Source organism: Perognathus longimembris, chromosome 6, assembly GCF_023159225.1.
Source record: "Perognathus longimembris pacificus isolate PPM17 chromosome 6, ASM2315922v1, whole genome shotgun sequence".
Taxonomy (NCBI): Eukaryota; Metazoa; Chordata; class Mammalia; order Rodentia; family Heteromyidae; genus Perognathus; species Perognathus longimembris.
The window spans coordinates 68,652,269-68,757,943 of NC_063166.1; the positions used below are offsets into that span (position 1 = coordinate 68,652,269).

Consider the following 105,675-nt stretch of genomic DNA (forward strand, 5'->3'; position numbering starts at 1 on the left):
GGCGCATGGATTTGGCGGGGCTCACATGATGCAAGCAGATATGCCTACTCATGGGAGGGCACAGGTTTAACCTTGAACATTCCTTGATGTGAGGGCACAGGTTTAACCTGGAACGTTTCACTACTCAGGAGGTCAAGCAGTTTACACAATCTTATCACAGCCAAGGGGAACTTCCCTGGATAGGGCGAGGGAGATCTTAGCAAAGATGGAGTCAGCTTCTGTTCTCTTTAATTAATCTGAGATGGAGTCAATCTGACACCCCTCAACAGCCAGTGATGGCGCTGGCCAGATCTGACCTCCATATTATAGACTTCTCAGTCTTGTGCATGATCTACCCCAGAACTGGACCCCTCAGTCCCCGTGAGGCTTTGAGGTGCCAGACTTTGAAGTCAGGCCCCAACACGTAAACCCCATTTTAGAATCGAACCCTGAGTCAATCAGATTTGTACCTGTGTCCTAATCTTGCTTGCACAGCTGATTGTTGTAACCTTGTTCTTTGCCTTTATAAGCCCTGTGTAATCACAGCTCGAGGCTTCCTCCTAACCTCCGCTGTGTCGGTGGGTAGGACGAGGCCCGAGTTGGCAGCTCGTTAAATAAAGCCTTGCCTTGCTTTTGCATTTCGGAGTGTCTAAATCTCGGTGGTCTTCTTGGGGGTGGTCTTGCGACTTGGCACAACATTTGGGGTTTTCTCCGGGATAGCCCCAGAGACCCCAAGATCCCAGACTCTGAAGGTAAGAAAACAGCACTGTTATAAGAAATTTGGAAGTAAAATTGTCCTAAATAATTATTGCAAAGTGAGAAAAGGAGAATTATGGCTACCAAAATGTTTAATTGCCATTTCAGCTTCTTTGTAGGTTTTTTGTAACAGTTTCCAGCAGGCCCACAGAGAAGCACAGATGATTTCTACAAGTTTGTCAAGATCTAATATTGACCCTTAATAAGTTCCAGGTAAGAGAGCATGCTTAAAAACTACTTCTGTGTGGACCACCTTGTTGCTTATAATTGGAGTAAAGTGGCCCCTTATAAGACTCATTGATCTGAATCTGCGGTTCAAAGCCAGCCCGGGGAAAGAAAGGTCCCTGTGAGAGACTTGTCTCTAATTAGCCAGCAGAGTGCTGGGAACGGAGTGGTGTGGAGCTCAAAAGTGGTACGGTGCTAGTCTTGAGCTGGAGAGCTGAGGGACAGCACTCAGGCCCTGAGTCCAGTGGAAAGTCACTCCTCCTGGGACAAAAGTGATGGAGCATCCAGAGGCAGTAAGCCACTGCTTGGATGGCAGAGATGGTGTCAGATCCTAGAGTCACTATTGTTGGCCTTTCAAAAGTTAATCAAAGCCGGGAAGTCCTAGAAGAATAGTTCATAAGCATGCCTTTCCAATGCCCATGTCTGTCTACTGGGCAGGAATTTGCCAGTCATCTGTGATAGTGGTTAGTAAGGGTAAGTTTGTCAAATGAGAAGATAGATTAAAATCTCACCCCCCGCATTTACTCAAAGCCCTGACTGGCAGTGAGAATTTTAAGCTCATACATCTGTTTAGTAAAGAAAGCTTGTAGACCTGAGATTGTGTCCTTATTGAGATCTGTTAAAGGCCTGCAAAGGTATATTGTTAAAAATTGCAAGACCTGTCAGCTTGCCAATGCACCCAATCAACAGATTACTAAAGGAGCTCGCCTCTGTGGGAATAGGCCAGGCGTGTATTGGGAAGTAGATTTCACAGAAATTACAAATATTTGCTAGTTTTTGTAGACACCTTTTCAGGATGGGTTGAAGTCTATCCAACAAAGCATGAGACTGCGAATGTAGTGGCTAAGAAGATCCTGAAAGAAATCCTACCCAGGAGACTGAACTCCTTAGAACCACGGTGGAAGGGACCCTAGACGGCATCGCCACTTGGGTTCATTGCTTCCACGCCAGGCCAGCTGACCCCTTTGCCCTGGATGACAACTACCATGATGGAACATGGGAGGTCTCCAAGCACCCAACTCAGCCGCTTTGCCTTCGTCTCAAGACTGAGACTAAGGTTATAGGTTCCTGGCTAGGTAAGGTCTATGCCCCTGAGTCAGCCTGAAGAAGTTACAGAAGATGGATGATCTTCACCCATCAGCCCCCCTTTAAAATCAAGGGACCAGAGTTGTTTTTGGGAAGATGAGGCAGGATAAACTAGAGGCATGCAAAACAGAGGTACAGAGACTATTCTTTTAAGAAATGGTGACAGGCCCTTTGGTTACTACATTGGGCCCTACTGGCCCATGCCTTACCTCTATATCATCCCCTAGACATGCAAGCCATTGAAATGGACAGAATGGAGCCATGATTGGCTCCCAAGGTACCAAAAAGAAAAAGGGGGAAATGAGGTGCCAGACTTTGAAGTCAGGCCCCACCACGTGAACCCCATTTTAGAATCGAACCCTGAGCCAATCAGATTTGTACCTGTGTTCTAATCTTGCTTGCACAGCTGATTGTTGTAACCTTGTTCTTTGCCTTTATAAGCCCTGTGTAATCACAGCTCGAGGCTCCCTCCTAACCTCCGCTGTGTCGGTGGGTAGGATGAGGCCCGAGTTGGCAGCTCGTTAAAGCCTTGCCTTGCTTTTGCATTTCGGAGTGTCTGAATCTCGGTGGTCTTCTTGGGGGTGGTCTTGCGACTTGGCACAACAGCTTTAAGATGGTGATTGCGATGTCACCAGGTGGTAATCATCCAGTTCATTCTGAGTCACAAAATGCATAACCAATGTTTATTATGGTTTTAAGCTGTTATGTTGGAGGTCATTACTCGATAATCAATACAATCATTTTGGCCTCCCCTCCCCTTACCTTTGTTTACCTAACATCTACTGCTTTTTAAATTTTTGGTAGTACTGTGGCTTGAGGTCCTGGAGTTTGCTAAGCTGACACTCTACCATTTGAGCCACACCTTATTTCCCCGACTCCTCCCTGGCACCTGGGTTTGAATTCAAGCCTTTAAAAAATATATTGTTGGGGCTGGGGATATGGCCTAGTGGTAAGAGTGCTTGCCTTGTATACATGAAGCCCTGGGTTCAATTCCCCAGCACCACATATACAGAAAATGGCCAGAAGTGGCGCTGTAGCTCAAGTGGCAGAATGCTAGCCTTCAGCAAAAAAAGAAGCCAGGGACAGTGCTCAGGCCCTGAGTCCAAGCCCCAGGACTGGCAATAAATAAATAAATATATAGTTATTATAAAGGTAAGATACAAAGGGGTTTCAGTTACATAAGTCCAGTAAAGCCAGTAAAGAGTACATTTTTAAAAAGTACTAGTCCTGGAGCTTGAACTCAGGGCATGGGCGCTGTCCTTAGTTTGTTGGGTTTTTTTTTTTTTTCTTTTTCCTTCAAACCTAACACTATACTACTTGAGCCAGCTCCACATCCTACTCTTTTTTTGGTGATTATTGGAGATAGGAATGTCTCAAACTTTCTTGCCCAGGCTGGCTTTGAAGCCCAATCCTCAGTTCTCAACCTCTTGAAGTTGCTACAATTGCAGGTATAAGCCACCAGCACCCCGTTTAACTCAGCTTTCTTGTTCAGGGCTGGTGCTCTACCACTTGAGCCATGCCTCTACCCCAGCTTTCTGCTGGTTAATTGGAGATGGAGTCTCACCGATTTTTCAGTAGAGACTTGATCTTCTCTCCTTAAAGAGGAAACCACCTGTCACTCCTGGATCATCTCCAGGTTTCTGTCTCTATCTCCCCAACCCTTCCAATCCTCACTCTTGGAACTTATCAAATGTCTTGCTCACCTGCTAGGAGCCTTGGTCAACAGATTCTGCTCCTTCCCAGCACTTCCCACAGGACGGTCCCTGGCCCTTTGAAGCCACCCATCTAGGGAAGGCTTTGCTCCTTATTCTGCCTCCAAGAACCAGGTTTAAATTTTAACCTTGCTATAGATTTGCCCTTTGAAAAAATCAGCCAACCTCTAGAGTCATACTCTTCATCTGCCAGAGATTGTGGAATTTGCCTCCAGGTTGCTGGGGGAGAAAGAAATAAAGGAAAGGCATTCCTAATCACTTTAAGGGGAGTGGGGAGTGGCAATATGTCCCAATACCTTCTTTCATGATCAAAGCCAAATGAACATAAATTATTTTTCTTTTTTCTTTCTTTTTTTGCCAGTCCTGGGCCTTGGACTCAGGGCCTGAGCACTGTCCCTGGCTTCTTTTTGCTCAAGGCTGGTGTAAGCTTATAGAATGCCCCTGGCCCAGACATAGATCTGCCCTTTGGCAATGTGACTCCGCCCTTGGCTGATGATACCTGAGGAGCAGGCGGAGCACCTCCCACCTTAGTTGCATGAAGGTATAAAGACCCCCTGAGAGAGAGCTCCAGTGCCATTTTCCTTTACTCCTCTGTGGGAACTTGGCCTTGCTGGCCCTGCTGGCAATAAACTCTTTTGCTCTATGTGACTTTGTCTATGGTCTGTGGTATTCTGGAATAATTTTCCTTTCAGCTAGCACTCTGCCACTTGAGCCACAGCACCACTTCTGGCCTTTTCTATATATGCGGTGCTGGGGATTCGAACCCAGGGCTTCATGTATACAAGGCAAGCACTCTTGCCACTAGGCCATATTCCCAGACTCAAATTATTTTTAATTATTGCATTTCTAGGGATTGGTTCCAGGACTTTATACACACTAGGCAAACACTACTACTTGAGCCACACTCTCATCCCCTAAGTAATTTATTTATTTTCTGTGTGTTAGTAGTAGGGTGTGAACCCAGGGCCTGGGTGCTATCCCTCAGCTTTTTCTGCTTAATGCTAGTGCTGTACAGCTACACTTCTGGCTTTTTTTTTTTTTTTTTTTTTTGCTGTTAGTTGGAGATAAGAGTTTCACAGACTTTCCTGCCCAGGCTGGAAGCCTCAGATCTCAGCCTCCCTGAGTAGCTAGGATTAAAGGTATGTGCTGCCTGTGGGTGGATCGGTGGCTCATGCCTGTAATCCCATCTACTCAAGAATCTGAGATCTAAGGATCGTGGTTCAAAGCCAGCCCAGTCAAGAAGGATCCCATGAGACTCTTACCTCCAATGAACCACTCAAAACCTAGAATTGGAGCTGTAGCTCAAACTGGTAGAGTGCTAGCCTTGAGCAAGACAGCTCAGGGACTGCACCCATTCCCTGAGTTCAAGCCTCACAACTGACACCCCCCCTCCCAAAAAAAAGGCTTGAGCCACAGATGCCCAGCTTCCTACATGTATTAATGCCACTCTTCTGTAAGGAAGAGTTCTGCTTTTAGGATGGATTTAGGGTCTCTCAAAGAGCCAGGTGTAAGTGCTTAATTCTGGTAACCAATCATCAGGTAAATAGCTGATGTGGTCCTACAAGAAGCAGAGGGGTGGGCTGGGGATATGGCTTAGTGGCAAGAGAGCTTGCCTCGTATACATGAGGCCCTGGGCTCAATTCCCCAGCACCACATATACAGAAAGCGGCCAGAAGTGGCGCTGTGGCTCAAGTGGCAGAGTGCTATCCTTGAGCAAAAGGAAGCCAGGGACAGTGCTCAGGCTCCAAGGCCCAGGACTGGCCAAAAAAAAAAAGAAGCAGAGGGGTCTCTCTCTCTCTCTCTCTCTCTCTCTCTCTCTCTCTCTATATATATATATATATATATATATAATTCTATATGCTCATGCATTCTTATATTTTACATTTGATTTTTATATTTGTGTTCTTGTTGCTATTCAAATTGTCCCAAATTCAAGCAGCAGAAGCCCTTTCAAGCTGGCTTTGGTTTCCTCTGACTCATTCTTATTAATTTGAGCCATTCATATTTTTTGGCATAACAATATGTTCTCCAAACTCTAGAGTCAGTCATTTCTCCACAATGTCCTGGTCACTTTTAATAAGGGAGGTATTTAAAGACCAAGATTTGCTTATTACTCTTGGATTTTTATTACTTCCAAGTCCTCCCTTTCAAAGAAATATATATACATATATACATGTATATATGCATATATATATGCATTCACATACCATGTATATATGAAATATGTGGATGTATATAATATATGCATGTATGATACATACAATGCATAGCATGTATTATATTAACATATATAAATATAGATTATATATAGACCATGGGATTACACTATTATTTCAAATTTCTAAGATTTATTATTTTTTTTCTTTTTTTTTTTCCTTGAGACAGGGTCCAGCCTGGGCAGAAAAGTCTGTGAGACTCTTATCTCCAATTAACAGCAAAAAAGCCTAAGCTGGCCTCAAATTCTTGATTCTCCTGCCTAAACTTCCACATGTTAGGGTTGCAGGCAAGTACTACAATGCTCAACTTTTTTTTACTGTTTTCTTACATGGACAATTTTTAGTCCTAATAATAGCATATTTATTGATCTCTATTATCTCACCATGTACATACAAAATGTGCCACATACTGAAGTTCTAAAATCACTATGCCAACATTAATAATAACAAAAATACTGAAATATAATAAAGCATTAGTTGGAGGTGAGAGAATCGAGGCTTTATGGGGGATTCTGAACTTGAATCTCAAGTGAAGCAAAGCTAGGATATGTTCTTTTTCCACCTGTGTTTACCAAGGCTGCAAGAACCTGAGCTGAGGATCATCTAGAAGAGGGTGAGGCCAGGAACTGATTACAACAATAAAGCAAGAATCCAGGTCGATAAGCATGTGAGAGAGGAGGAACAAGTGGACAGTATGTCAGAGCCCGTGGATTTATATCCCAGACACATTAAAGATGGAGGAGAAGGTTGGGAAGACAAATCAAAGATTCAGACTTAGCCAGAAGTGGAGGTACAAACCTGTAATCCCAGACATTTAGGAAGCGTAGACAGGAAGACCACAAGTTTGAGGCCAGCCAGGGCTACTAGGGAGACCCTATCTCAAATAAAAAGCAGGGAGGTAACGTAATTAGTCCTTTCACAGAATATAAAGGATCAGAGAAAAGGAGAAAGTTTCCTAAGGTCACACAGCAATATTAGAGTGGATATGTGAGGTAGCTCTGTCTAACTCAGATCTTGGATCAACCCATGGTTCTCCTATTGAGTCAGTGAGTTCAGCCCCTCGGATTGTCCGCTGCCAGCCGCCTGGTGCCAACAGCTCACCTGGGTGGCCCTCATCTCCTCTGAAGACTGCATTCTGCCACCCATCACTGACTCCTCCTCACTTTGAACAGCCCCTGTGAGAACGAGTCCCACTGTGGAGGAATTTATAGCTCCAGAACCTGCTGTTTATAACAGTTCAACCCATCAAAGGCCGGGTCCTCTCCTGACATGGACTGTAACAGCAACAGCAACCTCTATTACCTTGATTGAATACTCACTCTATGCCCCAGATGGCACATGACCCCTCTCATTTGCACCTCGTGGCCTCTCAGGATCATTTCCATTTGTAGATGAGGATACCAAGGCTCAGAGACATGAACTCACTCACTCACTGGACCAAGACTATTCAGCGGGAAAGCGGCCAGCATCAGAGTGAATCCTTAATATTTCTGGCTCTCTTCCTTCTTGCCTTGTGCACATTATGAAAATGAAGTAAGATAAGGAGATGTTTGTACTTGTATAACACATTCTCATTAAAATATTTTTTTTCAGCTCCACAATTCTCTGATTCTGGGTCCCCATCTGCCATCGCAGCTGGCATTTCCTATCAAGTCTCCTCCGTGATCTCCTTGGAAACTGGGAGTGTCTTACCTGAATTCCAATCCAAGTCTTGTCAGATGCCACATGACCTTGCCATTGCAAAGCCTTCTACCCTAATGGAGCTGGCACTTACAATGTGCCTGATATCTGGCCCAGCACGTGATTGAATGTGTGTGTGTAAAATATTCAAGCCCCTAAAATATGCACACAATGTTTCCGTCTCATGAATAAGGAAACTGAGGCAGCTAGCAGTTGCTGCTAGCACCCAGAACTTAGGGTGATCAGAACTAGCTGCAGTGTCTGAGGCATGATTTAATCACGCTGGTGTCTCTGACTTGACTCCTCAGGGAGACTTTGGGAGTTGTTTGTAGTGGTACAGAATCCCCAGCATTGGGCTCTGGTTCTCATCGAGGCTCTGTGAGCTGCTGACACCCATTCAGAAATTCCTTTCCTCTTCACACTGAAGCAACCAACTGAGATGGTCTCTTGTATTTGCAACTAAAAGCCTTTAAAAAAAATAGTTTTGAGGGGCTGTGGATATGGCCTAGTGGCAAGAGTGCTTGCCTCATATACATGAGGCCCTGGGTTCAATTCCCCAGCACCACATATACAGGAAGTGGTGCTGTGGCTCAAGTGGCAGAGTGCTAGCCTTGAGCAAAGAGAAGCCAGGGACAGTGCTCAGGCCCTGAGTCCAAGCCCCAGGACTGGCCAAAAAAAAAAAAAATAGTTTTGAGACTGAAAAATGGGTATCATACAATTTACTCACTTCAAGTGTACAAGCCAATGTTTTCTTTTTAAAAATACATTCACAGAGATGTACTGAAGTGCCTTTGAAGTCAGGTCCCACTTTACCACGTGAACCCCACTTTACCACATGAACCTGAGATAAGCAGGCCCTGTGAGCAGACCCAGGACAAGCCCATTAGGGCTCAGTTGGTCTAGAACTCTAACCACTGGGAATGCTTAACTCTGACCACCCCTAGAATGCCTTGAACCCTGAGCCAATCAGATTTGTACCTGTGTCCTAATCTTGCTTGCTTGAACACCTGATTGTTGTAACTTTGTTCTTTGCCTTTGTAAGCCCTGTGTAATCACAGCTCGGGGCTCCCTCCTAACCTCCGCTGTGTCGGTGGGTAGGACGAGGCCCGAGTTGCAGCTCGCTTAAATAAAGCCTTGCCTTGCTTTTGCATTTCGGAATGTCTGAGTCTTGGTGGTCTTCTTGGTGGTGGTTTCGCGACTTGGCACAACAGTACAACTACCACCATAACCATTTAGGAACACTTTCGTGTGTGTGTGTGTGTGTGTGCGTGCAGGCATATGATCATACAGGGGCTTGAACTCAGCTCCTGGGTGCTGTCCCTTACTTTTTTCCCTTCAAGTTTAATGTTCTACCACTTGAGCCACAGCTCCACTTCTGGCTTTTTGGTGAGTAATTAAGAGTCTTCCAACCTCAATCCTCAGATTGCAGCCTCCTGTGTAGCTAGGATTACAGGTGTGAGCCACTGGCAGCCAGCTTACTTTTGTCTTTTTTACTAAACATTACAGTTTATGAGGGAATGTAAAACATAAAGCAAACTCAATGTGTTAACTATCCACTGGTTCAGTATATGCAGTATTTAAGAAACACAGCTGGTTAACTGGATGTAAGCATCTCTCAGATTTATCTGCCTAGGCTATCTTTGAACCTCCATCTTCTGATCTCAGCCTCCTGAGAACCTAGGATTACAGGGCATGAGTTACCAGCACCTAATGCAATGACGTTTTCATATGACAATTTATGGCACTTCCTATAATTATTTTGTATATATCCATCAATACACCTTAAAAGACACTGGCTGAACTGTGAAGAGTGGGAAAGTTCTAGAGTTGAGCTGGTTTGATTTGAATCCTAATGCTGCTCGTTACTAGCTGCTCTCAAGTTAGTCACTTAACCATTCTGAGATACTGTTGCTTGTATACTTGGACCTGTCCTGTGTCAGTACTTTCTCACTGTGTCCTTCCCACCATGCTAAGAGTGAAAGCATTAACACCAGGTCCAGCCTCACCGATGGGGGAACAACCTGCATGTAGCTGACTGGACCAGTTGATTTTGTGAGACCCACCCCTCCTCCGTCTGCTTCTAGAGGGTCCTCAAGAATGGAACACAACCAGGCACCAGTAATCCTAGTGTTGTGCCAAGTTGCAAGACCACCCCCAAGAAGACCACCGAGATTCAGACACTCCGAAATGCAAAAGCAAGGCAAGGCTTTATTTAACGAGCTGCCAACTCGGGCCTCGTCCTACCCACCGACACAGCGGAGGTTAGGAGGAAGCCCCGAGCTGTGATTACACAGGGCTTATAAAGGCAAAGAACAAGGTTACAACAATCAGCTGTGCAAGCAAGATTAGAACACAGGTACAAATCTGATTGGCTCAGGGTTCGATTCTAAAATGGGGTTCACGTGGTGGGGCCTGACTTCAAAGTCTGGCACCTCATTTCCCCCTTTTTCTTTTTGGTACCTTGGGAGCCAATCATGGCTCCATTCTGTCCATTTCAATGGCTTGCATGTCTAGGGGATGATATAGAGGTAAGGCATGGGCCAGTAGGGCCCAATGTAGTAAACAAATGGCCTGTCACCATTTCTTACAAGAATAGTCTCTGTACCTCTTGCATGTCTCTAGTTTATCCTGCCTCATCTTCCCAAAAACAACTCTGGTCCCTTGATTTTAAAGGGGGGCTGATGGGTGAAGATCATCCATCTTCTGTAACTTCTTCAGGCTGACTCAGGGGCGTAGACCTTACCTAGCCAGGAACCTATAACCTTAGTCTCAGTCTAACTTTCTTTTCTTGAGGCGAAGGCAAAGCGGCTGAGTTGGGTGCTTGGAGACCTCCCATATTCCATCACGGTAGTTGTCATCCAGGGCAAAGGGGTCAGCTGGCCTGGCGTGGAAGCAATGAACCCAAGTGGCGATGCCGTCTAGGGTCCCTTCCACCGTGGTTAATCTGTTGATTGGGGGCATTGGCAAGCTGACAGGCCTTTAACAGATCTCAATAAGGACACAACACAATCTCAGGTCTACAAGCTTTCTTTCCTAAACAGATGTATCAGCTTAAAATTCTTACTGCCAGTCAGGGCTTTGAGTAAATGCGGGGGGTGAGATTTTAATCTATCCTCTCATTTGACAAACTTACCCTTACTAACCACTATCACAGATGACTGGCAAATTCCTGCCCAGTAGACAGACATGGGCATTGGAAAGGCATGCTTATGAACTATTCTTCTAGGACTTCCCGGCTTTAACTTTTGAAAGGCCAACAGTAGTGACTCTAGGATCTGACACCATCTCTGCCATCCAAGCAGTGGCTTACTGCCTCTGGATGCTCCATCACTTTTGTCCCAGGAAGAGTGACTTTCCACTGGACTTGGACTCAGGGCCTGAGTGCTGTCCCTCAGCTCTCCAGCTCAAGACTAGCACCGTACCACTTTTGAGCTCCACACCACTCCGTTCCCAGCACTCTGCTGGCTGATTAGAGACAAGTCTCTCACAGGGACCTTTCTTTGCCCGGGCTGGCTTCGAACCGCAGATTCAGATCAATGAGTCTTATAAGGGCCACTTTACTCCAATTATAAGCAACAAGGTGGTCCACATAGAAGTAGTTTTTAAGCATGCTCTCTTACCTGGAACTTAAGGGTCAGTATTAGATCTTGACAAACTTGTAAGAATCACCTGTGCTTCTCTGTGGGCCTGCTGGAAACTGTTACAAAAAAACCTACAAAGAAGCTGGAATGGCAATTAAACATTTTGGTAGCCATAATTCTCCTTTTCTCACTTTGCAATAATTATTTAGGACAATTTTACTTCCAAATTTCTTCCAAAAGGCTACAAAAACAAAACAATTAATACAAAAGGAGGAAAACACACAGGCCTAAGAAAAGTTACGAGTTGGAGATCTCCCAAGCTGGCCCACAACCTCCTACAAGGGTGCAGAAGGAATGGACCCGAGTTGGCCCACAACCTCCTGTAAGAAGGAGTGGACCCGAGTTGGCCCACAACCTCCTGCAAGGGTGCAGAAGGAGTGGACCCGAGTTACGAGTTGGAGATCTCCCAAGTTGGCCCACAACCTCCTGCCAGGGTACGGGAGGAGTGGACCCAAGTTGGCCCACAACCTCCTGCCAGATAAGCAGAAGGAGCAGACCCAAGTACAAGGTGGGCGGGTTGAGTCTCGTTTAGGAGGTCCTCCTGGTCAGTTCCGGCCAAAAACCAAACTGACTCGCGCCCTACAAGCAAAAGCAAAAGCAAAACAGACAGACAAATTACAGGACAAGACAAATGAACAGCGCTGTTTTCTTACCTTCGGAGTCTGGGATCTCGGGGTCTCTGGGGCTATCCCGGACGAAACCCCAAATGTTGTGCCAAGTTGCAAGACCACCCCCAAGAAGACCACCGAGATTCAGACACTCCGAAATGCAAAAGCAAGGCAAGGGTTTATTTAACGAGCTGCCAACTCGGGCCTCGTCCTACCCACCAACACAGCGGAGGTTAGGAGGAAGCCCCGAGCTGTGATTACACAGGGCTTATAAAGGCAAAGAACAAGGTTACAACAATCAGCTGTGCAAGCAAGATTAGAACACAGGTACAAATCTGATTGGCTCAGGGTTCGATTCTAAAATGGGGTTCACGTGGTGGGGCCTGACTTCAAAGTCTGGCACCTCACTAGCTACTGGGGAGGCTGAAATCTGAGGATTGTAGCTCAAAGCTAGTCCAGGCAGGAAGGTATATTGTTGTGCCAAGTCGTGAAACGACCACCAAGAAGGCTACCGAGACTCAGACGTTCCAAAATGCAAAAGCAAGGCAAGGCTTTATTCAAGCGAGCTGCAACTTGGGCCTACCCACCGACACAGCGGAGGTTAGGAGGAAGCCCCGAGCTACGATTCCACAGGGTTTATAAAGGCAAAAAACAAAGTTATAACAATCAGGTGTTCAAGCAAGCAAGACCAGGACAGGAGTACATATCTGATTGGCTCAGGGCTCGAGGCACAGGGCTCAAGGCATTCTAGGGGTGGTTAGAGTTAAGCATTCCCAGCAATTAGAGTTCTTGACCGGCTGGGCCCTAATAAGCTTGCCCTGGGTCTGCTCACAGGGCCTGCTTATCTCAGGTTCACGTGGTAAAGTGGGGTTCGCGTGGTAAAGTGGGGCCTGACTTCAAAGTCTGGCACTTCAACATGAGACTATCATCTCCAACAAACTACTGAGAAAAAGCCAGAGGTAGGGCTGTGGCTAACATGGTAGAGCAAAAGAAGCTCAGAGACAGTGCCAGGCCTTGATTGAGTTCAAGCCCCAGGACTAGCAAACACACACACACATACACACACACACACACACACACACACACACACACAACATAAAGTCTCACATATTTTTCTATTTCTAAGTATCTACCACCTCAGGAGGTGTTTGTATGAATCAAAGCTGAGTTCTACATTTGCAAGATTGTTCCTGTCTGACACCTTCCTCATTTGCATCAGGTAACCTACATGCTTGTTCTTTGATTCTATCTTTGCATGAGGAATTTACAGGTGTGACTTTATTATTATTACTTTTTAATGTAATGCAGATTCTGGTTTAGGATAAGTATCTTCAATAAGAACTCTTGGCAAAAGTGGATTCTGGTCTGCAATGAATGGAGATGAGCCAATGGGGCCCAGAAGAAGAGTAACAGTAGATTTGAAAGCAAGAAAAGAGGGAAAGAAGCTGGGCGCTGGTGGCCCATGCCTGTAATCCTAGCTATTCAGAAGGCTGGGAACTGAGGATCATGGTTCTAAGCTACTCAGAAAAAGCAGAAGTGGCACTTTGGTTCAAGTGATAGATTGCTAGCCTTGAGCAAAAGAGGCTCAGGGGCAGTACCCAGGCCCTGAGTTCAAGCCTGGGGCTTGATTAGCACACAAGCGTACACACACACAATTAAACAAAGCAATTAGAAGAATTATACAGTGAATACTCATCTTCTTTGCACCTTTTGAGTCTAACAATTAGGGGTAGTAAATTTAAATGTATTAAAAAACCAAACAGGTTTGAACTACTTCTGGTAGCTCATGCCTGTAATCCTAGCTACTCAGGAGGCTGAGATCTGAGGATCATGGCTTGAAGCCAGCTAGGGCAGCAAAGTACATAAGATTCTTATCTACAAGTAGCACAATAAAGCCACATGTGGAGCCATGGCTCAAATGGACTATCAGCCTTGAATGGAAAAAGCTAACTGACAGCCTCTCTGATTTCAAGCACCAGTACTGGCACAAAACAAACAAAAAATCCTCGACACGCATGGGCCAACCCATGTGTGAGCCCCGACACACGTTGGCCGGCTCATGCGAGAGCCCCTGACACGTGTGGGCCAACCCATGCAAGAGCCCTGCCAGGGACGGTGTGCCCTGGGCCACGCTCGGGTTATAAAGGAAAACACCACGTGGTCAAGCCTGCCACACGCAGGTTACAACACTTACAGAGCGTGCCAGGTCACACACAGGTGGCCAATGGAGTTACAATCTGCCTCATAGCAGCTGTTTGAACCAACCTATTACTTTAGTTGGACTTGGTGCACAGATTTGGCAGGGTTCACTTGATACAGGCGGATACGCCTACTCATGGGAGGGCACAGGTTTAACCTGGAACGTTCCACTACTCAGGGGGTCAAGCAGTTTACACAATCTTATCACAACCAAGGGGAACCTCCCTGGATAGGGTGGGGGAGATCTTAGTGAAGATGGAGTCAGCTTCTGCTCTCTTTAACTAGTCTGAGATAGTCAATTTGACACTCCTCAACAGCCAGTGATGGCGCTGGCCAGATGTGACCTCCATATTACATTCCCCCCCTTTTTTTCTTGTACATAAAAATCAAATCATTGCTTTCTCTTTTGGAGAGCTTAATCTTGCCTGGACTCCACACATAGGCTGCTGGGGAGAGCAAGGATGAGACAAAAGCCAGTCTCATGGGACTGCTGCCCTCACGCTTGCACCCAGAAACAGGTTATCTGTGAGGTCCACCCCCAGGAGGGCTGCAGGTATTCTCACCTGTTTAAATCTCCTGGCTCCCCGTCAGGGAATTGAACCCTGGTCTCCCGCATGATAGGTGGGGATACTCACCAGTATCCGACATGCGTGGGCCAGCCTATTTGTCATCATCAGGAGAACTATGAAAGTTCCCTCACGTGTGTTTGCTCATCAGCTGCATGAGCTTACAAAAAGCTATTCAGAAGGCTGAGAACTGAGGCTCTCCGTGGGTTGGTCCACAAATGTCAGAGGTCTCCTGTGGTTTGGCACACACGTGTCGGGGATCTTGTGTGGGCCTCCCCACGCGTGTTAGGGATCTCATGTTGTTGTGCCAAGTTGCAAGACCACCCCCAAGAAGACCACCGAGATTCAGACACTCCGAAATGCAAAAGCAAGGCAAGGGTTTATTTAACGAGCTGCCAACTCGGGCCTCGTCCTACCCACCGACACAGCGGAGGTTAGGAGGGAGCCCCGAGCTGTGATTACACAGGGCTTATAAAGGCAAAGAACAAGGTTACAACAATCAGCTGTGCAAGCAAGATTAGAACACAGGTACAAATCTGATTGGCTCAGGGTTCGATACTAAAATGGGGTTCACGTGGTGGAGCCTGACTTCAAAGTCTGGCACCTCATTTCCCCCTTTTTCTTTTTGGTACCTTGGGAGCCAATCATGGCTCCATTCTGTCCATTTCAATGGCTTGCATGTCTAGGGGATGACATAGAGGTAAGGCATGGGCCAGTAGGGCCCAATGTAGTAACCAAAGGGCTGTCACAATTTCTTACAAGAATAGTCTCTGTACCTCTGTTTTGCATGTCTCTAGTTTATCCTGCCTCATCTTCCCAAAAACAACTCTGGTCCCTTGATTTTAGAGGGGGGCTGATGGGTGAAGATCATCCATCTTCTGTAACTTCTTCAGGCTGACTCAGGGGCGTAGACCTTACCTAGCCAGGAACCTATAACCTTAGTCTACTTTTCCAAGGGACTGCAGGATTGCTGCAAACTGAAAATTAACTTTCAGCTATACAGACTTACCATTAGCTCTATAGTGTTTAGTATCCAAATGTAAGCAACAAAATAATACATAAACTTCTCAACTGTGCTCTAAGGGTCGGGTGGCTATACCCGTATTCCTGAGCAAGCTCAAAACTACCTAAAATAAGGGGGTCACCTCACTTTGGAGTGAGCTGCCAAAATGACATCAACACTAGCCAGGGTAGTAAGGAAAGAAGGCAAAAAGAAAATTATAACAATATTCAGTCTAACTTTCTTTTCTTGAGGCGAAGGCGAAGCGGCTGAGTTGGGTGCTTGGAGACCTCCCATGTTCCACCACGGTAGTTGTCATCCAGGGCAAAGGGGTCAGCTGGCCTGGCGTGGGAGCAATGGACCCAAGTGGTGACGCCATCTACTTTAAGGGCCGTGGGAGTAGTCAGTAGCACCACGTAGGGTCCCTTCCATCGTGGTTCTAAGGATTTGGAGTTATGCCTCCGGACGAACACCCAATCTCCTGGCCTGAATAAATGGGGGATAGGGACAGAAGCAGAATCATATAATGCCTTGAGTTGGGGCCACATTTTCTTGTGCACGAGCTGCAAATAATCAAGTTTACACAAAAATTCAATATCATCCAAATCAGTGAGCAATTCAGTCTGAAGGCTAGGGATAATGGGCGGAGGGTACCCGTACATTATTTCAAAAGGAGTAAAGCCAAGTTGATAGGGAGAATTTCTTACCCTAAGTAGAGCAAAAGGAAGGAGTGACACCCAGTCTGCGCCAGTCTCTAAGGCCAATTTAGTTAAGGTCTCTTTTAGAGTCCGATTCATTCTCTCTACCTGTCCTGAACTCTGGGGTCTACAAGCACAATGCAATTTCCAATCTGTCCCCAGTGCAAGGCTGGGGCTTCTAGAAGGCTTTTCTTGAAAGAAAGCATCCTTTAGATCCAACACAGTATACCACACATGGCTCGGTGACAGGGAGCTCAGCAGGGTATATGGGTTTGGGACTGTTGGATGAATGTCCATTACTCTCTTGTTAACTTCTCTCAAGTCTTGCACTGGTCTATAATCATTGGAATTAGACTTTTTTATAGGCAATAATGGAGTATTCCAGGCTGACTGGGTGGGCTTCAGAACTCCTAAATCTAATAATTTTCTGATGTGAGGAGTGATCCCTTTCTTTGCTTCTAGTGACATAGGGTACTGGCAAACTCTTACTGGGTCAGCTCCGGCTTTAAGTTCCACAAAAATTGGAGGACGATGTTTTGCCAGTCCCATTCCCCCAGTTTCTGCCCATGCTTGGGGAAACGCCCGTAGCCACTCATTTTCTGGAGACTCGGGCTTGAGATGCTGGTATAGCCTATACTCTTCTTCTAACTTGCTAGTTATTAGTATACTAACAGGCTTTTCTCTTGAGTTCGTCACAGAAATCCCACTGTCTGTGAACTGTATCTGAGCTTTCATTTTCGTTAAGAGATCACGTCCAAGCAATGGATAGGGGCAGTCAGGGATGACTAAAAACGAGTGGGTTACCTGGCCCGCTCCCAAGTCCACTGTTCTTTGAGTAGTCCATTTATAGGGTTTAGTGCCCGTTGCACCTTGGACCCATGTTGTTTTAGTGGACATCGGCCCTCTCGGGGCTAGTAATACTGAATTTTCTGCTCCCGTATCTACCATGAACATGACTGGATTCCCCTCCACTTTTAATGTTATCCTGGGCTCAGGGAGGGGATCTGAACCCCGACTCCCTCAGTCACTGTCCTCAGCCATCTCTAAGGTTGACAACACTCTTGATCCTACTTTATGTTTTTCCTCCTTTTTCTGGGCTAGCTCTGGGCAGTTTCTGATCCAATGCCCCTCCTTCTTGCAATAAGCACATTGATTCTTCCCCATCCTTGGTTGGGGTTTGGGCTTTTGCTCCTTACTTGGAGAGGAGGACTGTCTAAAGTTTCCTGCCTGCATAGAGGTCAGGATTTCCCTGAGTTCCTTCTGTTGTTGTTCCAAAATCCTAGCCAGACTCCTTTCCTGTCTTCGTTCTCCTGTTTCTCTCTTATTATAAACCTTTTCCGCCACTGCTACTAGATCCCTAATAGATTTTTCCCCAAGCCTGTCTAGAGCCTGCAATTTCCGCTTTATATCCGGTGCGGCTTGATTTACGTAGGCAAACATAATCATCTGAGCAGATTCCTGGGTCTCAAGATCATATGGGGTGTATTGACTAAAGGCTTCCATAAGACGCTCAAGGTATGCTGCCGGACTTTCACTTTCTCCCTGTCTGATATCATAAACTTTGGCCATATTTGTAGGTCGGCGAGCCGCCGCCTTGAGACCTGCCAGCAGAGCCTGGCGATAGACAAGGAGTCGCTCCCTACCTTCAGCCGTATTGTAGTCCCATGCTGGTCGGGTCTGGGGAAAATAGGTATCAATCAAGGCAGGATCCGTGATGGGTGCTCCGTTGGGGCCAGGGATAAGTCTCCGGGCCGCTTCTTGAATACGACCTCTCTCCTCATTGGTGAAAAGTACCTGTAAAAGCTGGCTACAATCATCCCAAGTGGGCTGGTGAGTGAAAAGTATAGTTTCAAACAAGCGAATTAAGTCCCGAGGTTTCTCAGAAAAGGGGGCATTTTGGGCACGCCAATTGTAAAGATCACTAGTAGCAAATGGCCAGTATTGGAATTGTTGTCGACCGTCCGCATCCACAGGACTTATAGGGCGTAGGGGAAGGGTAGTAGATTTGTGAAGAGATGTAATTCTTTGGCGCCGGCGAGTTGATTGAGCGGGGCCCTCCGGGGCGGAGGGCACAGCTGAAACATCTTCCTCAGAGTCCTCCTCTTGGAGAGTTAACTGGGGTGGGGCGTATGGAGGGGGAAGCATTTCCTCCTCTGTGCTTCCTCCCTGGAGGACAGGTGGATATAATTTCTTTTCTCCCCTCTTAGGTTCTCTCCTGGCACCCCGTGTTTTTTGAGTGAATATTGGGGTAGGGGAAGGAGTGGAGGAGGGAGTTGGTAAGAAAGGCCGAACCCAAGCTGGAGTGTCCCTGTCAACTAGTTCTTTCCAGGTGTCTATATAAGGAATCTGGTCTATATAGCCTGAACGAGGGGCTTCGATTAGGCTTTGTAAGGTACTGATCTTAATGATGTCAAAGCTTCCCTCAGGTGGCCAATTAACTCTCTCAAGGGTGGGCCATTCTGACTTGCACAGGGTAATCCACTTTTCCTTCTTAAGGGCCACACCTCGGTTCTGAGCTATCTCCTTGATCTCCTTCCAGTGAACTAGAGTCAAATCTAGGGGGCTAGATGGAGGACCCCAAGATAGAACGTTACCCATAGCTCTGATCAGATGTTTAGTCCAAAAGGCTACAAAAGAAAAGAAACCAAAACAATTAATACAGAAGGAAAAAAACATAGGCAAGATCAAGAACAAGAAAAACTGGAGATTTCCCAAGTTGGCCCACACATCCCCCTGCAAGGATGCAGAAAGAGTGAATTCAAGTTGAAAGCGGGGCTCCAGAGATCCCCCTTTAAGGGTGAAGAGTCTGGGACATCCCCCGGTCTCACCAGGATTGTCAAGTAAGTACATCTGCTTCGACAACCCCTTCAAGAAATAAGCAAAAGCAAGACAAACAAACAGGCACATTACAGGACAAGACAAATGAACAGCGCTGTTTTCTTACCTTCGGAGTCTGGGATCTCGGGGTCTCTGGGGCTATCCCGGACGAGCCCCCAAATGTTGTGCCAAGTTGCAAGACCACCCCCAAGAAGACCACCGAGATTCAGACACTCCGAAATGCAAAAGCAAGGCAAGGGTTTATTTAACGAGCTGCCAACTCGGGCCTCGTCCTACCCACCGACACAGCGGAGGTTAGGAGGGAGCCCCGAGCTGTGATTACACAGGGCTTATAAAGGCAAAGAACAAGGTTACAACAATCAGCTGTGCAAGCAAGATTAGAACACAGGTACAAATCTGATTGGCTCAGGGTTCGATACTAAAATGGGGTTCACGTGGTGGAGCCTGACTTCAAAGTCTGGCACCTCAATGTGGGTTGACCTACACGTGTTGGGGATTTTGCATGGGCCAGAACCTATGCATGTCGGGGATCTCCAGCCCACACGTGTCAGGGAATCTCCCATTTTTGTTTGTTTGGTGCCAGTACTGGTGCTTGAAATCCCAGAGCTCTCCGTTAGCTTTTTCCATTCAAGGCTGATATTCGAGCATTTGAGCCATGGCTCCACATGTGGCTTTATTGTGGTTACCTGTAGATAAGTCTCATGGACTTTACTCCCCTAGCAGGTCTCAGCCTCCTGAGTAGTTCAAATGGTTTACTACCCCTAATTGTTAGACTCAAAAGGTGCAAAGAATAAACAAAGAGATAGCTCAACAGCAGTGCAGATTTATTTGGATGAAAACCTGTTGTGGCAGCTCAAACTAGAGACACTCTCACTCAAAGGCAGGGCTATTTGTGGTGGAGAATTGTAATGTGATCTGATGGTTGGTAAAGAGAACAACTAATGGTGAGACATTCACAGTTGGGCAAGGGAAGGAATAACTGTGTATGTGTGTGAGAGAGAGAGAGAGAGAGAGAGAGAGAGAGAGAGAGAGAGATACGGGGGTTCTAGTAACCCAAATTGGGTACAGGAAGTAGAGGGAATGAGGCAGGAGTATTTGTAAATCCAGGCACTGGTCCCAAGCCTCAAGACAAAGGACACCTGGCTGTTCCGACCTAACACTGACCACTATTTGGAAACAAGTAACATACAGGATACCCAGTTGAATTTGAATTTTATTTATTTATTTATTTATTTAATTTATTTATTTTTTGGCCAGTCCTGGGCCTTGGACTCAGGGCCTGAGCACCGTCCCTGGCTTCTTCCCGCTCAAGGCTAGCACTCTGCCACCTGAGCCACAGCGCCCCTTCTGGCCGTTTTCCATATATGTGGTGCTGGGGAATTGAACCGAGAACTTCATGTGCAGGAGGCAAGCACTCTTGCCACTAGGCCATATTCCAGCCCGAATTTGAATTTTAGATAAGGAAAAATTTTAGCCAGAGGTGGTAGCACATGCCTGAAATCTAGCACTCAGGAGATGAAAGAAGGAGGGTTGTAGGTTCAAGACCACCCTGGAAAACATAGTGAGACCTTGTCTCAAAAAGAATTAGCAAAAGGTCATATTTAGGGTAAAACAGTATCTGTTGATCTGTGTTTTGTTGTTGTTGATGGTGGTGGTGTTTTGTTTTCTTTTCGTTGGGCTGGGGATCAAATCCAGGGCTTTGTGGTAGGCAAGTTATATCTATTGTTTATCTGAAATGCAAATTAAACTGAATATTTGATATTTTTATATTCTAAATAAAAATTGCTATCTTGAGACCAGGGACAGAACTGTGTACCTCATTTTGTGGATGAGGAAACAGCTTCAAAGAAGGGAAATAATGGAGCTCAAGCCTCAGGTCTCAGCAGTGTCTTTGCATTCAGATCTCAGGCTCTCTGAAATCTGTTTAGTGTCTTCTCCATGAACACACAGCTCTCCAAGCCTCCGCTACCTCTGGCAACTGAAAGCAGAGCAGCTCCGAGGAAGGAGATAGCAAGGAGCATGACTAAGTGTTCCGCGGGGTAAAGCCAGTCAGTGACAGGCGGCACGTGGGCTGCTGGGGTTTCTCTCCCAACTCCTCCCAGCTCTGCAATGCTTCCTTCCCTCTTCCTCTTCCATGAGTCCTAGGAAGCTCCTTCCCTTCTGGGTGGAAGGATCCCTTCAGCTTCTGCCCTGGCAGAGCTGGATCAGGTTCTGTCTGATCTGGATGTCCTTGAGAGAAGGAAATGAAGGTGGCTTAAGGTTCTCCCAGACAGGGTTTTATTTTGGTAAATTCCAGGTCAAGACTGAGATGAGCTAAGGACCAAGGAACCTGGGAGCAAGAACCACCCAGCATGAAAGAATGAGGAACTGGCCTGGCTGGGATATGCTGCTTTACCCAACAGTTGGTGGACAAGTACCACGGACCTGGATCTCCATTCTAGAAGGTAGAATCTATTTTTCTCATACGGAAGCTCAGGCAATGTGGCCCAAGACTGCCCTGGCAGTTGCTTTTGCTGCTCTTTCCTCTGCCCATCATTCTTCCTGAGGCTTGAACTTTGGGCCTGGGCGCTGTCCTTTTGTTCAAGGCTAGCACTCTACCACTTGAGACACAGCATCACTTCTGGCTTTTTCTGTGATTCATTGGAAATGAGTCTCACAGATTTTACTGCCCAGGCTGGCTTTGAACCAGGATTCTCAGATCTTAGGCTCCTTAGTAGCTGCCACAGATGCCCGGCTGCTGCTGCTGCTGCTGCTACTGTTTGTTGTCGTCGTCGTCATCATCATCATCATCATCATCATCATCATCACCATCATCATCATCGTCATCTTCCTCCTTCTCCTCCTGCTCCTCCTGCTCCTTTTCCTCCCCTCCTCCTCCTTTTCCTTCTTTTATAAATGCCACTACTGACACTTGAACTCAGGGCCTGGGTGCTGTCCCTTAGTTTTTCTGCTCAAGGCTGGCATTCTACTACTTGAGCCATAGATTTACTATTGGCTTTTTGTAGGTTAATTGTGAAGTGCCAGATTTTGAAGTCAGGCCCCACTTTACCATGTGAATCCCACCTTACCACATGAACCCCATTTTACCACGTGAACCTGAGATAAGCAGGCCCTGTGAGCAGACCCAGGACAAGCCCATTAGGGCCCAGCCGGTCAAGAACTCTAACCACTGGGAATACTTAACTCTGACCACCCCTAGAATGCCTCAAACCCTGAGCCAATCAGATTTGTACCTGTGTCCTAATCTTGCTTGTTTGAACACCTGATTGTTGTAACTTTGTTTTTTGCCTTTATAAGCCATGTGTAATGGCAGCTCGGGGCTTCCTCCTAACCTCCGCTGTGTCGGTGGGTAGGACATGGCCCGAGTTGCAGCTCGCTTAAATAAAGCCTTGCCTTGCTTTTGCATTTCGGAACACCTGAGTCTCGGTGGTCTTCTTGGTGGTCGTCATCTGTGCGACTTGGCACAACAATTGGAAATAAGAATCTCATGAACTTGACCTCTCAGGCTGGCTTCCAACCATGATCCTCAGATCTCAGCTTCCTAGTAGCTAGAATTACATGTGCAAGCCACTAGTGTTTGGTTATACACTCTAAATTTTAAAGAAAAGCTGCACCTACACAATCATGATACTAACAGATAATCTTCCTTTAGACTTACAGAACTCAGAACATCTGGTGACCCTCATATGACGTCAGAATGTAGAATTCCCTCTAACCTCATTCAGTGTTCTTTGGAATACTCATCAAACTAACATAATTCATGTAAATTGTTGTGATGTTTAACTTGCAGACAAGCAGTATGTTTCTAACTAGTCTGAGGTCAATGTTGATATGTTCTGGCGAAAAGGGGGAGGGGAGGACACATGTGCTGGTTGAGAAGACACAGGCCATTGTGTCGTCTTCCTGTTTCTTGATCCTATGCTCTTCCTTTCCTGCTCTATAAAAGCCCCTTTGTGCCCCTAAGTCCTATAAGATGAGACTCTGAGGCAACAGCCTCATCTTCTCAGGAAACTAGCTCTTGAATAAAACTGATTGCCTTCCTACTAACCCAGAGTACTGGCTTTCCAGTGACAAGTAGCAGGGTAACGGCAGGTTGTTGACTGGAGGACTGGATCTTTGATCTGTGTGCTTCTCAAGTTTAAATTATTAACTCCTGCTAGGTACTGCTTTCCAGATTAGAGCTAATTTACTCTGCTGCCATCAACAGTGCCATAGTCCAGTGTTTTTCCAAGTGTGATTTCTAGGCCTCAGCATCACATGGAAACTTGTTAGAAATAATCATTCTTGGACTTGATCCTAGAACTTTTTGTCTCAGAAATTCTGGGGTTGGAGGTATAAGTTAGTGTACAGTGTGTACCTAGTATGCAAGTGCCTGGATTTAATCCCCAGTGGGGAAAAAAGAGGGAAGGACGGAAGGAAGCAAGAAAGGAAGGAAGGAAGGAAGGAAGGAAGGAAGGAAGGAAGGAAGGAAGGAAGGAAGGAAGGAAGAAAGGAAGGAAGGAAAGAAGGAAATTCTTAAGGGATTCTAGAAGTATTGCTCACTGGAAGAACATTTACCCAGCATGTTTGAGGCCCTGAGTTCAATCCTGAGGTGGGGGTGTAACACCCAACAATCTGGGATTTAACAACTCTCCAGAATCTAATGAATCTCTTTAGATTCTGATACTCTAAAATTTTGTCCCCCCCCAAAAGATACATTTATAGAAACAAAATAGTATATTTTTTAAAGCATATGTTTGTTTTAAGTGAACTTTACTAATCTATTATGTAAATGAAGATAAATTATGAGGCAGGAAAAGGGGGAGCAGAGGTAAATTTTATTTGAAAGTGAGAATAAGGTGCCAAGGAAAGTGAAGCTACTACCCAGTTGGTATAAGGCTTCAATTAGGACTCCCTGTTGGGAGAGGAGGACTTATGTCCCAGAAAGTCCTGTCCACCTGCTTCTCAGGTGATGGGAAGGAGGAGGAGAGCACAAACTTGCAGAGGCAAGAGAGTGAGATGTGGAACTTTGATAATCTACTTGCAGTGCTCACAGGCACAGGGTTCTGGTAGGCTCATGGTCCACCTTACCCCTAAGTGAGGAGTGTTCAGGCTAGCACTTTACCACTTAAGCCACAGCTCCACTTCTGGCTTTTTGGTGGTTAATTGGAATCTTACAGTCTTAACCACCAAGGATGGCTTTGGATTGGGATCCTCAGATCTCAGCCTCCTGAGTAGTTAGGATTACAGGTGTGAGCCACTGGCACCCAGTTAATTACTTTAAGATTTTAATATAGTGTACATTATCCTATGTTAGTTGTATGAGGAGATTTCACTGTGACATTTCCATATATGCATTATCTCATCAACCTCAACCCCATCATTCTGCCTTAGTTCTTCCTCCCTTCTTAACATAGTTTATTACCAGGCATAGATGGCTCATATCTACAATCCCAGATACTCAGGAGGCTAAGACCCAAGGATGGTGGTTCAAAGCTAGCTCAGAAAAGAAAATCTGTGAGAATCTTATCTCTAATTAACCACCAATAAGACAGAAGTGGAGATGTGGCTCAAGTGGTAGAGTACTAGTCTTAAGGGGAAAAACTGTTCAGGGACAGCACTCAGGTCGTGTGTTCAAGCCCTAGAACTAGCACACATATACAACACACACACATAGACACACATACACACACATACACACAAAGTGTGCAATGCTGATACCCTTCCCAGAGCTAGGCAGGCACACTGGGCAGGGTAGTCTACTGAGTTTTTATCCCAATCCTAACTGTCCCTTCTCCGTGTCAATGCTTCTATTCTAAGTACAATTGGTTACCAAGGTGATGGAAGAAAATACAAAGAAGTTAGAAAGGGGCTATTCTTTAATTCTTATGAAAAATTTACATTTTTCTCTTGGCTAGGAGTGGAGCTGGGAACAGGTGGCTGACAGTTACAGTTGGAGGAGGTTGATAAACTCAGTGGAAAGTTTCAACTCAAAGGGGTCTTATTCTTTTTAACTCCATTGACAAAGATTCATTCCCCGGATATGGCTGGCTAGTCATAAGCAGCACACCTGGTAGTTACAGTTTGTTCTTTAACTCTGTTGACAAAGATTCATATTCCTAACATGGCTGGCTGATCAAAACCAGCACAGATGATAGTTACAATTGAAGTAAAGAGCAAATAATTCCAGGAAATAACAATGCCAAGAAATATCAATATACACTGGTGAATGATAACAAGAAGGAGGAACTTTTGTTTGACAGAAAACACAGCTTTTTCTCACAGGACTAAAAATTTTTTTTGCTTATTTATTGGTGCTCCTACTAGGGCTTGAACTCAGGCTTCTCAGACACTCTTTCAAGACTTCTTGCTTGTGGCTGGTGGTCCAGCAGTTGAGCTATACCTCCAGCCCACCTTTTGCTGGTTAAGTACACTAGTTTCAACCCACCATCTCAGCCTCCTGAATAGCAAGAATTGCAGACATGAGCCACTGGCTTCTTCTTCTGAAAATTAAAAGCAATTTAAAATTGGTTTCATTGCTTTATTTTCATATATAAAATACTTTAACCACAAGAAATCCATGGGCTGGGAATGTGGCTTAGTTGTAGCATGCTCGCCATAAAGCCCTGGGTTCAATTCCTCAGTATCACATACACAAGTGGGTCAAGTGGTAAAGGGCTAGCCTTGAGCAAAAGAAGCTCAGGGACAGTGCTCAGGCCCTGAGTTCAAGCCCTGGGACTGGCAAAAAAGAAAAAAGAAACCTAGGGGTTCTCCTCCTCCCCCCGACCTCCTGCTACCAGGGATTGAACTCTGGTTCTTCTGCTTTCTCTTGATTTTACTTGAGCCCTACAGTGAGCCCAGATTTTTGCTGGTTATTATTCAGAGATGAGTTTCTTGGACATTTATGCCCCAGCTTGCTTCAAAATGCAACCATCCATATCTTAGCCTCTTGAGTATTACAGATGTGAACCACTGGACCCTGGCTAGGAATCTGTACTTTTAATAAGTTCTCCTAAGGCATAAGTCAGGAAAGAAACATTGATACGACTTTTGAAAATGCAAGTGATTTTCCAGATGGTAAAATACCTTCCTTAGGAAAAGACTAAACAATAAAGCAAAGGCAATTAATTACTGAGCACTAAGATGAAGCTCGAGTCACTACTTACTCCATTCATTCTCATAAATCATTCCATGATGGAGGCTGAGGATAGACTTGAAAGCAACTACCTGTTATGTGGTTTATGCATCTGTAAAATAGGGATAATAACAATACTTCTCTCATTGGTTTGTTGTGAGATTAAGGAAGCTAGATGCTTAGCCTTAGAACCATATTGGCACCATTAAGCTGTTGCCATCATCTCTAAGAAAACCCTGTCAAAGATGAAAAGATTTGAACTCAACTCCAGAGTGTTCCTGGACCTGCGGCTTGAACTCAGAGTCTGGGAGCTCTTCCCGAGCTTTTTTTCTTTCTCAAGGCTAATACTCTACCACTTGAGCCATAGCTCCACTATAGGCTGTGTGTGTGTGTGTGTGTGTGTGTGTGTGTGTGTGTGTGTGTAGGTAAAAAAGTCTTACCTGTTTGGGCTTCGGACGACAATCCTCAAATCTTGGCCTCCTGAGTAGTAGCTAGGATTACAGTTGTGAGCCACCTGTACTTGTATGTGTGGCTGTTTTGTGTGTTTTTTTTGTGTGTGTGTGTTGTTGTTTCTTTAATTTGTGTATCTGTTTTGATCAAGGTTAGTGCTCTACCACTTGAGTCACAGCTCCATTTCTGGCTTTTTGGTGGTTAAGTAAAGAGGAGTCTCATAGACTATCCTGCCCTGTCTGGCTTTGAACCAAGATCCTGGGATCTCAGACTCCTGAGTAACTAGGACTACAGGTGTGAGCCACAAGGCCCCTCAGCCCTTCAGATGATTCTGGTATAGTCTAGAGTTTGGGAACCACAGTCATAATCTTTTAGAAGTTCTGGTGGCTGAGGAAGGAATGAGGGGTGGAAGGAGGGAAAGAGGGAAGGAGGGAAGGAAGGAAGGAAGGAAGGAAGGAAGGAAGGAAAGGAGGTAGAGAAGGAGGGAAAAGAAGAAAAGAAAACAGGAGGAAGGAGAGAGCGAAGTAGAGAGGAAAGGAAGGAAAAAAAGGGAGAAAGAAGAGGAGGGAGAGGAAGAGAGAAGGGAAGAGGAGAAGGAGGGGGAGGGTAGATAAGGAAAGCAAGGCAGAGGATGCTGTGTGCACCTCAAAGTCCGTCTCACCTGAAGGTAAGGAAACCCTTTGGCTAGCTGGCGCGCAAGACCTGCTGGGGCTTGTAGTCCGAGACGCCCCCGAGAGGAGGCGCCTGCGCACTGGCCGCTAGCTCGCTCTGGTCGCTGTGGTCGGGGCTCGGGACCGGCTGCCATCTTAGTCGAGGGACTGAGGAGTCGCCGCCGCCCCGAGTCCCGGTAAACACCCGCGGGCGGACTGGGGGTAGTTTCGGGGAGAGGAGAGAGTCAGGTTGAGAGGACTGGTAGAGAATCTGGCGTAGGAGAGTGTGGCGCGGGGAGTCGGGACCCACCTCCGAGGCTGCTCTTCTTCTCCCCTCTGAGCCGGCGCCCATGGGGGGCGCCGGGAGCTCCGGCTGGTGGCCGGGACTGGGCGCGGGGCGGGCGGGCGGGTGGGGTGGGGGTGGGGGGCGGCCAGCCGAGCCCAGCGAGCCGCCAGCGCCTGGCCGGGGCACCTGGAGCCCCCACCCCCCGCGGACCCAAGTTGTGAGAGGCCCGGGCGGTGGCGGGCGTAGGCAGGGTCCAGCCCCGCGCCCCTCAGCCGCGCCTGGCGGCCACTTCTCCCGCCGTCCGGCCTAGGCGCGGGGCCCAGTGGCCGCGGCCCGCCCGGGCGACGTGGCCCAGCGAGGGGCGGCGGCCGGGCCCACCTGCCACCTGGCTGGTTTTCCCAAGACTTTTCCGAGCCCGGGCTCGCGAGGAGGGCCCCTCGCCGAGGCGGCCTCCCCGGCTCCCCTCTGCGGTCCTTTTCCCTCCATTGTCCCCCCGCGTGGTGGTCCCGGCCCAAGCGCCCTCCTCGGCGCCCGCCGCCGCCACCGCCACCGCGGCGCCGACTTTTGCAGACGTGGAGCTGTCACTGTCCTTGCTCCGTGAGTGCGCTTTTCTAACGTAGAAAATGAAGTAGCCGAGAACCTGCTCCTAAGGTCGAAACACGACGAGGTCCTGACTTTCCAGCAGAGAACTCAAGTTTCCACACTTAGTTCCCGGCCGAGACTTTAGAGTTACAAGGGTCAGCGCATCCGAAGTAGGCGTTGGGCCTAAAGTTAAGAGATGTTACCAGGTGCACTGACAGACTACCTGGAATTAGCGATTTCCCCCATTACTCGTTTTCTTGGTTCTATTTATATACTGATCTTGTTGCATTATCAGCCATTTGTTCAATAACAGCAGTAAACTTGTTCTGAAGCGGGGTGGGGGTGGGAGGGAGTGATATGGGGGGGGGGCGAGGAAGGCAAATTTTATTTGAAAATTGAAGAACACAAGCCAGCAATTATCCTACCGTTGCTCCTAAGTGTAGACATATCCTGCGTCTGTTCCTAATATATAATTCGATCTCAAGGAAGTAGGTAAAGGTAGTGAGTGTATTTCCACTCTCAAAATTGGGAGAGAACTCGGTTCTTATCAGAAATAAAGTTCTTATGAGAAATCTGGTGAGGTCCCTGGAGCAATTATTTCATTTGTCAGCTGTAGAAATGAAGGTGGAAATAAATTCTCTTTGTAATAGTAAGCATACAAGTTTATTTTTTGGGGGGTGGGGGGCCGTGAATCATACATGTGTATATCACTCCTGGGGCTTAAACTGGGCCCAGGCTTTGTCCCTGAGCCTTTTTGCCCAAGGCTAGCTTTCTACTAGCTATAGCTCCACTTCCAGCTTTTTGGTGGTTTATTGGAGATAAGAGTCTTATGAACTTTACTACCTGGATTGGCTTCAACCTGAGATCCTCCTATCTCAGCCTCTTGAGTAGCGAGGATTACAGGGGTGAGCCGCCGACACAGGTGCCTGGCCTCAAAAGATAACTTTACACTTGCTAGAAGAGAGGGGGGAAAAAACCTAAATAGCTATGCTCTCCAAATTTGTCCATTCGAAAAATTGGGAAAGGAAATGGAGCTGTGGCTCACTTTGTTGAGCAGAAGAGCTCAGGGTCTTGTTCAAGCCCCAGGGCCATCACACCACACACACACACACACACACACACACACACACTAGCTTTTTAAAATAAAAATTCTGATGCTCATAAAGGAGGAACCCAAAGGTGCCAATGCCTATGTGTCTCTGATCATATAGAATGATATTTATCAAAATGAACTTCAGGAAATGGAAATGAGAAATTTTTTTCTTTGTTCTTTTCTTTTCATCTTGTTTGTTTATCTGTCTTTAGGAGGGTAAGGGGGGGCATAGAAATGGAGGGACAAAGGGTGAACAAATGCTGCAGTGGTATTCACTAGACACTATGTCTTGTGGGTGGGGATGGAAGGGAAATAATTGGAGAGTGAAGGAAGTGGTCACATTGTCCAAAAAGAAATCTACTCATGGGCTGGGAATATGGCTTTTTGGTAGAGTGCTCGCCTTGCATGCATGAAGCCCTGGGTTCGATTCCTCAGTACCACATAGACAGAAAAAACCAGAAGTGGCGCTGTGGCTCAAGTAGTAGAGTGCTAGCTTTGAGCAAAAAGGAAGTCAGGGACAGTGCTCAGGCTCTGAGTCCAAGCCCCAGAACGGGCAAAAAAAGAAAAAAGAAATCTACTCATTGTCAGGCCCCCATGGCTCATGCCTATAATCCTAGCTACTCATGAGGCTGAGATCTAAGGATCAGGATTAGAATCCAGCCTGGGCAAGAAAGTCTGTAAGACTTGCTCTAATTAACTACCAGAAAACTCGAAGTGGTCCTGTGGCTCAAAGTGGTAGAGCACTAGCCTTGAGTGGGAAAAAAGCTCAGGGATAGAGTACAGGCCCCCCTATATTACCTTTTTAATAAAAATGTTTAAAAAAACAAATAGAAGTTCCAGGGTTTCATTTCTGATGTTGACTAGTAGGTCTGAGTTGGCTGCTACCAATTTTATATGTAAAATATACCATAGATAATTCTGATGTTCTTGGGACTTGAAACAATTATATGGACATACCAAGGACAGCTCAAAAATCAAGACTGAGGATGTAGGCCATTTTTTTTTTTTTTTCTGGGAGTTAGAAGAGGAAACAAGATTTGCCTCTGAGTTTCAAGTTTGGTCATAATAAGTAGGAATATAACAAGTAGGGAAAGGGAAGGACAGGCAGGCAGATGAAACACTTTAATGCCAGATAAACATCCAGACGATTATGGGAGGAAAAGGAAGTAGAATGAAGGAGAGTGTTGTCAGATATGAGGTCAAAAAGGTAAAAAAAGAGCCAATTATATAGGAACATTCTTTATGTATAATGCTAGAAACTATTTTGTTAGGGCTGAAGATTCTTATGGTAGGGAAGTGTTGTGAAAACGTGTTTGGAAAGATGATTCTGAATGGGCAACAGTGGCTCATACCTATAATCCTAGCTTCTCAGACTGAGGTCTGAGAATCTCCCTTTGAAGCTATTCCCACAGATTAATTCCAGAGACTATTTCCAGTTAACCAGCAGAAAGCCAAAAGTAGAATTATGGCTCAAGTGGTAGTGTGCCAGACTTGAGCATAAAATAAGAAGCTTGAGGCCTTGAGTTCAAGCTGAGGTACTAGTACGCATTTGTGCTACACACACACACACACACACACACACACACACACACCGCCCACGGAAAGATGATAAAAGTGAAAGGGCAGCAGAGAAACAACAAAGCCTTACCTTGCAAGGAGGAATCATTTAGCCAATCAGTGCAATAGTGTTATAAGGAAACCACTAAGACTAGTCAGGTTAAAGGGTTCCTCTTCTGTTAAGGAACCCATTAACAAATCTGAATAGAAGTCTTGTGGTGGTGACACACACCTGTCATCCTAACCACTCAGGAAGCTGAGATCTAAGGATCATGGTTCCAAGACATCCTGAGCAGGACAGTTTGTAAACTCTTATCACCACACCAATTAGCCATCAAAAAGTTGAGACTAAGAGCTGTGGCTGAAATGGTAGGGCACCAGCCTTCAGCAAAACTTGAGCAAAAAAGCTAAGGGACAGTGCCCAGGCCTTGAGTTCAACCCCTATGCCAGCATAAAAAAAGAAAAAAGCACAAAACAAAAACCAATCAAACTTGTCTCTTGTGAGCAAATAACTATTTGGATATGTGTTTATTTGTGCATACGTGTATGATATATATGCTAAGGCTGTTCTAACTTCTTAGTTTTCCATTAAAAAATATTTTTTTTTACCTAAAACTAGTTAAAAGTCAGAGCTAGACTAGAAACCAAATTTCACAACCCTAGTCTGGCATTCTTCAGTTTACTAAGGTGTATGTATGCTATTTAAGTATGTATGCTATTCTAGTATTGGACCAGGAAGAATTTGTACTCTGCACCTCTTAAATATTTAGGCAAGAGTTTAGTAGGTAACTTTGGCTTGGGAGTGAGTTTTGTTACAGTTATTCTGGCTTAAGAAATTTGTATTAGTATTGATAGAAAATAGTGATTTTTCACCCAAACCCCTTTTTAGGCTTTTGGGATTAGTTTCTTTCATGTGAATTCAGGCAAAAATATATATGATTATTATTTTCGTATATTTCTAGTGTCTATCGAAATTATGCGCTCATAATAAGCAATCAGTAAAGGCATGTGGTTGTAAATGATACTGGCTTTGAATCAATGTAAATCAGCAAAGGGACTCACAGAATTGAATTGTAGCTTTCTCTGGTTGGGAGGTTGGCCCTCAGCTAAAAAAATGTTAGGTTACAAACCATCCTCATAATGAGAAACAGTACCCAGAAGCTATTCTGGCCCCTGTCTTCCTCCAGTATAGCAGTGCACTGTCCTTGTGAAACTGCTGCCAACTCAGCTCTTTTGCTGCTTTTCAGAACTGATTATACCCTGATCCTTGGAGTGCTTTTTCTTTTCTTGTCTCTAGGAGCCTCCAACTTGCAAGAAATGTCCTTACAGTTACCCTTGTAGGCAGAATGTATGTTTATAATGGTCATCTTCATTATGTTACATAGCTATCATACCAAGGTGGGTATGATCCCATACTGTGTATGAGCTGTTTTCTCCTAACTTGTCCACTAATCCTGTCTGCTCCATCAAAAAAAAAAAATCCCATAAATTGATTTTTTAGAGACCTGCCGTGAGGTTCCCAAGGTCATCACAGAGCTTGTGTGTTTAATAACTATAGAAGTGATGTGTTAAGGGATCTTTTTTCCCCCTCTCAGGTAACATGCATTTCACAGTGGCCTTCTGGAGACAGCGCCTTAATCCAAAGAAGTGACTTGAGCAGAGAAGTTCAGGTATGGTGACATTCTTGTGAGAGAGTTTTGGGGACAGGATGGTGCAGAGAGCAAACCCTGGTCACATAACTGCTGTGGGAATGTGGAAAGAGCAGAGTGTTGATGCTAGCTGTATCATTTGATTAAATAAATAGGCAGTATCTACTTGAATCTGAAACCTATAGTCTCTTCTTCCAGGATTAATTTGTGAGCCACACTATATCTTAATTTGGGTTCTCTGATTTTTTAAGTCAGAATCATTTTCATAAATCCTTTATACATGCACAAATACTTTTTGCACTTGTGCTGGTTTATAAATATTTATCTCTGTAAATGTGTTCAGATTTGTGCATATGAATCACATTATACAAGTGGAAGAGTTAAAAGGAAGGCAATAGCAGGTGCTGGTAGCTCCCACCTATAATCCTAGCTGCTTTGGAGGCTGAGATCTGAGGATCAAGGTTCAAAGCAGGCAGACAAATCCAAGAAACCCATCTTTAATAAGCAAAAAGCTGGAAGTGGAAGTATAGTTCAAGTGGTAGAATGCCAGTCTTGGGTGAAAAAGTGAAGGAAGACTGAGAAACCCTGAGTTCAATCCCTTGTACCAAAAAAGGGAGGTGGGGAAGATGGTACAGGCTATATAGTAAAGGAAGAAGGCAGCTTCTCTTTTTCTTTTTTCTGTTGTGGGTATTGAACTCGGCTTGGGCACTGTCCATGAGCTCCAGGGCTAGCACTCTACCACTTTAAGCCACAGTGCCACTTCCAGTTTTCCGGTGGCTAACTGGAGATAAGAGTCTCATAGAATTTCTTGCCTGGGCTGGCTTTGAACCTTGATTCTCAGGTCTGTGAGCCACCAGCGTCTGGCAACTTTTCATTTCTTAATGATGATATACTACCTCAAAAAAGTAATACAATGGGAAAATAATTCTGTATACCAAATAACTTTATTTTATTTTATTTTTGCCAGTCCTGGGGCTTGAACTCAGGGGTTTGAACTCAGGACCTTGGCACTGTCCTTGAGCTTCTTTTGCTCAAGCTAGCACTCTACCACTTGAGCCACAGCGCCACTTCTGGTTTTTCCTGTTTATATGGTACTGAAGATTTGTATGCAGGGCTTCCTGCATGTTAGGCAAGCACTCTACCACTAAGCCATGTTCTCAGCCCCCCAAATATCTTTTTCTTTTTTTTTTTTTTTTGGCCCGTCCTGGGCCGTGAACTCAGGGCCTGAGCACTGTCCCTGGCTTCTTTTTGCTCAAGGCTAGCACTCTGCCACTTGAGCCACAGCGCCACTTCTGGCCATTTTCTGTATATGTGGTGCTGAGGAATCGAACCCAGGGCCTCATGTATACAAGGCAAGCACTCTTGCCACTAGGCCATATTCCCAGCCCCCCAAATATCTTAAAAATATTTCTCAAAGTATCTATTTCACCCTGAGTTCAGGAAATCTGGGGTCTAGGCATTTCTCATCACTAAAATTAGAATCTTGAGAAACTCAAGTCACCCTGAACTTTTATTTCCTCATTTGTCTATTGAATGTTTTGGATATGATCTTTCAGATTCTCTCTCACTTGGTGATTATAAATCTTTATGACTTGTGTGCTGACTCAGTTTTTTAAAGCTCTGTTCACATCCAGTGTTGGACTATGTATCAGAAGTAAAAGTTTTTGTTTTCAACATTGGCAAAAAGACTTGCAGGAAACCTAGCTCTTGTGGCTTAAGCTTGTAATCCTAGCTAACAAGGAGGTTGAGATCGGAAGCACTCTGTTCGAATTAGCCCCGGAAAATTTATCTCCAATTAAGCCAGAAGTAGATGCATGGCTAGAGTATTAGTCTTGAGTGCAAAAAGTTATGAGACAGCACCCAGGCCCTGAGTTCAAACCTGAGTACAGACATGCATACAAAAAAAGACTTATAGGGAACTAAGTGTGTGTGTGTGTGTGTGCGTGTGCGTGTGTGTGTGTGTAAGTTTGTAATATTCAACAGGCATTTATTGAACTGTTTTGTTAGTCCTGAAGAGGATTTAAGTATACAGTTATTGCTGTTTTAAGGATTTTGTGTTTTGTTGTCAAGAAAACAAACTTGTTTGCCAGTAATCATATTGAACAAGGTGCCATGTGCTGCAATAAAGATAGCATGGCAAAAAAAAAAAGCATGATATTGTAATTTAGGATATTTCAGGTTTCTTGGTGCCTTTAATATAACTATGTAGCAGAGACTTATAACCAAAAAGCAGTCCCTGATAGATGTGGTGATATACACCTGTAATTCCAATATTTGGGAAGGAGATGTAAGTTTAAGGTCTGGGCAGCATAGCCAGATCCTGTCTCCAAAACAAACAGAAAGGGCTGGGAATGTGACTTAGTGGTAGAGTGCTTACCTAGCATGCATGAAGCCCCGGGTTTGATTCCTAAGCACCACATACGCAGAAAAAGCTGGAAGTGGCACTGTGGCTTAAGAGGTAGAGTGCTAGCCTTAAGCAAAAAGGCGCCAGGAACAGTGCTCAGGCCCTGAGTTCAAGCCCCAGGACTGGCAGAAAACCACAAAACAACAACAACAACAACAACAACAAAAAACCCACAAAACAACAGCAACAACAACAAAAAAACCCAATCCTGGCTCTTAGACTTGTAATTTTTTTCATATTTAGATACTCCTTATCCTTGTAGTTATTCTACCCTAGGAAATAGGAAACATTTTCATACTATATTATCACCTTTTTTTTTTGTACCAATACTGGAGGGCCTTGTGTTCTTGCTTAGTTTCTGGTTCTTAGATGGTTAATTGGAGATAAGAGTCTCACAGATTTGTCTGCCTGAGCTGGCCTTAAATCGTGCTTCTAGGATCTCAACCTTCTGAGTGGCTAGGATTGTATGTGTGAGCCTGGACTTATATCATCATTCATAGTATAATAACTCATCTGTATGCTGAGCTTACTTTGCTCCAGAAATGTCTTAACCATATGTCAGTTATAGAGCTTTTTTTTCTTTTTCTTTTCCTGCATTGGGTTTGAACTCCAGGCCTGGGCACTGTCCTTGAACTTTTTTGCTCCAGGTTAGCACTCTCCTACTTTGAGCCACAATGCTGCTTCCCATTTTCTGGTAGTTAATTGGAGATAAGAGTCTCATGGACTTTCCTGCCCAGGCTGGCTTTGAACCTTGATCCTCAAATCTCAATCTCTCGAGTAGTTTAGATTGTAAGTGTAAGTCACCAGTGCCTGGCTTGAAACAGTTTTTTAGGCAAGAAAAACTTCACAAGTACTGTCTGTCTGTAGGTGAACTTGAATTTGCTTTTTAGTCATTGTTCAAATAAAGACTAGATTCTAAAATGTAGTCTTTTTTTTTGGCCAGTCCTGGGCCTTGGACTCAGGGCCTGAGCACTGTCCCTGGCTTCTTTTTGCTCAAGGCTAGCACTCTGCCACTTGAACCACAGCGCCACTTCTGGCCGTTTTCTGTATATGTGGTGCTGGGGAATTGAACCCAGGGCCTCATGCATATGAGGCAAGCACTCTTGCCACTAGGCCATATCCTCAGCCTAAAATGTAGTCTTGATAGCATAAAAGATGTTAGGAAAATGTATCCAATGCCTAACATATGAAACTGTAACCCCTCTGTACATCAGTTTGACAATAAAAATTTTTAAAAAAAGATATTAGGAATCATATTATGTCAAAGAATCATAATCATATATTGTATGTGTTAGAATTACTGCTAATTGGCAGTATAACCATGACCAATTTATTTGGTTTGTGCCTTAGTTTCTTTATCTGTACATTAGTAGTAATAACCTCTGTATCCACAAGGATCATGTGTTTTTGCTTGAACAAAAACTTGGTCATAGAAAGCATGAAATATTAATTTTTTTCGTTGCTATAGAGACACTAAGTAGATAAGCCATAACAAGTCAGGGATTCTTGTCTAGTGATTTCAAATGTTTGGTCCTCCTGCCCTTTTTCCCTTCCTTTTTCCCTCCCTTTTTCCCTCCCTCCCTCCCTCCCTCCCTCCTTCCCTCCTTCCTTCCTTCCCTCACTTCCATTTTTCCTCCCTCCCTCTCTCCCTTCCTTTTTTCCTTTCTTCTTACCTTCCCTCCCTCCTTCCTTCCTATTTCCTCCTTCCTTACTTCCTCCTTTCTCCTTCTTTCTCCCCTCCCTTCCTTCCCCCCTTCCTTTTTTTTTTTTTTTTTTTTTTTTTGGTGCCAGTCCTGGGGCTTGAACTCAGGGTCTAGGCATTGTCTCTGAGCTTTTGTGCTTAAGGCTTGTGCTGTACCACTGGAGCCACAGCTCCACTTCCAGGTTTTTTTGTGTGTTTTGTTTCTGTGCTTAATTGGAGATAAGACTCTCATGTACTTTTCTGCTGTAGCTGGCTTTGCACTTCACTTTTCAGATCTCAGCTTTCAGAATAGCTAGGATCACAGGCATGAGCCATAGCACCGGCTTTTCTCTTTCTTTGTGCCAATACTGGGGTTTAAACTTAGGACCTTGAGCTAGGTAGGTTCTCCTATGACTTGAGTCACATAACATGCCTCCAGCCTCTCTCTCTCTCTCTCTCTCTCTCTCTCTCTCTCTCTCTCTCTCTCTCTCTCTCTCTCTCTCTCTCTCTCTCTCTCTCTCTCGTGCTCATCTCCTGGGGCTTGAACTCACTGTCCCTGAGCTTTTTAGCTCAAAGCTGGCACTCTACCACTTGAGTTACAGCTCCACTTTAGCTTTTTTGGTGGCTAATTGTGGATAAGAGTCTCACAGATTTTTCTACCAGGGCTGGCTTTGAACCATGATCCTCAGATCTCAGCCTCTTGAGTAGCTAGGATTACAGATGTGAGATACAGGGGCCCAGTTTGACTGAACTAACCTAGGGAGGAGAACAGACAATGTAGTCTGAATATCTTTTTTCTAGAGAAAAGCTAGGAATCCAGATTTTATAAGAAATCTTTCTTTTTAAATGTTGACAACTTATACATTTATTGTATTAACTGTGGGCCAAACAAATCACCATTGTGGTCTTGTGGCTTGCCACTTTGCAACCTCTGATGGGGCTTGCTTTGTATAGCATAATCCTTGTTCTCTGTCTTAGTCCTTGTCCACATTAAGATTTAGAACAGTTCAATCAGTACCTCATGGCAATCTCGTACTGAGTTAAGTGAATGGGGAATAATTATTAAGGCAAAGAGAAGAAGATAAGGTATTCAAAAATTGGCATTCAGAATGCAGACAGTTACAAAGGCAGGAATGTATTTAAACTGGTGGTAGCAGTACATTGAATAGATTAATTGGAGTTTAAGAAGCTTTGTGTGTGTCCAGTTTTAAAAGAAAGTTTGGAAAAGTTAAGAAAAGACCAGTGTCATCTTTTGGGGCAAGTTTAAGATTTGCTGGCTGATAAAATGGTATTTTATTGATTTTGTGCCAGTACTGGGGCTTGAACTCAGGGCTTTACACTTTTCACTTAAGGCTGGTGCTCTGTACTTGAGCCACAATTCTAGTTCTGGCTTTCTACTGGGTATTTAGAGATTAATCTTTCAGATACATCTGCTGGCCTACCTATGAACCATGATCCTCAGATCTCAGCCTCGTAGGTAGCTAGGATTACAGATATGAGTCACCAGTACCTGGCTTAATAAAATGGACTTAAGGAAGACTTATTTGGCAATATTAAGGTTGAGATGCATTGAGACCTGGCTGTGGAGGCAGTGGGAATGAAAAGAAAGGAACAAAAGTGTAAGTATAAGAGACAAACATATATCGGGTACCGTGCCTCATGTCTGTAATCCCAGCTACTCTGGAGGTGAAGATCAGGATTGCATTTGGAGCCAACCTGGCCAAAAAGTTAAGTGAGATTTCATCCCAACAACTAAAGTAAAAAAAGGGTAGAATATGGCTCTAGTAAGTGCAATGACTTGTATTCAAAACTTAGTACAGAAAAAAAAGAAGGCAAAACATTTATATTTAATAGAGACCTAGTTTTGAAAGCTTTTTCTATCTTTACTGTTGCACACTGATATAGAGTGAAGATAATCATTTGTATAAGTTATCCCTCTTTTTCTGTTTTGGATATGCTTCATATCTCATAACCTAAAAACCTTCCTTAATGATGATTCACCTTCATGCCCTCTGAGTTCCCAGCTTTCCCAAGTAGAATAGAAAAAAGGAAAAATTAACAGTAGTCTAGCTGCTTATCACATTTATACTTATGGGTTTGAGACTGTGATAGATTCGTTAGAGTTTAGTTATAATTTTTTTGGGGGGGAGGGGCCTGGTACTGGGGCTTGAACTCTGGGCCTGGGCATTGTCCCTTAGCTTTTTGAGCTAAAGGCTAGTGCTCTATCAGTGGAACTACACCTCTACTTCCTTTTTCTTTCTTTCTTTTTTTTTTTTTTGGTGGTTAGAGGAAAGAGTGTCACATGCTTTCCTGCCTGGCTGGCTTTGAACCACGATTATCCTGACTGGCTAGGATTACAGGTGTGAGCCACTGGTGCCCATCTTAGTCATGGAATTTTTTAATTTACCAATGTTTGGAAACACTTGGCAGCTTTTGCTTTTGGAAAAGTCATACAGCTTTGCTGTAGAAACTTTACTCAATAATTCATGATTCAGAATGTTTAAAACATGGTAGATGTTATAGAAAGGTAGAATGTTTTTTCTTTATACCTCTGTGTGATTTTTATGATTTCATTTTCACAATCTTTTTTGTTATTGTTGGTTGTGATCATGGGACTTGAACTCAGGGCCAGGGTGCTGTTCATGAGCTTTTGTGCTCAAGGCTAGGGAGTGCTCTACTACTTTGAGCCACAGCTCTACTTCCTATGATTTTATTTTCATCAGGCCTTTTGTTCTGTTTATACTTTCTTAGGAAATTTTTCTTGATATAAACAGAGGACTTTTGAAGAAATTCTTGGTTAAAATATAAAATGGCATTGTTATTAATTAATTTATTTTATTTTTGTTTTATAGTACTAGGGTTTGATTTCAGGGCCTTGTGCTTGCTTGTCTTGTTTGCCTTTCTGGTGCTCTTCTAGTTGAGCCATGCATTGAGCCATGATTTTTGCTGGTTATTTTGGAGGCAAAATCTTTGCATTCTTTTTTGCCTGGGTTGGCTCTAAACTGAGATTCTTAGATCTTACCCTCCTGGGTAGATAGGATTATAGGCATGAGAAGCAGTCATCTAGCTCATATATATATATATATATATATATATATATATATAATTTTTTTTTGTCAGTATTGGGGTTTGAAATCAGGGGTTCATACTTGGTTTTTTTTTTTTTTTTTTTTTTTTTGCCAGTCCTGGGGCTTGGACTCAGGGCCTGAGCACTGTCCCTGGCTTCTTTTTTGCTCAAGGCTAGCACTCTGCCACTTGAGCCACAGCGCCCCCTCTGGCCATTTTCTGTATATGTGGTGCTGGGGAATCGAACCCAGGGCCTCATGTATATGAGGCAGGCACTCTTGCCACTAGGCCATATCCCCAGCCCAGGGGTTCATACTTGGTAAGCCAGTATTCCACACTACCAGTCCTGCCTCTTGTAATTCTGAAAGGCACAAATATGTGTTTTAATGATTTCAGGGATTTATATCTTAATTTTTATTTCATTGTGTGATAACTTTGATTTTTTTTTTTTTTTGGCAGTAATGAGGTTTGAACTCAGTGGTTTGCACTGTTCTACTTGCTTGATAAACCTTGATATTACTTGAGCCATGCCACTAGCCTAGCTTTTTGCTGGTTAATTGGATGGAAAAAAAGTCCTGTGGACTTTTTTGCCTAGGCTGGCTTCAAACCTCAATCCTCTAGGTCTTATCCTTCTGAGTATCTAGGATAACCTACATGAATCTGGCAGTTTGTCATTGTAAGGTTTATTAAAGTAGGTAGCCAATAAAGAAGAACACCACATGGTATTCAGGCCTGTTGGCCTGTGGCCGAGATGATGCATGGCCAGAGAGAAGGGCTGAACCACTGAAGGGCCATGCCTTATCTATGGATAGAAGGTATGGCCAGGTGGATTAGATGTGACCTCAGAGAAGGGGGAGGTAACTGCCTCTAGGTGTGCCAGTTACCTAAGTAATGCAGATACTGGGTAAAGACTTAAACAGGGGGGGGGGGGGGGGAGGGGGGGGAGTGCATCTGCATAGAGCCTTCCCTGGGGTGGAACTTACAGTAAGCTATTTTTGTTCTATTTTGTTCAAGTTGTTTGAAGTGTGAGACCTCTTTTTTTTTTTTTAATGAACTCTGAATATAAGTCCTTAATCAGGTATGTGGTTTGCAAGTGTTTCTTAGCTTTTTGCTTGTCTCTTTGTTAACGTCTATCTTTAGAAGTGAGTCTTTTTTTTTTTTTTGCTATGTTTATATGTGTGTTTCTGTACAATAACTCAACTATGTTGCCTCTGTTGGGTTCTATGCCCTGAGCTTACATAGTCCTACCTTAACCTGCAGTGTAGCTAGAACTACAGGTACATTTATGCCACAGTTCTATAATTTCTATTTTTGATGAGGTTCACTTTTGGTTTTATTCTTTCATTAATGGTACTTTTAGTGTCTTACCTAAGAAATCTCCGCTGGACTGGGTAATTCATTCCCTACCCCGCCCCCCCCCCCCCCCCCCCAGATTTCCAGTTGTTTACTTGTGAGAACAAATAAAATGTGTGGTATATTTCTTTCTTTTTTTTTTTTTTTTTTTGGCCAGTCCTGGGCCTTGGACTCAGGGCCTGAGCACTGTCCCTGGCTTCTTTTTGCTCAAGGCTAGCACTCTGCCGCTTGAGCCACAGTGCCACTTCTGGCCATTTTCTGTATATGTGGTGCTGGGGAATTGAACCCAGGGCCTCATGTATACTAGGCAAGCGCTCTTGCCACTAGGCCATATCCCCAGCCTGGTATATTTCTTTCTTTGGAATATTTTTATTCTAATACTTTTTGGGTGCAGTCAAAGTAAGTGATCTCACTAAGATAATCATGGGCCAGGCACTGGTGGCTCACACCTGTAGTCCTAATTATTTAGGAGGCTGAAATCTAAGGATTGCAGTTTGAAGCCAGTCCGGGCAGGAAAATCCATGAGGATCAATAGGGGAAAGAGGATGAGAAGATGGCCTGTGTGCAGGAAGCACTTGAAACAGCTGGAGCTCCACAATCTATCTATACAGATATTGGTTTCAGAAAAATTCAGTTTACAGTCTGCCCTGGCCCACGTGCAGCAGGCAGCCAATGAAAGAGAACTGGAGCACAAAAATCTTGCTAGCTGCCTGCAGGCTTTGCAGCATCTTGTCACAGAGCTAGAGATGATATTGTTTGCAGTTTCTACTACTTAAATTGAGACAGACAAGCACAATCTAGCGCTCATTAAAGACCTAAATAACATGGAGCTGCAACTCTAGAACACCAGAAGCTATGATGGCCTGGAGGAAGAGGACACTGAACTGCAGGAGAGACTAGGAGTGCTCCTGACACAAAAGGCTGACATGAAGATCAAAATTCATGTATTACAACAAGAACTAGTAGAGTGGACAGAGTTGGAAAAACAACTAGACAACATGAAAGAGTTGGTGACAATGTGAAGTTGAAAAGACACCTTTGTAGAGGACCTGAGGGTGGAGAGTCCCAGATGGAATGAGAGGGTCCAGCAGCTCTTGGAGAAGATGAACCAACTGAGAGAGGAGAAAAAGCAAGGGGTGAGGCAGAGACCAACTTGTTAGAACTGAGAAAGCAGCTATCAGAGCTGCTGTCCCCATAACCCCTGTGGCGCCATCTCAGATGAAACAGCAGTTGCAGGCCCAGACCTACCAGATGCAGAAGGAGCTCTGGAATCTGGAGGAACAACTTCACATCTAGATACAAGAAAACCAAGAGCAGCTGTGGATACTGGAAAAGAGGCTGAGGAATGGAATCAGCATGCCAAAGATTGATACAAGATCCTTGAAACAATGGGAAAGGAACACGAGACCATGAGATGCACACTCATACACAACCAAGAGCTGAAAAGCAGGAGTAGCTCATCAGCATCCTGCACTTGGAGCATCAGGTGAAGAAACATCTGCAGGGGAAGCTGGACCAGCTAGAGGAGAAGTTAGGAGAATGGAAAGAGATGGCTGAATTAAAAGAGCCAAATAGCTTAGAATCTGCAGGAGCTGCATGACCAGTACTAGCTCAGTTGCAGGAGCTCAGAGCCACCTGTGAACAGCACATGGCCTCCTGTTAGCAGCTGACCTCAGAGAAGGAGGCCCTGCAGCAACACCTGTTGAGGCAGACCCAGTTGCTGGAGCAGCTGAAGCAGGAGCAGGTGCAGAGCAAGTTGCTCTGGACTGGTGGTGACTTAAAAGTGGTAGAATGCTTGCCTTGCATACACAAAGCCCAGGGTTTGATCCCTCAGCACCACATATATATAAAAGGCCAGAAGTGGCGCTGTAGCTCAAGTGGTAGAGTGCTAGCCTTGAGCAGAAAGAAGCCAGGGACAGTGCTCAGGCCCTGAGTTAAGCCCCAGGACTGGCAAAAAAAAAAAAAAAAAAAAAAAGAAGAAGAAGAAAAAGGGGTGAGGAGGTGACTCTACCTGATGTGACTGTCCCAGAAGATGTAGACAACCAACAAACCATGTGGGATTTTTACCTTGAATCTCTATCAGCTGCTGAATCAAAGAAGATGAAGCTCAACCAGCAGCTGCAGGAGCAGCAGGTTCACTGCAGGTACCTGTCTGTGACTGGTGTTTTACCACTTGCACCATACTTCCAGGTCTTGTTTTTTAGTCGTTAATTATATTTTTGCTGGTTAATTAATATTGGAGATAGAGTTTCAGATTTATCCATCTGGGCCAACTTTGAATCTCCATCTTCAGATCTCATCTTCTTGAGACCTAGGATTAGAAGAGTAGCTAGGATTAGAAAGATAAGTCACCAGTGCCCAGCTTGAGCTGGTTCTGGATGGAGGCTTGTCACCAAAAAACAAAACAAAAAAAAGCAAACAAGCTATGATTGGTATCTTGGGACCTACTCCATCCTCCAGGAAAGAGAAAGGGATGAAGGTTGAATTAATATATGATGACATCTCCATAAAAATCCCTCTACTGCTTGGTTCAGCAAATGTGTGTACGTGCACACGTGTGTGCATGCACATGTGTACAGGTGTGCACATGGGCCACTCAGGACTTTTTTTTTTTCTGCTGGGACAAGGTTCTGTCCCTAGAGTCTTTTTGCTCAAGGCTAGTGCTCTACTATATGAGCCACAGCTCCATTTCCAGCTTTTTGGTGGTTAAGTGGAAATAAGAGTTATTTTCAAATCTTAGCTTCCTGGTAGCAAGAATTACAAGCATAAACTACTGGTGCCCCGCTTCAGCAACCTTCTTTATTGCTTCTGGGGAAGGAGGGTACTGTGCCTGGAAAGAATATAGGAATTCTGTTCCTTTCTCTCATGCATCCTTTATAATAAACTGGTAATGGTAATGTTTTCTTGAGTTCGGTAAGCCATTCTAGCGAATGATTGATTGAGCCTGACCTGCAGCTGGTTGGTCAAACAGCACCTGAAGCAAAGCAGTCTCATGAGACTGAACCTTAACCTGTGGGCTTTGACCCTAATTCCAGAATTGAATTATAGAACACTTAGCTAATGTCAAGGAATTGTTGTATGAGGGGGAAACCCCACATATCTGGTATCAGAAGTGGAGTGTCCTATGTTCAGAGTTGAAGGTATTTATTATAAGATACAACAGTTGGCTTTTCCTATTAAGTTTCTCTTCCCTCAACCTTTGGCAGCAACCTCTTGCTTTCTTTCTGTTTTTATTGGTTGACTAGTTTAGATGCCACTTAAGAAATGAAGCGTTGTATCAGTCCTATAACTGGCTTGTTTGCGTAGGAAAATATTTTTAAGGTTCATACATGGTGCAGATACAGAATTTCCTTCTAATAAGTGAATAATATTCCATTGTGTGTGCATACCACATTTTTTTTGGGGGGGGGCAGTCCTGGGGCTTGGACTCAGGGCCTGAGCACTGTCCCTGGCTTCTTTTTGCTCAAGGCTAGCCCTCTGCCACTTGAGCCACAGTGCCACTTCTGGCTGTTTTCTGTATATGTGGTGCTGGGGAATTGAACCCAGGGCTTCATGTATACGAGTCAAGCACTCTTGCCACTATTCCCTAGCCCCCATACCACATTTTCTTTAACCATTCATCCATGAATAGACATTTAGGTTATTTACAAATTTCAGCTATTGTGGATATTCCTGCAGCAAACATGAGAATACATATATCTCTCTAAGATTTGAATTTCCGTTCTTTTGGATAGCTAGAAGTGAGGTTGCTGATTAATGTGTATTCTCTGAATAGAAATGGAACCAGTAGGAGTCTGGGAGTGTGGTTCAAGGCTCTACATCTTATCATTTCAAGCTAGTTGATATTCTGGAAGGGGCAAAAACTTTAGAAACAGTAAAAAAAAAAAAAAAAGATCAGTGTTTGCTGGAGTTCAGGGCAAGAAGAAGGGATGAGTAGGTGAAGTACAAAGAATTTTCTTTTAAGAGTGATGAAATTATTCTGTATAATACTGCAATGGTAGATAAGTGGTATTGTGCTTTTGTCAAGGTCCATAGACTTTTTTTTTTTTTTGCCAACCTGGGGCTTGGACTCAGGGACTGAGCACTGTCCCTGGCTTCTTTTTACTCGAGGCTAGCACTCTGTCACTTGAGCCACAGCGCCACTTCTGGTCGTTTTCTGTATATGTGGTCCTGAGGAATTGAACCCAGGGCTTCATGTATATATATGAGGCAAGCACTCTTGCCACTAGACCATATCCCCAGCCCTCCATAAACCTTTATAAGACAAAGAATGAGCCTTAATATAAACTGAGGAGTTCTGTTAATTTTTTATTCCTTCAAACTGAGGATTCCAGGCACCGGGTCACATTGTTGAGTGAAGTGTCAAGTGATTTGATAGAAAAAAAGAATGTAGGTAGCTTTAGATTGAGTACTTAAGACAGACATCTCTGAGGTGTTATGTAAAGAAATGATTAACTGTGGGCTTGGAATATGGCTTAGTGGTAGAGTGCTTGCCTAGCATGCATGAAGCCCTTTGTTCGATTCCTCAGTACCACATAAACTGACAAAGCCAGAAGTGGTGCTGTGGCTCAAGTGATAAGAGTGCTGGCCTTGAGCAAAAGAAGTTCAGGGACAGTGCCCAGGCTCTGAGTTCAAACCCCAGGACTGGCAATAAAAAACAAAAACAAAAAACCTGCCAGGCACTAGTGGCTCATTTCTGTAATCCTAGCTACTCAGGAGGCTAAGATGTGAAGATTGTGGTTCAAACCAGCTTAGGCAGGAAAGTCTGTGAGACTCTTATCTCCAGTAAACTACCAAAAAAAAGTCAAAACTGGATCTGTCGCTACAGTGCTATCCTTGAATAAATGTGCTGTCCTTGAGCAGAAACACTCAGGGACAGCATCCATGCCCTGAGTTCAAGTCCCAGGACTGGCAAAAAAAAAAGAAAAAGAAAAAGAAAAAGCCATTGTGTTTTTGGCAGAGCACTTCACAATATACCATAATATTTTGTTTTGTTTTTTTGCCAGTCCTGGGGCTTGAACTCAGGGCCCAAGCACTGTCCCCAGCTTCTTTTTGCTCAAGGCTAGCACTCTACCACTTGAGCCACAGCACCACTTCTGGCTTTTTCTATTTATGTGGTGCTGAGGAATTGAACCCAGGGCTTCATATATACAAGGCAAGCACTTTACCACTAGGCCATATTCCCAGCCCACAATATACCATAATGATTCTCTGTATCTGGAAAGAATTCTTGTTCCAAAAAATGCTTGTTTTGTTGTTGTAGTTCTTCATTATATTATTATTATTACTATTATTAGTGTGTGTGTGTGTGTGTGTGTGTGTGTGTGTGTGTGTGTGCTGGTCTTAGAGCTTCAACTCTGAGCCTGTATTCTGTCCCTGAGCTTTTTTAGCACCCTATGACTTGAGCCACAGCTCCACTTCTGGCTTTTTTGTGGTTAGTTGGATATGGGTCTTATGGACTTTCCTGCTTGGGCTAGCTTCCAATTGCGATCCTCAGATCTCAGTCTCCTAAGTAGCTAGGATTGCCGGTGTGAGCCACTGATGCCCAGCTATAATTTAAGTTTTTATGTCTATAGAGGCTTGAACTTTATTTTTTTATTATTTATTTTTTTATTTACTTAAATTTATTTATTAATTAAACAAAATTTTTGATAAGGTGTTGTGCAAAAAGGGTACAGTTACATAGTAGGGCAGTGTGTACATTTCTTGTGATATCTTACACCCTGTTTTTCTTTCCTTTCCCTAGGTCAGGCAGACATATATACAATACCCAATGTACCAAGAACATATACAGTAGCCACGTGGCATTCGCCAAAGAAAATTCGTCTAGGACTTTAAATGCAATGTCAACATTAGACAATATGTCGACAGTAGTCTTATAAGAACGTACATACATAGCTGAACTTTATTTTTTTTTTAACTGTATACAACACAGTATATACCTGCAAGTAAAATAGTACTTTCACTATGCAGAAAATTGGTCCCCAGAGTTTGGACTTTTTCTTTTGCCTTTTAATTTACTTGTGTTGATGTCATAGTTCTGGGCCATATACAAGCTTTTCACTGTTGGGGAAGAGATAACTGTATAGAAAAGTAATGTGGTCTTGGGGCTGGGAATATGGCCTAGTGGCAAGAGTGCTTGCCTCGTATACATGAGGCCCTGGGTTCGATTCCTCAGCACCGCATATACAGAAAATGGCCAGAAGTGGCGCTGTGGCTCAAGTGGCAGAGTGTTAGCCTTGAGCAAAAAAGAAGCCAGGGACAATGCTCAGGCCCTGAGTTCACGGCCTAGGACTGGCCAAAAAAAAAAGTAATGTGGTCTTGAGGCTCTTCTGTATAACACATACATTGAATCATGTTTTGTTCAGTACAGTATTGAGGTTTGTTTTGGGGGTTTTTGTTTTGTTTTTGCTCAAGGCTAGCACTCTGCCAACGAGCCACAGCACCACTTCTGGCCTTTTCTATTTATGTGGTGCTGAGGAATCAAACCTAGGGCTTCATGTATACGAGGCAAGCACTCTTGCCACTAGGCCATAGTCCCAGCCCTGGTTTTGGTGGGGTTTTTTGTTTGTTTGTTTGTTTTTACCAGTCTTGGGCACTGTTCTGAGCTTCTTTGTGCTCGGGCTAGCACTCCACCACTTGAGCCACAGTGCCACTTCTGACTTTTTCTGAGCATTTTGTTGGAGAGAAGGGTCTCATGGCCTTTTCCTGCCCAGGCTGGCTTCAAACTGCAATCCTCAAATCTCAACCTCCAGAATAGCTAGGATTAAGCCACTGATTACCAACTAGTGTATATATTTTGTTCTTTCAATAGGTTGTAGGTTATAAAACATCTGGAATAGTACAATGTCAATAAACAAGGTAAAGGAAAATGTATCACAGTAAAGAAATGAGCTAGTCAGTATGGGTGAGGTCAGATTTTAGCTTTGGGCATTTTCATGTGTAATCAAAGAATAAAAGATGTTGGATTTTATGGACTTTATTTCAGGAATTATTCTGTTTTATTTTGGCAGACCTGGAAGACATGAGGATAATTTTATATTTAAAAAGTTTTAAGCCAAGTGCCGGTGGCTCACACCTGTAATCCTAACTACTCAGGAGGCTGAGATCTGAGGATCACAGTTGAAAGCCAGCCCTGGCAGGAAACTCCGTGAGATTTTTATCTCCAATTAGCTACCAGAAAACCACGGTGGTGCTGTGACTCAAAGTGGTAAAAGACTAGCTTTGAGCTGAAGAACTCAGGGACAGCACCCAGGCTCAGAGTTGGAGCCCCCACAACCTCCCCCCCCCAAAAAAAGTTTTAGTTAGGCGCCAGTGGCTCACACCTATAATCCTAGCTACTCAGGAGGCTGATATCTGAGTATTGTGGTTCAAAGCCAGCCCAGGCAGAAAAGTCCCTGTGAAACTCTTATCTCCAATTAACCACTCAAAAACCTATAATAGAGCTGTGACTCAAAGTGGTAGGGTACTAGCCTTCAGCAAAAGAGCTCAGGAACTGTGCCCAGGCCCTAAGTTCAAGCCCCGCAAGGACAAAAGTTTAAGTATTTTATCGGTTAATTGGAGATAGTCTCGTGGACTTTTCTTTCCTGGCTGGCTTTGAACTTTGATCCTCATCTCAGCCACTTGAGTAGTAGGATTACAACCATGAGCCACTGGTGCTTGGCTTTAATTGCACATTTTTCAAGTGCAAAATTTCCATGCTTATAGTATCTCCTTTGCCATGTTTAGGTTTGCTGTCCTGTTGGTGGTATGTCTGACAGCGGATCACAGCTTGGTTCAATGGGTAGCCTGACCATGAAATCACAACTGCAGATCACTGGTAAGTTGTGGTTTTTTTTTTTCCCTCTACTGGGAATTGGTAAATCTTGAAAAGATAAAATAGTTTACTCTTCCCATATTCTCCCTTCCCCCAAGATTAAAAAGTAATTTTAAGGGCATAAAATCTTAAAAAAAACAAGTTGCTATTATAAAAGTGATGTACAGAGAAGGACATAAAATCTTTAGGGGCTATTACATCTCATGTGCCAAATTAATGTTTGCAAATGAGCAAAGTTTTAGATATATAAAGATTACATTTTAGCCAAGCACTGGTACTCATGCTTGTAATCCTACCTATTCAGGCTCAGTTCTGAAGATCATGATTTGAAGCCAGCCTGGATAGGAAAGTCAGCGAGACAGGTTATATTCAATTAACCACCAAAAAGCCAGAAGTGGAACTGTGGTTCAAGTGGTAGAGTGGTAGACTTGAGCAAAACAACCTCAGGAAAGTGCCCAGGCTTAGCTCTGAGTTTGTTTTAAGACTGGAGTACACACACATCACACACACATGCACACACAAATAAAAAACAATTACATAATCAGCACCAGTCTATATTTTTCATTACTCCCCAAAGGATCCTTATATCCATTATCTCATGCTTCATTACCCCCAGGTACCCACAGGCAATCACATATCTACTTTTGTCTCTCAGTTTTCCTATTCTGGATCTGTCATCAATAGAATCATACAACTTATGTCCTATTATGTCTCCTTTCACTTTGCAGGTTTTCAACACTTATTCCTGTTATTTCATATATCAGTACTTGATTTCTTTCTTTTTTCTTTTTCCTTTTTTTTGGTATGCCTGTACTAGTGGTAGAATGCCAGCCCTGAGTGAAAAAGCAAAGAAATAGCATCCAGACTGAGTTCAAGCCCCAGTATTGGCACCCAAAACAAAACAGAAAAGAAATAAATAGTAGAGAAAGGTTGGTTTGTAATTTTCTTTTTTTTCCAGTGGCTTTCCAACATACATAGAATAAAACTCAGATTTCTAGTGTGATGCTGGTGGCTCATACCTATAACATTACCTACTTGAGGGGCTGAGAATAGGATGTGATCCAAGGCCAGACAAGTTTGTAAGGCCCTCTTCTCAACTGATAGCTGTTAGTGGTGTCTATCATCCTACCTATGTGAAAAGCTGAGATTAGAAGGGTCATGCATGATTCCAGAAAAGCGTGGACAGCAAAGTCTGCAAAACTCTCATCTCAGTGGAAGAAGCCAGTTGTGATGGTGCACATTCAGTACAGTGGGAAGCCTAAAATTGGTCGGTCACACTTAGGTGTATAGCCCAGCAGGAAGTGAGACTGTCTCAAAAATTACCAATACAGGACTGGGAATGTGGCTTAATGGTAGAGGGCCTACTTAGCATGCATGAAGCCCTGGGTACCACATAAACAGAAAAGGCCGGGAATGCTGCTCTGGCCCAAGTGGTAGAGTGCTTGCCTTGAGCAAAAGAAGCTCAAGGACAGTGCCCAGACCCTGAGTTCAAGCTCCAGGGCTGGCCAAAAAAAAAACAAAACACAATACAAAAAGGGATGGAGACATGATTCAGAGGTAGAGTCCCTGTTTAACAAGCAGAAGGCTTTGAATTAAAACTCTAGTACCTCCAGAAAACAAAAAGAAAAACATATTGACTTACAGAGCTCATCTCTATGTTTGCCATTCTTCCTTGAGCTGGATATCTTTTTTCTACTGTCTGAAAACTTGACTGTATCTGAAATGTACTCTTCATTTCTAATCTTTCTGTCACTGGCTCCTTGTTATTTATGGGTTGCTTGCAAATATTCCTTAGAGGCTTTTCTTTCTGCCGAGTTATATTCTGTCATATCAGCCTAGTTTTCATCACAAAGACTTTTCTGTAACTAGAATATAATTTTCCTGAAAGCTAGGGTCTTTTATATACTTAGTTGCTCTGTCAACAGAATTTTGTACCTGTACTAGGCCTTGAGCTTGGGCACTCTATGCTAGACTTTGCCCTCAAGATTGACATTTTGCCATTTGAGCCACAGTTCTACTGCCGTTAATTTGAGATAATACATTCATAGACTTTCCTGTCCACGTTCGCTTCAAACTGAGATTCTCAGATCTCAGCCTCCTGAGTAACTAGGATTATAGACTTGACCCACCAGCATCTAGCTTGTCCTTTTTAATATATTTGAGTCTGGGGCAATGGCTACTGATAGTGAGAGGTTTTTTTTTGTTTTTGTTTTTTGTTTTGGCCAGTCCTAGGGCTTGAACTCAGGGCTTGAGCACTGTCCTTGAGCTTCTTTTGCTCAAGGGTAGCACTCTACCACTTGAGCCATAGCGCCACTTCTGGGTTTTTCTGTGTATATGGTGCTGAGGAATTTGATCCAGGCCTTCATGCATGCCAGGCAAGCTCTCTACCACTAGGCTGCATTCCCAGTCCTGATAGTGAGAGTTTTGATGGTTGATCTGGAGGAGTCCAGTGTTTACTTAGTAAGTTGGAGGAAATCCAAAGGTCATATGAATAAAATTAGGAAATAGTTTAGAACAAAACTGCTTCTCTTAGTAAACATAATCGGCTTAATCTTGAATGGAATTAAGTTGAGTTGAGGACTGAATCTTTTTTTTTTTTTTTTTTGGCCAGTCCTGGGGCTTGGACTCTGGGCCTGAGCACTGTCCCTGGCTTCTTTTTGCTCAAGGCTAGCACTCTGCCACTTGAGCCACAGCGCCACTTCTGGCCATTTTCTGTATATGTGGTGCTGGGGAATCGAACCCAGGGCCTCATGTATATGAGGCAGGCACTCTTGCCACTAGGCCATATCTCCAGCCCCGAGGACTGAATCTTGAATATTGAAGTGTGTTTTTCTTTTACAGTCATCTCAGCAAAACTTAAAGAAAATAAAAAGAATTGGTTTGGACCAAGTCCTTATGTAGAAGTCATGGTAGATGGACAGTCAAAGAAGACAGAAAAGTGCAACAATACAAACAGTCCCAAATGGAAGCAACCTCTTACGGTGTAAGTTTAAAAGTATTTTCTGTGCTATAACATTTAGGTGAGCAGAAATGCAGCTTTAATACATTTCTTTTTTCTTTTTAATCTTATTTGCTTTTCCCCCTAGTTCCTAGAACTTGCTCCTGTTTTTCTAGCCTCCCCTCCCTTTTTATGTTGGTATTGGGGGTTGCACTCAGGGTTTAGATGCTGTCCTTTAGCTTTTTCACTCAAGCTGAGAGGAGTACCAGGCCAACATAGACTACACAGTGGACCTTATCTTAAAAATATATAACAATTAGGCACCAGTGGCTCACGCCTGTATTCCTAGCTACTCAGGAGGCTGAGGCCTGATGATCACAGTTCAAAGCCAGTCAGGGCAGAAAAGTCCATGAGACTCTTATCTCAATTAATCACCAGAAAACCAGAAGTGGCACTGTGGCTCAAGTGATAGAGCGCTAGCCTTGAGCTGAAGAGCTCAGTGACAGTGCCCAGGTCCAGAGTTCAAGCCTCACGATACCCCTCCCCCCCCAAAAAAATATATATACATATACATCACCTCTGTAATCTAAGCTGCTCAGGAGGCTAAGATCTGAAGATTGTAGTTCAAAAGACAGCACAAACAAAGTTTGTGAGACTCTCATATCCAATTAACCAAAAAACTGGAAGTGGAGCTGTCACTCACGTTGTAGAACATCAGCCTTGATCACAAAAACTAAGGGACAGTGCTTAGGCCCTGAGTTCAAGCCTCAGTACTAGCACACACATACACAAAATTATATGCGTGTGTGCATGCATGCGTGCGTGTGTTATGGTTCTTTCCAAATGAGTACACCTTGGTCTAATATTTCTCATTAACTACATTAATATAGGTATACTATATTTTAATAATTCCCTATTGATTGACTAGTTGATTTCTGTTCTTTTGTAGTACTATGGTATTAGGCTACTGTAGTAGTATTATTCATGTATATTCTTTATATTTTGGAATTTTCTTCTTTTCTTTTGGTAGTGCTGATGTTTGAAATGGTCTTGTGCTTGCTTGACCATTTGAGCGTGTGTTTTTGTTTGTTTGTTTTTGCCAGTCCTGGGGGCTTGAACTCAGGGCCTGGGCACTGTCCCTCAGCTTCTTTTGCTTAAGGCTAGCACTCTACCACTTGAGCCATAGCACCACTTCCTCTGTTTTGTTTTAGTTACTTTTCAGGTAGGGTCTTAAATTTTTACGTAGGACCACCTCAAATAATGATTCCTATCTACATGTAGCTAGGACTGTAGGCACTCATTTATACGCCCATCTTGTTAGTTAAGATGAGCTCTCATAATTTGTCTGGGCTGGGTTGGAATTGTGATCTTGCTGATCTCTGTCTCCTGAGCTGAAATTACAGGCATGAGCCTGTAATTTGAGCCACTATGAGCCACTATGCCCAACTTACTTATATTGATATATATATATATATATATATATATTTTTTTTTTTTTTTTTTTTTTTTTTTTGCCAGTCCTGGGGCTTAGACTCAGGGCCTGAGCACTGTCCCTGGCTTCTTTTTGCTCAAGGCTAGCACTCTGCCATTTGAGCCACAGCGCCACTTCTGGCCATTTTCTGTATATGTGGTGTTGGGGAATCGAACCCAGGGCCTCATGTATATGAGGCAGGCACTCTTGCCACTAGGCCATATCCCCAGCCCTTGATATTTTTATCTGTGGAATGAATTTATAAAAGTATGTTAAAACTCAGTTTTCAATACTTAGTTGACCAAGCTCCAAATTTTGGTATAATAACTAGCCTGTCATTGAATATCCACTAAGGAGAATTATAGCTAGTTAAAAGGAAATATGAGGGAGGAGGTGGGGGGAATGAGGGAGGAGGTAACAAGTAGAACAAGAAATGTACTCACTGCCTTTCATATGAATCTGTAATCCCTCTGTATCACACTTTGACAATGAAGAAAAAAATACAAAATGAGATATACTTAGTTGGAAAAAAAAAAAAAGGAAATATGACTCTCACGGACTTATTTTGCCTCCTGGCTTCAAACCTCAGTCCTTAGATCTAAGCCCCCTGAGTAGCTAGGATTATATTTGTGAGCCACTGGTGCCTGCCAGTGATATACTTCTGTAATCCCAACTACTTGGAAGGTATTGGTAGGAGGATTGAGATCCAAGGCCATCTAGGGCAAAAATGTGACATACTGTTTGAAAAGTAACTAAAGCAAAAAAAAAAAAAAAAAAAGCTAAGGGTGTGGCTCAAGTGGTAGAGCAACTTCTTAGCAAGTGAGACCAAGAACTAAAAACCCAGTACTCTACCCACAAAAAAGTTAAATATGTAAATGAGTAAACTTTTGTTTTTAATGAAATCTGTAAATGATCACAGAAGTTTTAGCTTAATGATAGACTGAATGATCATCTTTTTTCCATATGCTGTCAGTACTTACTAGATATGCATTTTTTTTTTTTTTGGCCAGTCCTGGGCCTTAGACTCAGGGCCTGAGCACTGTCCCTGGCTTCTTCCCGCTCAAGGCTAGCACTCTGCCACTTGAGCCACAGCGCCGCTTCTGGCCGTTTTCTGTATATGTGGTGCTGGGGAATCGAACCTAGGGCCTCGTGTATCCGAGGCAGGCACTCTTGCCACTAGGCTATATCCCCAGCCCTAGATATGCATTTTGAGGCTATTAATGCCATACATTCCTTAGTGGAAGTTAAGAAAAAAGAAACTTGCATTGTACCCCTGTATGGTAGTATTATTATGGAGCCCCTGGTATTTGGTAGAATTACATCTCAAGTGCCTCTAAATTTTTAAGTTGCACCACATTAATCACAATTTTAACACCACCTAACATTTCTATATTTAATTTAGCCATCTTTCCAGATTGCTTTGTAGAATTCAGCTGAAATAATTTAGCTAACGGTATTGTTGAAGGTTACATATATATATATTTTTTTTTCATCCCATTATGGTTTCCTAGCTGACTTAAAGATACATATTATGTTATATTATCTAATATATATATATATATATATGCTACATAGTCATTTTCTCTTGCAAGTGTCAGAGAATTTGAGGAAAAAGAGAGAAAGAATACATTGTACTTCTTTGGAAAGAAGAATGAATACATTGTACTCCCTCAAAAGGAGAAACTTGAAAGAAGAAAACATTCAGTTTTGTTGTGGTTAGCACTGTTTAAAATGGTAGTGGCAATATTGTGGTGGTAATAGGTACAGGTAAACTTCTAAAAGGTAAAGTATTTCTTTGCCCCTAAAAGTTGGGTCACATTTAGGAGAGTAAGATATAGAGAAATTAAAATATTTCTGAAATTTATTTTTGTGAAATTGAATCAGAGGACAATAGTAGACTTTCTAAGTGTTCCTATTTTTTGTCTTTGATTCTAAAATAGTTTTATGTTTACTGCAAATTCAGATTTCACATTTGCTTTGGGATATGGCATTATAGAACACATTTTTTCTAAATACTAGATACCTTTAAAATATTTTTATTGTTATAAAGGTGATATACAGGGCTGGGAATAAGGCCTAGTAGCCTGGGTTTGGTTCCTAAGCACCACATATATAGAAAAAGCCAGAAGTGGTGCTGTGGCTCAAGTGGCAGAGTGCTAGCCTTGAGCAAAAAAGAAGCCAGGGACAGTGCTCAGGCCTTGAGTTCAAGCCCCAGGACTGGCAACAAAACCAAACAAACATAAAGGTGATACACAGAGAACACATTCTTTATTGGTGTCATTAGTAGCGAATTAATGAATCAATATTTGATAGTTATTCCAAACACTTTTCCTCTAGTGGTATGAAACTTAGTGTATTTAAAGTGCCCTTCAAGTAATTATACAGCTTGAACTTTTTTGTGTGTGTGCTGGCCTTTGAGCTTGAACTCAGGGTCTGGGTGCTGTCCCTGAGCATTTTTGCTCAAGGCAAACACTTTGCTCCTTGAGCCACAGCTATACTTCTGGCTTTTGGGGGGTTAATTGAAAAGTTCATGGGCTTTCCTGCTGGGGCTCACTTTTCCTCACTATCTAGGATTATAGGTTTGAGACACCAGTACCTAGTGGAACTTTTTATTATATACTTTAATATATATGTTGAATCCAGAGCATCACATTTGCTAGGCCAGTATTCTACCACTTGAGCTATGCCCCAGCCCTTTTGTTTGTATTTTGTTTTTAAAATCAGGTCTTCCTAAGTAACAATCTGGCCTTGAACTCACAATCCTCCTGTGAGTTAGAATGTATCTTAATAGTAGATTTTATTTTACTTACAGTTTTCTACTTATTGAATATGTGACTTTGGGAAATTTACTTAACCTCTGAATATTATTTTCAATATCTGAAGATAGAAATAACCTCCCTAAAAGGCTATTATGAATATTAAATGAAATAACTTAAGGCTTTGCAAACTATACAACATAAAATGAGGATTTAATTTATAAATTCACTCCTTTAAAAATATATTAATTTTTAAGTTGACACAAAGCTTATTATATTTATTGGCATCCTGTAATATTTCACTAAATTCATTGTTCAGCATTTTGATGCATTGTAAGCGTTTTCATTTTTTGTTAATAATATGTATGTGAAGTTACAATCTGAGGCTGCAGATCTCCCGTATCCCCCCCCCCAAAAAATAATATGTCTGTGAAGTTCCTGTTGTAGTTCAACCATAAGCAAAAGTAGCCATGTAAACATGTTATATTCAAGTGCAGTTTTTGTAAGATTATAGAACATAGGCCAGTGTTGATTCTACAATAAATCATAAGGACACAGTGAGAGATGTTAGACATTAAAACTTAATTATAATTTATTTAGAATTCCACTGTGATATTTAATGAAAATAATATTTTTTTCTCTCTTTTCACTTCTAGTATTGTTACACCTGTGAGTAAATTACATTTTCGTGTGTGGAGTCACCAGACACTGAAATCTGACGTTTTGTTGGGAACTGCTGCATTAGATGTTTATGAAACATTAAAGTCAAACAATATGAAACGTATGTATGTTAGAACCATAGAAATTATGATTAGCTTTTTGTCTTTGTGGAAGAAATTTATATACCAAACAGGCAGGATAACTCTTGTTGAACTGTTTGCCTTTAAGATTACTTCTTTAAAGTATTTTGAATAGCCTTGGTTTGGCCATTCATTTTGGTTCCAGTATTTTTAGTAAATATTGTTCTTCTTTTTTCTTTTTTTAAAATTTTGGTGCTGGTACTGGGGTTCAAGCTCAGGAACTTGACTTCTCACTTGGCTTGTGTGCTCAAGGCTGGTACTCTACCACTTGAGCCACAACTTTCTTCTGGCTTTTTGGTGGTTAATTGAATATAAGAGTCTCATGGTCTTTTTCTGCCAGAGTTGACCTCAGATTTGCACTACTTAGATCTCAGCCTCTTGAATATCTAATATTTCAGGTGTGTGCCTAATGGCACACTTCTCCTAATCCTTCCTTGATTATCTAAAGCATATTAAGAATTTTCTTATTCAGGTAGATTTTATTAGCTATAAACTATCCTTAAGCTTTTTCTTCACTTATTATAATCAAAATGTATTTCGATAAATAATCTTTGTTATCATGCTGGATCATTTTATACTACAGAATTACAAAGATAGAATGAATATAATAGATGTAATAAATTGAGATGTTTAATATTTTACATTATGAGTACTAAACATTAGCAAAGTTCTCTTTTTAAATGCAATACTTTGGGGGCTGGGAATGTGGCTTAGTGGTAGACTGCTTGCCTAGCATGCATGAAGCCCTGGGTTCAACGCCTCAGTACCACATAAGCAGAAAAAGCTAGAAGTGGCACTGTGGATCAGGTGGTAGAGTGCTAGCCTTGAGCAAAAGAAGCCAGGGACAGTGCCCAGGCTCGGTGTTCAAGCCCTAGGACTGGGGAAAAAAATACAATACTTTGATTAAACAAAAGAAGACTTCAAATCTTTGGTGAAGTATATAGTAAAATGATTTCTATACACACAGGTGTACATTTTTTAATTTAATTAGATTCTTAAGATGGTTTAAAGGAAAATGAAATTTTTTGTGTAATCTTACTCTTTCAGTTGAAGAAGTGGTTGTGACTTTGCAGCTTGTAGGTGACAAAGAGCCAACAGAGACAATAGGAGACTTGTCAATTTGTCTTGATGGGCTGCAGTTAGATGCTGAAGTTGTTATTAATGGTGAAACTACGTGTTCGGAAAGTAAGTGCTCACTTTTTTTTAGATAGGGTCTCACTGTGTAGTCTAGGCTAGCCTTAAACACTCAATAAGGTATGCATAAAATGGTTCAAATCTTGGGAGTCCTTGAGTTCATTCTCATTATCACCAGAGTAAAATAATAAATGATATATAATAATAAAATGAAAATAGCCACTGTGGTATGCTATCTGTAAGTATGATTATTGTGATTCTATTTTTGTCGATTTGGGGCCCTTTTTCACACAAGGCTATTGCTTCTACCACATTGGGCCACAGTTCCCCTTTAGTTTTCTGGTGGTTAATTGGAGATAAGAGTGTCACAGACCTTGCTTCCAAGGCTGGCTTCAAACCATGATCTTCAGATCTCAGCCTCCTGAGTAGCTAGGATTATAGGCATGATCCACCAGTGCCCCAGCTTATTTTGATTCTTTTTCAGAAAACCAAGGTTTTATTTCTTTTTTAAAAAGACATTGGTCACTTTACATTATTTCTTTTTAATGTGTTGTTCCTATGAACCAAAACCATTTGTATTTTTCTGCAAGTTGAAAAGCTAGCTGAATAAAAGTAGAACCACAGCTAGCCCTATGAGTCATGAATTAACTTATAAGGTATACTTTATGTACTAATAATAACAGTTAATTTAGTATTTTTAATTAAACTTTTTTCTTTATTGTCAAAGTGTGGTACAGAGGGGTTACAGATTCATATGTAAGGCAGTGAGTACATTTCTTGTTCAACTTGTTACCTCCTCCCTCATTTTTCCCCCACCTCCCCCTCCCCCTTTCCCTCTCCTCTAGTTTAGTATTTTTAATGCTGTACTTCCTCTAGACAAAACAAATTCTTGTTGAGTTTAGATACAACTCCAAATCCTTGTAAGTACTATACCAGACACACAGTATAAGCTGAAATCAATTCTTCTACATTCTGCAGCTACATTTTCAGGGATGCTTTGTGTTTTTACGGCAGAATCAGTAGCTTATATGTATGTTGGTATATTCGAATTTATGATTTACTGGTGTTTGCTAAAGGGGAATAAACCTAAATCATGATTAAAGGAAGTTTCTGATGATACCAGAGCATCTGATAGTATGTTTAATAAAACTTCTTGCCAGGGCTGGGAATATGGCCTGGTGGTAGAGTGCTTGCCCTGGGTTTGATTCCTCAGCACCACATATATAGAAAAAGCCAGAAGTGGCACTTGGTTCGAGGTAGAGTGCTAGCCTTGAGCAAAAAGAAGCCAGGGACAGTGCTCAGGCCCTGCGTCCAAGCCTCAGGACTGGCAAAAAGAAAACCCCCCAAAATAAAAAAAGTAACTTCTTGCATATGTTTTCATCACTTAGTAATATGCTATTTATTTTTAAGGAGCGTAATATTTTTCTTGATTAATCCAACAAAGAACCTTTTGTTTACATAGAACTACATTATGAAACATTTTGCAGTTGTTTGGTACTATTATTCTTCCATTTAACACATTGGTGGAGGACTTCCTACATCCTTTTGAACTCATGACTTCAATTATAGCAATACTTTCAAGATGGTCCCAGAGTTTCTTCCAGATTCCGTTTTTAAGGTAAATGAGGATATACCAGCCTCTACTCAGGGCCTTATGTTCTCAGTCAGCTTTTCTCAATCACAGCTCATGCCTTATACTACTTGAGCCATGCCTCTAGATGGAACTCTTGGCCTCACTGTGATACTTAGATCTCAGCTTCCTGAATATCTAGAATTAAGGGTATAAGCCACCCAGCACCTGGCTTCTCTTACCATGTTTTTGAGGTATATCTAAGTGCTAACATGTTTCAGTAGTTTTTTAATGAGTATTTTTCATTGTATATGTATGTCATATTTTATATCCATTTTCCTATATCATTTTTAAAGTGTATACTTCTACCATCAGCTCTGCAAAAAAAAAAAGGTATATTATTAGACTGGATCAGATACTAGATAAGTATAGTGTAGTATGTTTGACTCTCTATCTTTTTATTGAATTAATCCATTACTATGCTCTAGTGTAATGGAATGGTGATTGTACTGTTTGAAACATTACTGTATCAGGGAGTATTCTTTACCAAATGCATTTAGACCATTGAAGTTGAATTCTTGTTCCTATACTTTGTTTTCCTTTGTTTAAAATTTGTTTTTCCTACTATCTGTATGCCTATCTCTATCAGCTTCCTTCTAACACTTAAATAGTAAGTATACAAGTTCTGACAAAATCCAAGGAATATTTCCCATGAATGAAACTACAAGAAAGCATATAAACAGTTGAAGTGGAGGAGTGACCCAAGTAGTAGAGTGCTAGCATTGAGGGAAAAACTAAGCAAGAGCATAAGGCCCTGTTCAAGCTCCAATACCAGCATAAAAGCAAATAAAAGCATAAACATTTTGGTAATTATCTTCACTTGGAGAGTTCTTTTGTGCCATTCCTATTCTTTTTGTTTTTGTTTTTTTTTTGCCAGTCCTGGGCCTTGAACTCAGGGCCTGAGCACTGTCCCTGGCTTCTTTTTTTTTTTTTTTTTTTTTTTTTTGGCCAGTCCTGAGCCTTGGACTCAGGGCCTGAGCACTGTCCCTGGCTTCTTTTTGCTCAAGGCTAGCACTCTGCCACTTGAGTCACAGCGCCACTTCTGGCCATTTTCTGTATATGTGGTGCTGGGGAATCGAACCCAGGGCTTCAAGTATACGAGGCAAGCGCTCTTGCCCCTAGGCCATATCCCCAGCCCCCCCAGCTTCTTTTTGCTCAAGGCTAGCACTCTGCCACTTGAGCCACAGCGCCACTTCTGGCCATTTTCTGTATGTGTTTCTGGGGAATCGAACCCAGGGCCTCATGTATACAAGGCAAGCACTCTTGCCACTAGGCCATATCCCCAGCCCCCATTCCTATTCTTAAAAGCTGTTTTCTTTGGACCTATGTATAACAGACAGTTGTTATAGTTTTGCTCTTTTCAGAATTTTGTTTTAGTGATTATGTTGCTCTTTTATAATTTTTCTTGAGTATTTAGGGTATAAAAGTTGATTAAATGTTAGGTTTGATTTAGAGTCAAACATACATTAAAAAAAGGAAAGTAGTTTGTGAGTATTATATTTTACTAATTAACTCTTACTCATAATAAGCATTTTTTTTTTTTTTTGCCAGTCCTAGGCCGTGAACTCAGGGCCTGAGCACTGTCCCTGGCTTCTTTTTTGCTCAAGGCTAGCACTCTGCCACTTGAGCCACAGCGCCACTTCTGGCCATTTTCTGTATATGTGGTGCTGAGGAATCGAACCCAGGGCCTCATGTATACGAGTCAAGCACTCTTGCCACTAGACCATATCCCCAGCCCCCATAATAAGCATTTGTATACCATTTTGGTAAAATATTTCAATTATAAGAACATTTATCACATTTTTCTGTAAACCTCATTTTTGAACTTATGTGATACATTCTTTACTAAAAATACTTAATAAAAAGCTTTGCTTACATGACATATTTAGGAAAATCTTTTAAAACTAATTTTGCTTACATTTTATTGATGTTAAAGGTACTTCACAGAATGATGATGGCTCTAGACCCAAGGATGAAACAAGGTAAGGTTTTATTGCTTCCCACCACAAAATGCAAAATGATACAAGGAAGAATATAAATGTATTAAGACATTAGTTTCAGATTGGTCTCAAGCAATAACAAAAATCATGTTATACAACTTAAACATACATACGCTTTTTGTTTTTGTTTTTGTTTCTGTTTTTGCCAGTCCTGGGGCTTGGACTCAGGGCCTGAGCACTGTCCCTGGCTTCTTTTTGCTCAAGGTTAGCACTCTGCCACTTGAGCCACAGCGCCACTTCTGGCCATTTTCTATATATGTGCTGGGGAATCAAACCTAGGGCTTCATGTATACAAGGCAAGCACTCTTGCCACTAGGCCATATTCCCAGCCCTATATACATACACTTTTTTTTTTTTTTTGCCAGTCCTGGGCCTTGGACTCAGGGCCTGAGCACTGTCCCTGGCTTCCTTTTGCTCAAGGCTAGCACTCTGCCACTTGAGCCACAGCGCCACTTCTGGCCGTTTTCTGTATATGTGGTGCTGGGGAATCGAACCCAGGGCCTCATGTATACGAGGCAGGCTCTCTTGCCACTAGGCCATATCCCCAGCCCCAGCACTTTTTAAAACATAAATAGAACATGTATATGCACGAGAAAAAGTAATACCCAATGCTACATATTTCTTGATGAATTAGATATTTATTTATTTATTTATTGCCAGTCTTGGGCCTTGGACTCAGGGCCTGAGCACTGTCCCTGCCTTCTTTTTGCTCAAGGCTAGCACTCTGCCACTTGAGCCACAGCGCCACTTCCGGCCGTTTTTGATATATGTGGTGCTGGGGAATCGAACCTAAGGCTTCATGTATACGAGGCAAGCACTTTTGTCACTAGGCCATATTCCCAGCCCCTAGATTTTATTTTGTTAAAGCTTATTCTGATGGGCCAGGGATACTGATTGAATATCCTGATTGGTTTGCAAGTAGTAGTAATCAGAATTTGGGTTCATGCATCTCCAAACTGGCTACTTATGTTCTGTTTGTTTGTTTGTTTGTTTTGCTGGCCCTTGGTCTTGAACTCTGGGCCCGGGTGCTATCCCTGAGCTCTTTTTGCTCAAGGATAGCGTTCTACCACTTGAGCTACCGCACTTCTGGCTTTTTCTGTGATTAATTGGAGATAATAGTCTCACAGATTTTCCTGCCCTTGCTGGCTTCAAACCTTGATCCTCAAAGGCTCAACCTCCTGAGTAGCTAGGATTGCAGGCATAAGCCACCAACATTCTGGTTTCTAACCAAGACAGTAGTAATGGTTTTCTACCTAATATTACCTGATAGTTTCCTTCCTTCCTCTGTTTTTTTTTATGCCATTGCAGTGACATCTTTATGAAACTGTCTGTAGGCAACTGGGTACAGTTTTTAGTCCTAGGAAAATAATTACTTTTTTCTGGCACAAGACAACTTGCCTTCAAACTTGCATTAACATTAAGAGCCATTAGAAACCAAGAAAACAGCCAAGTGCTGGTGGCTCACACCTGTAATCCTAGCTACTCAGGAGGCTGAGATCTGAGGATTGCGGTTCAAAGCAGCTCAGGCCGGAAAGTCTGTGAGACTCTTATCTCCAATTAACTACCAAAAAGCTGGAAATGGTGCTGTGGCTCTGGTAGAGCGCTGCCTTGAGCAAAAAATCTCATGGACAGCACCCAGGACTGGCATATACATACATACATACATACATACATACATACATACATACATACATACATACATACATACATGCACACACACATATATACATAAATTCAAAGGATATTTGTTTTCTGTTACTTTCTATTACTTCTTTTTTCATCCTTCCTCCTTACCTAGAGTGAACACAAGTGGATCAGATGACCCTGAAGATGCAGAATCTGGTGAAAATAGGAGAATCAATGGGAACAATTCTCCATCACTCTCCAATGGTGGTTTTAAGCCTTCTAGACCTCCAAGACCTTCACGACCACCTCCACCCACACCTCGAAGACCAGGTTTGTACCTTAGCCTTCAATACCATTTTGTTAATGATATCTTATTTGGGAATTAATCCTCAGGATGTCAGATTATTGGCTTTATTTATGTATTTATTTATTTTGTGCCAGTCCTGGGACGTGAATTCAGGACCTGGGCACTGTCCCTGAGCTTTTTTTGCACTCTACCACTTGAGCCATAGCGCCACTTCTGGCTTTTTCTTTTTTTGTGGTACTGAGGAATGGAACCCAGGGCTTCATGCATGCCAGGCAAGCACTCTACCACTAAGCCACATTCCCAGCCCATTACTGGGGTTTTTTTTTTTTTTAAGTCATTTTACTGGCTTCTTTTTTCTTTTTTAAACATTTAAGATTTGTGTTCAGTAACATCTTTCAGTAGGTAACCCAGAAGTAAGTTCCTTTTTGCTGAGTTTTTCTTCCAGGAGTAAAGTTATAGAAGCATTGCTCTATTGAGAATGAAAATTTAATAATTGAAAACAAAGTATTGACTTACAGATAAGATTGTAACTTTTCTGCATGGCTTGTACCTATAAAACATATAAGCATGAATTTGGTTGCTTATTCCCATATCATCCTTGGAAAAATGACAGTGGCAAATGGTAATCAGATTTTGAGCCAACTATGTGACAAATAAATATATTTCATGCAGTAAAAATGTTAAGCATAGGTAGAATATTCATTTTTCTATTTAGCTATAACAAATATTCACTTACATTTTATTATTTCTTCTGGTAGTATGTAGGTAAGGAATGAGACTTAATTAAACCAGTTGCTAGAAAAATAAATGGTTTGTCCACATTATTTTATTAAATAAGTTTATGTTTAATTGTACATGTGTTTTGCTTCTCTATAGACAATTATGTTAACAATGTATTCAAAGTTTTTGTCTGTAAACCTATTGTCATATTTTGATCTCCCCTAGGGTTTGCTTTGTCAAGTATTTTTTGAAAAGTATTCAATAACCATTAGTAAGAATATTACTGATTTTCAGCCAGATCATTCATATTGTAGACAACATTAAAAATTGGTTTCTAGGGCTGGGAATATGGCCTAGTGGTAAAGTGCTCAGCTTATATACATGAAGCCCTGGGTTCGATTCCTCAGCACCACATATATAGAAAAAGCTGGAAGTGGCGCTGTGGCTCAAGTGTAGAGTGCTTGCCTTGATCAAAAAGAAGCTGGGGACAGTGCTCAGTGCCCCAGGAGTGGCAAAAAAAAAAAACAATTGGTTTCTAAACTGCAGATATTTATAGAAAAGACAATTTTTTTTTTTTTTTTTTGGCCAGTCCTGGGCCTTGGACTCAGGGCCTGAGCACTGTCCCTGGCTTCTTCCCGCTCAAGGCTAGCACTCTGCCACTTGAGCCACAGCGCCGCTTCTGGCCGTTTTCTGTATATGTGGTGCTGGGGAATCGAACCTAGGGCCTCGTGTATCTGAGGCAGGCACTCTTGCCACTAGGCTATATCCCCAGCCCTAGAAAAGACAATTTTAGGGGTTGGGGATTTAGCTCAGTGGAAGAGCACTTGCCTGGTAAGTGCAAGGCCCTGACTTAGGTCCTCAGCTATGGAAAAAAAAAAAAGAGCCATAAAAAAAAGACAATTTTAAAGTTTTAGAAAATTAATGAATGAACTTATAATACCAGCAGAATAAGAAAAAATAAAAACAAAAAAAATACCAAAGAATACTAATAGTTTTCTATTCTAGTCTTTTCTGAGCTAGGAATATAGTTCAGAGTGCTTGCCTAATAGGTATTTATATGGTCCTAAGTTGATCACCAGCACCACGAAAGTCAATTAGTGGAGTCATTTTTATTTCTTGTGGTATCATGAAGCTAGAGTCTATATATGCATTATAATTAATAGTGAAACATATGGTAAGGCAAGAGCTAAATCATGAGCAAACATATTAAAGGAGATGTTGCCATCTCTACTATTTTTGTTTCATTTTTATCTACATCTTAAATTTGTTCAACATTACCCCTTGTTTGTTTTTTATGGCAATACTGATGAACTGGTATCTTGCTTATTCAGCTTGAACCATGGTTGGCTTTTTGTTGGTTATTTTATTTTGGAGATGAATTCTTGTGGACTTTTTGCCCAAGCTGACTACAAACCTTGAGATCTGGATAGATCTCACCCTCCTGAGTAGCAAGGATTGTAGGTGTGAGCCACTGGTGCCTGGCACTGCCTTTTTGTTTGTTTGTTAGTTTAAGATTCCTGATTTCAGATTTCAAAACATAAAAAAATTCTTTTAATTTTTTTTCCCAAATCTTCTATAGCATCTGTCAATGGCTCACCATCTATCACTTCTGAAAGTGATGGATCTAGTACAGGTTCTCTGCCATCAACAAATACAAATACCTCTGAAGGAGCAACATCTGGATTAATAATTCCTCTAACTATATCTGGAGGCTCAGGCCCTAGGCCATTAAATCCTGTAACTCAAGCTCCTCTACCACCTGGGTAAGTAACTTTTTTTTTTTCTCTAGGTATCTGCATGTACTCATTAATAGAAAATAGCAGTGCATTCGTTTGTTGTCTTCAAGCAGTTGTAATTTATTTTGGGGAATCTAGAGTCAAAATTTATCACATTTGAAATACCTGTAATTCTAGCTACTCAGGAGACTGAAATCTGATGGTTTGAAACCAGCCCAAGCAGGGAAGTCTATGAGACTGCAATTAACCAGCAAAAAGCCAAAAGTGCAACTGTTGTTACTCAAGTGGTAGGATTTCAGCCTTGAACAAAAGCTCTGAGAGACAGAAGTTGAAGTCCTACTACCAACAACAAAAAATGTAAAAGAAAAACAAGATAGATCTTCTCATTTCCAAGAAGAAGTAGAAGTGATTTTGGGTGTTTTTGTTGTTTTTCTTGTTTTTGAGACAGGATCTTGGGGCCCAAACTGGCCTTAGACTTGAGATCCTCCAGTACCAGCCTCCAAGGATAGGATTACAACAGGCATGTGCCACCTAAGAATTTTTTTTCTAAACCTTGAACCATAGAAAATTAATCAAGGCCAAGTAAACAAGTTACTCACTAATTCAGACAATTTTTTTTTTTTTTTGCCAATTCTGGAGTTTGAACTCAGGACCTTTGCGCTATCCCTTAGCTTCTTTTGCTCAAGCTAGTGCTCAACCACTTGAGCCACAATGCCACTTCTCACCTTTTCTGAGTAGTTTATTGGAGAAATGAGCCTCTTAAACTTTGCTGCCCCATCTGGCTTTGAACTGCAATTCTCAGATCTTAGCCTCCTGAGTAGCTAGTATTACGAGTGTGAACCACCAATGCCGAGCTTCAGCCTGAATCTTGATCTTCTCATTTATACTTCCCATATGGCAGGGATGACAGGTTCATTATTATTGGGTTATTATTGGTTGAGATGGGGCTGCAGCCTTGATCCTCCAGATCTCATTCTCCTGAGTAAGAGTGCAGGTAAAAGTCAACATACACAGCTTCTTATTAGTCTTTTAAACTTTGTGTTTAAGGTGGGAGCAGAGAGTGGACCAGCATGGGCGAGTTTATTATGTGGATCATGTTGAAAAAAGAACAACATGGGATAGACCTGAACCTCTACCTCCTGGGTGAGTATCTGAATGAGAAAAGAAAAAAATGTGTTTATTCAAAAGTATGGATTACATCTGTACAAAATCTTCACCTATATTCTATATTACTGATTTACATCTTCTTGTCAGTCCTTTCTCTGCATTTTTGTTTTGTTGTAGGTACCAAATAGAACGAAGAGAGCAAGAGTGCTAGAGAACTGATTTAGAGCATGACTTTTTTTGGGGGGGCGGGCAGGATTGAGGCTTGAATTCAAGACCTCATACTCTCATTTGACTTTTCACTCAAGGCTGGTACTCTGCCACTTAAGTCACACCACTTCTGGCCTTTTGCTTGTTCATCAGAGATAGGTGCCTGGTAGACTTTCCTGTCTAGGTTGGCTTCATTATGGCAGTCCTCAGATCTCAGCCTCCCAAGTAGCTATGATTAGAAACATGAGCCACCAGCACCTCACTCAAGAGGGTGACATTGTGTTTTGTTTTGTTTGAGACTGAGACTAGCCTCAAACTCACAGTACTACTGCCTCATATTCGTGAATGCTGTGATTAACCACCAGTTCTTTTGGAGGAAGGGGTTTTTGTTTTTGTTTTTGTGCCAGTACTTAAGCTTGAGAGCAGGGCCTTGAACTCTCAATTGCTTCTGTGTGTGTGTGTGTGTGTGTGTGTGTGTGTGTGTGTGTGTGTGTGTGTGTCATGTTCCTAATGCTTGTACTCAGGGCCTAGACTGTCTTGATTTTTTTTTTTTCTTCAAAGCTAGTGCTCCACCACATGAGACACAGCTCTGCTCCCAGCTTTTTTGTTAGATAACTAGAGATAAAAGTCTCATGGAATTTCTTGTCTGAGTTGGCTTTAAACTATGATCCTCAGATCTTAGCCTCTTGAGGATCTAGGATTAGAGGCATGAGCTACCAGCGCCCAGCTTCAATTGCCTTTTTTGCTCAAAGCTGGCATTCTACCATTTGAGCCATACCTCCACTTCTAGTTGGTTTTGTTTTTTTTCCTGGCTAATTGGAGATAAGAGTCTCTCAAATTAGTCTACCCAGTCTGGCTTCAAACATGAATCCTTAGATTTCAACCTCATGATTAGCTAGAATTGTAGATGGGAGCCACTGGTGCCCAGGATGGGGAATAAATAAATAAATAAACAAGCATACACAAAATAAACACACACACACACACACACATATACACACACACACACCCTAGAAGTAGAGGTGTGGTCCAGCCTTGAATGAAAAAAAAAGTGAATTTGGGCACCAGTGGCTCATGCCTGTAATCCTAGCAACTCAGGAGGTTGAGGTCTGACAATGGAGGTTTGAAGCTGGCCCAGACAGAAAAGTACCTGTGAGACTCTTATCTCCAATTAACCACTCAAAAACTGGAAGTGGTGCTGTGGCTCAAGTGGTAGAGCACTAGCCTTGAGCATAAAGAGGCTCAGGGATAGCACCTAGGCCCTGAGTTCAAGCCCCACCACCAGCAAAATAAATAAAAATTAAAAACAAAACAAAAAACCAAAGCTGAACGAGAATGCAAGGTCCTGAATTCAAGCCCCAGTATTGGCATACACACGCACACACATTATATACATCCTTAGTAATTCTCTCTAGGAATTTTATCCTAGAGAAACAATTTAATGGAAGAAAATAAGTTTGATGTATGAAAGGTATTATTTATAATATCAGAATATTGGAAATAATCTTAATAACCAGCCAGGTAGAAATCTAGTTATTGTATCAATTTTTGCCTAAATAATGTTAGTAAAGAGGGTAGTTGCATTTCTGTGCAAAGTGCCTTTTGATGTCCTATTTTATGCCCTTATTATGATTGCATTAGTAAAAAAAGTTTGGAAAAATACTCTTCACCTTAATGACTCTTAGATTTACTTACTAAATATACATTACATTTTAAAGCTCTTACCTATGTATCTTAAAAACTCATAGGTAAAATTTTAAATTTTGGAAACTTTTAAGCTTATGTGCACACTATTTATGAAAATATGAATGACTTTAGGTAAATCAGAAGTAATCTCCAAGTAAAATGTCTGTTTTATAAGTATTTGTTTTATTAGTTTGTTTTTGGTTTGATTTAGCTGGGAGCGGCGGGTTGACAATATGGGACGCATTTATTATGTTGACCATTTTACAAGAACAACAACATGGCAGAGGCCGACACTGGAATCTGTCCGCAACTATGAACAGTGGCAGCTACAACGTAGTCAACTTCAAGGAGCAATGCAGCAGTTTAATCAGAGATTTATTTATGGGGTGAGTAGCTTGTTGATTTGTTTGTTTCTATCTATCTGTTTCTTCATTTATTTTTTAATTTTTTTTATTGCCAGTCCTGAAGCTTGAATTCAGGGCCTGGGCACTGTCCTTGAGCCTCTCTGTGCCTAAGGCTAGCACCCTACCACTTCAACCATAGCACCACTTCCAGCATTTTCTGTTTATGTAGTACTAAGGAATTGAACACAGGGCTTCATGCATGTTAGGCAAGCACTCTACCACTAAGCCACATTCCCATCCTTGTTTGTTTCTTTTGAAACAAGGTTTTGCAGTATCACTCAGGATGTCTTTGAACTCCTGATCTTTCTACCAGTAGCCTCACAAGTGCTGTAATTATAGATGTACAGCTATGCCTGGATTATTTTGGTAGCTAATATAACTAATGAAAGTATTCTTTTGTGTGTGTGTGTGTGTATGTGCAAGTACTGGGGCTTGAACTCAGGGCCTTGTGCTCTCACTTAGTTTTTGTGTTCAAGGCTAGCACTCTATTGGCTCTTGCTAACTCCTCTCTAATATGCAAATGACATAATAGTATGATGTGTTGCACATGGCTAGGGAAAATATATTTGAACATAGAAGCTTGTTCAGGGATAATCTGAAATAAATAATTGTTCATCTCTTTGGGCTGGGGCTTTTATTTAGAATCAAGATTTATTTGCTACTTCACAAAATAAAGAATTTGATCCTCTTGGTCCTTTGCCACCTGGATGGGGTAAGTCACATGAGTTTTTGTTGTTTTCCATTAAATTTTGTTATTTTAAAAATCAAGATCATAGGGCTGGGAATATGGCCTAGTGGCTAGAGTGCTTGCCTCGTATACATGAAGCCCTGGGTTCGATTCCTTAGCACCACTTATATAGAAAATGGCCAGAAGTGGCGCTGTGGCTCAAGTGGCAGAGTGCTAGCCTTGAGCAAAAGGAAGCCAGGGACAGTGCTCAGGCCCTGAGTTCAAGGCCCAGGATTGGCCAAAAAAACAAAACAAAACAAAATATTTGGGGCTGGGAATATGGCCTAGTGGCAAGCGTGCTCGCCTTGTAAAAATCAAGATCTGGGGGCTGAGAATGTGTCTTAGTGGTAGAGTGCTTGCCTAGCATGCATGAAGCCCTGGGTTTAATTCCTCAGTACCACATACACAGAAAAAGCCAGAAGTGATGCTGTGGCTCAAGTAGAGTGCTAGCCTTGAGCAAAAGGAAGCCAGGGACAGTGGCCAGGCTCTGAGTTTGAGCCCCAGGACTGGCAAAAAAAAAAAGGGGGGGGGGGGGTGCTGGGGATATGGCCTAGTGGCAAAGAGTGCCTGCCTTATATACATGAGGCCCTGGGTTCGATTCCCCAGCACCACATATACAGAAAATGGCCAGAAGTGGTGCTGTGGCTCAAGTGGCAGAGTGCTAGCCTTGAGCAAAAAGAAGCCAGGGACAGTGCTCAGGCCCAGAGTCCAAGCCCCAGGACTGGCCAAAAAAAAAAAAAAAGGTCTGGGGATATTAGAGCATTTTGCTTAGATGGCACACAACCTGGGCATGATTTCCAGCACCACAAGAAAAGTAAGTATTTGTGAATGGTAGTATACTTTTGTTTAAGGGAATACCTAGTAAGTTTTTCAGATGGATCAGTGAAATGAAAACATGAAGTAGACAAAACTCTTTCTACATTCTAAGTTGGGCTCTTCATTAAAATAAAGTTCTACTGGAATTTAGTATAATTTTCCTCTTTTAAAATTTAAAAATGTTGATCATTCTGCAGTAAAAGGGGAATAATCAGGACTGACCTCCAAAGGCATTCATTATACTCATGAAGAAGGTTTATGTCACACCATTATATACCTTTTTTAGTCTCTCTCTCTCGAAGATTCCTCATTTCCCAACAATGCCACACTGAGAACCAAGCTTTCAACAAAAGAATTCTTCCGGGGAGGGGGGAATGAGGGAGGAGGTAACAAACAGTACAAGAAATGTATCCAATGCCTAACATGTGAAACTGTAACCTCTCTGTACATCAGTTTGACAATAAAAAAAGAAAGAAAAAAAAAAGAATTCTTCCAAGTTCATACTCAAACCATAATGATAGTATATGATTCAATTTATATGTCATCCTCAAAATGACAGAATTATGGATGGAAAACAGCTTAGTGACAGCTTAGGGGACAGAGTAGGTAAGAGTTGGTACATCAAGAAGTATAGGAGTTATGTGATGATGGAAAAATTCTACAAATTTTGGTGGTCATTATATATGTGAAATAATACATAGAAGTAAGTTTTTAGAACTGCTAATATTTTTAACATTGCTTGGCACCTTTGGCTTACGCTTATAATTCTAGTTGGCTTATGCCTATAATTCTAGCTCCTCAGGCAGCTGAGATCTGACTGTTCTAAAGCAGTCTGGACTGGAAAGTTATGAGACTTATGTCCAGTTAACCACCAAACTGTGGCCCAAGTGGTAGAATGCTAGCCTTGAGCACAAAAGAGGTTCAGGGATAGCACCTGGGTCTTGAGTTCAAGCTGCAGGACCAGTGCATATGCATGCGTGCACACTCACACACACACACGTGAATCTTGAACAATTTGTAGCTAATTTATCAGTAATGTACTAATGTAAAGAATCTTGGGCTGGGAATGTGGCTTAGTGGTAGAGTGCTTCCCTAGCATGCATGAAGCCCTGGATTCGATTCCTCAGTATCACATAAACAAAGTCAGAGGTAGCTCTGTGGCTCAAGTGGTAGAGTGCTAGCCTTGAGGAAAAGACACTCAGGGATAGTGCCCAGGCCGAGTTCAAGCCCCAGGACTAGCAGAAAAAAAATCTTACTAAAGTCATAGTTATGTAGCAAGATTCCAGAATAAAGATGGCATTAATGAAATAGTTTTGAATGTAAACCAAAAAGGAAAAACAGCAAAGTGAAAAGCTATGGAACCAGGTGGAATCTTACCCTTAAAGCCTCAGATACTTTATAATGTTGTGGTTAATTTAGAAAGTGGTATTCTTTATGGATAGTCTCATTGGGAAACATTGATTCCAAGATATATTAAAACTACTAAGTAACAAATAAAATATTGATGTGTTATCATATAAATCTAAGCAGAGATACTGTTTCATAATCTTATGATATATCCCAATGTTCTTTCATTAAAGTTACTTATCCTCAGAACACTTCTATGAATCAATTAGGCAAAAAAAAAAAGTACTAAGTCATACTTAAAAATGTTATTGTTACTATATTCTAACAAAGAGCACTTTTCTAAGTTGTTTCTATTTTCAAGAATTCACAGTTTGAAGGTAAAGACTTCTGGCTTTGTTTACAGCCTGAGTGGTTTATATGTGGCTGATATGAAGAACTTCAGAACAGATGTTAATCTTCAGAAACCTGACCTGTCAGATTGTATTTCTAGGCACAGATGGCTTGCCCAGGTTTATTTCTAAAGTGTTGTGTTCTGTTTTCCTTTGGTCCTAGGGCTTGAACTCAGGGCTTAGGTGCCATTCCTGAGCCTCTTTTGTGCTCAAGGCAAGTTCTCCACCATTTGAGTCACAGCACAACTTCCAGCTTTTTTTGAGTAGTTTATTGGAGATAATTTTGACTTGTCTGGCTTCAAATCACGATCCTCAGATCTCAGCCTTCTGAGTAGCTAGGATTACCGGTGTGAGCTCTCCGCACCCAGCATTTCTAACGTTTCTGTTGTTGTTGTTGTTGTTGTTTTGCCAGTCCTGGGGCTTGGACTCAGGGCCTGAGCACTGTCCCTGGCTTCTTTTTGCTCAAGGCTAGTACTCTGCCACTTGAGCCACAGCGCCACTTCTGGCCATTTTCTGTATATGTGGTGCTGGGGAATCGAACCCAGGGCCTCATGTATATGAGGCAGGCACTCTTGCCATTAGGCCATATCCCCAGCCCACGTTTCTGTTGTTGATGTGGGGGTTGTGTGTGTGTTTGTGTGCTGGTACTGGTCCTTGAACTCAGGGCCTCTTGCTCTCCATTGCTGGCACTTTACTCCTTGAGCCACTTCTGACTTTTTGCCTGTTTCAGATAAGAGTATCATTGAATTTCCTATCCAGGCTGGTTTCACTGAGTCAGTCCTTAGATTTTAGCTCTTGAGCAGCCAGGATTATAGGTGTGAGCCAACAAAGCAGAACTCTGAAGTTGTTTTATGTATATATTAAATAATGAGAAATTGGTACATTGTAAGGATATATCTGAGGTGGGGTGCATGTTTGTGTGAATCTCAAATTTATTGCAGAAAAAAACCTAACTTTATGATGATAGAAACAGATTACTTTCACTCCTCTGGAACAGATGTAGGAAAAAAAGCACTTATTTCTTCCAAAAGTTAAATTGTGTGCTATATTGCCTTTATAGAAAAGCTTTACGACAAGTTGAACCTTGCCTGTGTATTTATCACTATCCTTATTACTCAGATCTTTACTTTAGCCAATAGCACTTTTTAAAAACAATTTTCTATTGTTATTATAAAGGTGATATACAGAGGGATTATAGTTAATAAGTCAGGTAGAGAATACATTTCTTTTTGGACAGTGTCACCCCTTCCCTCACACTCTCCCAGTTTTTTCCTCCTATCCCCACCCAGAACTTGCACAGTTCATTTTCAACATAGTGTCTAGAGAGTACCATTGCCAACAGTATTATTATTTTTTTTGCCAGTCCTGGAGGTGTACAGAGCGATTACACTTACATGAGTACATTTCCTTTCATACAGTGTTTTCCATTCCCTCATTCTCTTCAGTCCCTCCCTCCCATCTCCACCCAGTTGTATAGTTGTATAGTTCATTTTCGTCAGAGTCCATTGAGCTCCCATGCTGCACTTTTTAGCTTTTTTCTCTGAGTTCTTTACCCTTCCCCCAACCCAACACTTCTGAAAATGTATAGTTGAATACATCATACATAAGGTAAAGAACACAGAATCATGGGGCAGGGAATGTGGCTCAAGTGGTAGAGTGCTAGTCTTGAGCAAAAAGAAGCCAGGGACAGTGCCCAGGCCCTGAGTTCAAACCCTAGGACTTGCAAAAAATAAAAAAATAAAAAAGAAAGGACAAATGGACATAGTCACTTAGTTTTGTTTTAGTTTGAGAAAGAAGTCTATGCCAGTATTAATGTTGTGTTTTTTGTTTTGGTTAATGAAGAGAAGAGAACTGATAGCAATGGCAGAGTATATTTTGTCAACCATAATACTCGAATTACTCAATGGGAAGACCCCCGGAGTCAAGGGTAAGATATTAAATTTTGAGTATATACATTAATTACCTATTATCAGTCATATATAGTCATTCTTAAAAGCTTTAATATGAATCATTTGACATATATTGGAAATAAAAATATTTATTTGCACAAAATGAAAGGCCCAGGAGTTTCTTGGGCTACTAACTTGTGCATAAGAACACACACTCAACATACATACACTGACATAAATACATAAATGCTTCTAGAAAAAAGCTAGATCTGACTTTGAGAATGTCTTTTTTTTTTCTTTGTTTATTAATTGAACATAATTTTTTTTACAAGGTGTTGTGCAAAAAGGGTACAGTTACATAGTAGGGCAGTGTGTACATTTCTTGTGATATCTTACGTCCTGTTTTTCTATCCCTTGTCTAGGTCAGGTAGATATATATACAATATACAATGTATCAAGAACATATACAGTATTCACAGACTTGGTCTCTACTGTCTCTCCGTCTCCCTTTGTTAACAGTCATATATCAGGGAGATCATGCCCCTTTGTTTTCTGTGTTGAGAATGTCTTAAATAGATGTATTTCAAGTAGAACAAATTTCATTATCGTGCTACTAAGCTTTCTACTAGATTCTGCTAGATATGAATATATAATATATATGTTTTTAGTAGTAACCAGATTAATAATTCTAGACTTTCTTAATCTGAGATCACTGGTACAGTTCAATGCATGTTTTTTGTTGTTGTTTTCTGTCGTGGGGCTTGAACTCTGAGCCTGGGCACTGTCCCTGAGCTCTTCAGCTCAAAAACTAGTGCTCTACCACTTGAGCCACAGTACCACTTCTGGTTTTCTGGTGGTTAACTGGAGATAAGAGTCCTTTTTTTTTTTTTTTTTTTTTTCCAGTCCTGGGGCTTGGGACTCAGGGCCTAAGCACAGTCCCTGGCTTCTTTTTGCTCAAGGTTAGCACTCTGCCACTTGAGCCATAGCGCCACTTCTGGCCATTTTCTGTGTATGTGGTGCTAGGGAATTGAACCCAGGGCTTCATGTATAAGAGGCATGCACGCTTGCCACTAGGCCATATCCCCAGCCACGAGATAAGAGTCTTATGGGACTTTTCTACCTGGGCTGGCTTTGAACTGTGATCCTCAGATCTCAGCCTAACAGAATTAGTAATACCTAGCACTTTCTTTCCTGAAAAGCTTTAACATGAATCATCTGCATCTTTTGGAAAGAACTTCTTACTTTCATGTAATGAAAAAGTAAGCAATTTCTTAAGACTAGTAGAAAACATTCTGGTTTCTTTTTTTTGTACCAATAGAAAACACAGATTTATAAAAATATTCTCTGATTGTTGGAGATAAACTCCACCCTCACCCCCCAACCAAAAAGATGGAATTGATGGAATTGGAACTATGGTTCAAGTTGCAGACTGCTAGCCATGAGTGAAAAAACTGAGACAGCACCTAGGCCCTGAGTTCAAACCCCAGTACTTGGATTGGGAAAAAAACAAAACAAAAAAAAAAAAACAAGACATTGAATATAAAAATTGTTAATCTTGTGTAGGATTTTTTTTTTCTATACTGAGATTCAAAGTCAAGGCCTGATGCTTTTTAGGTAGGCACTATAAAATTTGAGACATACCCCTGGCAAATATAAAGACTTCTAAGACAGAATGGACAGAGCTTAGTTTACATAGGTTATTAGATGAAGAGGAAAACATAAGCCAAGAAGATGATAGAATTTCTACTCATAATTTATTTTTAATACTGATAAGTTTAGTATGTATCCAGATAGAGATGCTAGTACAGAACTGAAAATAATGAACAAAGTGGATTCCAAGGGATTTTATGTTTTATTTATGGATATTTTTAGTTTCTGTAGTTGGCCAGTAAATAAATGTTTCTTATATGCTTACATTTTTTTTTTCTGTGTTTCATAGTCAGTTAAATGAAAAGCCCCTACCTGAAGGCTGGGAAATGAGATTCACAGTGGATGGGATTCCATATTTTGTGGACCACAACAGAAAAACAACAACCTACATAGATCCCCGCACAGGAAAATCTGCCTTGTAAGTTTTCTAAACACTACAGACTAAAAGTAAAACTAATTCCTTAGATTTGACTTGAGTTAGACTTGAGTTAGATTTGACGAGAGAGAGAGAGAGAGAGGGCCTGAGAAATGCATCATTGTATGAATATCAGAGTATTTACCAAACCTAAATGGCTTAGCCTACACATATGTACTATATGATGTATACATCTAGCCTAGATGATACAGCCTTCTAGGATTATAGTAAACAAAACATAAAATTAAATCAAAGCCTGTGCAGGTGGCTCAAGCCTGTAAGCCTGGCTACTCAGTAGGCTGAGATCTGAGGATCATGGTTCATAGCCAAGCCCAGGAAGGAAAGACTATGAGACTCTTATCTCCTATTTTTTTTTTTGTCGGTAGTGCAGCTTGAACTCAGGGCCTGGGCACTGTCCCTGAGCTTTTTTGCTCCAGGCTAGTGTTCTACCCGGCACTGGTGACTCATAGTCCTAGCTACTCTGGAGGCTGAGATCTGAGGGTTGAGGTTTGAAGCTTGAAGCCAGCCTGGCAGGAAAGTGTGTGCTAGGCATTTAAAAAAAAAAATCTGGTTGGGGCTAGGGATATGGCCTAGTGGCAAGAGTGCTTGCCTTGTATACATGAAGCCCTGGGTTCGATTCCCCAGCACCACATATATAGAAAACAGCCAGAAGGGGCGCTGTGGCTCAAGTGGCAGAGTGCTAGCCTGGTTGTTAAGTATTGAAATAAGTAAGAGTATTTGCTTTTCTTTATTATTGTCTTTTACAAGCAGTTATACATGTCGCTAACTGTGTTTTCTTCAGAGACAATGGACCCCAGATAGCCTATGTTCGAGACTTCAAAGCAAAGGTTCAGTACTTTCGGTTTTGGTGTCAGGTTAGTATTAGAACCAAATCTTTGTTCTCCTTTTCTTTTGTGCGAATTAGTTAACTCAGAAAAACAGGTAAAATGGAAAACATTGGAATCTCCCAGTTCATTTAAACAAATAAATATATCTATCAATTACATAATGTCTTCTGTTGTCCAGAAGACAAAGCTTGAAATCAGTCGAGTAAGAAATCATTTGAGAGGCTGGGAATATGGCCTAGTGGTAAAGTGCTCGCCTTGTATACATGAAGCCCTGCGTTTGATTCCTCAGCACCACATATATAGAAAAAGCCGGAAGTGGCACTGTGGCTCAAGTGGTAGAGTGCTAGCCTTGAGCAAAAAGAAGGCAGGAACAGTGCTCAGGCCCTGAATTCAAGCCCCAGGACTGGCAAAAACAAAAATCATTTGAGATAATAGGAACTCAAAGGAAAGGGGCAGAATGCAGAGAGAAATGGTAAGGGAATACAGCTATAATAATATCTGTACATATATGACAATGGAATTATAGTTAACTGAGTCAACAGTGGGTATGAGGTAGATGGGAGAAGGTAGAAAACTGATGGAAGGGGTCACAGTGATTAAGATGCATTATAAATGGACATGTTAAAGTGAAAAAACTCTTTTGTATAACAATTTGAAGGTAATTTTTTTTTTTTTTTTTTTTGCTATTCCTAGGGCTTGAATTCAAGGCCTGAGCACTGTCCTTGGCTTCTTTTTGTTCAAGGCTAGCACTCTACCACTTGAGCCACAGCGCCACTTTGAAGTTTTTCAGTGTATGTGGTGCTGAGGAATCAAACCCAGTGCATCATGCATGCTAGGCAAGCAATCTACCACTAAGTCACTTTTCCAGCCCTGATTTTTTTAAAGCATTATTTATTCATTTAATTATGTTTTTGTCAGTCACAGGGCTTGAACTCAGCACCTAGGTGCTATCCCTGAACTTTTTTTTGCTCCAAGCTAGTCTTCTACCTTGTTGAGTCACAGTGCCTCTTCTGATTTTCTGGTGATTAATTGGAGATAAGAACTTCACAGACCTTCCTGCCTGGGCTGGCTTTGAACCTGGATCCTCAGATATCAGCCTCCTGAGTAGCTAGAATTACAGGCATGAACACCAGCTTCTGGCCATTAAATTTTTTTTTTTTTTTTTTTTTTTTTAAGAAAACAGGCTGGGAATGTGGCTTAGTGGTAGAGTGATTGCCTAGCATGCACAAAGCCCTGGGTTTGATTCCTTAGTACCACATACACAGAAAAACCCAGAAGTGGTGCTGTGGCTCAAGTGGTAGAATACTAGCCTTGAGCAAAAAAAGCTTAGGGATGTGCCCAGGCCAAGTTCAAGCCCCAGGACTGGCAAAAAAAAACGAGAGAGAGAGAACACATTGCTACTTTTTCTCATTACTTTGATATTGCACTTTTTTCCTTTTTCTTTTTGCCAGTCCTGGGGCTTGGACTCTGGGCCTGAGCACTGTCACTGGCTTCATTTTTGCTCAAGGCTAGCACTCTACCACTTGAGCCACAGCACTACCTCTGGCTTTTTCTATGTATGTGGTACTGAGGAATCTGAGCCCAGGGCTTCATGTATACGAGGCAAGCACTCTTGCCACTAGGCCATATTCCCAGCCCCTATTGCACATATTTTTAAACATAACTGAAAACATATTCTTACTTATACATTAAAATCAGCCATTCTCATATTTAGTAGGGTTTTTGGTGATTGTTGATTTTTTTGTTTTGTTGTTACTAGGGTTTGATTTCAAAGCCTCTTATCCTTGTTCTGCTTTTTCACTCACTGCTTCCACTCTTATCACTTCCTACATATACTTCCAGAATTTTACTGGTTAATTAGATAAGAATTTTTTTGATTTGTCTGCCTGGGATGGCTCTGAACTGAGATTCTCAGATTTCAGCACTCTAAGTACGTAGGATTATAGGCATGAGCCACCCCTGCCCAGAGTTGTTTCCTGAGACAAGGTCTTACTGTATAGCTCATATGGGCCTCTAATTATCCATTATTCTTTTTTCTTTTTCTTTTTTGCTAGTCCTGGGCCTTGGACTCAGGGCCTGAGCACTGTCCCTGGCTGCTTTTTGCTCAAAGCTAGCACTCTGCCACTTGAGCCATAGCACCACTTCTGGCCATTTTCTATATAGGTGGTGCTGGGGAATCGAACCCAGGGCTTCTTGTATAGGAGGCAAGTACTCTTGCCACTAGGCCATATACCCAGCCCTAATTCTCCATTATTCTGCCTTGGCTCCTCAGTACTGAGATTGCAATGTGTATCACCATGCCCAGCTCCATATCTAGCTTTTAATATGAATGGCTTTGATAGATTTCTATGTTTATACATAGATGACCAAATACATACAAATATGTTTTCAGTGGTTTATTTCTAAATGTGATATGTTCCTTCTAATGTCTAAATACATTTGAATTAAGGATTTTTTCATGGGCTCTAAGTAAATGAGCATATTAGAGTGGTATGTTGAATATTTGTAAGCTTCAAACTCTTGTAATTAACTTAAAAATCTGAATTAGCTTTTTATGATAAAATTAAGTATATATTTGAGTCAGTAAGTACTGTAAATATGACATCCTGCTTTCCTATGTTTCTCATAAATCTATAATCAACATGAATGCTCAAAAATATGTGATAAGCATTACTGAATATAAATTCATATTTGTAGTTTGTTTCTTTAAGCAAAGTGGGTAAGACTTTCCTTTATCTCCTCCCATGTCCTCAGCTAGGGTTTGAGCTTAGGACCTCAGGCTTGTTGTTAGCCTTTGGTAGACTATTTTGATGGTGAGAATTGACTTAAATGTTTCTTACATTTCAGCAACTGGCCATGCCACAGCACATAAAGATTACTGTGACAAGAAAAACATTGTTTGAAGATTCCTTTCAACAGGTACTGTGTGATCATGTCTAGTCTCAATGCCAGCTACCTTATTACCTAACATTCAGTGTTTTTTTGCGTGTGTATTTATGTACATACCTGTGTATTTTTTGCTTTTTAAAAGAGTATTAATAGGAACATACTCAATTGAGTTTCAAGTTTCCTTTTCTAAGATGCTAAATTTTGAATTGAAATAGATAAACAAGTATGGAAATAGGTATACAAGGAGACTATCAACAGGCAAAGTTCTGGCAATACCAATATGAGCATTGTGGGATGTGTAGAAAGAAAGGAAGACATTTGTTCTTACACTTTTCTATTTGAAATTTTTACAATAAGCATACATTACAATTACAGTTAAAACCTCTGTGTGTCTGTGCGCAAACACATGTGGACATCTCTGAAGCTTGAATTCAGTGGCTCTACCACTTTGAGCCACATAGCCACTTCTGGTTTTCTGGTGGTTATTTGGAGATGAGTCTCACAAACTTAACTGCCTGGCTGGCTTTGAACCACAATCTTCAGATCTCAGCCTCCTGAGTGGCTAGGATTACAGGCCTGAGACACCAACACCCAACTCACAGTTAAACTTTTTTTTTTCTTTAAGTAGGAAAGTAAGTAATTGATCATTGTTGACAATATCTGAAAAAAGATGTAAGAGTGTTAAGAACTAGGAATAATTTTGTTTTACTTGGTCTTAAAACCTGAGTTGGGCCCTATTTACCTTTATTTTGTAGATGTCACTCTGAGCCAACTGCAACTAAATGTCAGTGATTTGTGTTAAAGAGAAGATGAAAGCCAGTGAAAAAATGTGTTTAGAAACATCTGAAGGGTGGGCTGGGAATGTGGCCTAGTGGTACAGTGCTTGCCTAGCATGCATGAAATTCTGGGTTTGATTCTGCAGGAACATATAAGCACAAAAAAGCCAGATTTGGTGCTGTTGCTCAAGTGGTAGAGTGCTAGCCTTGAGCAAAAGAAGCTCAGGGACAGTACCCAGACCCTAGGTTCAAGCCCCAGGACTGGCCAAAAAAAAAAAAAAAAAAAAAAGCAAAGGCCAGTTTATTTGTTTTGTTTTTTGTTGCCAGTCCTGGGGCGTGGTCTCAGGGCCTGAGCACTGTCCCTGGCTTCTTTTTGCTCAAGGCTAGCACTCTGCCACTGAGCCACAGCGCCACCTCTGGCCATTTTCTATATATGTGGTGCTGGGGAATTGAACCCAGGGCCTCATGTATACGGGGCAAGCACTCTTGCCACTAGGCCATATCCCCAGCCCAGGAAAAATAATTTTAGAGGATGATTTGAGCTTTTAAAGCTAATGAATCTGATACAGAAATTAGCATATTGTCTTCATAACTGCTGGATACAATCACTTTGGGAAGAGCTTTTGTTAACATAGAATAACTGTTTATGGGGTAAATAGCAGAAAAGCTTTTTCCTGCATACTAAGCATTTCATAAAGAAAATTAAAGATTTATTACTGTGACATCTCTCCTTTGTTGAATACTTATAAGTTATGTATAAACACATAAAATTTATGAAACTTATTTTCTATGTGTGGTGTTAATATTTTCATTAACATTCTGTTATGGAGAATTTAAGTTTCCTATATAACGCAAAAATGTGAAACTTGACGTGGTAGAATGGTGTTTCCAAAATTGCTTTCACCAATTCTTTTTATTGTTTTATAGATAATGAGCTTCAGTCCCCAAGATCTACGAAGACGTTTGTGGGTGATTTTTCCAGGAGAAGAAGGTTTAGATTATGGAGGTGTAGCAAGGTAGTGATAATATGAATACTCAGAACTTAGTTCCTTTCTTCCAAAGGTATCATTACACTTTGCTTGCAAGTACTATTTTCTCAATCTTATATTTCAAGAAAATGAATTGTAGCAAATGATTGAAGCTTACTATGCTGGAGCTACAGAATTTCAACAAACAGTTTAGCACCTTTTTTCCCCCTAAGGAAATGCTAATTTATTTCACCTACACTATTTGTCCTAAGAATAACTCTGTAAAATAGAATTTTATAGGCAATAAAGAGATTTGCAGATTCACCTAGGGTGCATAAGTTGTAGCATGGATACAAGATTTGCATCATAAGCTGTTTGACACAGTACTATTAATTGGTAAACCCTGCCCAGTGAACCACATCATATCTATTCCACAGAACTCCCAAGACCCTATAATGATTAGGACCTCTTCAAAGTTGATAAAGATACTTGTGACTCAGTTTCCAACTGAAATTCATAGTCTATCAGAAGAATAATAGAAGGCTATATAAAAGTCAAAGTCTTAATTCTTTTTTTTTGCTCTTTTTTGGTACTAGAGATCGAACCCAGGACATTGCACTTGCTAGGCACGTACTTTGCCACTAAGCTACATCCCAGCCCTCTTTTTTAATTTTAGAGTTGCTAGTCAAACCTTATAAGGTAGGCTTAGCAAAAAATACTTTTGTTCATTCTATAACAGTATGTCACATCAGTTTAAAATTTTAATAGTGGTAGTGTTGGAAAAGCAAATATTTGTGTGTGTTTGTGTGTGTGTGTGTGTATGTGTGTATGTATGTGTGTATGTATGTGCATATGTGCCCATACTCGGTTTTGAACTCAAAGCCTTGCATTCTTGCTAGTTTTTTCATGCAAGGCTAGCATTCTTGGGCCACACCTCTACTTCTGGGTTTTTACTGATTAAATGAAGATGAGAGTCTCTTGGACTTGTCTGTTCGGGTTGGGTTTGAACTATAGTCCTCAGATCTCAGCCTCCTAAGTACCTACAGGCCTGATCCTCCAGCCCCCAATTCACAGGCAAATATCTTGATTTGTCAAGTAAGAATAATAGTATATCCTTCTAGGATTATCATGAAGAGTAGAAATGCTAATATATATTCACTAATAATCTAGTTTGGAATCTGAGTCTTTGTGTGCTCACTCGTGGCTACATTTGATTATTCTTTATATTTTATTATAATACTCATATAACTTGAAAATGTATGATATAATCAAAGATAAATAGTAGCTATAAGGACTGGAGGCATGGCTCAAATGGTAGAGTGTCAACTTGCTGAGCATGCTGAACCAATTTATGAGGTCCTGACATCAAGTTCTAGTACTGAAAAATAAAAAATAAATGAAATACAATAATGAATATGAGTAGAAGCATTTAGTTTTGTATAAGTTAAAGATAATTCAAGAGAAAGCAATCATTCATTCCTAATAGAACACTGACTGGCATTATTACAGTATAAGCAAAATTGTCAGCAGACATGATGAATTAACAAGAGAAAAGATCTAGGACACAAACTGCTAAGTGCACCAAATTTGTCCTACCAGTCCCTCCCATGTAACATAATTGCCACAACCTCATGTTAATATGCATGGATGTTTTCAGAACACTTGAATTAGAGTTTCTTTTTTTTTTTTTTTTTTTTTTTTTGCCAGTCCTGGGCCTTGGACTCAGGGCCTGAGCACTGTCCCTGGCTTCTTCCCGCTCAAGGCTAGCACTCTGCCACTTGAGCCACAGTGCCGCTTCTGGCCGTTTTCTGTATATGTGGTGCTGGGGAATCGAACCTAGGGCCTCGTGTATCCGAGGCAGGCACTCTTGCCACTAGGCTATATCCCCAGCCCGAATTAGAGTTTCTTAAAACATTTTCTAATAATTGTGTGGCTGAAATTAAGTGCTTTATTGCCTCTGAAATTTAAAGGTTTTCATGTTGATCTGAGATACAGAGAGTAATAACACTTGTTGAATATCACTGTATACTCAGTAATAGATGGGATATTAGATTATTTCAGCAGCCAATAGTAAATTTTAAATATGCCCATCCCACCAATTAAAAAATTTATGTTCATATTCTAATGTCTCTGAAATTGAAATATATATTGATTGTAATTATAACTGGAAACGTTTCAATAGGTCACCCAATAAAGATATCTTTTTTTTTAAAGTAAATGATATCTTAGGTTCTTTGAAATATAATAAGCAGTGTATAATTATCATTGTAAAGTAGATCTGAATTTGCGCAGAGTAATAAAAATCAATAGAGTAGAAAACTCACCAGCTGTCGTATGTAGATTCCCAAGAACTTGGTGGTACTGATCTTTGATTTGTTAATATGGTTATTTATAAGATTTTTCATTCTAAGTTTTCTTTTAATTTCAGAGAATGGTTCTTTCTTTTGTCACATGAAGTGTTGAACCCCATGTATTGCCTGTTTGAATACGCAGGGAAGGATAACTACTGCTTGCAGATAAACCCTGCGTCTTACATCAATCCCGATCATTTGAAATATTTTCGCTTTATTGGCAGGTTTATTGCCATGGTAAGTGCAGGTACAGGACTGTACGTTTACTTTGTTAATTCAGCAATACTGAATTGTCTCATATGTGCCATAAATGATCATATTATGGGAGCCTTTGAAAATGAAAATTTTAATGTTTTGAAGTAAAATGACATTTGTATAATTATGTTAATATTGTTCCCTTTCTGTATAGGCTCTATTCCATGGAAAATTTATAGACACAGGTTTTTCCTTACCATTCTATAAACGTATCCTGAACAAACCAGTTGGAATTAAGGATTTAGAATCCATTGATCCAGAATTTTACAATTCTCTCATCTGGGTTAAGTAAGTTTCTGTTTACATTCACTAAAATGTGGTCTACATGCTTTCACTGTAGAATTAGTCACTTGCCAAAACTGTAGACATATTACAGTTTATTGAATTTAAATAATTTGGTCATCTAAACCCTTGAATTGCTTGGTTATAGAAGTATACCCAAGATCTCATGCAATAATGTGATCTTAGAGCATAATGTTGCGCACTTTCTTACTTTGATGTTATAGCTTATAGCTAATTAAGATGAGATACTTTAAATTTAAACTTTTATGGTTGAATTAGAAGGTGAATAATGTTGATTTTACTTATACAGAGAGAACAATATTGAAGAATGTGGTTTGGAAATGTACTTCTCTGTGGATAAAGAAATTTTAGGTGAAATTAAGAGCCATGATTTGAAACCCAATGGTGGCAATATTCTTGTGACAGAAGAAAACAAAGAGGAATATATACGGTAGGAGAAAACACTCTTCTTTATGTAGTGTGGACTTTTCTATTGTAAAATTTTCTAGTAATAGTAATGAACGGCACTTAAAAAAATATTTGTGGACTAGAGGTATGGCTCAAGTAATATAGCACTAAATGTGAGCAGAAAAGCTGAAAGAGACTTAGAGGCTGAGTTCAAGCCTGAGTATGGGCACCCAAAATACATAGTAATAATATTTGCTTTTGTACTAGTCAGTATTGCATATAGGCACTTATTTTTTCCTTTCTAGTTATAGCCACAAAGTGTGAGTTTTAAAGGATAGAAGTCATTCTGTATCATTTCTCATAATTAACAATTCTGTAACTACTCTGCCTTATAACATGTTACTAAGATTACTGAACTTGGACTGGGAATGTGGCTTAGTGGTAGAGTGCTTGCCTCTGGGTTCGATTCCTCAGCACCACATAAACAGAAAAAGCCAGAAGTGGCGCTGTGGCTCAAGTAGTTGAGGACTACCCTTGAGCACAAAGAAGCTCAGGGACAGAGCCCAGACCCTGAGTTCAAGCCCCAGGACTGGCAAAAAAAAAAAAAAAACAAACAAGCTCAACTTATGGGCGAGGAATGTATCTTACTGGTAGAGTGCTTGCCTAGCATGCATGAACCACATAACCACATAAACAGAAAAAGCCAGAAGTGGTCCTATGGCCACAAAATTGAACATGGGGCCTTACAAGCATGCTAAACATTCTACCACTTGAGCTACACCTTCTGTTTAAATATAAGCATTTCTGTTTAAATATAAAGCATTAGCTATAAGCATTTAAAACAAACACCACTTTTGCTGTATCTCACCAATTTTGATATTTTTCATTATCATTTAGGTTTATCTTTTCTAGTGTTCTTCATAGTTTCCTCTTGGATCCTTAAATATTTGAAGTATATCGTTTCATTTTCAAATATCAGGTTTTCGTTTTTCCAACTCTGGGAAGAGGGGCTCCTGGGGCTTGAACTCAGGGGTGGACTGGGCTCTGTCCCTCAATTTTTTTGCTCAAAGCCACAGTTGTACTTCCAGCTTTTATGATTGTTAGTTGAGACTTACCTACTCAGTCCGGCTTTGAACCAAGATCCTTAGTTTTGTTTTGTTTGCCAGTCCTGGACCTTGAACTCAGAGCACTGTCCCTGGCTTCCTTTTGCTCAAGGCTAGCACTCTGCCACTTGAGCCACAGCGCCACTTCTGGCCATTTTCTATATATGTGGTGCTGAGGAATAGAACCCAGGGCTTCATGTATATGAGGCAAGCACTCTTGCCACTAGGCCATTTTCCCAGCCTGATCCTTAGATCTTATCCTCCTAAGTAGCTAGGATTACAGGCATGAGCCACCAACAACTGGCTCCAACCATCCATTCATTTTATTTATTTTCCAACTTTTTCTTTCTGTTTTATTTGTTGTTATTTTATTAAGTAGTTGTACAAAGGAAATTGTATCCTAGAAGTCAGGTTATAATTACAGTGCTTTTTTTTTTTGTCATATGACTTGAACTCAGGGACTGGGCACTGTCCCTGAGATTTTTCACTCAATGCTAGCAGTCTGCCATTTTGAGCCACAGTTCCACTTCTATTTTTCAGTAGTTAATTGGAGATAAGAGTCTCATAGACTTTCCTGCAAGGGCTGGCTTCAGACCACGATCCTCAGATCTCAGTCTCCTGAGTGTCTAGGATTACAGTTGTGAGCCACCAGTCCCCAGCAAGTACAGTGCATTTTGATCATTGTCACTTCTTTTTTTTTTTAAATTAAATTTTATTGACAAGGTGTTGTACAAAGAGGGTACAGTTACATAATAAGGCAGTGAATACATTTCTTGTGATATCTTATACCCTCATTTTTCTTTCCCTTCCCTAGATCAGGTAGGCATATATACAATATCCAATGTACCAGAATCATATACGGTAACCATGTAGGGTACGCCACAGGAAATTCACCTAGAACCTTAAAGTTCCTTTAAAGAATCCTCCTGTGTCCTTCTCTTGGAGTTGTTTTTGCTTATCTTAGTCTTATATGATCATGTGTACATAGCTGTTGAGCTATTGTGATCCACTGAGAGGTCTATTTTAGACCTTTTTATGTTTAGTAGTTGTTTGGTTTTAGATACATAATGTAAAGTCACTGACTCAAACATGTGGAAATACCATTTGAAAAGAAATTTGTTGTTTTGCAGACCTGGTCTCCACTGTCCTCCCTCCCTCCCTAGCAGTCATATATCAAGGGGACCATGCCCCTTTGTTCTCTGTGTTCTAGGCTTGTCTCGTTCAACATTATTTGTTCAAGTTCTGACCATTTCCCTGTGAATAACAATATTTTATCATTTCTAATCACTATGTAGTATTCCATTGTGTATGGGTACCACATTTTTTTAATCCATTCATCTGTAGAGGGGCATCTGGGTTGTTTCCATATTTTGGCTATTGTGAATTGTGCAGCGATAAACATGGAAGTGCAGATGTCTTTTTGATATCTTGAGACCTGTTGTTCAGGATAGATGCCTAGGAGTGGTATGGCTGGGTCATAGGGTATGTCTGTGCTGAACTTTTTGAGGAACCTCCATACTGTTCTCCAAAGTGGTTGTACTAATTTGCACTCCCACCAACAAGGGAGAAGGATTCCTCTTTCCCCGCACCCCCTCCAGCATTTGTTGTTGCCTGAGTTCAGAGTATAGGCCGTTCAGAGTATAGGCCATTCTAACTGGGGTGAGGTGGTATCTCAGGGTTGTTTTTTTTTTTTTTGCATTTCCTTTACTGCCAGGGATGTTGAACATTTCCTCATATGTTTCTTTGCCATTTTTATTTCTTCTCCTGTGAAGTCTCTCTTTAGCTCCTTTGCCCCATTGTCACTTCATCATTCTCTCCCATCTTTCCTATCCCATTCCTATTTTCAAGTTACATAGTTCAGTTTTTATATAATATACATACATTAAATATAATGACTACATTTGCTCACCCTTCCTCCTCCATTTCTGTGGCTTCCTTTTATGCCCCCTCTCCCTCCATATTTTAGCTTGCTGGTTTGGTATTCATTTTATTAAACCATTTGTTAGTTGTTCATAGAAGTTACACCATTAGATTCCTCCCCTAAAATAACTATCTAACATAATGAGAGGAAACATGCACTGTTTGTACCTGAGCCTGACTTCCCTTAACATAATTTTTTTCTAGGTCCATCCATTTTTCCTGCAAATTATATTCTTTATGGTTAATGAGTAAAATTCCATTGTATGTGTGTATATATATCATATATTTATGATATATGTATGTATGTCTCACATATACATATATATGAAACATTTTCTTGATCCACTCAGTTGTTTTAGGGTATCTGGGCTGTTTTCATAATTTAGCTATCTATCATGAATAGTGCAGCAGTTAACATGGATGTGCAAGTATCTTTACTAATGGGTAGAGATGCCCAAGAACAGTCCTGCTAGATCATAGTTAAAACGTTTTTGTGTGTGCTGGTGTTGGAACCTGAACTCAGGAACCAGGCATTGTCCCTGAGCTTTTTTATGCTCAAGGATGATGCTCTACCACTTGACACATAGCTTCACCTCTGACTTTTTGGTGGTTAATTGGAGATACAACTCTCATGTATGGGGCTGGGAATATGGCCTAGTGGCAAGAACGCCTGCCTCGTATACATGAAGCCTTGTATTTGATTCCCCAGCACCACATATATAGAAAATGGCCAGAAGTGGCGCTGTGCTAGCCTTGAGCAAAAAGAAACCAGGGACAGTGTTCAAGCCCTGAGTCCAAGCCCCCAGGACTGGCAACAACAACAACAAAAAAGGTCTCATGTATTTGACTGCCTGGGCTGGCTTCAAACTTGGATCCTCAGATCTCAGCCTCCTAGATAGAAAGGATTATAAGTATGAGCCATCAGTGCTTGGCAAATACTCCACTTTAGACCTATACTCCAGCTCTTTCCTACATATATTTGATACCTTTTAAGAAGCTACCTTAAGGGTGCTGGGAATATGGCCTAGTGGCAAGAGTGCTTGCCTGGTATACATGAAGCCCAGGGTTCAATTCCCCAGCACCACATATATAGAAAATGGCCAGAAGTGGCACTGTGGCTCAAGTGGTAGAGTGCTAGCCTTGAGCAAAAAGAAGGCAGGGACAGTGCTCAGGCCCTGAGTCCAAGGCCCAGGACTGACAAAAAAAAAAAAAAAAAAAGAAGCTACTTTAAGACTTTGTCTGCTAACTTCAGCATTAAAACTAAGCTTTGCTCTGTAAACTTCGTTCTCAAGATTGTAGGTCATTTTCCTGGGATATATGTTAGACTATGGATTTCTTTTTGTTTGTCTAAAGTTTGAGTATTGCACTTCTGTTTTATCTCATAGATTCTTAAAAAACAGATTAGTTTGACCCTTTACAAATTCAGTGAGACTGGTCTGTTTCCATTTTGCCTTTAGTTCTAAAACATAACTCTTATTCATATAATTTTATGAGATGTAAATGTTTAAATTCTGTCTTTCCAGTGGATAGTAATTGCAGAAATTTCTGCTTATGTCTTTGGCATTCCACTTGTTGCTTCCCACAAGGTTTCTTGGATTCTCATTGTATGTACACACATACATTAATGAATTACTTCTTCTAGTTTTTCCCCTTTCTAATTATTTTTACATTTTCATTTGAAGTAGCAGCTGGACCCCAGTGACTCATACCTGTGATCCTAGCTACTTAGGAGGCTGGGATCTGAAGATCTGGGTTCAAAGCCAGTCTGGGCAGGGAAGTCCATGAGACTTTTTGGTTTTGGTTGGTTATAGGGCTTGGACTTGGGCCTGGGTGTTCTCCCTGAGCTTTTCTGCTCAAGTCTAGTGCTCTACCACTTTGAGCCACAGCTCTATTTCCAGTTTTCTGGTGGTTAATTAGAGATAAGAATCTCATGAACTTTCCTACCCAGCCTGGCTTTGAACTCAGATCTTCAGATCTCAGCCTCCTGAGTAGCTAGGACTACATACAGGTGTAAGCCACCACCACCACCTGGCTCATGAGATTCTCAAGGGGGAAGCAAAAAAAACAAACACTTTTGCAGCATATGTACCTTTTTAAGATCTCATTCAAATACTAAAATTTAATCAGAAATTGAGCAAAATATTTGATATCACTGGATAATTCCCTTTTTATTGTGATAGTAGTGTGGTTTTACTTTCTAAAAACACCTTCATTGTTTCAGAGACATTGAAATATAAAATGAAATTACATTAGCCTGGTGCTGGTGGTTCATTCCTAAAATCCTAGCTACTCAGGAGACTGAGATCTGAGGATTGGAATTCAAAGCCAGTCCAAGAAGATAGACCATGAGACTCTTATCCTTAATTAACCATCAAAAAGCCAGAAATGTAGCTGTGGCTCAAGTGAAAGAATGCTAACCTTGAACAAAAAAAGTTCAGGGACAATTTCCAGGTCCTAAGCCCCAGGATTGACACATATAATAATAGCTAGGATAATGTGTTGCAGGTATGAATTAAAATAAGGTTGGCAAGGTGGGGCACTGGTGGCTCACACCTGTAATCTTAACTACTCAGGAGGCTGAGATCTGAGGATCATGGTTTGAAGCCATCCTAAGCAGGAAAGTCCATGAGCCTCTTATCTCCAATTAATCACCAGAAGTAGTCCTGTGGCTCAAAATGGTAGAGCACTAGCCTTGAATGAAAAAGCTCAGAGACAGTGCCCAAACCCTAAATTCAAGCCTCACAACCAACCAAAAATAATGTTTGACATTATAATAAAGGTTAAACTTTTGTACAAAAGAGTTCATTGTACTTTACTTTTGTATATATTTCATGATATATATGTTCATAATACTTTCATAATAGTAAATTTGTAAAATTCATGTTCAGAAATTAAAGGTAAATCCTAAAGTTCCTGATAGCTTTTTTATATTTTTCTGCCAGAATGGTAGCTGAGTGGAGGTTGTCTCGAGGAGTTGAAGAACAGACACAAGCTTTCTTTGAGGGCTTTAATGAAATTCTTCCCCAGCAGTATTTGCAGTACTTCGATGCAAAGGAATTAGAGGTAATGGTGCTGTGTGTGTGTGTACATGTGCATACATCTATAATTCTGCAGCATGATAGCAAATAATACCTCAGATATCTGCTTTCAATTTATTTTGTCCATCCTTTGAGTGGCATTAGTTTTTATGTCGGCAAGACATTTGGAAGTATCCTCAGTGGGTAAAACAATGATCTATGCCACAGTCAATCTCTAAAGAAAAAAAATATTTCTGTTAAGGCTTCTCTAATCTTTAAAGAAAAAAAATTCTATTAAGGCTTCTCTAATTGTAGGACTTAATCCTTGAATACTTGTATGTATGACACCCTGCATGAAAATTTGCTTTTCTAAATAGCATGAATAGAATTCTGGATGTACAGTTTACAAGCAAAGCATGCTAACTAGTATTTTTTCAAAGTGTGTTTAATATCAGACTTTTCTCATATGTCAGGCATTTTTTGTACAACTACCTGAAGAAATGATTTGTCTTTTTCATCTTTAAAGGTACTCTTATGTGGAATGCAAGAGATTGATTTGAATGACTGGCAAAGACATGCTATCTACCGTCATTACACTAGGACAAGCAAACAGATTATGTGGTTTTGGCAGGTTTGTTTCTTTCTTTCTTTTTTTTTTTTTCCCTTTATTGTCAAAGTGAAGTACAGAGAGGTTACAGTTTCATATGTAAGGCAATGAGTATATTTCTTGTTCAACTTGTTACCTCCTCCCTCATTTTCCCCCGCCTCCCCACTCCTTCTTTCCCTCTCCCGCCCACCCCATGAGTTGTACTTTTGTCTTTACCAACACACCATCAAGAAAGAAAAAAAAAATACCACTTGGTATCCCATGATTATTGATAGCAAATCTCCCAGAACTAAGGGTAAGCAAAATGGTAGGAAAGATTCCAGAAATTGAGGAGGAAAGGGGAGGGACCCTATATCTGAAATATTTTCTATTAACACTGTCATTTGCCCACCAACCAGATTTCTTATTTTTTTGCCAGTTGGTAGGTTTGTTTCTAAATTTGTTCATTTAGTTACTTTAACTTTTTGGCAGAACTGAGGTTTGAAAGGGCTTTATACTTGCTAAACAAAGTATTTTACAACTTGAGCCACTCCCCCAGCCCTTTTTTTAAAAAAATTATTTATTGGGGCTGGGGATATGGCCTAGTGGCAAGAGCACTTGCCTCGTATACTTGAAGCCCTGGGTTCGATTCCCCAGCACCACATATACAGAAAATGGCCAGAAGTGGCGCTGTGACTCAAGTGGCAGAGTGCTAGCCTTGAGCAAAAAGAAGCCAGGGACAGTGCTTAGGCCCTGAGTCTAAGGCCCAGGAACTGGCAAAAAAAAAAAAATTATTAATTAAATTTTTTTGACAAGGTGTTGTGCAAAAGAGGTACAGTTACATAACAGGGCAGTGTGTACATTTCCTGTGATATCTTACACCCTGTTTTTCTTTCCCTTCCCTAGATCAGGTAGACATATATACAGTACACAGTATACCAAAAACATATACAGTAGCCATGTGGCATTCACCTAGAACTTTAAATATAACATCAACAATAGAGTTTGCTTATCCTTGTCTTATATGGAACATACATACATAGCTTTTGAGCTATTGTGATCCACTGAGAGGTCTATTTTTGACCTTTATATGTTGAGTAGTTGTTTGGTTTTAGTTACATAATGTAAGGTCGCTGACCCAAACCTGTGGGAAATACCATTTGACAAGAAGTTTCTTGTTTCGAAGACCTGGTCTCTACTGTCTCCCCCTGCCCCCACCTTAACAGTCATATATCAAGGAGATCATGCCCCTTTGTTTTCTGTGTTCTAGGCTTGTCTCACTCAACATTATTTGTTCAAGTTCTGACCATTTCTTTCTTTCTTTTTTTTTTTGGCCAGTCCTGGGCCTTGGACTCAGGGCCTGAGCACTGTCCCTGGCTTCCTTTTGCTCAAGGCTAGCACTCTTCCACTGAGCCACAGTGCCACTTCTGGCCGTTTTCTGTATATGTGGTGCTGGGGAATCGAACCCAGGGCCTCATGTATACGAGGCAAGCTCTCTTGCCACTAGGCCATATCCCCAGCCCCAAGTTCTGACCATTTCCCTGAGAATACCAATATTTCCCCATTTCTAATCGCTATGTAGTATTCCATTGTGTATAAGTGCCATATTTTTTGGATCCATTCATCTGTAGAGGGGCATCTGGGTTGTTTCCATATTTTGGCTATTGTGAATTGTGCAGCGATAAACATGGAAGTGCAGATGTCTTTTTGATATCTTGGGACCTGTTTCCCAAGGAGTGCCTAGGAGTGGTATGGCTGGGTCATAGGGTATGTCTGTGCTGAGCTTTTTGAGGAACCTCCATACTGTTCTCCAAAGTGGTTGTACTAATTTACACTCCCACCAACAAGGGAGGAGGGTTCCTCTTTCCCTGCACCCCCTCCAGCATTTGTTGTTGCCTGAGTTCAGAGTATAGGCCATTCTAACTGGAGTGAGGTGGTATCTCAGGGTTGTTTTTATTTGCATTTCCTTTACTGCCCGGGATGTGTATGAGCATTTCCTCATATGTTTCTTTGCCATTTTTATCTCTTCTCTTGTGAAGTCTCTCTTTAGCTCCTTTGCCCATTTCATAATTGGTTTACCCCAGCCTTTTTTTGCTTTAGGTATTTTTGTCACTTTTTGTTCTAGGTGGGCCTGGGACCATGATCCTCCTTTATGCAGCCTTCTCTCTACAGCTGAATTCACAAGCATATCCCACAATACCCAGATTATTGATGGGGATGGCATTTTGCTAACTTTTGGGGAGTGTAAGGGTATGATACGTGGACTTATCTATACTAGGACTTGAACTCAGGCTTTCCTTTGTCTTTTTTGCTCATGGCAAGCACTCTTTCACTTGACCCACATCTCTACCTACAAGCCTTTTGATTGCTGGGTGGAGATAGGAGTCTCAAATTCATCTGTTGGGCTGCCTTCAAAAATGAAGAGTCTCAGATCTTAGCCTTCTAAGTAACTAGGCATTTCATATACTCTTAACTATCTTATATAAACATACTGTGGTTTTCACCATCATTTATACATTTTTTTTTTTTTTGCCAGTCCTGGGCCAGCACTGTCCCTGGCTTCTTCTTGCTCAAGGCTAGCACTCTGCCACTTGAGCCACAGCGCCACTTCTGGCCATTTTCTGTATATGTGGTGCTGGGGAATCAAACCCAGGGCCTCATGTATACAAGGCAAGCACTCTTGCCACTAGGCCATATCCCCAGCCCCTCATTTATACATTATTAAGAATTACATATTGTTCAGTCAGGTACTAGTGCTATATACCTGTAATCCTAGCTACTCAGAAGGCTCATATCTGAGGTTCTAAGCCAATCTGGGCAGGAACCTCCAAGAGATGCCAGCTCAAATGCTGACTGTGAGCAAACAAACTAAATGATAACTTGAGAATCTGAGTTCGAACCTTGTGCCTGAAAAAAAAACTTATAATAGAGAATACCATGGCTACAAATGGAAGTTGTGAGTATATAATGTATACACAGTTTATGTGTGGAATAATGGAAAAAGTTATTGAAGTAGCAGTAATGGCTACACAATAGTATGGTAATGCCAAATGCCAGTGAATTCTATACTTAGAAATATGAACAACACAGCCAGGTGCCAGTGGCTCATGCCTGTAATCCTAGCTATTCAGGAAGCTAAGATCTGAGGATCATGGTTCAAAGCTAGCCCATGCATGAAAGTCCATGAGACTCTTTATCTCTAATGAAGCACCAAAAAGCTGTGGCTTAAGTGGTAGAGGACTAATATTGGTCACAAAAAGAGCTCAGGGACAGTGCCCAGGCTCTGAGTTGAAGCCCTAGGATCAGCAGGGGGGAAAGAGAGGGAGAGGGAGAAGGAGAAGGAGAGGGAAAGGGAGAGGAAGAGGAGAGACAAACTCAAAAGTAAACTGAGCTTCTGTAGTCAGAATTAGCATTTTATTCCAGGACCCGTTGGCTCACACCTCTAATCCTACCTACTCAGGAGGCTGAGGTCTGAGAATTGCAATTTTAAGCAGCTAAGGCAGAAAAGTCCATAAGACTCTTTATCGCCAAATAAAGCCAGAAGGGGAACTGTGGCTCAAGTGGTAGAGTGCTAGCCTTGAATGAAAAAGGTAAAGGACAATGCTCAGGCCCTGTGTTCAAGCCCTAATACTGGTACCAAAAAAGAAATAAAACAAGAAAAGAAAATAGCATTTTAAAATAATTGATAGTAGTGAAATTCTTCACAGGAAGGTTTGACCCTAGACATTCATTTATGGTTTGAAATGATCACTTTTATTTCTTGTTCAATGAGCTAAAGTTAATAAAAGAACATATATCTTTTTAAATGTGGTTTTTAACAGTTTGTTAAAGAAATTGATAATGAGAAGAGAATGAGACTTCTGCAATTTGTTACTGGAACCTGTCGATTGCCAGTAGGAGGATTTGCTGACCTCATGGGTATGTCTAGTGTCACTTTTCTTATACAGAAAGTTGTTTCTTGTACTACTGTTAGAGAAATGTGTATAGAACTTATGTAAGGCCAGGCACCGGTGGCTCCTGCTTGTAATCCTAGCTACTCGGGAGGCTGAGATCTGAGGATCACAGTTGAAAACCAGCCCAGACAGGAAAGTTCGTGAGACTCTAATCTCAAACTACTCAAAAAAAGATGGAAGTGGCAGAGTGGCTCAAGTGGTAGAGCGCTAGCTTTGATCTGAAGAGCTCAGGGACAGCGTCCAGGCCTGGAGTTCAAGCCTCACAACCAACAAAAACAAAAACAAACAAACAAACAAAAAAACTTACGGAAGACTGACTCAAGGCCTGGTTCATGTGAGCAGTTAAAAACTAAGTAGGTGATTTTGAGTACAGAGTTTAGAATCAGCCTAACAAAGACTTCAAAAGCCAGATGAAATGACTTTGGACATTATCCTTTGGGTATTTGGAAGTTGTGCAAACTTTGAAGAGAGGAAAACTGGTTGACAGTGTATTTTAGGAATATTTGATAGCAAGACGTGTAGCATAGTTTTAAATTTGGGGAGAACTGGAGATAGGAAAACCTATTGCAGTAATGACTTGGTGGTGCTGGTGCTTCTGAGTTGGGAAGCATGATTTGAGAACTTTAGAACCAACAAATTGTTAAATGATTTGTATTACATTTTAGGGAGCAATGGACCACAGAAATTCTGCATTGAAAAAGTTGGGAAAGAAAATTGGTTACCCAGAAGTCACACCTGGTAAGCAAAATCAGAAAGAACCTAGAAAATAGCCCTTTTCTATTTATTCTCTAGCTACTTAAAGCACATTAGAAATTCAGTACTTTTTGGTATTTATTCCCCCCCTCCCCTGGGCCCTGGGGCTTGAACTCAGAGTCTGAGTGCCGTCCCTGAGCTGCTTTTTGCTCAAGGCTAGCACTCTACCACTTGAGCCATAGCTCTACTTCCAGCTTTTTCTGAGTCGTTTATTGGAGATAAGAGTCTAGCAGATTTTTCTACCAGGCTGGCTTCAAACGGTGATCCTCAGATCTTACCCTCTTGAGTAGCTAGTACTTACTACAGGTATTAGCTACCATTGCTCATCTGGTATTGAATATATGGGCTCAGCTGCTATCCCTGAGCTTTTTTTCTTGAGAGGTCGAATTTTGGAGTCTTCATTGGGATGCTAGTGGACTGCAGGCCAGCCAATTACAAAAACCTGCAGCCATCCCTGAGATTCTTTTGCTCAAGCCTACCACTCTACCACTTGAACCACAGCATCACTTATAGCTTTTTCTGTCTATGTGGTACAGAGTAATCGAACTGGGGCTTCATGCATGTTAGGCAAGCACTCTACCACTAAGCCACAGTCCCAGCCCTAGTATTTCATTTTTTTTTAATTATTATTATAATATATATATATATATATATATATATATATATATATATATACCTCACAGATGTACCACTCTAAATCTTTTGTTGTTATTGTTGTTGGTCATGGGGCTTGAACTCAAGGGCCTGGGTGCTGTCCCTGAGCTCTTTTGCTCCAGGCTTGTGCTCTACCACTTTGAGCCATGGCACCACTTCCAGTGTTCTGGTAGTTAATTGAAAATAAAATCTCACAGCCTTTCACAGGCTGGCTTTGAACCACGAGCCTCAGATCTCAGCCTCTTGGATAGCTAGGATTACAGGTGTGAGCCACCAGTGCTTGGCTCACTTTAATCATTTTTAAGTGTGTATGCTTCAGTGTCATTAAGTACATTCACATATTGTGCAGTTAGTGTCATCATCTATAAAATGTTTTTAATTTTGCAAAACTGAACTACATCCTTGATTTTTATTTGTATTTTCCCAATGACTGATAAGTGACATTGAGTATATTTTCATATGCTTGTTGGTCATTTGTATGTTCTCCTTTGATAACTGTCTATGTAGGTCGTAGGTCATTTGCCTAGTTGTTGTTGGTTTTTTGTTTTTTGTTGTTTTTTTTGCCAGTCCTGGGCCTTGGACTCAGGGCCTGAGCACTGTCCCTGGCTTCTTTTTGCTCAAGGCTAGCACTCTACCACTTGAGCCACAGCACCACTTCTGGCCATTTTCCATATATGTGGTGCTGGGGAATCAAACCCAGGGCTTCATATATACGAGGCAAGCACTCTACCCACTAGGCCATATCCCCAGCCCCTTGCCTAGTTTTTAATCAGATTATTTGTTGTTTTTGCTATTGAGCTGTTTGAGTTCTTTATATATTCTGGAAATGAATCCCTTATCTGATGAATACTTTGTAAATATTTTTCTCATTGTATATGTTTTTGTCTTCATTCTGCTGGTTGTTTGATGTACAGAATCTTTCTTTTTTTTTTTTTTTTTGCTCACGGCTAGCATTCTGCCACTTGAGCCACAGTGCCACTTCTGGCCTTTTCTATGTATGTGGTGCTGGGGAATCGAACCCAGGGCTTCATGTATGCTAGGCAAACACTCTTGCCATTAGGCCATATTCCCAGCCCCTGTACAGAATCTTTCTAGCTTGATAGAATCCCTTTTGTCAATTTTTGCTTTGTTGACTATGCTTTTGGATCATATCTAAAAAGTCTCTGCGTGGACCAATGCTCTGAAGTTTCCCCTCTGCCATTTTTTTAGTAGGTTTGCATTTTCAGGTCTTATAGTTAAGCCTTTGATCTATTGTAGTTTCATATATGGTAAAAGAAAATAGTCTACGTTTGTTTTTTCTATGGATAGCCTTTTCCTAACACCTGTTGAAGAGACTCTCCTTGATCATTATGTTCTTGATACCTTTGACAAAAGTCGTTTGCCAAGCTGCACACTGTGGCTTAGGCCTATATCCCTAGCTACTCAGGAGGCTAAGAGCTGAGGATTTCAGTTCAAAGCTAGCCAGTGCAGAAAAGTCCTATGAGACCCTTAAGTAGAGTATGGCTCAAATGGTAGAGTGCTAGCCTTGAGTGAAAAAGCTAAGGGGGACAGTGCCTAATCACTGAGTTCAAGCCCCAGTTTACTGGCACACACACAAAAATAATCACTTGACTGTAAATACATGGATTTATTTCTGAGTTGTCTAATTTTTTCCTTTGAGCTATGTGTCTTTGGTCTGAGCTGTGTGCCAGTACCATGCTGATTTGCTTACTGTGACTTTGTGGGCATTTTGTATTTTGTTTGCAGTGTTTGGAATTAGCCCCAGGGTATGTCGGGGTGAGCCCAAGGTCTCATACATGTTAGCTGTACTGCTAAGTTACACCCTTAGTCTTTGTAGTATGTTCTGAAGCTAGATATTGTAATGGTTCCAGCTTTGATCTTTCTGCTCTAAAATTTTCCTTTTTTTTTTTTTTTTCTGCCTGTCCTAGGGCTTGGACTCAGGGCCTGATCATTGTCCCTGGCTTCTTTTTGCACTTGAGCCACAGCACCATTTCTGGCTGTTTTCTATATATGTGGTGCTGGGGAATTGAACCCAGGGCTTCATGTATATGCGGCAAGCAATCTTGCCACTAGGCTATATTCCCAGCCCTAAAATTTTCCTTTTTAAACCTGGGTTATATTTCATTGTGTGGATAGATCACATTTTGTTTATATAGTCATCTGTTAGTGGACACTTGGATTATTTATACTTTGTTGCTATATTGAATAGTGATACTATAAACATAGGTATACAAATACTTGTTCTTATCCCTACTTATCTATCTATTTATTGCCAGTCCTGGGGTTTGAACTCAGGGCCTGGGCACTGTCCCTGAGCCTCTCTATGCTCAAGAATAGTGCTTTCTTCCACTTGAGCCGTGGCACCACTTCCAGCCTTTTCTGTTTATGAGGAACTTAGAAATTGAACCCAAGGCTTCATGCTTGCTAGGCAAGCACTCTTCTACTAAGCTACCTTCCTAGCCATCCCTACTTTCAGTTTGGGGGGTTATACACCCAAAAGTGTGATTGCTGGATCATTTTCTAGGAAGTCTGATGGCATTTTTTTCACATAGATATCAAGTTTCTCAGCATTTGTTGAACGCGCTGGTCTTTCTCTCATGAGATGGTCTTGGCACCCTTGTTGAAAATCAGTTTACCAGCCAAGTGCTTTGGCTCACACCTGTAATCTTAGAATTTAGGAGACTAAGGCAGGAAGATCACATGTTTGAAGTCAGCCCCAGTGTACAACACCCTGTTTGCTTATATATATGTATATACTTACATATATAACTATTTTACTTTTGACTACTATAAACAGAATTGTTAATTTCATTTCTGATTTTGTACTGCTGGGGTATATAGAAACATAGATGGCTTCTGTACTCACCCTGTGTGCATGTCTTAATTTTACTTCTTTGCCCTTTTCTTCCCCTAAATTTTGAACAGACTTCTATGCTATAATAATAATGTTGAATATGGCTTATGCCAGTCACACATAAAAAAGGAGCATGATATCTTTGTCAGATTCTGTTTTTATTTTTAGGAAGTGATAAAAACTCTTCACTTATTTTCTCATCATGTATAACATTTTTTCTTCTATGGTCAAACATTTGCCTAAGCTTTATCCTAAAAGTATAGCAGAGGACCAAGGCTTTGGGGCAGATTATCTGTTTGTTAACTTATGAAGGTGATATTAATACAGCCCCAACTTGGTAGATACCTTTTGAAAACTTGCAGCTATGAATAGGGCAGAGAAATTCAGAAGTGAACAAATATTAGTGCAGAAAAACATTTTTTTGTGTTGTATGCCTGTCCTGGGTCTTGAACTCAGGGCCTGGGCACTCCCTAAGCTGCTGCTGCTGCTGATTATTATTACTATTATTATTGGCTAATGCTCTGCCAATGAGCCACAGCTCCCACTTCCTGCTTTTTTGCTAGTTAATGGGAATAATTAGCTCACACTTTCCTGCCCTAGCTGGCTTCAAACTTCAATCCTCAATTCTCAGCCTTCTGAGAGCTAGTATTACAGATGTGATCTACCAGCATCCAGCTGCATTTCTTTTTCTTTTTTCTTTTTGCCAGTCTTGGGGCTTGACCTCAGGGCCTGGGCACTGTCCCAGAGCTGCTGTTGCTCTAGCACTCTGCCACTTGAACCACAATGCCACTTTCAGCTTTTTCTGTGTATGTGGTACTGAAGAATTGAACCCAGAGCTTCATGAGTGCTAGGCAAGCACTCTACCACTAAGCCACATTCCCAGCCCATCATTTCTTGCTCTTAACATGATGTACTAATATCTTTTGATAAGAGACTATATGGCCTGCATGATCTAAAATATTTACTGTCTGGCCCTTTAAATCTGCAACTTGCTCTAGATAGAGTAGATGGGGGAGAATGGGCGAATTAACATGTATTGAGGGCTGGGAATGTGGCCTAGTGGCAAGAGTGCTTGCCTCGTATACATGAAGCCCTGGGTTTGATTCCCCAGCACCACATAATATAGAAAATGGCCAGAAGTGGCGCTGTGGCTCAAGTGGCAGAGTGCTAGCCTTGAACAAAAAGAAGCCAGGGACAGTGCTCAGGCCCTGAGTCCAAGGCCCAGGACTGGCAAAAATAAAAATTAAAAAAAAAAATTATTGAGGCATCTTGAGCACCAGGTGCTGTGCTAGGTACTTGGTTCTTTATTATCCCCTGAGAGGTACCAAAGAAGAAACTGAGTCTTGGAAAGGAAAAAATGACTTGCTCAAAGGTCCATCAACAGAGCTTTGAACTGTTTGGCCAACTTTAAAGCCAGTGTTGCTATACAACATTTTATATTTGTTTCTTTATATATTCCCTTCTCTCAAGCTAATAATTCTTCCTTTTAGTTTTAATCGCCTGGACCTTCCACCCTACAAGAGCTATGAGCAACTGAAGGAGAAGCTGTTGTTTGCCATTGAAGAAACAGAAGGATTTGGACAAGAATAACTTCTGAGAACTTGTACCACCAAAGGACAAGAACTTATTTCACAGTGTTTGTCCTTTTCCTTCTCTGCCTATTGCACATCTTGTTGTAAAATTGGACTGTGACTGTTGAGAGAGTTAATCTGAGTGTAAGTAAGTTAATCTTATCATTGAAATTTTATCTCCCAGTCATTCTGGATTTCTTTTTTAGCATTTCCAGAAATCAAATCTATGAACACTTATCAAAAACTTACTTAACATGAGATTTAACACAGCAATGAAATCTGCCTTGTCTTTTTCCACTAGATTGTTTCCTTAACAGTTTTCTATGTGTGTCAGAAGTCTCATGTGGGAGGTTTTTTTCCTTTTAGAGATTCTGCATATATGGAGGGAAATCTCTTGGCCACTGCAATATATAAGATCTTCCTATTAAGTCTCTTGCTAAGAGACATTTAATAAAAGTGCAAGCTTAGCCCAGCTTCTGGGCATGTGAGCAAATTGCTAGCTTGTGCTCTCCCTCTCATTTCAGCCTGGCCTGACTGTTTTTCATTTCTGGAGCATGAATCCAATCATCACTTTGATGTTATTCCTAGAAGTGATGCAGGACTCTTGCATTTCTACAAAGTAGTTTTGTGTATATGAATTCAGGGAGAAATTGGTCCCAGTGGCAAATGACTTCATACCTCTTCATTTGGAAGTTTATTTTCATTGCCTTGCAAATACTAAACTTTACCAACAATATCAACACTGTGGTTCCTTCACTGTTGGTTTTAAAGGTTACCCTAGAAGTGAAATTAATGTAGCTGAATTTATGAAAGGCCATTATTAATTATTTTTATATGACCCTATACATAAGGTGAAGCTTTATCTTATCATAATCCAAAAACTTCAGTTGTATTTAATTATTGCTAAGGAATTAGTTATAACTAGGCTATTTTCTAGTCTACATAGAAGTCAGTGAAATAGCTGCTGAAATCACCTTTTCATTTGTGAGAGCTATTCTTTATATGAATTAAAAGTCTTCAAGTGTATCATTTCTCTCATACATCGAGTAGCCATTTTTTTTGTTGTTGTTGTTTTAACATTGTCCTTAATTGAGTTGGTATCCCTCATTTGTAATATTCTTTTGGGGTTGTTTGTTTGTTTTGGTGCTGGTCCTGGGGCTTGAACTCCTGGCCTGGGCTCTGACCCTGAGCTTTTGGCTCAAGGTTAGTTAGCACAGATCCACTTCTAACTTTTGGATGGCTAATTGGAGATGAGTCTCAAGGTTGTCTGCCTGAGCTGGCTTTGAACGGTGATGCTCAGATCTCAGCCTCCTGAGTAGCTAAGATTACAGTGCCCAACTACAATATTTTAAATTGTTGGCAACTTTCTCCCCCCATGACTGCTCCATTACTTTAGAATGTTCTGTTAGTTAAGTAATACACTTGACTATCTCTCTAGTTAATTTAACTTGGCCTAAGCTATCTTAGATTGTCAGGATGGCTGCTGTCATAGATTTGACTTCATGGGTAATGAGAGGAGGAAACAAGCCAAGCTGAGTCCTTAGCACAGCTGAATCCTGAAGACAGTCTTATAACTCACATTACAGGAACTTTGGAATGTTTCAGTAGCATAGCATTAACAAATATTATGAAACCAAGAATACTCCATATGAAAAGAAAATGTTTTTATGCCCCTAGCTGCTTGTCCTATTTAAATCCTGGAACAACAAAACTTTTTTAACTTGTGTACCTGTGCTCTTTTGACACTGCCATCTTAAGCAGAGACTTATGTGAAAAAGTTGTCTCATTCAGAAAATTTCAGTGTAAAGGGAGAGATTACACTCTCTCTACCCTATCTGGTTTTTATCCCACATACCCTAGGAAATACCGTGTGATTTCTAAAAGCCTTTGGTTGTTTCCAAAGTTGGGACTCTGCCTTTTTGTTGGTAGGGTAAAAAAAAAAAAAAAAAAAAAAAAAAAAAAAAATTTAAAAAAGAATGCTATTGCTTTGTCTTACAGAGCGAATGTCTGCCATTTCCCCATTCATAAGTCTGAACTTTGGTAATATATGTCTGTGAAGATTAAGCCTTCCATAAAGACTTCCGATTGAGGTGAATTCTCATACCAAAATGTAGTTACCATATTTACTAGAGGTTTATGAGATTAAATTAAGAGATGATGTAAGAAAATAGGCCTCTTTTGATTCTCTATAATGCTTCATGATTCATTTAGGGACCTAGATATATTGTATGAAAATGTATAAATATCACTCAAAAGGCTTTCTGCCCTATATTTTTAAAATACAGAATAGTTATATTTGATGTAGCCCTAGCCCTAGTTCTATAGGGCTTGGCTACTTAATATTTTTATGGAGGAAACATTTAGTTCTGGGAAAGGTAAATGCTTGTATATATTTTTGCAGCCTGGAGTTTCCCTGCTCCATTTCTTCCTTTAATTTAAGCAGCCACATGTATATGTCTTCCCTGCTGTGTTAGGAAAATGGGGGCTGGATATCCCAAGAATCAGAGGTTATATAAAAATACCACAAATAGACAGCAAACATAGCTGCCAAATGCTACTTTAAATTTTGGTCCAAAATGAACACTCGGAAATAGATTTATTGTAAGTATTTAATTCGAATTTTTTTCTTAAATCTGAAATATATTGCTTTTTAGGTCATTTTTCTTTGTAAGCATTGTAAATGCTAATCTTGTTAATTTTTTTAACTGCATGTTATGTTGAAATAAAAACAAAGTAAAATGAGCAATTGCCTTATTCTTCTGCTCTTACGGTGGGTTGGGCAAGGCAGCATTCCACAGCCTGGGTCAAGAGGAAAGGACTCAATTGTTTCATCAAATGGAATGGCTTAAAACTGATCCAGGGCTGGGAGTTTGCCTAGTGGTAGAGTGCTTGCCTAATATGGATGAAGCCCTGGGTTCAATTCCTCAGTACCACATAAACAGAAAAAAACAGAAGTGGCACTGTAGCTCAAGTGGTAGAGCACTAGCCTTGAACACAGAGAGGTTCAGGGACAGAGCCGAGACCCTGAGTTCAAGCCCCAGGACCAGCCAAAAAAAAAAAAAAAAAAGATCCAGGAACTCCTAATAATGAAGTTCTGCTGTGTCTTCAATGACCTTCTGTCAGAGTGCAGAAGAATCCAATTTTGTAAGACTTACAATAACTCTATTTAAAATTCATGTGCTGATTTTTCACTAAGGGATTGACATGTCAATGTCAGTTCATCAGAAGTTTTAGTAAAACTTGGCTCAGTTGCCCTTAAAGGTCTCATCCTAAATGAACTCTTTCAATCAAGGCTCTCTGCCACTTTTTTATCTGGTTAATAATCTGAAATGTTATCAAAGGTGACTCACAAAATTAGACTTTATCACTCCTTGTTTCGGATGTAACCACACTAAAGTCCTTCAGGGTTGTCTGCTTGTACTTAACATTGTTGGTATCTCCAGCCCCCCACCCCCTTTATGAGTTATTTATAAAATTGTATATATGCTTTCATTAACTAAAAACAGAATGGCAGCACTGAATTGTATATTACTGTATTGGAGTACCTTTGTTTTCTTGGACTGTAATTTCAAATACTCAGGTAACTCTACAACTATTACAGGGAGTAATTTGCTTTTTATAAAGTTTCTTCAGGGGTTACCTCACATTTCCTCAAAAGATGTAAGACTGTGTTTATAATTAAACTTTTTTGCTCCTTCATTTGCACACTCTTCTGTTAGTTTTGGATATAAAATAGCTGGTCCTCCAGAAAAGCCTTCTATGTGACTACTTTTACAGTGGTAAATTACAATTTGTCTGTACTGTGGTATAGATGGAAAACAAAAAACT

At 41.3% G+C, this 105,675-nt stretch overlaps 1 protein-coding gene across 2 annotated transcripts; it reads left to right on the forward strand.

Moving 5' to 3' along the window:
• Nucleotides 1–27,538: 27,538 nt before the first annotated feature.
• Nucleotides 27,539–103,017, forward strand: Itch (itchy E3 ubiquitin protein ligase). Of its 2 annotated transcripts, XM_048349032.1 has the most exons (26): nucleotides 27,593–27,615; nucleotides 32,234–32,334; nucleotides 32,532–32,606; nucleotides 48,818–48,908; nucleotides 51,747–51,888; nucleotides 56,726–56,850; nucleotides 57,917–58,054; nucleotides 61,570–61,615; nucleotides 63,432–63,589; nucleotides 65,866–66,049; nucleotides 67,070–67,165; nucleotides 69,234–69,408; nucleotides 70,069–70,138; nucleotides 74,548–74,632; nucleotides 76,534–76,662; nucleotides 77,462–77,534; nucleotides 80,355–80,426; nucleotides 82,100–82,188; nucleotides 84,569–84,728; nucleotides 84,901–85,034; nucleotides 85,339–85,479; nucleotides 91,402–91,522; nucleotides 92,003–92,107; nucleotides 95,884–95,980; nucleotides 96,681–96,753; nucleotides 101,767–103,017. In XM_048349032.1, the coding sequence occupies exons 2-26, from the start codon at nucleotides 32,287–32,289 to the stop codon at nucleotides 101,864–101,866; spliced, it is 2,727 nt and encodes a 908-aa protein (XP_048204989.1). In that variant the 5' UTR covers nucleotides 27,593–27,615; nucleotides 32,234–32,286; the 3' UTR covers nucleotides 101,867–103,017. The 2 variants fall into 2 exon arrangements, with proteins under 2 accessions (XP_048204990.1, XP_048204989.1); XM_048349033.1 differs by lacking the exon at nucleotides 32,234–32,334 and having other exon boundaries at nucleotides 27,539–27,615.
• Nucleotides 103,018–105,675: the final 2,658 nt, after the last annotated feature.

Excerpts from the sequence above, each read along its gene's own strand:
- Itch (XM_048349032.1), top strand. The coding sequence starts at position 32,287 with ATGTTTATAATGGTCATCTTCATTATGTTACATAGCTATCATACCAAG. Across the intron at positions 85,035-85,338 it reads AATTCTCTCATCTGGGTTAA|AGAGAACAATATTGAAGAAT; the intron begins GTAAGTTTCTGT and ends TTACTTATACAG. Across the intron at positions 91,523-92,002 it reads TCGATGCAAAGGAATTAGAG|GTACTCTTATGTGGAATGCA; the intron begins GTAATGGTGCTG and ends TCATCTTTAAAG.